At 42.1% G+C, this 108,796-nt stretch overlaps 3 protein-coding genes across 5 annotated transcripts; 1 reads left to right on the forward strand and 2 right to left on the reverse strand.

Moving 5' to 3' along the window:
* Positions 1-15,562: 15,562 nt before the first annotated feature.
* On the reverse strand, positions 15,563-79,810 carry DZANK1 (double zinc ribbon and ankyrin repeat domains 1). 2 transcript variants are annotated; one of them, XM_044385665.2, is made up of 22 exons: positions 79,601-79,810; positions 78,067-78,211; positions 77,415-77,531; positions 73,540-73,693; positions 63,931-64,045; positions 62,413-62,509; positions 60,887-61,011; positions 55,088-55,173; positions 46,921-47,038; positions 41,913-42,026; positions 35,847-35,939; positions 33,355-33,477; positions 32,170-32,334; positions 30,434-30,641; positions 28,702-28,805; positions 26,615-26,689; positions 24,548-24,644; positions 24,006-24,103; positions 21,098-21,178; positions 20,224-20,351; positions 17,236-17,310; positions 15,563-16,801 (listed from the first exon to the last, which is right to left on the reverse strand). In XM_044385665.2, exons 3-22 carry the CDS (start codon positions 77,521-77,523, stop codon positions 16,678-16,680), a joined length of 2,289 nt encoding a protein of 762 aa, XP_044241600.2. In that variant the 5' UTR covers positions 77,524-77,531; positions 78,067-78,211; positions 79,601-79,810; the 3' UTR covers positions 15,563-16,677. The 2 variants fall into 2 exon arrangements, with proteins under 2 accessions (XP_044241600.2, XP_048078245.1); XM_048222288.2 differs by lacking the exon at positions 78,067-78,211.
* POLR3F (RNA polymerase III subunit F) lies at positions 79,732-92,687 on the forward strand. Of its 2 annotated transcripts, XM_026502974.4 has the most exons (10): positions 79,732-80,172; positions 81,462-81,579; positions 84,626-84,693; positions 85,065-85,085; positions 85,214-85,281; positions 86,794-86,906; positions 88,262-88,405; positions 88,623-88,730; positions 89,611-89,802; positions 91,074-92,687. In XM_026502974.4, the coding sequence occupies exons 1-10, from the start codon at positions 80,111-80,113 to the stop codon at positions 91,149-91,151; spliced, it is 972 nt and encodes a 323-aa protein (XP_026358759.1). In that variant the 5' UTR covers positions 79,732-80,110; the 3' UTR covers positions 91,152-92,687. The 2 variants fall into 2 exon arrangements, with proteins under 2 accessions (XP_026358759.1, XP_026358761.1); XM_026502976.4 differs by lacking the exon at positions 85,065-85,085 and having other exon boundaries at positions 79,969-80,172.
* Positions 92,688-93,131: 444 nt separating this feature from the next.
* On the reverse strand, positions 93,132-100,998 carry RBBP9 (RB binding protein 9, serine hydrolase). Its single transcript, XM_026502978.4, has 5 exons — positions 100,825-100,998; positions 99,527-99,569; positions 98,617-98,722; positions 96,072-96,157; positions 93,132-95,457 (listed from the first exon to the last, which is right to left on the reverse strand). The coding sequence occupies exons 1-5, from the start codon at positions 100,921-100,923 to the stop codon at positions 95,231-95,233; spliced, it is 561 nt and encodes a 186-aa protein (XP_026358763.2). The 5' UTR covers positions 100,924-100,998; the 3' UTR covers positions 93,132-95,230.
* Positions 100,999-108,796: the final 7,798 nt, after the last annotated feature.

Raw genomic sequence — 108,796 nt, forward strand, 5'->3', positions numbered from 1 at the left:
CTGCGCTGCAGTTGTGAGGGGTGGCTGATTATATACTATGGGGTTTGGGGAAGGTAAGAAAAAAAAGGGAGGTTGAGAAAATACTCCAGGACACTGGAGGCCTTGCTATTGTCAAGTTAAGGTTGTTGACCCCTCTAGGTATTAACAGTAAGGTAGTTGGGAGCTTCCCTGGAGAATGTTACTTTCCTCCTATCACGTGTCCTTGTCAATGGGCTTCAGGTTTAAAAGAAATTCCATTTTATTTACATTTCCTTCTGCCTCAGCCTCCCTCAATTTTATGGAGGGGATGGTAATGTTAGGGCTTCAGGAAACTGAATTATGGGTCTCTGGAAGTTAGGCTATTGATAAGAAAGCTTCGTCCTTGTAAATCACTAGGACATGTGTAAACTGAGGGAGACCCAGGCCTCCCAGGATTGTGATCTCTGTCAGTTAATCATTTGTTTTTCTTTTCCTTGGTTTTAAGGCAGCCAGGAGTGCCTGAAGAATGCCGCACACATCCGTGGGGTGGGGGTGGGGGTTTGCAGGGCGTCAACCCCTGCCCCGTCCTCAGCCTGCCCTCTGCTCCCCCATCAATAGGGTAGTTCTATTTTTAACTTTTTGAGGAAGCTCCATTTTTCTGAGAGTGCTCTGGCATTATATCTTACCTGCTGAACATCTCCCGCCCCCAGCTCAGCAGCAGCCATGAAGACCGTAGCCCACATTTTGGGTGCAGGCTGTTACCGGAAGGAGCAACATGGACCCTCTTCCCAAGGAATCAGTGCTGTGGGTGTTGAGGTGCCTGGTCAGTCCCAGAAGGATTGGCTGAAGGGCTTGCCTTTGCTGCATCTGACAGGCTTTCCCCAGACAGAAGCAGCTTCTCAGATGGCATATATTGAAAGCACACCACACAGCAAAGCAGAAGCCACAGTCTTCTCAAGTACACTTGGAACTCTCTCCAGACCGAACACATATTAGTTCATAACAAGTCTAGAGAGAGTGCAAAGGATTGAAATCAAAGTATATCCTTCAGCCACAATGGAACACAACTAGAAATTGGTAACAGAAGGAAGACTGGAAAATTGAGATTCATGGAAATTAAACAGCATACTCCTGTATACCTAATGGTCAAAGAAGACATCACAAACGAAATGAGAAACGACTTTGAGATGAAGTGAAAACACCACACGCCCAAATGTATGGGATGTGGTGAAACCAGGGCTCAAGGAGAAGTTCATTGTTAGAAATGTCCTATATTTAAAAAGAGCTCCTATCAAATAACAAATTTCCACCTTCAGAACCTATAAAAGGAAGAGCAAGCTAAACCCAAATGTAGCAAAGGAAGGAAACAATAAGGATTAGAATGGAGATATATGAAATAGGGAATAAAAATAGAATCAATGAGCCCTAAAGTTGGTTCTTTGAGAAGACTGACAACACTGACAACCCTTAGGGACACTAAGAAAAAAAGAGAAAAGATGAAAATAATATCAAAGTGGGGACATTATTACTGGTCTCACAGAAATAAAAAGGATTATAAGAAAATATTATGAAGAATCGGATGCCATTCAACAAATTAGGGAACCCAGAATGGACACATTCTAGAAAAAGACAACCTGCCAAAATTTACTAAAGAAATGCAAAATCTGAACAGTTCTAAAACAAGAAATAAAATTAATAATTTTTTAGAAGTCTGGTATTGATGTAAGAATCTCAGAAGCATAGAGATGTATGGGGTATGCAGGCCACCTCCGAGCGCATGGAAGGGGCCATAGTAGGGAAGTCAGCTTTCCCTGGGATAAGTTAAATTCCTTTACCTACTTGGCAGTATGGATTGGAGGGGTGATAGCCTACCTGCTTGCTCCCTATCCCTGCTCCTTGGTGCAAAGCCTGGGGAAGAACCGCCCCGCCCCACCCCACAGGCCCAGCATCACGAACAGGAGGGAGAGCCCATATCAACCCTGCTGGTCAGCCACGTATTAATACCGACCATCCGCAAAGGCCCACCAACCACTGAAGAAAATCAACCATATTACATGTAACACGTTTAAGTGAGCACTATACTGATGAGGGGGCAGAAGGCTAGCTGAGGACAAAGCAGGAGCTGACACCCCACAACCCCCCCTCTCCTCAGGCCCTCCTGGCCCCCCGAAAGGAAAAACAAATAGTTAACTTATAGAGGTCACAATCCTGCAAGACAGGAGTCTTCCTCAGTTTACAAATGTCTTAGCAATTACAAGAACAAAGCATTTCTATCAATGGCCTAGCTTCCAGAAGGAAATGTAGGTGCAATTAAATGTCTGCAGCCCAAGGACAGATATTGAAAGGGCAAAGGGTGAAGTTCCTCCCGGAAGCTCCCAACTACCTTAATGTTAATGCCTTGCTAGAGGGCTAAACAACCCTAACTTGACAAGGGCAAGGCCTCCAGTATCCTGTGAATCTTAACATATGAAAATCCCTTGGAAAACCTCCCTTTCCCTTACCTCCCCCAACCCCATTGTATATAATCAGTCGCCCCTCACAGCTGCAGTGCAGCTCTTTCTGCCCACGGGTCTTGTCCCCGTGTTTTAATAAACCACCTGTTTGCACCAAAGACGTCTCAAGAACTCCTTCTTGGTCGTCAGCTCCGGACCTCACCCCACCGAACCTCACCTATATTCCAAAACCCCACCAATACCACATCTGGCAGCCAAGCATACCTATATTTGATTGTGTCCATGTGGTTTAAGAGAAGAAAAAAACTTCAGTTGTTCCCTTGGGGAAAAGATGGACCATTGGGAGAGTTCCGGGGATGAAATGTCTATACACCATTCACATTCACAGTTTTCAGCAACTGGATTCCTGTATTGTATGGCTGGAGATAGCAGATAGCATAATTTACATATATTTTTGGTAAAAACTGGTGAGTTTATATCCACAGGAAGGGAGTGTACCAGTTCAAATTCATATTTCCTAAATAAACATGGGGTCTCTCCATGAAACATCAGTATGAGCCCTCACTGAGAAAGAAAAATGGACAAATTAAGGCAATTAGTCTATTATTAAGGTAAATACTAAATACTCCATGTGAAAAGAAAGGGTGGGGGAGGGTAACTGTTAGAGATGGAGGAGGAGGGAGGGGAGGGGAGGGGAGGGGAGGGAAAGGAGGCAGAGGAGGAAGGGGGGAGGGGAGGAGGAGGAAAAGGGGAAGGCAGGAAGGGGTAGAAGAGGTGGAAAAGGGGGAGATGGAGATAAGGGGCAGAACAAAGGGCTGGGGTAAGAAGGGAGGAGAAATTTAGGGGAGGGGGCAGCGAAGCAGAGTTTGCAATATCTAGCAAACTCCATGAAGACATCTAGGCCCAATCTGAGACGTGTTAGACCAGGGTTGCATCCTAGTAAAAATCTGCCCCACCCACACCCCAAAAAGGATGTTTCGAGAAATGTATACAAGTCTAGGCTTCCTTTGTCACTGGATGATCTACATATTTAAGAGCTTTCTCAGAAGAAACCACCAGTCTGCCCAGCCCACGGAGGGCAACATTCCAGGGCCACCCGTGGTTATGGATTCCCACCACATGCAAATTCCCAACTCCCAGCTGACGGAGCAAAAAGCCTTCAACAGCAGAAGGGAAGAAACCAGGGGAAGGCCCCTCCTTTCCCCCCTTGGAACTGCCCCCCTGGCCCTTGCACTGTTCTCCTGAGCCCCCTCTTCCTTTCCTGGGACAAACACCCAGCAGTGTGCAGAGGCTGCTTCTTCCCTGGAAAGGCCAAACGCTGTGCATTTCTTTGTACAATTAAAGCCTCGAAAACATCTCTGCCCCTTTGTCCATTGCTTGGGGATCAAAAAGAAGGGGAGGGATGAACGGAGAAAGGACACTCTTTGCCTGTGTCTTTTATGTAAAGGAAACCTTCTAATGTAATTAACCTTCAAGGTTCCAAGGCTAGGACCACCAGGAGCTGGGGCCCTGGCTGCCACTTAGTGCAGCCCCGTGACTGCTCCCTCCACAGGAGAAGACACTTCCAGACTGGAGTGGCCGGGCTCCCAGAGTCCTCGTTGTGTGGAACTCAGAATACAGCGACCTCTAAATATATCATCACATAGGACAGAAGCTTCCAGAACACTGTGAACACAGCTGACCCATGGGTCACCTGGAAACCAACCACAGTGAATACCATTTGAAGTTAAAATACTCCAGGTTATGGCTAGCATGAAGGGTCTCAGTTTGTAGAAGTCCTTAATGTTTTCTACCAAGTAGCCTCATGTCATTTTTGGCACCTCAGCTGAACAGTTTTTGGAGAAAAAGCGTATCAGAATACTGATCTCACTTGATCAGGGCAGCTTTTTATTCCTGTTATGGTAGCATACTGTCAAGATTCCTGTTCTCCATTAATGATTTATCGTGTAACACCCTTAAGTTCTCAAGAAAACTATGTAAAAAAACTAAAGATGGCACATTGTGTTCCATGTGTGTGCTATAAACATGTAGTGCTTTGGAAAGTGAATTAACACGTGAATGAATGTATAAATCATGAGGAGAAGCACAGAAATGCAGAACAGAGCTATCGCCATAATTAAAATCGTGCGACCACTAAAGAAACCAGCAATCCCAATGGTCATTCCGCGCACACACACGAATCTGAGGCTTAGTGTAAATATTTCTGGAACATCTAACAATGTAACACTTTGTTAGTGTTTTCCTTTCTCCATTTCTAGTAAGTCTGACACATAAAGGTCTCCCTCTTCCAGCCACCCAAACCCATTTAGATGACACTTGGTGGCTTGTCTGTTAGGGGGCGGCTATAATGACCAGACTCGGACTTCCCCTCCTGCAAGGGGCTCCAAGGACCCCCCCCCCCCAGCTTCTGGACACCAGGGAACATTATGAGTTCTAAGAAAGTCAAGGAATGAAGACCTTCATTCTCATGTATCTTCTTTTCTCCTCTACAGCTTGTCCTGCTTCTGTCGGATCAGTGCCGGGCACACCCACAGCCTGCACACGGGCCTTCAGCTTCCACTTGGTGTGTGCAGGAAGCTGCACGCCTGTCCTTTGGCCTCAGTGTGAGTTGCTGGTGGCCGATCCTGGAGCACAGGGAAGACCTGGGGCCGAGCGTGGAGCCCAGTGGAGCCCGTCCTCCCGACAAGCAGAAAGAAACAAGTGATGCATTCTAAGCTGTCACCATGGGGGAGGGGGGACCCTTCATGCACACCACTCTGGCCGCTCTGACAGAAGAGTGTTGAGGAGCATACACCCAGGGCTGGGGACCTGGAGGAGGGCATTTTCATCAAACACCTGGAAAAAAATGGAGCTTTACGGGTTTCCCCATAATAACTGCATCCCCCTGATTTAGATTCAGTACACGCCCTTGACCCAAGGGGGTGAAATCAGGCAGTAGGTCCGGAACTGGGCTTACCAACAGCCTCCCTGTGCCAGTGCCTCCCAGCTTCCTCCCTGGCTGAAAGTCACGCCCCTGCTTGCACAAGGTGGCTACCGCCTGGGGAGGGTAAGATGAAAGAAGACACTAACGAGACCACGGTTCCCTGATCATGCAGTTTCCTGATGCCGTTTGCTCCGTTCTGTTGGGCGTGGAGAAACGTGGGCAGGAGAGGTTGGACGGGCGGCTCGCCAACCAGGTCATCCAAATGGCACAAACGCGAAAACCGCCGTGCGGAGCGCACACTTCGGCTAAATGTGAAGTCATCACGCCTTCTCACTGCAGGACTTTAAAAGCGACCTGCAAGAAGTTTGGGAAGGGACTGAGAGGCAGATTCCAGCTCATCTTCAGCCTCAGAGTGAGGCTTTCCATTTTGTGGTCTTGCATTTGGCCAGCTCTCATTAAAGCGAGAAGACATGGGGATTGAGGAAAGAGAGACATGGTCAAAGCTATGGGTGATACCGGAAGTCTATAAGGACAAAAAGTGCCTGAGCCTGGCTGAGTTTATTTTGGGCATCCTTCTCCAGGGGTGCCTCCGGATGCACGGGGCAGAGGACGGACAGGGACTGGCACATGTGTGCCTGAAATTCTCCCTGTGCGCTACACGTACTGTCTCTCCACGTGTCATGGCATATCCAGCGGAACAGGAGTCACACTTCACTTCACTCTTTCCGTCCCCCAAGGGCAGGCACATACTAACTGTTCACCAAATACCTTTTGATTGGAAAAGTTCAATTTCCCTATAAAGTCGGACTCTGGTTTTAAGGAATTTAAGAAGAAAGCAGGAGAAGCAGGTGAAATAAGAGATATTTCACAAGGTATTTCTTGGTATATGGAGTAAAACCAGAGTATCATTTTTATAAGGAGTTAGATTTCAGTATATTATTGAACAAAAATACTTATGTAAAATAGTCTATATGTAGAGAGATGTTTAGAAAACTATTTCTGGGGCACCTGGGTGGCTCAGACGGTAAAGCATCGGACTCTTGATTTCAGCTCAGGTCATGATCCCAGGGTCCTGGGATCGAGCCCCATGTCAGGCTCCGTGCTTAGTGGGGAGTCTGCATGAGATTCTCTCCCTCTCCCTCTGTCCCTCCCCCGTGCCTCCACGCCCCACTCACATGTGGTTTCTCTAAAAAAATAAAATAAATCTTTAAGAAATAAAAGAAAACTCTCTCTGGATGGCGGTATTTCAGCAATTCTTCTTTTTTGAGTTTTCTGCATTGTTTCAGTTTTTTTACAACAAACACATAATGGTTTACACAATTATTTCCATAAGAGAAATAGTAAATCACTTGGGCTGTCAACATTTGATGAGGCTTAAATATCTACCCTAGCTATAAATGTGGCTAAGACGCAACACATACTATATTACCTGTCTTTGAACAACACATAAACACACAAAACCAGGATATTATCTGGAATTTAAAATATTTATTTTGGAATTTTTAAGTTATAAAAGTCAATGCCCAAATATTTTATAGTTTACTGACATACATACTTTTATTTTTGTCTACAAACTTACAGCAGAATTATCAGATAAAAAAATAAGAAATGTGTTTTTCAAGCTTCAGAGCCAAGACACTCCTGCCACAGAGCCTGCGTCTGGCCGAGAAACTTTGCCCATACCCAAAAGCCACACAACGTATTACATCAACAACTATTTTTGAGAATCGACCAGATGCCAGAAACTGGAATTAGGCACCAGATGCAGCGCCCACATACGTTCAGCGTCCCAGGGAGACGGGCATACGGCCAGGCCAGTTCAACACGGACTGGTCGCTCCTGCTGGAGGGGGAAGCAGAGGCCCTTGTGGCAGGTGGTGGAGGAACGGGAGGCGCGGCCACAGGTGCGCAGGCCCAGAGCTGAGAGAGCATGCCCAGGTAACTTTTTCAGGCCCAGGTACAGTCTCAGTGAGGAGCAGCGAGGAGAGAGGCTGGAGTGATGGCTTGTAGCCACTAATTCAGGAGTCACTTTCCAATGTGGGGAGAGCATTTGGATTTCTCATGAGGACATCTGTGGGCTACCTGGGAAAAGGAAGAACAAAAGTCAGGACAGGAGGAAGGAGGCTATAAGGGGTCCAGAGAGGATGGATGGGGGCCTGAGCAAGGCGCCGGGTTGGAACCCGGGAGCCCAGCATCCTAGCAGGTGTGATAGAGAGCCAAGCCGAAGTACCCGAAAGCCCGCTACACCCAAGTCAAAGGCTCCAGGAAAGAGAACAAGAGGTAGGGAGTGAAATGAGAAATTCCTTGACTTGCGCACTAACTCATTCCAAGAGGGAAAACAGTGCACAGTGATGGTCCATGCGTAGAGGAGAAAGCTGTAGAACACAGAAACTCTCCAACGGCACAACCCTGAAAGTTACAGGACTTCGGGCCTGAGAGATAAGCTGAGCAGCGGAAGTGGCTCCCAGCTGGAGCCAAAGCAGACAGGGATTTCTGTCGGGCCAGAAGCCTGGACGCAAGCCTCTGGTCTCACTCCTGCAGGCGATGCACGCCCATGACTGTTTGAGGGTATTTGCAACAGGAATTGTTCCCTGGTGGAAAGCAGAAGGAACCCAGACCCAATAGACAGGAGGGGGGCCAAGTGGATATAGGCCACCTGCAGCCCCCTCCCCATCGTGACACTTGAGAGTGACAATAAGAACCACTGGTTCCAGGCAGAATCTGCTCTCCCCCCGGGACTTTAGGTCTCGGGAAGGAGCTCAACACACTGCTTCCTTCAGCAGGAAAGCTTTGCTGCAAAGTCAGCAAGGTGAAACTGGGTGCTTGTGACTTAGGGGTTCCCCGTTCTGACCCACGATCCTTATCTTTTCAGCCCATTGACAGTTCATTGACAGGAAACATTGCACAGGCCTTTTGAAGAGTGCGGTGTAGTCTCTACTGCTGTATAACCTACTACTACTACAAAAGTAGCTGCTTACAACAACCCGCATTCATTATCCCAGATTCCCGTGGGTCAGGAGTCTGTCACAGCTTAGCTGAGAACTCCACTCAGGGTCCACCAGGCTGAAATCAAGATGTCACCTGGGGCTGTGACCTCATCTGAGGCTCCGGATTCTTTTCCAAGTTCACTGGTTGTTGGCAGAATCCAGTTCCTGGCAGTGGTAGAACTGAAGCCTTCAATTCCTAGAGGCTGTACACCAGTCCTCCCACAACATGGCAGTTTGCTTCTTCGAGATCAACAGAAGAGAATCTCTGCTGGTTGAAATCTCTGCCCTCTAGATGCTTTTATAAGGGTTCCCCTGATTAGGTCAGGCCCACCCAGGATGATCACAGAGTCTTCCCACTTTTGCCATACAACATAATTTAATCATGGGAGTGGGTATCCCCTCATCTTCACAGGCCCTCCTGGCAGGGGGCTACATAAGAATGGATTCACTGAGAGTCACCTTAGAACTCTGCCTTCCACACCTGGCCTCCAGCACTGTGTAACTCCAGTTTGACAGAGAAGAAAGAGCACAGTCCTGGAACATCCAAGGGAAAACAAACAATAAATTAAAGCAGAGTCTTAGAGTTCTCCAGAGAGACAGAACCAATAGCGTAGGGTGGGAGGGAGAGAGATTTATTGTAAGAAATGGGCTCATGCTAATACGAAGGCTGAGAATCCTCATGACATGTCATCTGCAAGCTGGAGGCCCAGGAAAGCCAGCGGCATAGTTGTGGTTTGAGTCCAAAGTCCTGAGAACCAGGAGCACCAACAGTGTAAGTCCCAGTCCAAGGGTAGGAAAAGACTGATGTCCCAACGCAATAGGCAGGCAGACAGTGAAGTCTCCCTTCCTCCATCTTTTTGTTCTCTCCAGCCCTCAGCAGATTGGTAATGCCCACCACATCAGGGAGGACCATCTGCTTCACTCAATGCACCAACTCCAATGCCAGTCTCTTCCAGAATCACCCTCACAGACACACCCAAAGATAACGTTTAACCAAATATCCGGGCACTCCATGACCCAGTCAGGTGGACCCATGCAATTAACCATCACGAGCCCCTTCTCCAAAGTCGGGCATGGTGGCTGGGGGTGGGTGCCGGGAGAGCACAGGTGAGGAAAACAGGAAATCGTGTGTGAAGCTACATTTCTCTGTTCATGTCGATAGAGTCTTGGCTGATCCCAGATTCTGCCTAACTCACTCCCCCCCCCACATATGGAGTATGAAAGTGGGTGCCCAGGACAGACAGGGGCAGTTAGGAGATGGGTTTGGGACTCAGATGGAAGAAGAGCCTGGGGTTGCTTGTCTTGGTGAGAAGTGGATTGTCGGGGGCAGGCAGTCAGACGAGAGAGCACCTGAGAGCTCAGTGGGCATCTGTGATTTTTTTTCTTTAGATTTCTTTAGATTTCTTTAGATTTACCATCTAAAGATAACACTGATTGTGGAAAGGTGGACAGAGAAGAGGTGAATCATATAAATTAAACTAAATTTCTTTAATGTGAGAGCCAGAGCCAGATATATTCGTTGTATAAATGCTTATTTAAAAATAGCTAATAAGGTGTTGATATCTTTTTTTTCTTTAAATATTTATTTATTTATTTTAGAGAAAGAGAGAGAGTGCATGAGTGGGAGGGACAGAGGAAGAGAGAGAATCTCAGGCAGACTCCACACTGAGCACGGAGCCGGACCTGGGGCTCAATCTCACAACCCTGAGATCATGACCCTGGGATGACGACCTGAGCTGAAACCAAGAGTTAGACACTTCACAGACTGTGCCACCCAGGTGCCCTGATGTCTAACTCTTAATACTTCAGTGATACATACTTTTTAAACATTTGTATATTTATCTACGTCATAACCTTCTGCTCCAGGTAGCCAACTATGAAAAAGGGAAGTGTTTTCTGAAGCTTATTGACAACTACCATGGAATGCAAACGTTTATTTTCTAGCCAATCTACTAATTGACTCTTGTCAATTCATTCTATTTACCTACTTGCAGCAGCAGCCAACTTTCCAAAATGTCCCCCTCATGGTCCTTACCTCCTGGTATTCATGTCTTTGTGTGGTTGCCTCTCACACTGAATACAGCTGACCACGACAGGAAGCAGCAGAACTGATGGTAATTCCAATTGTAGGTGATAAAAGACAAGTGCCTTCTGCCTTGGCCTCTCTTAGATTGCTCACTTGAGGGGACGTGGGCCACCATGTTGTGAGCCCGCAGCCCGTGGAGAGGCCCACACTAGGAAGAATGGAGGCCTCCTCACATAACCAGCAGCATGTGAGCGAACCATCTGGAAGCCCCAACCAAGCTTTAGGAAGACTGAGGCCCTGGCCTCTTCTTTAGAGCAACCTCATGAAAGATCCCAATGAGAACCACCCAGCTCAGCTGCTTCTGAATTCTTAAGCCACAGAAACGGTCAGCTAGTGAGGTTTTATTATTTTTAGCAACGAAGTTTTGGAGGAATTAGTTATGCAGCAATGAGAACCTAATGTAATTAAATACTTACCAAGCATCTCTTGTTTGCCAGGCCCTGGCTCAAGAGAGAGAAATAGCAGACGGCAATTCTCCTGCAAGGGCAGTGTCTCAGAAGTGGAGGGTCTGGGGTGAGCTGTGGGCACCCTGGTGAAAATGTCAAAATGTCAGCTGGAGCAAGGAGGGGGTGAAGAGCCTAGAATTTCTGAGCAAATAGGGCTGTTGAGCTAAAATCGTGGTATTAAACTAGCTCAGAGCAAGCCCTCTCTAAACACAATGAAATTATGAGCAAATAAGTGAAAACACACACACACAAAAACCCCACACTATTCAAATTTTAGAGGAAGGGGTGTTCAGAAATAGACGTCTCTAGAAGTTACGTGTCTCATACACCATGAGGCTAACGTCTCCCTTAACAAAGCAGCCTAAGGGAAGGGTGTGAAAGGTCAAGTTCTAAAAATCTCTAATACCGCCCCAAATTTGAAAACAACTGAGGAACAGAATATACTTGCCAAAGGAAAAGGCGTGAATGTCGCTCTAACAGCAATCTGTTCCTCACAGTTACATGGTCAGAAGAGAAAAGAATGGAGATTTCACCGGTTTCTTTTTCCATGCTTGGAGAAAGTAGGAAAGGGAATTCCAGGAGGAACAAGGAAAAATAAGAAAAGGACCCACAACAGCCAGGGATGAGAATGTGAGTCAAGCCTAAATAGTGGACATTTTACAGAAAACAATGGGATGAAAAACTGTATATTAATGATTTTCAGCATCCATTAAATTTTTCCCCATGAGTGAGTTACATTGATAGTGTCTGTTTTTAAATCCAGCCTTCATTGCTGACATAAATATAACACATATTTGAGAATGCCCCTCTCTGCTGCAAAATCAGAAAGCATTTGGGACCTCCTCCCAAGAATGGCCTCTTTCCCTTCTGTCTGATGGGGGAAAGGAAGTTTCTACTGAGCAGATGCAGGATAAAGTGGGGCAGGGGTTTTGGGGACAGAAGAATAACATTTTTTGTGTTGACAGTTTGCGTCAGAAGTAGAATTTCTGAGGTTCTAACTAACTGCATTGGAAGTAATTAATCAAAAAATTGAACCATTTATTACCACCCAGCTGCAAATGTGGGGACCCCAGATCAGGGGCCTGGAAACTGCCGTTTACATAAAAACTATAATAAGTAATAAGCATTGGATTCATATCTCTAAACTTGTTTTTTTTAAACTCAAGGTGATTCCTGAATGAGCCAACCTCTGTCTACTTCCAGGCCACCTCATTTAGAGCAACCCTCCCCTCCCCTATCCTGGGAAGGGTCCTGGTGGTGGGTTAGGGGTCTCATAGCGAAGCAGACGTGAATGTCAGGCCACTCTGGTCCTTCTCCAAGGATATGTTTGGGGACTGGGTGGGCCGGAGTGGGGAGAAAGGGATTCAGCTTTGCCAGAAAGTTCTCTTCAACCCTTTTCGACCCTCACAACTTTGGCATTTGCAGGTGGTATGCTCTTGCTACTACGAGTGGCTCCACATTCACACAAATTGAAATAGTGGTGGCCAAATGGGAGGTTAACAACCGAATCTGAGTATAAAAACACAAAAGAAGGATGAGGAAAATCATATGCCCCAAAACCCTGGCAACTAGCCAAAAAAAAATGTGTAGCCTTATACAAAAAAGGACACAAAACGTACATGTGCGTGTATTACCGATTTTATTCAAGGGGGAATGGGGAAAAGAATCAATAATCAATGGCGTTGTAACAGAGGCTGTGATGGTCCTTCCTTACGTGTCATCTTGCCTGGGCTCCAGTCCTCAGTTGGTCACACACTAATCTAGGTGTTGCCGGGATGGTATGTTGTATTGTGATTAAAGATCCTAGCTGACTTAAAGAAAGGGAGATCATCCTAGCAGGTCTGGGTTGACCTGATTCAATGGACTGAAAGCCCTGAAGGAGAGCAATCCCCCTGGAGAAGCGGCATTTCTGCTGGTGGGCAGCAGCTTCGACCGGCCGTGCCCGAGCAGTGCCAGCCCGCCCTTCCTCACACCTCCACAACCCCCTACACCCATCCCTTGAAGTGAGTCTCTCGATACGCATCTCCTGCTAGTCCTGCTTCTGTCTGAGCCCCGACTGATACAGAGGCCCACGAGTTAGGCCTAAAACTCATGAGGCGCTGAGTTATACTGAAAGCCTTCTCCCAAATCTGCACGAAATATTTCGCTCCTGTGTTTTATAAAGCACTCCAAGGTACCCGGAAAAAACAGAAGGTTATAACATTGTGAGTCTAGCATTACCCTGGTTCCAAAACAAATAGCAAAAATAAATAGAGGCTTATTTCAATTAATAAAAAGACATAATAACCCTAACCAGATTGTTAGCAAATAAAGTCCGGGAGTGGAATTCAGTAAGAATGTGTTCTATTTATCCCAGCAATGAAGGCTTGATTTAAAAACAGACACTATCACTGTAACTCACTCATGGGGAAAAATTTAATGGATGCTGAAAATCATTAACATACAGTTTTCATCCCATCAGCATTCGTAGTCAGTTAGGAATCAGTGCGAACTAAATTTGGCTCCTAGAAAACTTACATACGTGGCCAGCATTAGATTTCTTTTCGATACTGCTGCTCTAGACCTGAGAAAATATCTTATTCTAGAGGATATAATTCATTTCTCCAAATAGATAAGAAAAATATAAGGTACTCAATCGGCCAATAAACACGTGGGGATTCATTCACCTGGATGGTCAGTAGGTGGGGAGGGGTGATGGCGAACTCCAAGCCACAGGAACCTTGTGGGGATGTGGAATGAAGCCACGAAGGGAGGGTGCTCTTCTAAGAGTTGCTGCTGAGCCTCAGGAGGAGTCTGCGGTGAATCCAGAGTCAGGGAGGTCGCCGTGGCCTGAGCCACCAACCACCAAGTGCTCAGCTAACTGGCACTCCATGTGGGGCTCAGGCCGCAGCACCCAGCACCCTGAGCATCGATCGACCACTGGACCTGAGCTGAGCCTGCAGGGTGGGGGCTCTGAGGTTAGTGTCACTGCTGCCCTCCCTGGCATCCGGGGGCTGGCTGGCTGAGGGGGGGGCAGCTCCCACCAGACCTCCTCCTTCCAGCAGCCAGGGTTGGGGACCCAGGCCGTGCCTTCCGTGATACACACAGAGGGCATCCTCTGCATGCCCATCAGGGGATATGGAATGAGGGCAGCAGACAGGGCAGCACACGGCCTCCAGTCATCAGCAACTTCAGGGTCTGGCTCAGAGAGCTGCAGGCCTGAAGTCACAGCTGTCCTGGGGCCGTGGTCGCCCGGTGACCGAGCGACAGCTTCCGGGCAGCGCGGGATGATGGGCAATCCTCCTCTCTGGCACCCTGCCCCAGGGCTGGCTGTGGCTCTGTGGGGGCTGCGTCTGGTTGACATCTCCTGCCGTACCACCCTCTTCTTCCTTCTGCAAGGACTGATCCCCCATAAAAACGTGTCCTCTTCTATCTCCCATCCCAGCTGTCTCAGTCTGCTTCTGGAGAGCCCAGCCTGGGGTGCCTGGAACAAGCTCCGTGCTGAAGGGGGCGGCGTCTCCCGCGGGTCCCCTGTGACCATGCAGAGGGAGGAGGGAGACTGGGCTGGCAGCTTCCAGTTGGTCCTTGCTCATTCCACCCAGCACCCACCTTTCCTTCCCCACCGCGGCCCTGCTGAGCTTCCGCAGCTCCTGGTCCACGACCAGCCTCACTCACTCACTCACTCACTCACTCACTCACTCACTCCCACGACTGTGTGCAGCCCAGCTCCTTTCATTACCCCTTACTCATTATCACTATGTGGTTCTGCTCCCATTTCAAGTCCTGATACGGGGTCCGGGGGAAAGGAAAAATAAAACTTCACGAAGGACAAGACATAACATGAATTTTAAAATCAGAACGACCTTGCCTGAAACATGCATTTAATTTTACTTTTCCTGAAAACATGTACCTTGATGTTTATATAATGCTTTACATAACCCTATAGGATTTCACCAGAGAGTTCCTGGATCTGTACCCATGTTCTTGCATCTTGAGCCACCTCTTCACTGTGTAAATGAGGTGTGATGGAAACCAAAGGTGATCTGTGCTGGCCATGTGCGGAAGGCAAGAGCCCCGGCAGATGTCAGCTGTATGCTTTGCCTCTTGGGTACAAGGGCAGGTACAAGGGTCCCTCCCCCGCGAAATGGGAAACCCCACGAACAGTGGAGATGTGCTTCCTGCACTCAGGGTATGAAAGTTACCCCTGAGAGCTCCAGGAGGAGAGTTTCTGGAACCCATGGGTCCATGGGGCCTCCCCTGTTCCCTGAGCTCTGGGCGAAATGGTCTTGAACTCCATACCCTCCTTCCTGAGTGTCAAATCCAGAGCCTGTAGGGTGTGAGCTGCAGCTCTGGGGCCCTCACCCACCTTCCTAGCGTGAGGGCCGCAGCTTCACTTCCACCTTTGGAATCTGGAACCTTGTGCAGTCACTCCTGAGGCCAAGCCTGCACCGAACCATAAAGGCAGAGAAGTCTGGGAGAGGTCGTATTGTACCGGCCGAGCTGACACAGTGCAAACCGCCCCCGACACCAAACCACCCGATCACACTCTGCGGGTCTCTCAGGACACTGGTTACCTTGTAGCAGCCCCCCAACACGCATGGCCAAGTGTGACAGGGGCCGGCCAGTGCCACCCAACCCCACGTGGGGGCTTCGCTTCCAGCAACTCTGCACCTGTCTCCCTGCAGACAGTCACCCACTTGGCAAAGGCAGTGCAGGTAGCGATGACAGCAGTCACTCAACAAAGTCTGTAATTTATTGTGCTGAATTAATCATTCTGAATTAATAAATATTCTATCAACACACTTGAACAAACTATTTAGGGACTCCACGATTGCAGCATTATCACCCGAGGACTGAAATAACAATCTGAAAAAAGACATAAGTCAAAATTACACATTCCTGCAGATGGCTGATTCAGGCTTGTTTGTCAACCAAAGAACAAACCATAACAATAGGAATATTGACGAGCTCAACATCAGAAACAACATTTTTAAAATAAACTTAATCTTTATGTACTAACTTGGAACCACCTACGAGATATATTAAGGAAAAGAACAAGATGCGACACATCGGAAGAGTGTGTGGTTTGCTAGTACTTGTCTTAAAGAGGGCAAAGAATATATCTGTTACCTATATTTGCATTTTATGTGTACCCTCTATGTACAGATGCATATATTATATACATGTGCTTATATAATCCTATACTATTTCTGGAAGACACAGATGACACTGGTACCATTGGTGCCTCTGAGGAAGGGATGTGGGTGGCTGTGGGACAGGAATGGCAGAGTTTTTACTACATAACACTCCATACTTTTGAGCTTTGAACCATGTGCAATTATTATCTACTGAAAAATAAATTTATTTAAAAAAATTTTTAAAGATTTATTTATTTGATAGAGAGAGACAGAGAGCACACGCTCACACCTCGCAGGGTGACGGGCAGAGGAGAGGGAGAGAGAATCTTTTGAGCTGACTCTGTGCTAAGCGTGGAGCCCGACGCGGGGCTCAATCTCAGGAACCTGAGATCACAACCTGAGCCCAAACCAAGAGTTGGCCACTTAACCAACTGCGCCACCTAGGCATGCCCTGAAACATAAATTTAAAAAAAAAATCTAAAATAAGCAGCAACAAACTCTTAAAAAAACATACGTTAAGTTTGTCACCATCCACAGCATACTGGGGAATGTCCACATGGTGGCTTACAGTGTTATATTTAAAAAAAAAGTCTTATGAGTACCTCTCAACCTCAATTCTCAAACCACAGATACACATCTCAGAAAGAAACAAAGAAGAGCCAGAACTGGATGGTTTCTTGCAATTAGTTCCTGTGCAGGCCGTTGGGTCTAAGAGTCATCCAGGCCGAGCTTAGCAGCAAAGAGCGAGGTGATGACATCATCCCCAGTTTGCAGAGCCAGGTCATATGGTGTCTGGCCATTCACGTTCTTCTTTTGGATGCTTGCGTTGCATCTGCCAAGGGAACGGGCATGAATAGAAGGACTCAGACACCTGAACCTGAGGGCCTGGCTCTTCTCTGACACAGAGGCCAGTCTGGGAGTCCCTGGCCCCACCTTCCAAAACCTGTCCCCAAGAGGCCACTATGATGCCCCACTCTCAAGGGTGGCTCTACCTTGAGACCTTTTGAGGGGCTCTGTGATTTCAACACATTCGATTGCCAATCCTACCCATTGGCTCCCATTGCATCGAAGTCCTACAACCAAGTATGTTTGGGGGGGTACAACATTTTCATTGTACTTTTAAGAGCCCCCAGTGCTGGGGACCCATGGTGGGATGGTGGCCCCCACTCACAGGGTTAACTGTTCAGGAACTAGGGCTTTCTGACATCATCACAGGTCAGCAGGGGTCTCCCCCTCAGAAGTCTCCCCCCTAGGCCGGGAACATACCGTAGTAAAGCAGAGACACACTCCCTTCCTGCCAGGCCAAGCAGAGTTGCTTCATGAAGAGCTGTATTTCGGAGTCTGTTGAGGGGGAGAAAACCATCCTGCTAAAGCAGCTGTAATGCAGCATGCTGTGGGCACGCGGACAAAGTCACACCAATGACACCAACCCTTCCTTATCTTCCGTCTTTCCTTTCTCCCTGATAGCACAACTGTTGGTTACTTTACCGTCACGTTCCTTGGGTCTTTCCGAGGCATCTACCATTGGAACTTCCATGTATTCGCAGGGTTGCCACATCTCCTGAGTAGATGCATGATCTTGCTCGTAACTCCCTCTAAACTGAGAGCAGAGCGCGCATTCTAGTTACTGGGTGGGGAGGGGGCGCCATGGCTGGATTTTCTGTGTAACCACAGTTCGGTTTTGGGAAGTAATGAATTGTGACTGCCGACTCTGACTTTGTACACTACTCCTCGAACAACGTGACTCCAACATGGCAAGAACGCTGGAAGGGACACCTTCTTCTGCTTCACAGCAGGGGTGACACCTGTGAATCTGGTCCTCTGAGTCGCTTGGGGTTATATCACCAGACCTTCTAGAACGTGTCTTGTACAGCAGGTACACCGTGGTGTTCTAGGAGTTTGTGTTTTAAAGAAACTCTACTATGAATACACAAGCTACTCAAATGGTTTATTCAAATCTAAGTATCATGGTGGATGAAGGTACATTCTCTCTTTGTAAATCATGAATTACCTAATAAAATAAATCTCCACAGTTGCACCTCTAAGAAGCAGACTGATGGTTACACCCGTCCGTCCCGGCTACTGGGGTAGAACTCAGAGACAAAACATTTGAAATTGCCAGTGAAGGGGGGCAGCCATTGTCCAAAAGCAAACAGCATTTCTCCTCGCCCGTCTCCTATACAGACCTTGAATCTGTGTTCCTGGAATCTGCCGGGAAGAGGAATGAGCTTTGGGGGAGGAAGTGTACCTCGCCTTAGCCATCCCTTTGGGTTGAATATGAGTGTATTCTGAGAGCAAAGAGACAAACACTGGAAACAGAAACACTAGGGAGGGGCTTTCTGCTACCTGCCAAGCCACTGGACAGGAGTTGAGGGGGAGAAAACCATCCTAGGCTGCTTCTCTCTGCTAGTCAAACAAGCTGGGGTGGGAGGGGAGAGTTTTTTAATGCTTGTTTGCTAAGGAACAATTCACTGAACCTCTTTTATAGAAAAGCCAGATCTCTGGATGGCTTGTGCCTGAAGAGCAGTAGGGTGGATGGAGCCTTGAGGTCATGTTCCTGGATCTACAGAGGTCCAGCCAGGGGGTAGAGGCCAGGCTGACCCAGGTCTAAACGCTTCAAACTAACAAATATAAAGCCGACTTAGCAGAGCTGGCTCTCGGTGGAAAAATTGGCTTTCTTCTATTGGCATAAACTAAAGCGGAAGAAGAAATCTCTGTCCTCTATTCTGAGGGAGGGCTTCTGGTCTAGCTTTCTTCCCTCCCCTCCACGAGAGCCAGATTCTGCGAACCATGCTAATGCCGTGGGAGTGATAACGGGCTATTACACACCAAACAGACGGTACAACCGTATAGTTAGACTTAGTAGAGATCACGTGTGGGTAAAAGTCAATTTATAGAATGGTAATGAAGTCAGGATGGAAACTGAGGAACACCAAGGAAAAACAGGTAATCTGTTCCATGTCCAGAGTAGCTTCTTCCTCTCAGCTGGCCTTCTCATAAGGCTAGGACACATCATACATAAACATCAATTCAAAATCTGTTCAAGAGATTTTTGTATCAACCACACACATTATATGTCCGTGCTCCAAGAAAAGCTTGTCTGAATTGTACAAATATAAAGTATACCTTAATGCCAAACAAGTTGGCATTATTTTTATGAATAATGATAACCCAAGTGTGGGATAAATGAAGAAGCTGACAGAGTATGAAGAATGTGAACCCTAGGAAAAGGTGAGCAAGTAAATTCCAGCCACCCAAATACGTACAGCAAATGTGCCAAACGTTCTGCTCTAAAATAAAGCTAAAAAAAGGGGTTGCATCTCGCTGTCCTATTGGGCAGAAACATAAAAGCGCACATAGAAAAATTAACCAGCATATATTTTGAATAAAAACACTAGAGGAAATGTTGAGACAAAGGAAAACAGAAGCAAAGCTATCTAACTTTGGCTCTGTGTGCTGGCTTGACATACTCAGCAGCATGATTCCCTGGCGGGCCTCGATCTGGTCTCAGTAGTAGGTCAGGGGGCAGCAGGGTCAGATGGCTGCAGAACCCCTAGAGAACTCCCAGTCTGGCAACGTGGTTGGCAGGATATTAGCGGTTAACATGTGGTACCCGTTCTCAAGGAACTGTCCACCCACGTCTCCAAAGCAATTTGAGAGGACAACAGAATCCCAAGGCTGGGAGAGGTCAAGAGGTAGGACAGGCCCGAGACTAGGGAAGGGACAGAAGCATCCAACAGGACTTGGTATCTGTCTGTCCTGCTGCCCGGCTGGGGAAACCAAGGCACCAGATCACGTAGTGAACTCAGATGTGCAGTGTCACCCCCAGTGTGTCAACATCCAGAGTCAACTGGATAAGGTTTTCTTTGTGCAGTAACTTCATGGGTACGTTTCCATTGGGACTACGCCGGGCCCACTCTTCTCCTAGCGATCTCAACAGTTCAGATCACGATGAAAGTAATGTTGCTGAACATCCTAAGGCCAAAGGATTTGCTGGCCCCACCTCAGTGTAAACTCGCTTGCTAACAAAATTTATCATCATTTATAAAAGCTACAAAAAGTTTTTGTTTCGCCCAGATTTGAAAAATAGTGGCAGTTACGTCTCTTATTAAGGCCCAAATGGGTTAAGATGGTTCCCGAGTGGTTCCAAGCAAACAGGGCGTGCGTGTGCAGGGACGCTGCTAGAGCAGGGCCCCGAGGCAGCAGCTGGCCACCCCACGGGCCAGGACTCTCCTTCGACTGCGTCTTACTTACGGGCCCCAGTGCTGCTCCGTGTCGGCTCCTCTCTGCACGAGAACCGGAATCGCTTCGTGGTGCTTGTTCACAACAGCTGTGGTTATCACGGGTTGCCCTTCACTGTCCCTGCAGTTGGGATCTGCTCCCTGCAGCATAAGGAAAAGGACAAACTTGCCACAAAACCCTGCTCTCAGCTGCCATCCTACGAAGTATAATAGACATGCCTGGTAGAACTAAACTGCTTTTTTATTTATTTATTTGTTTATTTATTTATTTATTTTTAAAGATTTTATTTATTTATCTGAGAGAGAGAGAAACAGCCAGCAAGAGGGGGAACACAAGCAGGGGGAATGGGAGAGGAAGAAGCAGGCTCCCAGTGGAGGAGCCTGATGTGGGGTTCGATCCCAGGACTCTGGGATCACGCCCTGAGCCGAAGGCAGACGCTTAACGACTGAGCCACTCAGATGCCCCGGAACTAAACTGCTTTAAATTAAAAGAGAAGAGAATCAGGACACCCAAGATCTAACCAATAACAGAGCTGCAGGTCACTTGGGTGATAAAACTTCTGCTCCCCCCATCAGGAGGGGCAGGCACCCCGAGCCTCGCTTCTTTAGGAAACATGAAGGTTACATGGGGTCATAGACCAGGGATTCTGTCCACCTTCATGCACATTATTTGGGCTCATATGACTTTTCTCTTTTCTTTGTTATAAAACTAGCAACCAGGAACAACCTATGGAAAGTTCTTGACTGGCCATTTAGTCCACTTCCAGGCAGTTTTAAATGCAATGGCACTGTGGTTATCACAATACTGAACAAGACTTCCATCTGAAAGAGACAGGTGAAAGGCAAGGCTGAAATCCTCAGAGACTTGTTCTTTGAGTTGGACTTACCTCTTCGAGCAGCTGTTCAATCACAGAGACTCTCCCTTCCCCTGTCGGTCCGACTTCCTTCAGCAGGAGCCTGTTTTCAGGCTGCAGGGTTACCCAACAAGGTCATTTCCACCGCCGCGAAATAGCACTATCCCCCTTGCCCCGACCCAACCCACCAGGCAAACACTTCCTCTCCAAGGTTAAGTTCTGAGCCCCAGGGACAGGTGAATGTGAGCGTGTGTGTGCGTGTGTGTGTGTGGTCTTCGCCACCAGCAGCACAAATAAACCTAGCTAAGGTAAATCTTGCTGGTCTCTGAAACCTTGTCTCAGGGAAGGATGCCACACTGACATCGTTTTATATTTATTAAGGACAGGGGTGCAATGAGAAACCTCACCACCCCAGAGACCCCACACTAGTCTTATTACAAAGGAAATAAATATTCCTAGGAAAAGCAACCAGGTGAATCCTAAAATTTCCTCTGCATGCTTTGTAAAGTGTTCAGAATCAGCCTAAGTATGACTGTTCAGAAAACGTGCTCACCTGAGGTGTGAGTGAACCGACCAAGTTGACTCTTGTTTGGGGGGAAAAAGCTCTCACCTATCAGCACACATCTGAAGAATTTATTATATGCTCTATTTTCAAAATGTGAGGAAATTCCCCTTTATATACATTCTCTCTTTATATACAAAGGATTGCCAGTGCTGGTTGCTACAAAGCTGAAGAGGCTGTCTACAAGGCCGGAGACATTACTTTCAGTATGTCTCCACCACTGAATCTGAGAGTCACTTGGGGTGGTCCTGGGACTCCAAAGTAGAAATAATATATCTGCAAAGTAGAAATAATGTATCTACCCTCTTCCGGCTCTCTGGGGAGCCTTTGGGATGAGGACATGGCTCAAGGCCTGTGAGCCTTGTGGAAGATGATCCTGGGTTCAGGTTGTGTCTCTTCCGCCCCCTATTCTAGGGTGATTAGCTTGGAACAAGGTACTCTAATAAGTGAACCCCCAGGGAGTCTTGGGAGGCACCCTTGTTCTTACTGAATTCTACTCCTTACAGAAACCTATACTGGAAAGTACTAGAATGTCACCCTCATGAGGTCTGAGACCTTTACAGCTTTTGTTCATGATTTATTTTCACTGCTGAGAACTGTGCCTGGTATATGTGTGCTCCAAATAACCAATGAATGAGTGAACCACTGCAATGCTGTTATTATTTGTCTGATACTTATCCCCTAAATACAAATGAGAAAATAAAGGCACATAGCAATGGGGGGATTCGGGTCACATATGGAATAAGTGGGTGGAGTCTCCAAAACTAAGTTTATGGAACTCTATATTTCTCTTCTACTCATTGACGATATTTTAAACGGAGAGAAGGCCAAGAGTGCAAGGAATTATACACAATACAGGTTAATGTAATTCTAAGGTCTTCTTCCTAAATGTATTGGTGTTTATGAGACGTAAAGCACGTGGTACGAAAACACAAGATGAAGCAAGAAGCCACCCCCTTCGGAGAAATCATGATACAAGCTGGACGCTGGTATACACATTCCTGAGGGTGCCCTGATGGCTTGGCTTCATGGAAGGTGGAGGGAAGAACCCACATGTGCCCATTTCCATCTCGGGGGAGACCCAGGCTTTGGGCTTGTTGCTAAGCTCATCTCTCCTCCCTACTGCAGCCAAAGAGGACCGACTGAAAGTAAGGTGATAGGGCTGAATGAGGGCACCCACTGTCTCCTTCTCCAAAGCTCCAGTTAAAAATGTTCACGGTCTGTATTTTTGAAAAACATAACCCTCACAGCTGTGGGAAACTCTAGAAGGGTGCCATCAGTGGATCAGGAATTGTGAGGAATTCCAAAGATTGGAAGTAGCTGGAATTTGGCTGAGAGGGAAAACAAAGCAAAGAAAAACTGGCTGAAGATGCCAGAGATAGGAGTCTGTTCCCTCCAGGGAGCCCTGCAGAAGTTGAGTTAATCAACAAGGAGGCCAGGTGTTGGGTGCAGGCTGGATTCATAAGCATTCTATGAAAGGGCTTTGTTGTGAGTGGCTGAAATGAGTGGTATCCTCCTCTCTTTCCTGTGTTCTCTGCTTAAAGCCTGGGGGTAACTCTTTTCCAGAGAGTTCATGATTTGCCTAACAAAGTCTTCTATTGGGAGCATTGGGCCCAAGAAGGGCAGAGCCCAGATCTCTGGGACAGACACAGGGAAAGAGAGTAAGGAAGGAAAGACAGCTCAATCCAGGAATGAAATACACTAGAGCCCTTCACGCACCATCCTCACCTCCAGAGGAAAGGCAAACTCAGGGGACCCCAAGGCTTTCTCCAGGGAGGCCTGTCCCACAGCATGTCCACCCACCCCCCCAGAGACCCGAGGCCCCCACACCCACGGCAGGCACCGGCGTTACTCAAACCAGCCCTTCACTTGTCAACGTGACCTGGCAACCAAGGATCATTACATATTTGAGACCAACCAAAAACAAGACAGAGAAAGATGGACAGACAGAACTGAGCCCAGAGGAAACAGAGATGATTCCAGAAACTAGTAAGAACTTTAAAATAATTCTAATTAATAATCTTGACATATTTTAAAGGAGTCCATAAAATAAAAATACACTTATAAAAAAGGAACAGAAAATGAAAAAGTATTCTTCCATTTAAAAAATCTCAGAGTAGGGCCACGTGGCTGGCTCAGTCAGTACAGCATGTGGCTCTTGATCTCAGGGTTGTGAGTTCAAGTCCCATGATGGGTATGGCACCTACTTTAAAAAATAAATAGAATGGCATGGCATGACATGGCATGGAATAAAATAAAATAAAATAAAATAAAATAAAATAAAATAAAATAAAATGAAGTAAAATAAAATATCTCAAAGTAAAACATTCAACAGACAGGCCTAAGAAGACAGCTGGAAGGACAAATGAGTACACATACTGTGAGCTGCTCCTTTTCTTGAAATTTTTTGGTCTTGAAATTCTTTGTCCTCTTGATTTTTTCCGTGGTGTCCGAGGTGCTCTGGCTGTAGTCACTCACTGAAATGAGGGAGTCAAGGACTTAAACGATGCCCCCCTGCCACTCCCCACATATAAAGAGCTATCCTACTATCATGTCCCTCAAGAGGTCAGAAGAATAAAATTTTTATAGAAATGTCCATTTTATTGAACCTCGCAAGAACAACTCCTGGAGCCACTCATCTCAGTCCAGGACCAGAGGATGAGTGGGAAAGAGGGGAAGAAAAGGGGAATACAGTTTTTTAAGCCCAAAAGAACACCCCCCCCCAACTTATCTCTCCAAGCCCTGTGAAAATTTCGAAAACCTCACCCCTAACCTGAGATAGCCCAGAAGAATGAAATGGCCGGAACATTAGAGGAAGATGTGTGGTCGGGCTGGCAGAGTTTAAGCAATTCCCTGCCGTCCTTGCCGAGTCAGGGTGTTGCTGGTCAATTGTTTGAAAATCACCGTAAGGTACAACTCACCCAAGCTGGACCTGCTGCCAAATGGCCCATCACCACCCTCAGTGACACTGCTCAGAAAGTGGTTGCTGAAATCCACCGCCTTGCTGAGGTAAAGGTTCTGGGCAACAGAAAAAAACAGGCACTGTGACTGATGAGGCTGCTGTGTCCCCACAGAAGGGGTGCTCTCCCTGCTAACCTGTTCCTCTCTTCATTAGTGACCACTCTACTCGTATAGTCAAGCCGGAAGCTGGACATCCCCTCACTGTGATGTTCTGTCTGTTCTGCCTCTTAAATGGCTCCTCAGCCTGGCCGCTCCTTTCTGTCATTATAGCCACAGCCCGCTCTTCATACACCAGGATCCCTGTAAGGGATTCCCAACTGGTTCCTGCCAGCCCACCTTCCACGTGGCTGCTCCAGTCACCCACCTACAATTTCTAAGTAATGGTGTTCTTCCCCTGCTTCAAATCACTCCATGTCTTGGAATTAGGGTGGCAAGATGGGGAAGCTCAGGCTACAGAGTTTGAATCCTGGCTCTATCACTTATTAGCTTAGGGGCCTTGGAAGAAGGTGGCTAAATTTCTCTGTACCTCAGTTTCTTCACCTGTAAAGTGGAAATATCATGGCCTAACTCAAAAGGATGTTGCGAAAGTAAAACAGGTAAAATGGAGGTCTATAGCATTAGGACTGATGATGTACAGTCCAGACCTGGAATTCTGTATCCACCTGGACGGATTCCACAGTGTGGCATCCTGCCCCACCTTCACGTGGCTGCCTTTCCTGCCACAGGGAACCACCTGCTACTGCCTGAACACTAGAACATATCGAACCAGGGGATAATTACTCCACTTCTACCTGATAGCATGTTGTAGATGCTCTTGGCGCCCACCCGGTTCCCCCAACTGATTAGCATATCCCTCCCAGCTGCTGGGTGTTAACCTCACATCTGGCCAACTGCCTCCACAGATGGCTGCTGCCTTGATCTAGAGGTTATGTCCCTCCTTTTCTTACCTCACCTGGGGCAACTTCGTGGTCTGAGCCATACTTCACAGCTCCTCATGGATCAGGCTGAAGCTAGACTTTATGTACGACCACTCAGCCCCTTCCCCTGCCTTGTCTCATGTCCCTCACTCCCCTTCTCCTCAAGTACCTCCCTGACCCAAGCTGTGCTGTAGCCACACAACTGAAAACATGGCATTTAGTGCTTTACTTGACTTCAAAACACTTCTGTGTGTGTCAGTGGACTGCATTTTCCCAGCCTCTTAGTTAGGCAGAGCCCATGAGTCTGTCCTAATTTTGAAAGACACCACTAGCCCCCTGCCGGGCACATGGCCAGGGCCTGATAAATGTTAGTCCCCATGCCTTTTCTTGCCTTCTTTACCCTTCTTCTCAATCCATTCGTTATTCTTTTGTATATTCTGACTTCTTGTCCAATGAAACTGCTGGTATGAATCAATTAATGTTTGCACTGTAGCAAAGTTCCAGTCACCACAGAAGAGGGCAGATCGAGGGAGGCAGAGCCACAATGTTTGGTTTATTTCTTATAGGCAAATAGGTGAAAGTACATACAGGCAAACATTTTTGTCAGTCTTTCACCTATACTCAGACTTCGGTATAAATAAGCCTGAGAAGCACAGGACTGTCAGGGTAGATAAAAATTCCTGGGGTTGTGTTTTTTTTCTTTTTTTTAAAAGATTTTATTTATTTATTTGACACAGAGAGACACAGCCAGCGAGAGATGGAACACAAGCAGGGGGAGTGGGAGAGGAAGAAGCAGGCTCCCAGCTGAGGAGCCTGATGTGGGGTTCGATCCCAGGACTCTGGGATCAAGCCCTGAGCCAAAGGCAGACGCCCAACAACTGAGCCACCCAGGTGCCCCCCAAAAATTCCTGTTCTTACTACATCTTTATGTGCCTGAAACCTGGCTTCTCTGAGGTTTAGTGTAGTTATTTACCTACTTCTATGAAATTACTGGCTTTTAGTCAAGTTTTATAACATTTGGATTACAAATAAGCACTTCAATAGAGTGTAAGCTACAATTTACTAGTTCAGTTGATTTTCAAATGAACAGCTTCTAAAGGTTTTACTCACCTTGTTTGATACTTGCATATAATTCAGCCGGATGCTAACTTCATAGCCATCTTCATGGACAGTTGCGGAGATAAGCTTTTAAAAAAGCATTAGAGAGAATTCACAACCACACACATGGGATTTAATGTCCTAAGCAACAGCCAAGAAATCCTGAGATGTTAAACTGTAAATGTAATCAAATATTTAATGAACTGAAAAGAAGACAAGAAAAGAGAAACAAAGGAACAAAAGCTAAGTGAAATAGAGTATAAGTAGCAAAATAGCAGACACAAATCCAGCCATACCTACAATTCCATTAACTGTAAATGAACAAAATTAATGTTCCCATCAAAGAGCAGAGACTGTCAGACTGGATAAGAAAGCAAGACCCAAATTTATATTCTCTAAAGAGACACACTTTAAATTTAATCAAGCCACCTGGCTGGATGTCATCACCTGGGTGTCCTGAGGGGCCAGGCCTTAGTAATAAAGGACCAAGTATCATAGTTGAGCAGCTTTCTCTGTAAGTAGCCAGAGGAATTTTGATCAAACATGGGTCAGCAAATGCTTTAAGGATCAGATAGTAAATATTTTAGGGTTTGTGGGCTATCTGGCCATTGCCGTTGTAGCACAAAAGCAGTTATGGACAATAAGTAAATGAATGAGTATAGCCGTGATCCAATAAAACTTGATTTACAAAATGGGGTGGCAGGCCTGAATTTGCCCCACACACCATAGTTTACAGACCCTGGATTAGGCCAAAGAGCGAATAAATCATCAAAATAGATTGTCAAAGGAAACGGAGCAATACTTCACAATGAAATAGCCTCAATGTTGGCCTATTTGGTGGTAGAGGATCAAACAGGCTGATTTTCAAAGGTTCCTTCTAGTGACATACAAACAGAAGAAGAGGTCTTCCCACAGAGCTCTTTATAATGATGGTGTAATGCTAGAGAAAGCATGGGGCTCAGGGTCTGACAGACCTGCTTCAAATCCTGAATCCCCTGAGACCCATCAGTGCAGTCATGGGCAAGTCACCAAACTTCTCTGAGCCACTTTTCCTAGGTGTCAAATAAGGCTTGTTCGGATTATCCACTGCAGTGTTAAAAACAAACAACAACAATAAAAAAAACACCTCCCCAAACTTCGTGGACTAAACAACAACCATTTTATAAAGTTCATGGCTTCCAACAAGGCACAGCAGGGATAGACTGTCTTTGCTCCACACCTCTGACACTTCAGCCGGGAAAACTCAAATGGCTAGAGGTGGCTGCACATTTGGAGCCTGGAACGACCTGGACTCTTAGCACTCGTCTGCCTGGCTCCTGAGCCAGGATGACTCGAGGACTGGGTTCGGCTACGGCTGCAGAGGGGTGCATCTACATGTGGTCACTCTACAGGGCTTGGGCTTCTCATGGCAGGGTGGCTGGAATCCAAGGAGTGTTGGAGCGGAGCATGCCCAGTAAGAGAGGAAGCAGTACGGCCTCATAGGACCACAGCTTGGGAGTCCCATAGTATCACTGCCACCACACTCTGTGAGCCCAACTGCCACAAGCCCGCCCACATTCGAGGTGAGAAGACAGTGACTCCACTCTTTGAAGACTACCAATGAATTTGTGGCCATTAAAAAAAACCAGCAACACTGCTGCAAAGGTAATCTTCCCACCTTGTAGGTTTGTTATGGGCACTAGAGATTGAGGAACACAACGCACACAGTGAGTGCATCGGGAAGTGGCAGCTCTTGGGATTACCATTGCTGCTAATACAGACTGGATTTAAGTGCACACTTTGGTGAGATTAAACTCTTCTGGGTTTTGTTTAGCTCTGAGCACCAGAGTCTCCATAGCATGTGGCATCTAAAAGCATGGAATGTTCACAATTTACTATCTTAGGTCAGGTGCAGAAGCCCACTCGTAGACAAGGCTGGTGTGCAAGTGATTTGTCAAGGCAGCACTTGCAGGGGAGGACCGTAAGGCAGGGTGGAAAGCAGGACAGGAAAGGGAAAAGAGCCAAGCAAAGTGCAATTTCAGGTGAAGTCAGTGGAGGGGACCTGTAGCCTGATCCCACGGGACTCTCTGGAGTGGAAATTCCATCCAGAGCTCACCCACCTTTCCCATTCTGGGTTCTGCGATCAAGGCCCGGAATTCAGGGTTGTTCTGAGCATAAGACCTGAGGTGGGCAGAGATATGATCCAATTGTTTTCTCCAGTATCCTAAAGAAAAAGAGAAACCCATCTTCATGGATAACTCTTCTGAAGCCAAGAAAGAAAAATGCTCCATGCAACATGCATTCTCAGGTTATTTTTCTTTGCCAAACTTTATGATAGTTTTTACTTATTGAACCTCAACTAGGTACCAGAATAAGTTCCATTTTTGCTCCGAGGTTTATTTTTTACACATGGTTAATCATAGAATAGTACGGAATCTCAAAAGAATATATTTTGATGGTCACACATGGGGTCTTTTTCTTTTATTCTTTTTTTTTTGAAAGGTTTATTTATTTGACAGAGAGAGAGAGAGACAACGAGAGAGGGAACACAAGCAGGGGGAGTGGAAGAGGGAGAGGCAGACACTTAACAACTGAGACACCCAGGCACCCCTTCTTTTATTCTTTTAAAATTAATCATATTGAGGGGCACCTGGGTGGCTCAGTTGTTTGAGTGTCTGCCTTCAGCTCAGGTCATGATTTCAGGGTCCTGGGATAGAGCCCCACATCAGGCTCCCTGCTCAGCAGGAAGTCTGCTTCTCCCTCTCCCTCTGTGCCCCCCACCATGCTATCGCGCTCTCTCTCTCTCAAACTTTAAAAAAAATAAATAAAATTAACCATATTGAGATAACTTTTAAGTGTACAGTTTGAGTTTCAGCAAGTGTATATATCCCGAATAATACGAAAGACACTTCCATCACTTCAGAAAGCTCCCTTGTGTCCCTTTGCAGTCTGCACACGGTTTAAAACATATTGGAATTCATTCATTGCCACCACTCAACACTTGGGAGATTTTGCACAAGTCTGGGTTTCTGGTTTCTCATGTGCAGGCAGGAGATGCATTTGTAGGAAATGTCCAGAACAGGCAAATCCATAAAAACAGCAAGTAGATTCACGGTTGCCAGGCACCTGGGAGAGGAGATGTACGGAGTGATTGCAGAAAGAATACTGGTCTACCTTTGGGGTGATGAAAATGTTCTGGACATACAGAGTGGTGATGCTTCTGTATTGCTCCTAATGGACTAAGTATCACTGAATGGTACACTTCAAAATGGGTGAAATGGTGAATTTTGCTTATGTGAATTTTAAAATGGTAAAAAGAGAAAGATAATAGTAGATAGCAGCAATGACACAGACTAACAATATTTCTACTGTAATAGCAATCCATACATGCTATTTAACTGAGAGACTAGACAATGGAGCTATGAGCCAAAACATCAGAGTACTGGGCTGCCCCAGTGGCTCAGTCAGTTAAGCGGGCAACTCTTGCTTTCAGCTCAGGTCATGATCTCAGGGTCCTGGGATCGAGCCCCATGTCAGGCTCCATGCTCAGCAGGGAGTCTGCTTGAGGATTCTCTCTCCCTCTCTGCCTGCCCCTCCCCTGCTCACTCCCCTGCTCCCATGCCCATTCGTTCTCTCTCACAAATAAATAAAATCTTTTTTAAAAATTAGAAAAGATAAAAACCTCAGAATACTAAAAGTTTAAGAGCTATAATACAAAGGAAAATTACCTAAAGAAAAACAACGGAATTTACTTCTTATGTATAGAAATAAATCTAAAGGAAGAAAAATGCAATTTTCTTTCTGAGAAATAGGGAGTTCCCTCCTGACAAGAAAGAGTACCTTTTCCCTCACCTCTTCCTGGGCTGACGGCTGTGAGGAGAGGTTTATGGTCACTCATCTTCTCCTGCCTCTGCTTCTGAGAAGCCATTTCTAGTTCCTTTTTGGCTAGTAGCGTGCCAGATGGGTAGAACAGGCCAGCAGTCTGTGTGCCCGCGTCCTTCCGGGTCCCAGCATCGGGTCTGGGTAAAGGAACATTTAGGGACTGCCAGGCAGATCGGGGCTGTGAGCAAGGCAGAAAACATAAAATACTAGAATATAATTTAATTAATTCTTCGTATTACTTATAGAAAAGAATTCTAATCAGAAGTAAAAATATCTCCAAGAAACTGTACTTTGAACTAAAAAGAGGTTTTCAGCCCTTGCCTCCCCTTCTTTTCTTCTGTCTCTCCCAGCAATTCCCAGCCTGATCCATAAAGCTAGCCTCATTTTCTTGGCCATTTACTCTCTCAAATTTACCCAATCAACCAAATTGCCTTGCTGCCTGAGGCCTGAAACAAATCTAACCTCTCAGTTCTACAGTCCAATAGAACATAGACTTTACTACTCATCCACAATCAACCACTAGTCAGCAGTATTTTCTCTGAGATACTCCTGCATCTGAATGTGGGGACTTGAGAGGACCATCATGTAAGGTTATGTAGGCTGTGCACTGCACAACATCACTGCATCTAAAGAGATACCATTCACATGGTGAGCATTATATATTTGCATATTTATTAGGACAATTTTTCTGGTAAATGGAAGAAAAGGTCTTTCTAACAAAATTAGTGTATTACAATAAATTTCCAAAAGACCACAGTCAAGTGTCTTGAGGAAAGAACCCTTTGTCTCTCATTTGCATATGGTTGCATATGGGCTATTGGCAGTCCCAGGATCCATAAGTCTCAGCTGGGGCTAAGAAAGTCATGAACTCCCTAAAAATGAATGCAAAGTTGCTGAGGGCATGTGCATTCTCTCTAATAACTATGAATCTTCAAATTCTTCTAATGAAGAGCTAAAAAGAAACCTGAAAAGCCTTTATGTAGCTTAGAGAAATTTATAAAACGCTAACACCAAGCTGGTTAGAAATTAAGTCTTTCTGAAGATAATCCTGTAAGACTTTCCTTAAACTATATGCTGTTGTTATAAATGGCTAAAGCAATTCCACACGCCTGCTATAGGTTTTCTAAAACATAAGCGAGCAGGAGCAAAGTTCCTGGTACGCTACATAAGAAATTCATGAGAAGTGTGTCTGTCTCAGGGCACCTAGGTGGCTCAGTCAGTTAAGTGTCTGCATTCCACTCAGGTCATGATCTCAGGGTCCTGGGATCGAGCCCCGCGTCGGGCTCCCTGCTCAGCAGGGAGTCTGCTTCTCTCTCTGCCCTTCCCCCACCAACGCTTGTGCTTCTCTCTCTCTCTCTGTCTCAAATAAATAAATAAAATCTTTTTTAAAAAAAAGTATGCTTGTCTCATATATTTTAAATCCATTTCTCTGGCATTGTATTGATTTACATTAGTTATATTATTAGTCTTACAAATGCAGTTAGACCTCAATCTACTATAGATAAATCTTTGAATTCTGAAGAAATCACTCGAGTGCTTAAAACGTAAATTGATCAAATTTATGTACACATCTAGTTGAAAATCCAAGCAAAAGGTCTACATGTTTTGGCTCTCTTTCCCCCGGTTGATCCACAAGGTAGAGAAAACAAGTTCAGGGTCTTACACCCATTCCCTGGCACCAGTGCCTACAACAGTGGAGGCCTCACCTCAGCAAAAGGGCCAAGTTCTCCAGCAGCTAGATCCAGGCCGTGGTCCAGGCTAAGTCTTGCCAAGGGCTTCACATAAATACCACAGGAACCACAGAATCGGGCAGATGGGTGATTGCTGGCCCCACATTTGGGGCAAACAGAGTAGCAAGCAGAAATGCCCGGCTAGAGGATAGAAAATATTTTTACACTTTCATAAATATCAGAGTCCTAATTTTCCCACGTAAATTATTCAAATACCCTACCATCACTAGCCATCAAAATAACATATGCTTATACCCCTGACCCTGCAAGTCCACCTTCTAGAACTTATTCTACAGATGGACAAGTACACAAAGAAGTATATTTGAGATCATTCCCTGCGGGTTTGTGGTTTTAGAGAAAATAACTGGAAACAACCTAAATGTCCAGCAATAGGGGATGGCCTAAATGCATCATGGTACATACAGACGGCAGTATATTATGGAGCTACTGAAAAGAATGAGGAGGTTACTAACAAGGTACATGGTGAAGTGAAAGGAAAAGAATTAGTGTTTCTGTGAAACTACTAGTTTACTTATTAACACACACACTAGGTAATGGTGATTGCTTCTGGCGATAGGCTCTGAGGGCCTGGGATGAGATGGGAGATTGACCCTTCACAAGAAACCTGCTGTATTACTTACATACAACACTTTTTCAAAGAAAAGACTTTTGAGTCTTTCATTAAAAAGGTAAGGGGTGCCTGGTAAGGGCTCAGTGGATGAAGCATCTGGCTCTTCATTTCGGCTCAGGACATGATCTTGGGGTCCAGGGACTGAGCACCATGTTGGGCTCTGTGCTCAGTCGGGAGTCTGCTTGAGGATTCTCTCTCTCCCTCTGCCCCTCCCCCCACTCGTGTTCTCTATCTTTTTCACTCTCTCTCTCTCTCTAAAGGTAAGTAGACAAGTCATAAAAGAAGAAATACCAAGAGTCAATAAATGATTGAAAAAGTTTAACCTCAAAGAAATACAAAGCAAAACAGCAATAACAGAGCTTTCCCAATTTAAGAGAATCAATTCTGTCTCCAGATTCTTAGGTAAATAGGTGCTAGTATTCAAATCAAAAGAAGTGATTTCTGCAAGGTAGGGGAAAAGAAGGAGCCTGGCTCTCTCTAGGGTGGTGGTGAGGCTTTGGCACCAAGAAACTCAGATTTAAAATACCCACCGTGGCTCCGCACCAGTCACAGAAGCAAGCTTCCCGGCGATTCCTGCGACCACACTTGGAGCAGGAAATGGTCTCCCCTTTCTGAGTGGGCGGAGGTGGGGCTTTATCTCCACTGCGCATGGGCTGGTGGACACAATGGCATTTATCAATAGGCAGATCAATACTACATTCTGCAATCTCCCTCTGGATCCAGGGGGGGAAAATCCCCAAATCAATGCAAGCCCTGTAATAAGGTATTTTTGCCCCAAAGAGTAAAACTATGATGAACTTCACCAATTAATAAATTCGTACAAAGAAGACACATTCCTCAAGTTGATAAAACTGGTGCCTGACGCATCCTCAGTATCTTTAATACCAAAAGTAGCAAACCTACTATTGATTTACCATAAGTATATTTATAAAGAAAGAATGTAAGCAGAATGTCACAACTGAGGTTTCTCTTCTTTCCTTTAGGGCTCTGATTTCCATATGGAAATGTGAATTTATTTTCCACCCCTGACACATGAAAAGAATTATTTTATTTTGGGGAGAGAGAGAGAGAATTGTTTCATGAGAATTTCTGAAACTTTGTGAGGTAGGCCTGGATTAGAATCTTCGCTCCTGCTACTTTCTTGTTGCCTAGGAAGAGATCTTTTCATCAGACAAATGACGATGAGAGTATCTGTCACTGTTACGTGATCACCTACTATGTGCAGGCACACAGTGTTAAGCACTGTCCCTCTAACTTCGCATCAAACCACAGGACAGACCTGTGAGGTGGGTGCCATCGTCACCTGTGTTTTACAGAGGTTGGAAACTGAGGCACGGAGAAGGCAAGACCCAAGATTTGACCCCAGGCCATCTGATTCTATCTATGACCCCATGCAGCCTCTTCGATACAAGAGCCTCTTCACAGGTCTGTAGGCAGGGTTCAGATGGTTCACGGCAATTAGTATGGAGGGACGCTTAGCACAGGGTCAGGCTCCATATGTCAGCTTCCCTCCTTTCTCTTGCTTTCCGCTAGATCCTGATTTCTTTAAGAGAAAGGACTATACTTCCCATTTTTCCCCACTAACATAGTACCTTGCTCCTCGGCACATGGGAGTCATGCAAATAGTTATTGGATGAATGAATCACTGAGTAACTGATACAATTGATAACTGCCACATATCCCACGTACAATACTAAGAATGGGCACACTAGGGAAGACGTTTTCTAAGGACCATTTTTCCTCCAAGACTGATATTTTAGTCAACTTTGCTTGCCTAGCTATATCCTCTTTTACTTCAGGGACTGTTTTGTTATCCTAAAACAGACATCTATCCAGAAAGATAGAACGGAGATCTCTGTTTGTACACACTTACCCTTACCCCATTTCTGTGCAATTAGTGAGAGACTCCTTGGGACAAATCCAGAGAGAAATGCTTTGCACACTTTTGCTTCAGCCTTAAATTTCAAATGTATCCTCCTGCTACAACAGGGTTTTGATATAAAACTTGATGACTTGGGTTTCTAAATGTAAAGCCTTCAGATCTTTAATTTAAATGCATCAGGGCACCTGGGTGGCTCAGTTGGTTAAGAATCCAACTCTTGACATTGGCTGAGGTCATGATCTCGGGGTTGTGAGATCGACCCCTGCACTGGGCTCTGTGCTCAGTGCAGAGTCTTCTTGAGATTCTTTCCCCCACCCTCTCCCTTCCCCCCTGCTCCTCCTCCTGCTTTTCTCTCTCTCTCAAATAAATACATAAATAAAATCTTTTTAAAAAATAAATGCATCTACTGTTCAAGTAGATTTTTTTTAAACATAACATTGCTCTAAAGAAAGAAAAGGCATTTTATTCCATTCATATTAACACTGCTAAACAAAGAAAAGACATAAGCCATCAGACTGAAGATGCATTGTTACTTCTATGGCACTTCAACGATATGTACTGTCATTGTGACATCCCAACTCTCATATACCATTCAAAGAGAAATCAAATCCTGAAAACAAATTCAGTTTTGTAATTGTTCCTGAAACAGTTTTGCTGATAGAGGAGACCCAGAAACAACTACATCCCTGACAGGTAATAAAATCAATTTCAGTTGCATGTGCTCTTATTCCTTCACTTTAAATACTCAAAATAGACTAGAAAATCCAAAAGTGGTTACCTACCATGTTCTCAATTTCAAAAAACAGCATGGCACAGTCAGTAAAGACATATATGACTGTGAATGAAATACAAGTGGGTCTACTTCTCCACTGGCTGCCACCAGCTTTCTGTGCAAAGTTATTAAATGAAAAATTGTAAGAAATTGCTGGTTTTATTGAATCCCCCTGGAGTTAAGACTTAGAAAACGATTTTGTATTGGTGAATATATAAAGTCCTCTCCACATTTAGAAATGTTGCTTTCAGTGTCTCTCTCCAACCTCCCACTTCTTCCTTCCTCTGCAGATTATAATTCTTCATTATTATTGACACTGGACATTTAGCAGTCACCAAATGGAGGCTTGGCCCATGCTGTCAACCTACCTCCTGAGATGACGGCAGGGCCCCCTCACAGGTGACACAGTATTTCAGGTGAGCTGGATTCCCTGTGCCACAGGTGCGGCAGACTACTTTCTCCTTGAAAACAAAGAACAAAAAACACATTATTCTCTGCGCAAACAACTGTGCAAAGAAATCATCAAGCAATCCTTTCAATCAGCCAGCTACCCTATTTTAACACTCAGACCCTGAAATTGGATTGGTTTAGAAATGATTACAACATAATATCAGACAAATGAAAATCGTTTTAAAAGAAACTCCCCCCGAAAAAGAAACAAAACCCAAAATGAACAAACTGAAAACAGGGATTCATTTTTTTTGCACTGATTATGTATGAATTTTCTATTTTTTTCCCCCAGTAGGGAAAACATGATGGTAGGCTCTCCATCTCATGGCTTGAACAATAAACAGAAAAGCCCAAGACTAGCAAAAGCTTATCCATGTGTTTACAGATCATCTTGTAAACACCCCCACGGGGCTTCGTGTTAATGAATTAAGGTTTGCTCTGTAGTTTCTCACTCAGAAATGCAAAAATGAAAAGACTGTCTTAGAAAATAAATGATAAGTGCAACTTTCCAAGTTAGGAAACTGAGGATAAGTAGGAATACAGAGAGGAAGGAAGGAAGGAAGGAAGGAAGGAAGGAAGGAAGGAAGGAAAGAAGGAAGGAAGAAATATTAAAATAGTCTAACTAGAATTCAGCTATTAGAGGTTTGCAAACACCTGTTCAGTCACTGGACTATTCTGCACTATCAGGATACTATCCCCTTCACTCATCAATGACCAGTGACACTCAAATGCTCCTTTCTACTCCAGTGCCTACATTTCCCAGGTGCCCTGAAACTGACACCATGTGATCTGAAGCTGTAGAGGCAAAGACAATGATCAAGAGAAAGTCCAACTCCCAGAGCTGTAGTTCCAATTCCACTAGGTAAGCTATGAAGTCCCTGGCCTTTCCATGGCTGGTTAATTTCACTCTAGTAGAGGACTCCAAGTTCTTGCAAGTCAAAGAACTCCTAAAGTGCAAACGGCCGACTGACTGCTATTCAAAATGGCAGAGGATCACATACGCGCCCTCTGTGGATCCTGACACTCCCTGGTTCCAGCATTCTTAAGTCTCTGTAGCATAATCTGCAATTGCCAGAGCTTTTCTGTGAGATTTAGGGCTGTGGTCTTCCTGGAGACTCAGAAAAGATCAGGTGACACTCAAGACACTCATTGAGAAGTGAATCAAATTTCCTGTCCCTGTGTTAAAAAAATACTGAGATCAAACAAAAATAACAAAGTTGTTTGCTGCAGGAAATATTCTGTAAAGACTGTAAACCAGTAAGGCTGCTTACTTATTCGGTCCAACAGCTTACCTCAGGATCCTCACACTGGCAGGTCCCACAATCCAAAATTAGTACATCCCCACATAGTTAACATTTGTGTGTGTGTGTGTGTGTGTGTGTGTGTGTGTGTCTGGGTGCACACGTGTGTGCACATGCATGTGTAGTGAGAACACCTAAAATCTACTCTCAGCAAATTTCCAGTATACAAAGATGGATATTTTAATTAGCTTGACTGTAGTAATCATTTCACTATGTACATGTATATTAAAACATCATCACCTTAAATATATAAAATTTTTATTTATTTATTTTTTTTGAGAGAGAGAATGAGTGGGGTGGGGTGGGGGGTGTAGAGGGAGAGAGAAAATCTTAAACAGACTCCACATCCAATGCAGAGCCTGACTCAGAGCTCGATCTCACGACCCTGAGATTATGATCTGAGCTGAAATCAAGAGGCAGATGCTTAACCAACTGAGCCACCAGTAGCTAAAATTTTTATTTAAATAAACTATAAAAATTTTAATTTAAATACATAAAATTTTTATTTAAATATTTTTAAAACTAGCATGTCATAACTTTGCCCAATAAAAACGGACTCTGCCCTATTCTAATCCTGCCTTGCAAAACTCCCTTCTAAACTTTTTTAACTAGTAAACTTCATTTTTTAGAGCAGTTTTAGGTTTATATCAAAACTGAGCAGAAATTATAGGGAGTTCCTATATACTTACTCCCTGTTCCCACACACACACAACCTTCCCCACTACTGACATCCCACATCAGGATGGTACACTCCGTACAACCAGTGAACCCAAAGTCCATAATTGACCTTAGGGTTCACTCTTGTCAAACTCTCTTTTAAAAAATCACCCAAGTGCAGCACTAAAACCGTATAAACACCTTTCCCTGCCCTCTCTCTTCTGAGATACTATCAAGACAGTAAAAGTGGCAGTCTACCTTACTGTTTCAGGTCCAGCCGACATAGCCTTCTTGGCCAACAGGTGTTTCTAATGGTTTTGTTGGTGACTTTCTGACACCATGTCATGGCTCACTTCCTTGAAGAGCAGTGACCATGACCCACAGATAGAAATAATTTTACGTCATAATCACTACACTCATAGATGTCCATGGGGATGACTTGGGATTGAGGCCACTATCAGACTTTCTTAAGGAGGATGTTAAACATCTGTGATGAGGACCTTTTTTAAAAAAGTCATTACCCTTTGGTGCCTGGGTGGCTCAGTCGGTTAAGTGTCTGCCTTTGGCTTAGGTTGTGATCCTGGGGTCCTGGGATTGCGCTCTACGTCTGGCTCCCTGCTCATCAGGGAGTCTGCTTCTCCCTCTGCCCCCATCCCCTCGTGCTCTTTCTCTCTCTCTCAAATAAATAAATAAAATCTTTTTAAAAAAGTCAATACCCTCATTCGCTACCTCATCCATAGCATTTACAATGTGTTTAGTTGAACGGTTCTAAGCAATTTAGTGGACCCAAATTAGTTATTGGGGTAACATTTTTTCTTACAAAGTAGTTGAGAGATGAGAACAGTTTTCTAATCTCCCAAATGACAAGCTCTGACAAAACGAAGTGAGGAAGATGTAGTAGGTCATTGCAAACTTCATCTCAAGGTGCATTTTGTAAGTTACCAAGCTACAGTTCTGCTTGATGCAGAGCTGTGGTTACACGGCTTCTAGCCCCAAATCATTGTGTGAGAGATTCAGGTCTTATAAGGAGATAATTGCCCCAGTCATGTGAATCATCAGATCTTTTTCAGTAATGACTTCAAGAGGATCCCTGCCCTAAGCCTCTCAGATTCTAGGAACCCAAAATGACTAGAGACCTGGAGGTATACTATATGTGCGAGTTAGAGCCCAAATGAAATTGATGATCTCTTGGTAAAGGAGAGTTCATGTGTTCTGGTTAAATGGGAGATGCTCAAATTAATTTTTAACTTTAGGAAATGGCCAGTGAGATACATTTGTTTAAAAAACAAAACAAAACTTGGGGCATCTGGGTGGCTCAGTTGGTTGAGCGTCTGACTCTTGGTTTTGGCTCAGGTTATGATCTCAGGGTGGTGAGACTGACCCCTGCCTCAGGCTTCTTGCTCTGCAGGAGTCTGCTCAAGATTCTCTCTCTCTCCCTCTCCCTCTGCCCCTCCCCGCCACTTACACATGCTCTCTCTCTCTCTCTCTCAAATAAATAAATAAATAAATCTTTTAAAAATATAAATAAATAAATAAAATCTAAATGTGTGAATATATATGCATGTTTCTGTGCATCCAGAAAAATACATAGAAGGATATTCACTATCATCAGTTATTTCAGGAGGATAGAAATAGAGGTGGGTGGGGAAATTATATACTTCTTTGTATATCTTTAGACTATTTTACTTGTTACAAAAAGTTAGAGAATTTTTGAAAGTGCAAAATCCTCTCTTCTTCTGAAATACAGGCAGCTGTGCCAGAGAGTAAAAGGAGAAACTTCTGCTACTATAGCTTCCAATCCTGGCAGCAAAAAATATATATATCTGATAGAGCAAAATTCCTCAGCGTTGACAAGGCCTTTAGATCAACAGAAGATAAGTCTGCACCAGTGGACTGTTGGCAGGAAGAGGATGGATGGTGTTTTGTGCACTACGTGGAGTGAGATGGATACCAACACAAAAACAGCAAGGAAACTCTTCAGCAGGCCCTCCTGGTGCCTTCGGGAAGGTAAGTCTGTTGGCTTCTGTGAACAACATGTATTCCCACTGACCTTGGCGGTGGCTCTCTGGGTGAGAATGTTATCTAAAAATCTATCGCCCTTGTAAGACATGGGAAAGCCACTGGGATATTCTCAGCCTGGGGTTTCCAAAAGTTGTCCTTCCGTGAGTAGAAGCAGCAATACTGACTGGCCATAAAAATCAGGCACCAGGCATTTCCCTTCAACATCAGATGTCATGGTGATAAAAGTCTCTCTAAAAAATCAAGTCTGATTAAATCCTGTCCCTGCTTTTACCCCTTCAAGGTGCACTGGGAGAAACTGTAGCTGCTAAGTACGGTAGAGAAGGCGCCATCTTGCACAACCCACAGCACCTCCAGCATTTCTGCGGCTCAACAAAACCAAACTGCTTACAAAGTTTGAAACACACCCTGAAGTTTCCAGTTTCTGTATATCTTCCTGAAACACCCTCTCCCCCTGACCTCCCACATATACACATGAGCAACTTTTCTTTGTCCCATCCCTTCCCCATCTGGCAAATGCTTGTGCCTCCCACAATGCCATCAGATGATACCCCATCTTCAAAGCTATCCCTGGCCCCAGCTCCTGATAAGAGTTAGTGAATTCTTCCTCTGTGCCCCCACCCAACCACCAGGACTGCCACCTCCACTGCTGCAAGTGTGGGCAGGCACAGGGGCAATGGGTCTAGGGATCAGAGTCCAGGGAATGTAGGGTGCAGAGGCCCAGAGAGTGGCCCAGGAAGCAGCATGTTGGGGAAAAGTCAAATCAAAGGTGTCTTTGAAAAATCCCCTCACCACCTGAGGGTTCACACTCGAAGTGTAAGGCAGAACCCAGAGAAATAGGGTGAAGCTGAAGGAAGATTCATGGCTGCACCATCATGACGGATGTCAGCAGCCTCAGACTAGGCTCTAGTGTCTGTGAATCCTGGAGGCCTGGCCTGAGACCACTTCTTCCTCAGACTGCTTTCCTCAATTTTCCCCATTCAAGGGACCCTAAAGTGGGTATCCAGAGACTGTTCCTCAGGCTCATCCCACTCCCTGCTCCATCCATTTAACAAAATGATTAGTAAATTGTTACCTACCTGACCCTGGCCCAGCCAGTTCTTCAAAGTCTCATTTCTGAAGGCTTACATTGCTTGGAATACTTAAAAACTTTTCAGAGTGAAGGGGAGCTTGGAGGTAGAAGAAAAAGTGGACTTCCCCTTTCTCTCATAAACTTTAATACAGTTGGCCCATATGAAAATCCACAAAGTCATTTTAGGAGTACTACAGTTCCAGTTGTACATTAAATCTATGCATTTCCCTTAATAATAAAAACTCTTGCTTTTTTATGTCTCAAATTCTCTTTATTAAATCTTTTTTTATCCTTTAGTGACATTTATTTGAGTTTAAAGAGGAAGTGAATGGGACTGTAAACTGAAAAATGGAGAAAAGATACAGTTGTATATTCAATGATTCAACCAAAAATATTTTCATGGTAAGACATTGTCTAGCAAAGTTTTTTGAATATATATGATGATGATACTTAACTTTTTCTTTTTCTTTCTTTTTTTGGGATACTTAACTTTTTCACCCATGTGACTGGCTATAATCATTCTTTTCCACATAACAGGGCTCCATAATCAAATAAAGCAAATAAAAGCATAAAGCAACTTTAAGGACAAGCTTAAAAGTTCTTAATTATAATATTAATTACAATGTTGAAGTTTAAACATAAAAAGTAAAAAACTGTCTAAGTTAGCTGTATGCATTTTGCCCTCCAATTCCATGTTTAGGGAACTCATTTCTACGTATCTCTCTTAACAATTATAGATCCTATTGGCAGGTAAAACTCTTGGGCAGCATGCCTCCCCAAAAATTACAGTGGATTTTGTTCACAGATATTAGTTTATCAGTTATTCACCAAACAATTGGCTGATGGAGGCTACACATCAGCTGAAGATATTTAATGGCTTACATATCACTTTCTATATATTTTATTCCTGTTTTTACAGAATCACATTTCATTACCTTCAAGCAGAGGCTGGCCTGTGGCTGCAGCTGTAGGATAAGGGAGGCCTCACACACTACACAGATGGGAGTGTTCATGGGCACCATGTTTCCACACTCTGCACATAAGCCCATCTGCATAAAGAAAGAGGTTTGTCTTGGGATGCAAAAACTAACGGTATAAGTAGATCTTCAAATATAAGATTTAATTTGCTTTTGTAAAAAAAAAGTCTAAAAATAATTACCTTTATTCTTATTTATTTATTTATTTTTGTATTGTGAGAACATGTTTATTATGGAAAATAGAGGTGTAAAAAAAAAAAGAAAAAATATCTTACAGCACAATGGAGTAAGGAAACCCACAAATTCTCTCTCTGAATAGCAATTATAAAGTTGGATAAAACTGTCATTTCAGATTCAAAAAACCATTCCAGATTCTGAAAGTCACCAAAGGCACACAACAAACTGAAAAGTGGTGAATTTCAGATAAGAACACTCCAAGTCTATGTGGTTCCTGCTTGAGGCTGTTCCCATCCTCCTCTGGCTCTGTCAGTGTGATAGTTTCACTGGGACAGGGCAGGATGTGAAAAACAGCAGCTTCATACCTGCTGAAGGGCAGGGCTCACTTGATTTGGAGCACTGTTAAGATGACAATCTCAGTGGCAAGCAAACAGGGAGGGCCAGTGGCTCTACTAGCCTGAAATCATTGTCCTGTTTGAGGCGCCTAGCCAGGGATTTAACAGAAAGTCCCAAGAGGTCAGTCAAATATAGGGGGCTTGATAAGCTCCCCACATATCTTTAGTTAACTGGAAGATATGCACATGCATAGCATAAACCAGAGTGGGTATAAGCCACTCACACATTGCTGGCTGACAGAGGCTACACATGGAGATGTAAGGCAGTTAAGTATAAAGTAAAAGCTGAGGCAGACTTGAAAATAGCCTGAAGCCTGCATGTTCAACGCAGCCCACACGTAGATCCATCAGCAGAGAGTGAAAGCCTTACTGGACCAAGGTATTTGAGTACAACTTCTGGCCAATCTTCAGGGGAGCACTAGGCTATGCAGACCCAGGGTGACCCCAGGTTTAAAAATAAAAACAAGAACAAAAAACCTGATATCAGGGGCCACACATTTCAGGGGAGACAAACATGAGAAAAAAATTAATCCCAGTAAACAACAATAAAAACAGCAGAAAAAAAAAAGAAAAAGAAAGAAAACACTAGGAGAAAAAGTCAGAATCCAGAGTTGTTAAAATATATCATCTAAAATGTCCAGAATTGAAGAAAAAAATAATGGGGCATGCAAAAAACAAGAAAGTGTGACCTATACTCAGGGAGAAAGAAAAAAACAACAACGGTTGATAGATATAGTATCCCCAGATGTTGGATTTACAAAGATTTCAAAACAGCTTTTATAAAAATGTTCAAAGAACTCAGGGAAACCATGTCTAAAAGATAAAGAAAGTATGATGGCAATGATCCAAAAAACAGGGACTCTCAATAAAGACACAGAAATTATTTTTTAAAAAGAACCATATCTAAACTTGGAGTTTAAAATTAAAATAACTGAAATTGGGGGGAGGAGGAGGGAATCTCCAGAGGGACTCAAAAGCAGATCAGAGATGACAGAAGAAAGAATTGGTGAAGATGAATATGTTCAATAGAAATTTTCCAATCTGAAAAACAGAGAGAAAAAGGATGGAAGAAAATAAACAGATCATCAAACACGTGTGGGACAACATAAAACATATCAACATACATGTAATGGGAGTCCTAGAAAGAAGGGAGAGAGAGGAAGAGGCAAAAAAAGAATTTGAAGAAATAATAGCCCAAAAACTTCCCACATTTGAAGAAAAGTACTAATCTACAGCCCCAAGAAAATCAATACCAAGAGAGATAAACAGAAAGAGATCCACATTTAGGCACAATATAGTCAAATTGTTGAATGTCAAAGACAGAGAAAAGTCTTAAAAGTAGCAAGAGAAAAAAACTACTTATCACACATCAAAAACCATGAAGGCCAGAGGTAGGAGGATAATGTATTCAAAGGGCTGAAATTAAAAATAACTATCAAACAAGGGGCGTCTGGGTGGCTCAGTCAGTTAAGCATCCAATCTTGATTTCGGCTCAGGTCATGATCTCGGGGTCAGGAGCTAGAGCCCCACATTGGGTTCCATGCTTAGTGGGGAGTCTGCTCGAGATTCACCCTCTCCCTCTGCCCCTCCTCTCTTTCTCTCTGTCTCTCAAATAAGTGAATTTTTAAAAATAAAGGTCAAACAAGAATTCTACATCTAGTAAAATTATTCTTCAAAAGAGGAAGCAAAATAAATATTCTCAGATAAACAAAGACAGAGAGAAATGGCTAACAGATGTGCCTTTAGTAAAGCAAGTCCACCAGGCTGAAAATAAGTGACACTAGATGATAACCTGAGTTCACAGGAAAAAAATGAAGAAATGAGAGACCAGATTTAATAAATACGTGAATAAATATAAATGAGTACATAAACATTTTTTCTCATCTTTAAGTGACATAAGATCATGTAACACTGCATTTTCAGTTTATAACATATATAGATGATATATATATATGATGATATATACTACAGAAAATATAATAAATGGGGAGGATGGCTGACCATTGGATAGCAGAGAAATTCAACTGGGGTGACACAGAACTGAACCGGCAAGCAAAAAGTAAAAAACTGGGCCCAATGAAACCTGTTTGGAAATCTCCCTCCAGGGAGCTGGTGGAACATGCTGGGAAGCCACGTGCAGGCATGCTGCTGAAACTTGCTGGCAAACTGCCCACTGGGATGCCTGAGGACTATCTGGAAGCTGGCTGGGGTGTCAGTAAAACTCACTGAGAAGCTGTTCATAGGATGTTACCAAAACACAATGGGGTTCAGTACAACTGGGTTCCTGCATGTTAGCTGAGCACCGTCAGAGCAAAAAGAGAGGAAAGCATACCAGAACCAGGAAGAAAAGCCAAGCCCATTCTCCTGCAGTGTCCCTCCAGCAGCAATGTTCCCCTACTAACAAAAATTAACATATAGCTAGCTGGCACCAGAGAAATATTTAAAGGGTCTAGCTCCAGGACCCATAAGGCAGGGCAACGAAGGGTGGATCTGGAACGGTAAGGTGCACTTCTGCATCTGTCTAATGAGACTCTGAGTGTCTTGAACGTAGGAGCCTAAGAGTAGGCACCACCCCTTTGAATCCCAGACCCAACTGAGAGCAGGACACAATAAGTAGCCAATAAAGAGTTTAAATTACACTCTGTTATATATTATACCATATTAACAAATAATATTTTGGGGGCTATATAGATGTGCCAAAGTTTATCATTTAAAATATTTATAATCTGGGATGCCTGAGTGGCTCAGTCAGTTAAGTATCTGCCTTCGACTCAGGTCATGATCCCAGGGTCCTGGGATCAAGTCCCACATTGGGCTCCCTGCTCAGCAGGAAGCCTACTTCTCCCTCTACCTGCCGCTCGCCCTGCTTGTGCTCTCTCTCTCTCTCTGACAAATAAATAATAAAAAAATCTTTAAAAAATGTATTTATAATCTTTGATAACTTTTCCTCCCTGTAAGAACAAAGAAAGTCCTGAAAATCTGTTTTCCTGGGTGGCACAGTTGGTTGAGCAACTGACTCTTGGTTTTGACTCTGGTTGTGATCGCACAACAGTGGGATCAAGCCTCACATTGGGCTCCATGCTCAGCATGGAGTTGGCTTGGGATTCTCTCTCTCCCTCTCCATATCCCTATCCCCATCCCTTGCTCATGCTCTCTATCCCTCTCTAAAATAATAAATAAATAAAATCTATGAAAATCTGTTTTCAGGCAAGTAAAAAATAACTTTGACATTGCACCGACGAATGAATATAAGCAGGGAAAATCCAAACCGCTGGGACCTTTTCATATTTTATTTGCTTTATTATCTTCTTTATGAAGCTCAAAATATGTTATAGTAAATTAATTTCTACAACAATCCTGAACAATACATTGGAATAAATTGTAGAAAAAAATCTATTTAGATTCTGACCCTCTGCTCCTCCCCCTGCTCGTGCTCTCTCTCTCACTCTCACTGACAAAGAGTGAGTGAGCACAAGTAGGCAGAGCAGCAGGCAGAGGGAGAGGGAGAGGGAGAAGCAGACTCCCTGCTGAGCAAGGAGCCCAACTCCGGACTCGATCCCAGGACCCTGAGGTCAGACCTGAGCCGAAGGTAGACGCTTAATTGACTGAGCCACCTAGGTGCCCCTAAATAAAATCTCTGAAAAAAAAAAAAAGATTCTGACCCTTTACTTGAAAATATAATTCAGTTCTAGAACTCTAGACTTAGACTCACCGAATTAGTGGCTTTTTCTTAGTGAGTCTCTTCATAGATCCTTTTATTTCAATTTGTAAACCCTACTCCAAAACACCCCCCAACTTTCAAGTGCATAAAAGATAACACATTTTGGTGAAGGTCTTGATTTTTAATAAGCTGAGTATCTTTTCTAACTATAAACTCATTAGTAGGCTAATACCAATTATTAGCTACACTTAACAACAAAAATTTTTTAATCGATCAATCTATAGCTTATACAAACAGCTTCTTTAGACAAAGTGATGTATCTTACAGATATACAGACTTGTAATCAGTACTTCTCTCCATTTATTTCTAGAATAGAAATATTACTGTACCCAGGTTATAAACTGAATATCATGTGAGTAGGAAATATATATTTATCTATGCATGTATCACTGAAATAGTAAGATTTCAGTATCCTTCCGAGCCTGGGTTTCTGTAAGGCCACCAAAAGAAACAGCATTGCAAACAAGGTTTTCTATTCTTGAATAGAAACTAAGGCAACTTTTAGGGTTTTCCATTCTTAAGTAAGAGACTGGACAGTAAGAGATTAATCTGCCAGTAATTTTTTCAATAGGTATTTATGTTTGTGGATCATGAGTGCCATGTACTATGCTACTGCTGCTACTAAACATCAGATAAACCAATGAAAGAAGTTTTTAAAGATTCTGCTGCTCACCTGAGCTCCTTCTGGGGGTGGGAGACGACAGCCAAATATGGGTGGGACAGGAGAGCCACATTCTTGACAGAAGCGAGCAAAGGGATCAGATGGGCGGGGTGCCAGGCAGTGGGCACACCTACAACAAAATAGGTTCCTGATTGGCCATGTTCTGATGGGTTCATATTAAGAGGTCACATGAGTATCTAAAAGTGTTCAAACATCTTAGAAAAAACCAAAAAAACAAAACAAAGAGCAGACCACTCTCAAAGGCTATGGAACAAGTTTAAGACAGGGGATGCTTCTCCAGTCATTTTATTACAAAGTGGCCTTCCACCTGGATCCAATGGTGCCCTTCACCTGGCCTGACTTACCTTACTTCCCGACTGGCAGAAGTTTGTCGGCAGCCTTGATCCCACTTCTGACTCATCCTATCACACTGAATTTGGCATGTGTGAGGGTGAGCCCCAAGAATTCCAGTAAAGTCTACATTAACTGCAATTTTCTAACTTCCTACCTGACCTCTGAGCACAGTCTAATGACAGGTCTTGCCCGGCATGCTGGAGGACCACTTCTTGACCAAAGAAGATATACAAATGGCCAAGAAACATATGAAAAAATGCTCGACATCACTTGTCATTAGGAAAATGCAAATCAAAACTGCAATGAAATTCCACTTTATATCTACTAGGATGACTATTAGAAAAACAGAAAATAACAAGTATTGGTGGAGAAATTGACACGCTTATGCATTTCTGGTGGAAGGTAAAATGAGGCACCCGCTGTGGAAAACAGTTTGGCAGTTCCTCAAAAAGTTGGACAAAGAATTACCATAAAATCGAAATTCCAGTCCTAAGTAAATACCCAAAAGAATTGAAATCAGGGACTCAGATACTTGGACACCAATGTTCATAAGCAGCATTATCCACAATAGTCAAATGTGGTAACAATGTAAGTGTTCATCAACAAATTAGCAGATAAACAAATTGTGGTGTATACATAATGGAATATTTTTCATCTTTAATATGGAATGAAATTCTGATACACACTACAACATGATGAACTTCGAAAATGTTATGCTAAGTGAAATAAGTCCAACACAAAAGGACAAATATTGTCTGATTCTACTTACATAAGGTAACTAGAACAGGCAAATTCATAGAAACAGAAAGGAGAATAGAGGTTACCAGGGGCTGGAAGGATTAGGTAAAGGAGTTATTGCTTAATGGGAACTGAGTTCTGTTTGGAATGACGAAAAAGTTCTGGAAATGGATGGTGGTGATGGTTGCACAACATCGTGAATGTATTTAATGCCAGTGAATTGTACACTTAAAAATCATTAAAATGGTAGATTTTATTTATGTATATTTTACCATAATAAAAGTATAAAAGCCCTCAAAAATAATCAATTATATCAAATAAAAGTAATAATATAATAATGTGTATGTATAATATATATAAATGTAATAATGTATTATGGGGTTCATAATATTCATAGAAGAGAAATGAGAGACCACAGTAGCACAAAGGCTACTGTTACTCAGTGCCTGGAAGTATAGGACCATAAGATTCTTATGTTGTATACAAAGTGGCATAATCCTACTTGAGGATAGGCTGTGATGAGTTAAAAATATGTATTAGAAACCCTAAAGCAACCACTAAAAACAAAGTTATAGCTAATAAGCTAACAAAGCATATAAAATAAAATGGAATCATGAAACATACCCAATTAATCCAAAAGATGGCAGAAAAAAGAAAAGGCAACAAAGAACAGATAAGATGAACAGAAAACAGCATAATGGTAGATTTAAATTCAAACATATCAATAATCAGAATATAATCAGAATAAATATACTTTTGGGGCACCTCGGTGGCTCAGCTAGTTAAATGTATTCCTTCAGCTCAGGTCATGATCTTGGGTCCTGGGATCGAGACCCACAATCTGGCTCCCTACTTAGCAGGGAGTCTGCTTCTCCCTCTGCCCCTCCCCCTTGCTCACGCTTACTTGTACTCTCTCTCTCCCTCTCTCTCTGTCAAATAAATAAATAAAATCTTAAAAAAAAAAAAAACTCTTAACACCCCAAATAAAATGTAGAAATTGTCAGGTTTTTTAAAAAGCAAGACCTAACTAAATGTTGCTTTAAAAAACACCTAAAGAAGGGCGCCTGGGTGGCGCAGTCGTTAAGCGTCTGCCTTCGGCTCAGGGCGTGATCCCAGAGTCCTGGGATCGAGCCCCACATCAGGCTCCTCCCCTGGGAGCCTGCTTCTTCCTCTCCCACTCCCCCTGCTTGTGTTCTCTCTCTCACTGGCCGTCTCTTTCTCTGTCAAATGAATAAATAAAATCTTAAAAAAAAAACCCTAAAGAAAAACAAATAGGTTAAAAGTAAAAGGATGAAAAAAGTTAGACCATGCAAACACTAATCAGAAGAAAGCAGGAATGTTAATACCAGACAAAATAGATTTTTGTTTTCCAGACAAAATAGGTTTCTGAGAAAAGAGTAACACCAGGGTTAAAGAAGGTTATTTCATAATGATAAAGGGGTCAACTCAGCAAGAGGACATAAGAATCCAAAAGGTTTATACACAATAATAGAGCTTAAAAGTACATGAAGCAAAATCTGATAGAAAGCAAGGATAAGTAGACAGATTCATAATTATAGTCTTGGATTTCCCAATCACTGATTAAGCAATAGACAGAAAACTCAGTAAAGATAGAGAAAAGTTAAACAATACTATCAACCAACTTAACCTAATTGACATTTACAGAATACTCACCCTAGCAAAATGCACATTCTTTTCAAGTGTACATGGAACATTCACCAATCAAGTCATACCATATATGTTCTCTGATCAAAAAAGGATTTAAATTTGAAATAAATACCAGAGGATATAAGGAAAATCCCCAACTATTTGGAAATTTAATAAAATACTTTCAAATAACCCATGGGTCAAAAAAGAAGTAAGGATAGTTAGAAAGAGTTTATACTGAATTAAAATGAAAACACAACAGGGGTGCCTAGCTGGCTCTTGATCTCAGGGTTCTGAGTTCAAGCCCCACATTGGGCACTGACTCTACTTAAAAAAAAATTAAAAATAAGAATAAAATGAAACAGAATGAAAACACAACATACCAACATTAGGGGCTAATGCAGTACTCAGGGGAAAATGCAGAGTTCTAAATGCCTATATTAGAAAGAAGAAAGGCTTCAAATGAATGACTTCATCTTCCACATTAAAGAAATCAGAAAAAGAAGAGCAGGGGCACCTGGGGGGCTCAGTTGGTTGAGCAACCAGCTCTTGGTTTCAGCTCAGGTCCTGATCTCAGGGTCATGAGATCGAGCCCCGTGTCCAGCTCTGCACTCAGTGCAGAGTCTGCTTCAGATTCTCTCTCCCTCTGCCCCCTACTCCTGCTCTCCCTCTCCAACAAATAAATAAAGCTTCAAAAAGAAAACGAAGAGCAAATGAAACTAAAGGTCACTAAAAAAGAAACAGATAAACCTAAACAGACTCATATTTATTAAACAAATGTAATATGTAGTTCCCCAGTGCCTTCACTGGTGTACCCTACCAAACACCTAAGGAAGAAATAACACCAATTCTACACAAACTCAGAAAATTAAAGGAGAGAGAAATACTTCCCAACTCATTATGTGACCCAGAATTACCCTGATACTAAAATCAGACAAAGACATTATAAGGTGTGAAAACTACAGACCAATACCCCTCGTGCATGTATATGCAAAAAGTTCTTTCTATTTTAGCAAATCAAATTAAACTTTACATTAAAAAGCTAATACTTCAAGTGAGACTTATCTTAGGAATGCATGGTTGATTTAAAACTTAAAAATCAGGGCGCCTGGGTGGCTCAGTTGGTTAAGCGTCTGCCTTCGACTTAGGTCATGATCCCAGGGTCCTGGGATCGAGCCCCGCATTGGGCTCTCTGCTCAGTGGGGAGCCTGCTTCTCCCTCTCTCTCTGCCTGCTGCTCTGCCTACTTGTGTGCTCCCTCACTCCCACTCTCTCTCTCTGTCAAATAAATACATAAAATCTTTAAAAAAATAAATAAAACTTGAAAATCAGGGGTGACTGGGTGGCTCAGTCAGTTAAGCATCTGACTTCGGCTCAGGTCATGATCTCAGAGTCCTGGGATTGAGCCCTGCATCTGGCTCCATGCTCAGCAGGGAGTCTGCTTCTCTCTCTCCCTCGGCCCCTCCCCCAGCTCATGTTCTCTCTCTCTCTCTCTCTATCAAATAAATAAACAAAATCTTTCAAATAAAATAAAACTTGAAAATCAATCTTTGCAATTCACCACATGAACAAAAAAGTTAAAACCATATGATCACTTTAATAGGTAGAGAAAATGCTATAGACAAATCCAACATTTAGTCCTGCTTTAAAAAAAAAAAAACACAACTTTTGGGGCACCAGGTTGGCTCAGTCAGTTAAGCATCTGCCTTCGGCTCAGGTCATGATCCCAGGGTCCTGGGATCAAGCCCCTCATCGGGCTCCCTACTCAGTAGGGACCCTGCTTCTCCCTCTCCCTCTGCCTCCCAGCCCTTGCTCTCTCTCACTCTCTTTCTATCTCAGATAAATAAATAAAATCTTAAAAAAAAAAGAACCAAAAACCTCTCAGCAAGCTAGGAATAGGAGGAAATTTCCTCAATGTGACAGGTCAACAAAAAAATCTATAGCCAATATCATATTTAATGTTGAGAAATGGAAAGCTTTCTCCCTAGGTTCAGGAATAAGACAAGAACGTCCGCTCTCGTCACTTCTATTCTAAATTTACTGGAAGTTCTGGCTAAGGCAACAAGTCAAGAAAAAAAAAGAAAAGGGACCTATATATATGTTCTGCTTGCAGAGAGCAGACTGTTTTCGGCTTGCACAGCACCTTAGGGGAGGGAAGAATAAATAAATAAGGAATGTTGCCATCCAGGTGGCTTTAGAGTCCTGAAGAGTAGAGAAGGATGGCACTGGGCAGGTCTGGAGGAATCGAATTTGTGTAGGAGTTCCCTGTAGATAAATTAGTGATCTCCCAACTACTATCCCCCAGTATGTAACGGCTGAATTAATATGTAATCAACTGCACTGTAACTAAGGCAGGTGCACTCCCCACCCAATACCAATTCTTACCATCTAATCCTACCTGAGCTTTAACAAAGTATTAATATTTCTAAGGATAATCTCTATTTTGTTGTGCTTTTTTTGTAACTTTTGAATAAATCAGTTTATACTGGAAGGAAGGAAGGAAGGAAGGAAGGAAGGAAGGAAGGAAGGAAGGGAGGATCCATACAGAAAATGAAGAAGTAGGGGCGCCTGGGTGGCAGAGCGGTTAAGCGTCTGCCTTCGGCTCAGGGTGTGATCCCGGCGTTATGGGATTGAGCCCCACATCAGGCTCCTCTGCTATGAGCCTGCTTCTTCCTCTCCCACTCCCCCTGCTTGTGTTCCCTCTCTCGCTGGCTGTCTCTATCTCTGTCAAATAAATAAATAAAATCTTTAAAAAAAAAAGAAAATGAAGAAGTAAAATAATTGTCTTTATTTGCAGGTGAGGGGCACCTGGCTGCCTCAGTCAGAAAAGCATGTGACTCTTGATCTTGGGGTCATGAGTTTGAGCCCCATGTTGGGTGTAGAGATTAAATAAATAAACTTTAAAAATTTTTTTAAAAATATTCACAGGTGACCTGATCACCTATATTGATAATTCTATGGACTATACCAAAAAAGTTAAAAGAATAAGTGAGTTTAGTACGGTTCCAGGATACAAGAACATTACACAAAAATCAATTTTATATTCCAGCAATGAATACTCAGAAATTTACATTTTAAAAGCAATGCCATTTATGACAGCATCAAAAAAATATGAAATACTTAGGAATCAATTTGACAAAAGATATGTAAAACTTGAGCACCAAAAACTACACAATACTGCTGAAAGAAATTAAGGAAGACCTAAATAAATGATGAGATACCCCATTTTCCTGGGCTGTAAAGACTCAAAATTGCTAGTAATATCAATTTTTCTTAAATTAATATACCAGCTAAATGCAATCCAAATCAAAACTCTAGCAGACATTTTATAGATGTTGAGAAGCTGATTTTAAAACTTATTTGAAAATGCAAAGTACTGAGAATAGCCAAAATATATTTGTAAAAGAAGAACAAAGTTGGAGAATTTATAATACTTAGTTTCAAGACTTGTTATAAAGGCATGGTAATCAAGCAGTGTGGTAGTAAGTAAATACAAACATCAGTGGATCAAAATACAGAGACCAGAAACAGATCCACAAAATCCCAAAAATAATCAATCAGGAAAGGACAACCTTTTCAACAAATGGTGCTGGAATAACCTCACACCATAATTAAATATGGATCATAGACTTAAATATGAAAGATAAAACTTCTAGAAGAAAACATAGAAGAAAATCTTGTGAGTGGGCTATGTCTTGGGTTTGGGAAAGACTTCTTAAATATGTTAAAATAAACATTAAGTATAAAAGAAAAATAAATACATTGCATTTCATCAAAAAGGAAAACTTTAGCTCTTCAAAAAAAACTTTCTTAAGCAAATAACAAGCCAAAACTGGGAGAAAATATTTGCAAAACATATATTAACAAAAGAGAACATGTACCACTCTATAAATAGGAGATAGAGTACTCAATGTTTAAAAAGGGCAAAATGTTTGAACAGGCACTTTCCCAAAGAAGGTATATGGATGGCAAATAAATACTTTTAAAGATGCTCAAAATCATTAGTCACTAGGGAAATGCAAATGAAACCCACAAGCACCATCTCGCAAGAATGGCCAAACAAAAATTAAAGCATTGGTGAGCAAGTAGAGAAAGTGGGATTCTCATTCACTGCTGCTGGGAATGTAATATGGTGCACCTCCTTTGGAAAACAGTTTGGCAGTTTCTTAAAAAGTTAAAAGTAACATATGACCGAGGCATTTCACTTCAGGTATGTACTTAAGGGAAATGAAACTGTATGTGCATACCATGACTTATATACAAATGTTCGTAGCTTTATCTGTAATAGCCCAAAACTGGAAACAACCCAGATGTCCATCAATAGACGACTAAATATACAGATTGTGATGTATCCATCCAACGGGATATTACTCAACAATAAAAAGAAACAAACATTTGATATGTGCAGCAACGTGGGTGAATCTCAAAATAACTAGAAAAATGAAAGAAGCCTAGCAAAAAAGAGCACATACTGAATTATTCCATTTATGTATGGAATAAAATGCAAACTAAGCTACAGTGACAAGAAGTAGATCAATAGTTGCCTTGGGATAAGGAGAAGCACAAGGGAGGGATTTCAAAGAGGTACATACAGTGCAGGAAACTTCTGGAGGTGACAGACTTGTTCATTTTCTTGATTATGGTGATAATTTCAAGGTTATATGCATATATGTCAATTGCACTTTTTTTGCAAAATGAATTTAAAAAAATTTTTACTCGAGTATAGTTGACACAATGTTACATTAGTTTCGGTTGTATAGCATAGTGACTCCATTTCTTTATATGTTATGCTCACAAGTATAGCCACCATCTGTCATCATACAATGCTATTATCACTGACTATATATTCCCTATACTTTTATTCCCGTAACTTATTCATTCCATTACTGGAAGCCTGTGTCTCCCACTCATCTTCCCCCATTTTGCCCATCCTTCTGACCCACTCCCCTCTGGCAACCATCAATTTGTTCTCTGTATTTATAAGTCTGATTCCTCTGTTTATTCAATTGTCTTGTTTTTTAGATTCCACATATGAGTGAAATCTTATGGTATTTGTCTTTCTCAGTCTGACTTATTTCACTCAGCATAATACCCTCTAGGTCTATCCATGTTGTCACAAATGACATGAGCTCATCCTTTTTTATGGCTGTGTAATATTCCACTGTATAAATGTACCACATCTTCTCTATTCATTCACCTATTGATGTATACTTAGGTTGCTTCCTTATTGGCCATTGTACATAATGATGTGATATAAATAAGGGTCAATTGTACTTCTAAAATAAATGTAGTTTTATTGTATATCAATATACTTTAAAAATTTTTTTAAATTTAATGAAAGACAGTTGGATGAGCAAATACCATTCTTATGTCTCATCCTTAATTTTCTTTAACAATGTCTCAAAGGAATAAAGAAATAGTAAAGAAAATGTGATACTTACTTGAGAAAGTCTGTCTCTCTTTGAATTCTCATGATCTCTGTGCTTGTCAATCTCTTCTGGCCAGTTATGTGTGCAAAATTAGGGAACTACAATTAAGGATACATATAAAATCAAGGTAAAAGCTATGGTATAGTAAAATTTCATTAAAAATTCATTTTAATGTGTTGTCTTATCATATCCAGCACTCATCTTTTAAGAACCATGATGGGAGAGTCATAGTAAAGATTACCCCAGGACCCAACATTAAAAAAATTAGAGTGCTATCATGATTAGATATGTATATTTCATTAAAAACAAGAGTTTACAAGAAAAGATATCTGAATTGGTAAATGGTAGAATTTAAAAACCTAAGTTGCCCTCCAATTTTCTCAAAGATTACATCCCCAGGAACTTAAAGATTCACCTAAAAGAACATATATAGCAACTGTCTGCTGTTATCCAAAAACATTTAACTCATTTGATAGAGTTTTACTTGAGCATTCACTTTGTACCAGGCACTTTGTTTGACACGGGGAGGGGACAAAGATAAATATTACATGGTCCCTACCCTTTAGGAGCTGAACTGGTGTACACACAAAATACTGAAACACTGTGGTTTCAGTGTAGTAATGCATTTGTGTTGAGTCCCATGGGACCCTAGAAGAGGAAATAATCACATTCACTTGCTCCAGGGGAGAAAGGCTTCCCAGGGTGCTAACACCTGAGCTAGGTCTGGGAAAGTAAAAAAAATAGGCTTGTCAAATGGACACAAGATAATGGGAATCCCAAGCAGAGGAAACCCATTGGCAAAGGCACAGTGGTAGGGCAGCACTTGGCCTATCCTGGGGCTCAGAAGTGTGACATGGTTTAGAAGTCTGAGTAGCTGGAGAAGGAACACGGAAGGGAGGAGCTATCACTTAGGGAGGGTCCGACACCTGCTAAAATGGCATTATGTAGTCATTATCTCCTTAACATTTCACAATGATCTTATGAGGTGGGTAATATTATCCTCATTTAAAAAAATTTTTTGTAATAGTTTCTTTTGATGTAATTTTGAACTTATAGAAAAGTTACAGGGAGAGTACAAATAACTCCTGCATACACAGCTTGACCAGTTTTTCATGTTAATATTTTGCCTGGAGCATCTTCCTTCTCTCTCTCTCTTTCTCCCTGAATCACGTGAGAATGAACAGCAGTTACGATGCCCTTCTGCCCCTACATACTTCAGTGTGCACGTCCTAAGAACAATGATGTCCTCTTACACAACAGTGTAATTATCAAAACCAGAAAAGTTAACAGCTACACAATACTATAATCTAATCCCCAGATCTTTATTCAAATGTCATTGTTCACACCAGTGATGTCCTTCGTACTATATATTTTTTTCCTGGTCTAGGATCCAGTCCAGTGTCACACTGTGCATTTAGTCGTCAAATCTCTTTTGTCTCCTTTAATCTGGAATTGTTTCTCAGTCTGTCTGTATCTTTCATGATCTTGACATGTTTGAAGAGTAACGGCTCATTTAATTTGTAGAATCTCCTTCCATTTGGGTTTGTCTGATGTTTCCTCATGACTGGATTCAGGCATGCATTTTGGCACAAATACAAGAGAAATGATATTGTGTCCATCTCAGTGCCTCACACCAAGAAGCACATATAATTCCCATTTTTGTTTCCCTTGCCTTTGAAGACATGTCTAGCAAGAAGTTGCTGTGGCCAGGGTCAAAGAGGTTGCTGCCTATGTTCTCCTCTAGGATTTTGATGGATTCCTGTCTCAGATTTAGGCCTTTAATCCATTTTGAGTTTATCTTTGTATATGGTGTAAGAAAATGGCCCAGTTTCATTCCTCTGCATGTGGCTGTCCAATTTTCCCAACACCATTCATTGAAGAGACTGTCTTTTTTTTTTAAGATTTTATTTATTTATTCGACAGAGATAGAGACAGCCAGCGAGAGAGGGAACACAAGCAGGGGGAGTGGGAGAAGAAGAAGCAGGCTCATAGCGGAGGAGCCTGATGTGGGGCTCGATCCCATAACTCCGGGATCACGCCCTGAGCCGAAGGCGGACGCTTAACCGCTGTGCCATCCAGGCGCCCTGAGACTGTCTTTTTTCCATTGGATATTCTTCTCTGCTTTGTCGAAGATTAGTTGACCATAGAGTTGAGGGTCCATTTCTGGGTTCTCTATTCTGTTGCGTTGATATATGTGTCTGTTTTTGTGCCAGCACCATACTGTCTTGATGATTACAGCTTTGTAATAGAGCTTGGAGTCCAGAATTATGATGCCACCACCCTTTGTTTTATTTTTCAACATTCCTTTGGCTATTTGGGGTCTTTTCTGGTTCCAGTCCAATTTTAGGATTATTTGTTCCAGCTTTGTGAAAAATATTGATGGTATTTTGATAAGGATTGCATTGAATGTGTAGATTGTTCTGGATAGCACAGACATTTTAACAGTATTTGTTCTTGGAGGAAGGTGGGTAGCGAGATGGGGTAACTCGGTGATGGGCATTAAGGAGAGCACTTGATGTAATGAGCACTGTAATATGCAACTGAGGAATCACTAAACTCTACCTCTGAAACTAAAAATAACAATAATCATCATCATCATTTCCATTTTTGAGATGAAGATGCTGAGGCTCAGAAAGGTTGAGTCACTTACTTGAGTTCAGGTCAACAATATGTGAACTATCTCATGTACCCAGGCCTCTCTGAACCCAGGGTCCCTGTCCACCACAATACTTATAGGCTGAGTTTAGGACTCCAGAATTTGTGCTGCAGGCAACGAGGAGCAATAAGAAGTTTTGTGTTGCTTTTGTGTCAGATCCAACATGGCATAGACCAGATGTCACAAAGTAGTGGTCTACTGGCCAAATCTGGCCTGCCACAGAGTTTCATTTGGCCCATATGTATGGGTCCACACAGTGCTTGATGTAATTGTTAACATTTAAAATTAGGTTATAACACATAAAGATGCAGGTTTCTGGATTTTCTTGCAAAATCATGAGATGTGGCAACACTAAGCCTGTAGGCCTTCTTGTCAATAGTTGACTGGGGCTGAGTAGAGATAACTAACCCATTCAGCTGAGTCAGGCTCTCCACGTTGCCAGAGAACCCCTGGCTCTTATGCCCCGAAACTAAAGTCCAATGTCAGCTGTCATTTATCTTCCACCCAGGTTTTATAATACATTTACTCTGCTGCCTAGTCCCTAATGGTGCCCCCAGGTCAGCGCTTAGTTCAGAGACATCTTGTCTCCCTAATGGTTGTTGACATGTTGTAATACCTATCAGTATCATTAATTCTGATGTTGGTTGAAGTATGGTTCAGATAGGATTGAGTTGGAGTATTGACAAGAATCTCTTACCAATAGGAATAAAAAGAGTGGAAGATAAACATTTTGCAGTCCTTTTCTGCCCCCTTGGTCCTCTGAATTCTAGTCAAATTCCCCAAATGTGTCCTCATGTTCCTAATTTTGGGGGATTCTAAATCTTGGAACCTTAGATATTGTCTTCTTCCATCTTTCCCTTCGAAATAACTCTTAAATAACTAGGTGGGCAAGGTAATCCAAATATTCATGCACAAAGAAAATCACTCTTTCTGGACACATTACGGATTATTATGGTCATATGAGAATGTTTTCCGAAAATAGTTATGATTGCATTTTGTCATATACAATTCATTTTTCAAAATGATATATTTTTTTAAATCTCAAAACCAATATTCTTATATACTATACTGCTTACAGGAGTTGAGTGCTCATTAGTCCATTTGGTAATCAGGGAATCATTCTTCCAGAAGGCTGAGATGGGCAATCTTCTGTTGCAGGGATGGTTGTCCTTTTGTTTACTGAGATTTCCAGGAAGGCCTTACTAGGTCTGTGGTCCTCTGGCCAGGGCTTTGTGACCCTCCAGGAAATATAGTCAGTGGGCTGATAGAAGAACCCAGGAGGTCACACTGAGTTACACTATAGCACTACAGACTGGAAATGAAGAAAAGGATTTGATTTTGGGATAAGGATAGTTGGTCTTCTAGGCCAGGGATGCTCAGACTGAACTGATCACCAAAATCTTTCAAGAACTCCATCATAGGCTTATGGGATCAGATTATCTAAAAGGATTGCAGGAAGGCGTAGCTGGGCACATGTATATATTTAAAGTTCCCTCAGGTGATTCTGATGTGCAACGAGGTTTGGAAGTCACGCTTTTTTTTATAATTGATGATGAGTGTGAGCAGCATTGGGATTACAGGCACACAAGAAGCAGTTGTGGTTGGATAGAAAATGTGATTCCGGGTACACTCCATTTAGGGCTCAGAACTGGAGGAAGAGAGCAAGGGCTCCTGGGTTGCCCTTAGATGCCAAAAGTCTAAACTGGATTTTGTAAACACTGAAAAATCAGAGTGCTAGAATAGTTGTAGTAGGCAACTAGTATAAGAAAATCTTTGTGTTATCTAGTAATTAAGTATTGACATGGCTTTTATTTAGGTTGTAAATCATCTCCATCTTATCAAAGCCAATAGGCAAGTCCCTGTCCTTGTCTAATTTGAATCCTTGGTAACATCTGACGTAGATGTCCACTTCTCCTTGAAACTCTTTCTTCTTTTGGCTTTTGGCTTCTATGGCACCACTTCTTCTTTTTTCCCCCTTTGGCTTTCTTCCTACTTCTCAGGCTCTTCCTCCTCTGCTCAACCTCTAAGTGAAGGATTTTGTCTTGTGCCATCTACTCTTCATCTTCTGTATCCTGTCAGCAAGTAATCTCATTCAGACCCAAGCTTTAAACACCATCTATGTATTGAATATTTTTAAATATGTATCTATGGCCCTGACCTCTTCCCTGAGTTTGAACTTGCACATCCAACAGACTACTTAAGACCTCCATCTGGATGTCTAATAAATCCTTTCATACCTGCTCCTCCCTGATCTTTCCCATCTCAATTAATAGCACCACCATCTCTAGCTGCCCAGGCCAGAACCCAGAGTCAACTTTGGCTCCTCCCTGTCCCTTATCCCACCCATCTGATCCTTCAGCCAAACCTGGTGGCTCTTCCTCCAAAACACATCTGTATTCCCATGCCTTCTACCATCACCACTTCTACAACCTTGGTCCAAGCCACCATCATCTCTCGCCTGGAGCAAAAACCTTCTAAATGATACTCCCCTCTTATTCCTCTACAGCTTAATGTCCATACTATAGCCAAAGAGAAAAATTTTAAATGCAAATGATATCCTGTCTTACCTTCCAAATAGATTCCCTTTACAATTAGAAGAAAATCCAAACTTCTTGCTATAGGCCTCAAGATCCTAGAATCTGTGATTCTCAACCACGCCTGTCCATTAGAATCACTTGTGGGTGAATTTTATATATTTTTTTAAAGATTTATTTATTTATTTATTTATTTATTTATTTATTTGACACAGAGAGAGAGAGAGAGGGCATGCACATGAGCTGGGGGGTAGGGGGAAAAGGAGAGGGAGAAGCAGGCTCCCTGCTGAGCAGGAAGCCTGATGCAGGACTCAACCGCAGGACCCTGGGATCATGACCTGAGCCAAAGGCAGATGCTTAAGCGATTGAGCCACCCAGGCACCCACTATTTTAAAATTTTTGATTGATGACTTACATGTTTATTATCTACATGACCCCAACCCCAATAAGATGTAAGCTCCTTAGTACAGGGACTTTCTTGTCCAACACAGTATTCCCAGCACTGAAACAGTGCCTGGCACATGGTGAAAAGGCTAGGGGATACTGCCTTAGAAGTATTTCATGGGAAGATTAAGAATAAAGGAGGTATTTAGTACCATAAGGATTTTCTTTAGAAGTTACCTGAGACTGGCAGGTGGGTGGTCTAGAACCTGATTCTTCATGGTAAGTTGGGATTTCCAGTGGACTCTCCAAGAAACGAAGATCTTTCCATATTTTAGAGTCAGTTCTTTTACCTACTTCAAAGTCTACAATTGTTAAAAAAAAAATTCATTCTGTGAACATCTGTAATTATATATGTAATTATGTAAATATGTCTTCATAGGTGGAAACCCTTTCAGGGACCACTGTCATCACATCTTTAACTACATGTAGCAGCTATATAAAGAAGCCCCCACTCAGTGAACCAGCACTGGGAAAGAAAAAATTAGCCCAGACTGAGAAAATAAAAATCTGCCCTGCTACATTCTATATCATGCCACAGCAGGCTGAGAAAATAGATAAATCCAATGGCAAGGTTAGCAGGAAACATTATTTCTCCCAAGGACACATTGTAGCTGTAAAATATCATAACAGCCCCCCGCTTTCAGTGGCTATTGTCTCTTACTTACTGAGAAACCTTGTTCTCTCTTTTTTTTTAAGATTTTATTTTTTTTATTTTTTTTTTAAAGATTTTATTTATTTGACAGAGATAGAGACAGCCAGCAAGAGAGGGAATACAAGCAGGAGGAGTGGGAGAGGAAGAAGCAGGCTCATAGCGGAGGAGCCTGATGTGGGGCTCGATCCCACAACGCCGGGATCACGCCCTGAGCCGAAGGCAGACACTTAACCGCTGTGCCACCCAGGCGCCCCTTAAGATTTTATTTTTATTTATTTGACAGAGACAGCCAGCAAGAGAGGGAGCACAATCAGGGGGAGTGGGAGAGGAAGAAGCAGGCTCCCAAGGGAGGAGCCTGATGTGGGGCTCGATCCCAGAACACCGGGATCACGCCCTGAGCAGAAGGCAGACGCTTAACGACTGCACCACCCAGGCGCCCCGAAACCTTGTTCTCTAAAACCAGAGATTATCAGAAACTTTGCTGGTTAAAATCTTATCAGAAAGAATGAAACATCGGACTCTTGCCTGGAGGACGTAGGTCATTTTGACACAGAGGAGCAGCTTCAATTTCAAACCTTAGTGCAGAGTATCAGAATATGGTCTCTGAACACAACATCCCACATTTATTTTTGTAGTTTCCGAGGTGAACAAAACCCCGGTTCCCTTCACAATCCATACCTGATGGTGCCAGTTCACATGAAGCCCTGCTTTGTTTTGAGTCTGTCAAAGCTCTGTTTTCATTTAAATTTCACCTAGACTTCACTTGTCCCCAAGCCCTATAACCTTGTCTTTTCCTTTGTTTGGTGTGATGCCCATGGTTCTTATGCAGTGTGGTCTCCCTCCTTGCAAGGAGTCAACAAATCTCACTTTGTGGGACTCCTTGATGATCCCTCTTGGTCTTAAGCTGTTAGTGAGAATAGCACTAAGACTATAACTTAGTTTTCTATTCCAGTGTTTCTGATTCCAACCCTTCTGCAGACAAGAACATGAGCAGTGAACCCATTTGGTGGTTTAGAATACTAAACCTTATCTTCATCCTTCCATGTCATACCTGAAGACTTTCTAAGGTTAACATTCCAATCCTGTTTATTTTCAGTATTCTTATATTTCTTCCATAGTTTTGATCCAACGAATCCATTTTTCAATTCCTAGGAGTGAAGAGATTGAATGTCAATCACTTGATTGCACCCATTTGCAATGTGAAAATGAAAAGTTGCCAGGTAGAGACAATGTCATAGCGTGCCCTTCTTATTTGAAAGGGTTTACGGTAGTTTTTACAAAATGATCTCTGTTTCACCTTTCTCCGGAAACACACAGCTTTGTATCTGGGCCACTTGGCTGGCAGCATTTCTGGTTGGTAGGCTCCACCAGTCAAGCAGCCAAGACCAGCAGCAGGCATCAGGACATGAAGGCAGGTGTTACAATCATGGGAATGTGGGGAATAACAAAGGGACCACCAGATCCAGGAGGCAAATAAAGGGTGGGGGCCAAACCAAGATAGGACTTAACTACACTACCTGCCCATGCACAGTCCTTATATTCTTCTCCATGGACTTTCTTCCCCATGGATTTAGTCCTTTATGCCTGATTCAAGCCTGAGCACCTACTGATGCATGTATGCTCAGCATTTGCTGGATACCCCTGCCCATGGCAGATCCCTGCCCTGATCATACTTGCCTGCACCCACTGCTCTGCTCCCACAGCCACCCCTCGGGCTCTGGTCCATCCTTGGGCTGAAAGGATCCCCTCCCAAACTTCTGGTCATCCCCATCAAGACCTCCATGACCGAGACTTTTTGGTTGATTGCCTTACCATGAATTAGCCCATCCTCTGGCCCTTGGATCTATCTCACTGATGCCCAAAGCCTGGGGACTGAAGTTTCAAACATCCTTGTAGATAAGTCTAGTTCATCTTCCAGAGAGGCAAGGCTTTGAGCTTTTCGGGGATGAAGATTTCAACATAATCGACGGCTATGGTCACAGAGGGTTTCTACTAGTCGGATGTATCTGTCCAACAAATATACACTCACTGCCCTCTCCAGCCCACCTCTGTGCAAGGCAATGAGTATGGCAGACACACTCTCTGCCACCTTGGAACTTACACTGCATGGGGAAGGTAGACGATGAGCAAAGTAATCACATATTCAAAGCACTATATAAGAGAAGGCCTGGATGCTAGGGGAGCAGTGATAGAACACAGCATACACAGTGTAGTTTGCCTGCAGTAATATATAGGGGAGTCATAGGGCAAGAATGGATGGCTGAAGATGGAAACTAATCACTTGGGATGCCAAGCTAAAGGTTTCTGCTTTCTTCAACAGGTAATCGAGGGTCACTGAAGACACTGAAGCATGGGTCATGATACTGGGGAGGAATTTCTAATGTGCAGGATGGAACACGTGCAGGATGGACTGACCAACAGGTGGAAAATCACTTTGCCATGGTGGCTACTGACCTCAATTATAAGAACCTATGAGCACAGGTGACAAAATGAAAGAAGTGGGATCACTGAGAAAGAAGAAACCAAGAATACAGTGACTATCTGAAAGTGTTACAGTTTCACTACTTGCCTGTTTGGAAGAATCTTTGAGAACATTTTCAACATGGTTTTCTGAAGAGACTGTATTTGGTGGCTCGTAGCCCACCTGAAACACCTTTGTTACAATGCCACTCTGTCGGCAGTCCCTGAAAATTATTCAAAATGGAAAAAGTGTTATGCGAAGCTTCCAAGAAAAGATGGCTTGCAGTTAAGATAACTCTATAGAGTTCCTTGGTCTCGCTACTAAGGTTATTGTATTTTAAACTGGAGAAATCAAAATACAACTTCTAAAGTCTTTTCTTACCTTATTATCATTTAGATTATATATTGCTATGTAACAAAGCATTCCAAGACATGTGGTCTTCAGACACAACTGTGGGTTAACCAGGCTCAGCTAGGTAGCTCTCATTTGCCATCTCTCATGTGGTCAGATTGGACTGGAGGCAACTGAAAGATGATCTCAGCTGGATGTCTAAAATGTTTGCTTCCCTCCTATTCAGAGCCTGTGCTGGGGTAACTGGAACAGCTGGGGGCTCACCAGTCATCTTTCCCAGTCTGTTTGCCCATCTGTCTCTGTTTCTCTCTCCCTCCTTCTTCCTGTGGTTAGCTTGGGCTTCCTCACCGTATGGAAGGCTCAGGGAAATCAGACTTCCTACATGGTGGCTGGTCTCCTCCAGGGTTTACGTTCCAAAGACCAGAGCAGAAACTGTAATACTTCTTTTGATCTAGCCTTCACATTGTTTCTGAAGCATTTTATTGGTCAAATGTAAGTCGTAGGGCCAGCCTGGATTTGAGCAGAGAGGCTGCACTGGGAGGCATGGTTTACTGCAGGACCATTTTTGGAGATTATCTGCCCCATGCTCACAAGATTTCATTAAGATTACCTTAAGCCTCAAACTATTCTAAAACAAAGAATGGGGTTACCTATATACCATTCCATGTGAGTCAAGATAATTTTCCTTACCGCAGCTGAAGGTAGCATCTGCTCTAGGAGATTTTAACGGTTATTCCTTACATACTAGCGTCTTTTCAATTTATTCATAACAAGTCACAGTTAATCTTGTTCCTCTCTGATACAAGAGAGTTCCATGAGAAAGCAGTGTAGAGGTGCCCATCACTAAAATCTGGTGGTGACTGCATTTCAGTACCAGCAGCTTACCTGTACTCTTAATTTTTCAAAACAGCTTTATTGAGGTGTACTTTACATGACATAAAATTCACCTATTTTAAGTACATAGTTCAAGGATATTTAGTAAATTTATACAATTTGTGCGACTATCGCCATAATCCAGTTCTAGAATGCTTCCAGCACCCCCCAAAATTCTCTGGTGCCTGTTTGAAGTCCCTCCTTGCTACCAACTCCTACCCCAGGCAGCCACTGATCTGCTTCCTGTCGCTATAGTTTTACCTTTTCTAGACATTTAAAATAAATTTAACCATACAAATAGAGTCTAACATGTCTGGCTTATTTCACTTGTTTTTTTTCTGACATTCACCCATGTGGCTGTATGTATCAGTGGTTTGTTCACTTTTATTAGTGAATAGTGTTCCATTTTATGAATGCATCACAGTTTGTATATCCATTCCCCAACTGATGGTCGTTTGGATTTTTTTCCAGTTAGGGGTTGTTATGCATAACGCTGCTATGAACATTCATATATGTCTTTGTAGTGTCAGCCCTCACAGTTGTGTTTTCTCTTTTTCTGAATACCAGTGCCTGACTTAAGCTCTGATTGCCAAGGTTTCCACTTCAAGGGCGGTTATCCTGAATAACCACACTGCCAGCCACAGCACTTAACAAATTAGCAGGCCAGTACCACCTCCAAACCCCACCATCACCCCACCCTGAGGCCCCTTGGTTGGTTTTCATAAATTACCATTTGGGTCCCTTATTTTTGTTTGTTTTTCTCTTCCCAGGCTTGAAATTCCTGCTCTTATGTTTATTTTATTTTTTTATAATAATATTTTTTAAATGATTTTTTCTTATATTATGTTAGTCACCATACAGTACATCCCCGGTTTCCGATGTAAGGCTCGATGATTCATTAGTTGCGTATAACACCCAGTGCACCATGCAATACGTGCCCTCCTTACTACCCATCACCAGCCTATCCCATTCCTTATGTTTAAAATTAATCAATAAAGAGTGAGACCAAGAGACCCTAGGGCCCCACCCTCAACCTCAATAAAAGTAGAACCCCAGGCCCATGCACTCTCTCTCTCACTCTCTCTACTGGTGACCTTGCTGTGTGGCCCTAGGTATACTATGTAATTTCCAAGTCTTGTAAGTAATAAACCTTGTCTCTGAGACTCAGTTTCCTGATGGTTCCTGCTGAAGATGTCTTGCAACCATGATAAGAACCACAAGGGCCAGTCCAGTCACAACACTGGTTACTGATGGGCTGAGTCCAGCAATACGATAGTCTTCATGTGGACATGTTTTCATTTCTCGTGAACAGATAGATATGCAGGAGTGGAACTGCTGGGCTGTGGTATGTCTAACTTTTTAGAAACTGCTAGACTGTGGTTGTTCCACTTCACATTTCCACCAGCATTATCTGAAGGTTCCAGTTTCTCCACATACTCATCAACATTTGATATTGTCAGTCTTTTTTGATCACCCGTTCTCTTGATCATGTTCTCTGTAGGTATTTGCTTGAGCTGTGTCCCTAGCGTATTGGGATACAGGCTTGAGTGTCGTAACACAGAATCCAAACAATGGCTTAAACTAGAGAGAATCAACAGGGTATAATCAGCCCAGAGCTGGTACAGAGGTGCCATGCTGTCAAGTTTCTACCTTGTTGCTCCATCTCTAAGACTTTGAACTTTCCTTCACCACCCAACATGGCTGACCATGTCCACATTCCAGTCAGCAGGAACCAGGGCCCACCTCTTCCCTTTAAGGGCACAATCCAGAAGTTGCATGCATCACTTTCACATACATCTCACTGGCCACACCTGGTGATATGGTTCTTGCCAGTTGCAAGGAGGATTGGGAAATATCTTTCTTCCAGGCAACCATGTGTCTGGCTAAAAATCATGGGTTCTATTATCCTAGAAGAAGGGAAACACAGATACCAGGGGACAGCCACCAGCCTCCAATGATCATCATGACCATGTGTCAAATTTAATATATTTAACTCTCAAGCCCACTAATTTGTGTTGAAAGCTTACAGCTGGGGGGCGCCTGGGTGGCACAGCAGTTAAGCGTCTGCCTTCGGCTCAGGGCGTGATCCCAGCATTATGGGATCGAGCCCCACATCAGGCTCCTCTGCTATGAGCCTGCTTCTTCCTCTCCCACTTCCCCTGCTTGTGTTCCCTCTCTCGCTGGCTGTCTCTATCTCTGTCAAATAAATAAATAAAAAATCTTAAAAAAAAAAAAAAAAGAAAGCTTACAACTGGAACACAGGTGATTCTGTGTGAATTCTCTTCTGCCCAGGCACTTAATTCTTTTTTTTCTTTTTTTAAAGATTTTATTTATTTATGTGACAGAGAGACAGCCAGCGAGAGAGGGAACACAGCAGAGGGAGTGGGAGAGGAAGAAGCAGGCTCCCAGCGGAGGAGCGCGACGTGGGACTCGATCCCGGAACGCTGGGATCACACCCTGAGCCCGAAAGCAGATGCTTAATGACTGCACTACCCAGGCGCCCCCAGGCACGTAATTCTTTTTCCATTTCCATTCTCTACCTTCTTTTCTGTTCTTTGTCTGCTTTGCTCTTATTAATTTTCATATTGGTCTCTCATATATTTCATACACTTCATTAGCCTTTCTTTTGCAATTTCTCAGATATTTTACAAGCCAGTTTTTTAATATTTCTTAAAGATTTTGAAGCTTTAAGTAAATAAGTGTCCCAAAATGCTTTAAATTCTGTGATTAAGTAAATATTCATAAATGCATACACATCAATCCCAAAACAGTTGAGAAATGTTTAACATTAAGCAATATAGAAGTTTCAAGCTACATTTTTAGAAGAAAATAATGATCAGAAGTACACAATTCATCTCAATTGCCACTATCGGTGAGTAATAATATTTAAACTGCATGTTCACTGGCTGGAGTGATTTATGGGTGGCTAAACTTTAGGGAAGCACACATTTTGTCTTGTTTTGTTCTTATTTTTTTATTAAAGATTTTATTTATTTATTTGTTAGAGAGACAGAGAGAGAGAGCATAAGCAGGGGGAGAGGCAGGTAGAGGGAGAAGTAGGCTCCCCACTGAGCAAGGAGCAGATGTGGGACTCGATACCAGGACCCCGGGATCATGACCCAAAGTGAAGGCAGACGCTTAACCGACTGAGCCACACAGGTGCCCCTTGTTTTGTTCTTAATAATAAAATCAGTTTTACAGTTACAGGAATCTGGATGCAGATACAGATGATCTTTTAGATGAACCGCTTACTTAACTCATTCACCTCAACATCCATCTCATCTAAATATTCATCTTTGGTCCCAGGTCTGTCATTCAAGATACAGCTGTCCTCCTTGCTAACACACTTCCTGGACACCACAAATATCTCCATCCAGGGATCATTTAAATCCTGGATAATTGCGGGGTTCCCTGAAATGTGTGCTTCTAGCCCCACTGTCACAGCAAGCAGAAGCCTGACTCCCATCCACTTACTCCACTCCTGGAAGGTACAGGGGTCTCCCCCACCATAGCTGGCCCCTTCCATGGGGACCCAGCCAGGGCTCTCACCTGTGGACTTTGTTCCCTCCACGAGGAGCCCAGAAAATAGTTTCAACTGCCTGCTAAGTTAAAGGATATCCTGACTGTGATATCAAAAAAGGCTTAAGTTTGTAGTTGGAGTTAGAAATCATACTCAGCCCAAATCTCATTTAAATACACATAAATTTTTGCTAGGATTGAAATCAGAGTTCTTAAATATGTATCTTTAGGAATAGCAATATAAGGTGCATTCAAGATTTAAAAAAAAGTTATGTGTAGCTCTATCCCCAGAAAGATTACTATCCTCTCAATAAAACAGCAGAATTACTTGGATGATTGCAAGAGTTAAGAAGGTGGATCTGTAAGAATTCTGCAACTTGTCCAGGCCCGGTTTTCTCAATCTACTGAGAACTGGTGAAATTTTAGGCCAGATAATACTTTGCGGTGGGAGCCTGTCCTGCGCCTAAGATGTTTAGCAACATCCTTGACCTTTACCCTGCAGATGTCACTAGCACACTCCACTACCAGATGTGACAATCAAAAATGTTTCCAGACATTACCAAAAGTCCCCTTTGGGGCAAAAATATGCCCAACTGAGAACCTGTGGTTTAGGAACATGAAGGGTTTAAGTAGAACCCACTTACTCACGCAGGCATAGATTTTCGAATTCGAGGCATGCCCTTTGAGTTGGGTCACACAACAGCAAATTGTTAGCCCCTTTGTGAAGAACTGGAATAACAACAAGCAACAATAATAACAGCTACTACACGTGCAATGCCAAGTATATACTAAGTGTATTACCTCTGATCTTCACAATGGCTGTCAACTAAGTTTTATTAACCTCAATTAATGAAAAAGAAAACTGAGAATCAGAACTTACTCAAGTTAGTAAGTTCCTCTTACTCAAAGAGGAGTGAAAGAACTGGGATTAAAGTGCAGATCTGAAAGCCAACAAACTCCATCCTCTGTCCCACCCTCCAAACTACCCCTCTCAAAGCAGTGCTCTTCTTGCATTTGTTGCCGCTTATGGAGATGACATCTGGATCTTTCCTCCACACATTATATACTGCATGGGGCTACAGATGGATGCCTGTGAGATGCCCTGGTAACCTGCCAATCAGTTTACTTTATTAACCATTGTTGTAAAACTGTAAAGTCCCTCATGGAAGAAAAATGATTGTTCTCAGGGGACTCTGACTCCCCCAACTACCTACCCTCAGTTCGAGACAACTTGTACCTCAGCCCAGCTCAATTTATCTTGACCACCATATAAGGTAGTTGACAAAGAAGGGAGAACCACGCAAGTTCATTGTCAAAACACTATAAAATGATATCAAAGATAGGAAGTTCCTAACCATAAAGGTGGCTTTTAAAGAAACAAGACAGATGTCAGAAAGTTTACAGACCCTGGACTAGACCATCAATATGAACCATCAAAACCCAACATCAGGGTGCCTGGATGGCTCAGCTGGTTAAGGGTCTGACTCTTAATCTCAGCTCAAGTCTTGACCTCAGAGTTGTGAGTTTAAGCCTTGCATTGGGCTCCATGCTGGGCATGGAGCCTACTTAAACAAGACAAGACAATACAAAACAATCCCGACCCCCATCCCTGGTTGCTGAATTGTTCCCAAGTTCCCCACCCCTCTTGTTCATCTGTGTTCTTTACTAACCACGCTCTGATGTGAACATTCATGTACATACATTTGGACACATGAAAGCACACATCTGACAGTGCCCTTATTCCTTTTCTTTCATTCTAGAATATCATACTTTAATAAAAAATGTATTTCCAAAAAAGTGGTATTGGTCAGATCTCTCTAAACGGAAACACCTTTTTTTCCCCCATTAATACATCACTTGCCACTCTTGGTTGCATATTGGAATCATCAGGAAACTTTAAAAATACTGATGCCTGGGTCCCACTCCAAGAAATGGTTATTTAGTTGGTCTGGAGTATATGACCTGAGCATGTAGATTCTGCAAAGCTCCCTGGCTGATTCTGATAGGAGCCTGGGGTAGATTGTTACAACAACAGTCCCTGAGGCATTATATCTTTATCTGCACGCCCTGGTGCCCTTGCGTCCTTGCAGAATCCCTTCACACATTGACTTCGGGTGTTGCCATGTGACTTGCTTTGTCCAGTGAAACATTAACAAAGCAGAGACTAAAAAAACATCAACATCTGCATACCCGGGCTTGCCCTTTCTCTACAGCTTTTGGAACTGAATGAAAACACTCAGGTGACCCAGCTGGAGACCCACGGCTTGGCCAACCGCCCGCACCAACCACCAGAAATGTGACTCAAGCTTTCTTAGACTCTCTAGCTCAAGGTGAGCCTGAAAAATGACTGCAGCCAGGTCAGGGACCTCAGGAAAGATCAGAAGAACAAGTAACCAGCTGAATGCACACCAAAGTGCTGACCCACAGAATAATGAGCAAATAAATGTTTGTTCTTTTAAGACACTAAATGTCAGAGTGGTTGGTTATACAGCAATAGCCAACTGGTTCAGCAGCCGAGGTTGAGAAGCAGTGGTTACATGACAATTTTGGAGATTCTTTATTGTTTATATTTATTTATCACAAAAGCAAAGCTCACTTAAATTTTGGAAGCTACAAAAATTATCAATACAAACACCACAAACATGACTAAATCACCAGAGGCAATGAATGCTAAATTGGGCTTGTTTGTTTTGTTTCAAATGGCTTAATCATGAGAAGCAAACTAACGTCAGAGAGGGAGACAAACCATAAGAGACTCTTAATCATAGAAAACAAACTGGGGGTGCTGGAGGGGAGAGGGATAGGGGGATGGGGTAACTGGGTGCTGGACATTAAGGAGGGCACGGAATGTAATGAGCACTGGGTGTTCTATAAGACTGATGAACCACTGAACTCTACCTCTGAAACTAATAATACATTATATGTTAATTAATTGAATTTAAATTAAACTTTTTTTTTTTTTAAAGAAAGCTTACAATAGAGAAGAATTTTATGTCAGTACCTTTTGCAAACTGAGCTGGGACAGAAAGAGACTGGGGGGCTGCCCCTCAACCTGACCCCTTTGAAACAAAGACATCCACAGTGTCCCTGGCCATCTGGCTCAGGGAAGGGAGAGACAGAGGGCTGTCTGCAATGAGTACTCCTTGCCCACCACTCACTCACTCCTGGCCGCCTCTGGTCAGTGCCCTTCTTCAGTTCTGTCCTGACACATTTTTAAGATATTTATTTATTTATTTAACAGAAAGAGAGAGAGAGAAAGCACAAGTAGGGGGAGCGGCAGGCAGAGGAAGAAGCAGACTCCCCACTGAGCGGGGAGCCCACTGTGGGACTCGATCCCAGGACCCTGGGATCATGACCTGAGCCAAAGGCAGACATTTAACCAACTAAACCACTCAGGCTCCCCGTCCCAACATGTTTTTAAACAATGTCAAAATACTATAGTGCACTCTTCTATCCTAACTAGTTTTTACTTGTATCATAAATATTTTCCAGCATCACTCAAAACTTCCTGACCATAATTTTTCCTCTTAACGTGTTAGTGGCCTTTAATTGTTAACACTCTCATTTCAAAGCCTTTTCTCCTCATTAAGAAATTAATTACCGTAAGTACCTAGAAAAAGGCTTGAACAAAGCAGTATAATTTCCATAAAGAAAATTTACCTCATTTAAATACGTTTGTCACAAAGGTATACAAGCACAAATCTTTCTGTCTTGAAGACTCAAACACATTTTTGCATAAATACTTTCCCTGAGCTGAGCACATCTGAAATACTAACTGCTTTCAGAACAGACACTAAATGGGCACAAAGCAAGATGGTGAGAAGCATAAAGAATGACCTTCCTCTGGACTCTTTTGAAAGCTGTATTAACTCCTCTGAATTACATAGTTAGTAATTATTACTTCATCTTATTACTACCTGCAACTTATAGAAGGGCCTGCCTTACAGCTTTAGGCACCAAAGTATTTTGCTTATTAATTTTTAATAATTGAGATGACTTGTTTTGACAGAAGTGGTTTGGCAAGTGAAAAAAGCCAATTTACTCCAGTCTTTAATAGAGAATAATAATGTGTATGAGGGTTTTTGTTTGGTTGGTTCATGTTTGTTCTGGTTTGTTTTTTTTTTTAAACTTTCAAATGCCAAAGCTGTCATCTGTGTAGAATTTGTAGTTCTCAAAAGCCATGCAGTAGCTCAGCCACCAGGGGGAGCCTGGAGAGGGTTTTTGTTTTTGTTTTGTTTCTGTTTTTTTGTGGGTTTTTTTTTTTCCTTTTTTTTTTAAGTACCTGCCCAAAGCCAGGTATTGGTTTGAGGCTTAAAAGTGTTCCAAAAATGTGGCTAAACCTGTCTTGCTGTGCAGAATAATTCTTCTATCACAGACACACAGACGTGCAAAGCGCTTCAGTTTTTTTCTCTATAACACACAGCTTCCAAATTAAGTGGTGTTTCTATATTTGAAAATTGAAAAAAAGTCATTGAGTAGGAAAGAAAGGACAAAGAAACGAATAAAGGAGCTAATGTCCAACAAAATAAAATGACAGTGGCCTCGAAGGCCGATTAAGTCGATACAAAATACAACAGAGAATGATGGTGAATGATGGTGGTTGTAGGCCATGTCCTGTGGAATAAAAGGACCATCCACTAAAAACCGTATTTTCTTCACAGCCAGATGAATCACTTCAAAGATCCCAAACCCTGAAAAGGCTCTTCCTTCCCAAAATCCCCATGTGGAACTCAAAAGAAAAGCAGTCTTTATAAACATAAGCCCTCATCAAGCTGTACTCTCGTGATTTGTGCACTTTACTGTACACCTTGGTAAAAGACAAACAAAACCCAAAAGTTATATGTTAAAATTAAATAACTTTGCCTTTAGTGCCATTCTAATACAGCACCTGTTCTCAAAGGAAGAAAAAAAATAAAATTAAAACATAACATCATTATATTAACAATTGTTTTCATCACCATGCTCTTAACTTACTTAGAGACCGCAACAGCTTTAACTTGTATTTTTCCATCAGGCAGAGTAATAGGCTTCGTATACTTAAATGTATTATTTTCACCATAACCAATTCTCTTTAGAAATTCAGGTTTGCTGCCATCCAGGGTATAATATATGTTGACATCGGGGGTGTCTGAAAAACCCAAAACAGGGTAACTGTAATTAACACTAAAGTAGCACAGCCTCTGAATAATGTTTGTGGGTCCAATGAATATCTGCATTCAATTTTCAAATATAGAATAATAATAAAAATTAATAAGATTTTTTTTATATATTATAGGAATGAATACCATAACTAGCAATAAGTGAGTTCTTTCTCTGTACCAGGCACTGTACCTTATATGAATTAGCTCAACGCGACCCTATGTGACAGGTCCCATTTTATACTCACTTTATAGATGAGGAAATTGAGTCCCAGAGAGGTTAAGGAGGTTACTGAGTAACAGCAGAGTTGTGGTTTCACTTGGCTATGGATCCAGAGCCCATGCTCTTGAACCACTATGCTATTGTGCTGCTCCAACAAGGCACTGATGCAAATAGAGCAGGGCTCAGTTTTAAGACTACAATACCCATTTAGAAAGCAGAAGCTAACTTTTTAGTTTTTGAGCACTGCTTCAGAAATGCTATTATTAGGGCGCTTGGATGGCTCAGTCGGTTAAGCATCCAACACTTGGTCTTGGCTCAGGTGTTGATCTCAGGGTCATGAGTTCAGCCAACTTAAAAAAAGGTTTTTAAAAAAGAAAGGCTTTTATTATATTTTATTTGGACTTGGTAAATGATTCCTAGACTTCTTGGAAAATTTTTAAAGGTAACAAATTCATATAATTCAAGGTTCAAAAGGTCAAAAGAGTATAAGAGAGGAGATCTTTTTTTAAAAAAAAAAGATTTTATTTATTTACTTGAGAGAGAGAGAGAGATAGTGAGGGAGAGCAGAGCAGGAGGGAAGGAGGGGCAGAGAGAGAAGCAGACTCCCCGCCGAGCAGGGAGCCCAACACACGGCTTCATCGCAGGACCCTGGGATCATGGCCTGAGCTGAAGGTAGATGCTTAACCAACTGAGCCACCCAGGCGCCCCTAGGGAGGGGATCTTAAAAGTTCTCATCACAAGAAAAATAACTGTAACTGTTGGTGGTGGATGGTAACTACATTGATTGTGGGGATAACTTTGCAATATATATAAATATCAAATCGTTACATTGTACTCATGAAACTAACATAAAGTTATACATTATCTCAAGTTTTTAAAAAGTCAAAAAAGGATATACAGTTAAAACCCTCTCCCACCCCTGACATCAGCCAGCTGGCCAAAGGCAATCAATGGTGTCCTGAGTATCCTTCCAAAAATATTTTATATCCATACAAGCATGTATATATTCTTATTTTCCCCTCTCTTTTATTTTTTTTTATTTTTTTTTAAGATTTTATTTATTTATTTGACAGAGATAGAGACAGCCAACGAGAGAGGGAACACAAGCAGGGGGAGTGGGAGAGGAAGAAGCAGGCTCATAGCGGAGGAGCCTGATGTGGGGCTCGATCCCATAACGCCGAGATCACGCCCGCCCTGAGCCGAAGGCAGACGCTTAACCGCTGTGCCACCCAGGCGCCCCTCCCCTCTCTTTTAATACAGATGGTGACATACCACACCCTGTTCCACACACTTCTTTTTCATTGAACAATATTACCTTGCATCGTGTTCTATAGTGGTATACAGGGTGTCCTCACTCTTTGTTATGGCTGTATTGGGTTCTGTCCTTATACAGATGAACCAATATTTAACCAATCCCCTATAGATGCATATTTCGGCTCTTTTTCTTTTTCTTTCTGTTTTTTTTCTTTTGCCATCACAAGCACTGCAATGAATATCTGCATAAAGTTCTTTTAATATCTGCAAAATATGTAGAACTAGTATTGCTCAGTCAAAAGATATGCACATTTATAATTTTAGCTGATATTGTCAAACTTCCCTTGATGGACACTGAAACAATTTACATTGCTACCAGCAATGCATGAAAAGTGCCTATTCACCCACGCTCACACCTATAGTGCATTATTAATTTTTCTTTTATTTTTGCCATCTCCTAAGTGTAAAAAAAACCTCATAGTTTTAACTCACATTTCTCACATTTTTGAGTAAGGTTCATTCACTCATTCAACAAATATTTATCAAGTACCTATTACATGCCAGACACTGTTCTAGGCACTGGGGACACACCAGTGACCAAAATCCCAGCTCTCAGGGAGCCTCTATTTTAGGAAGGACACACAAACAATGAACAAAACAAATGAACAAACAAGTATACACATGATATCAAGTGGTGATTAAATGCCATGGAGTAAATAGAGCAGGGGATAAGGTCTGCTCGGCAAGTAGGTAAAGGGATGGGTAGATGTATATTCTCCTGTGTTTAAAAGACATTTATATTTCCTTTCCTAGAAAATGTCCTTTCACACCCTTTGCCCACTTTTCTATTGGGTTACTATCCTTTTTGTTATTGAATTCTAGAACCTATTTATTTATTTATTTAAAAGATTTTATTTATTTGAGAGAGAGAGAGCACACATGCACGCATGAGTGGGGGGTGAAGGCAGAGAGAGAGGGAGAAGCAGACTCCCCGCTGAACAGGGAGGCCGACGCAGGGCTCGATCCCAGGACCCCGAGATTATGACCTGAGCCAAAGTCAGATGCTCAACCAACTGAGCCACCAAGGTGCCCTGAACCTTTTTATTTATTAAACATTTTAAATATCAGGGAATTTGGATCTTCTGTCATTCATATCCTCACTTGTCAATAATGATCCACCTTCTCCCAAGAGTTGTGGGTACATTTATTGAAATTTGTATTTTGGTCTGAGACTGTTTTAAAAATAATACTAGCTTTTAAGATAAAAGGGAGATATAGTATATTATAAAATATTCTTAGTTGGAATTTGGGAACCACAGGGGTCACCAGAAACATAGATAAATAGATTTTACACACTAACTATCAAAATATATCATTGGAATTTCAAAGTCTTTTTAAACAAGTATTTGTTCATATGTTTTATCTATAAAATTTTCCTGGGGCACCTAGCTGGCTTAGTCAGTAGAGCATGTGACTCTTGATCTCAGGGTCATGAGTTTGAACCCCACATTGGGCACAGAGATTTAAAAAAAAAAAAAAGCTTTCTCTTCTCCTTATTTTAATTATATACATACATGTGTATACATGTAGATAAATATATATATATGTATATGTATGTATGTGTATGTGTATATATAAACTCCTGTCATTACCATGAAATGTATTCACTGCTTTCTTTCTCAACAGTAGTTAAGATTTATTTTGCCATTACTATGTGCCAGACACTATGTACCTCACATAACATGTCAACTCACTTAATCCTCACAGTGGCTCTAAATGGCAGACATTATTCTCACTAACAATGAGAAAACTGAGACTCAGAAAGGCTAAGTAATACATCGCTAGAAGTTGTCCAAAGCAGGATTTAAATCTCCAGTGTGTCTGACTGGAAAGCCTGTGTTACTAGATCAAATTACTATCCCAGCAAAATAACGAGAATCGTGGGAAAGTCCGGGAGAGAACCGGGACATCTTACCGTGGCTAATGTGAGTCAAGGCACTGCTGCAACTATCTACTGATACAAATGAAAGGCTGGTCAAAGCCAACCACCTTACTCTAAATATATACCACTCTATAAACCACCAAGTACAACACCGTTTCAAATTTTGTAACTTTTACAAAATTCCCAAGGTGCTAATTGTAGAAAGCATGAAAAGTGATATATCAACAACTAGATGAACATAAAGAGTATGGCAATGTTATTTTACATGCTTTCAGGTACATTTGATTCTTACCAGATTTCATTTCCAAAAGTGTATTGTTATCAATTTCATGGTTGGCTTTTCCGGGTGGAGGCACTCGCAATGGTATGATCTGAGGGACACACACTGAACCAGCAGTCATTTTCTCTCCTTACATTAAAAAAAGTGGATGAAAATTAAATTCCAATGGGCACCTTTTTGAACACAGAAGTTGAAGAGAAGCACCTTGTTTAAATACAGCAAAACTACTAAAACTAAAGAGAATGCCACCTAAAACATTACTTAATTTTTAATTCAAATAATTATTGTTTCAGCTGCATTTTTGCTGTTGAGGTCTTGTGTGGGATTTTGATTATCTAAATACTTCTGGGAAAAAAGCATGAATGAACGGGATGGGGAAATGAAATTATTTTAAATGAACAAATTAGATGAATACAACAGTCCCCCCCCTTATCCACGGGGGAAATGTTCAAGACCCCAATGGATGCCTGAAACCACGGATAGTGCAAAACCCTATATATCCTGTTTTTTCCTATACATATATACCCATGATAAAGTTTAATTTATAAATCAGGCACAGTAAGAGATTAACACAATAATAAAATAGAACAATTACAACAGCGTACTGTAATAAAAGTTTTGCGAATGTGGTCTCTCTCAAAATATCTTATTGTACTGTACTCACCCTTCTTCTTGTGATGATGCGAGATGATAAAATGCCTATGTGATGAGATGAAGTGAGGTGAATGACCTAGGCACTGTGATGTAGCATTAGGCTACCACTGACCTGACATCAGAAAGAGGATCATCTGCTTCTAGGCCCCAGTTGACTGCAGGTAAGAGAAACCATGGAAAGCAAAACCGCAGATAAGGGGAGACTACTGAACGTCAGAACAGAGACCATCACTACTGATCTGATCTGAGCTTCCCCTAAATCATTATCACCCTTTCCTGCCTCTTGTTAAGGGGCCACCTCTCTTGGCTTCAGGGTAAGTCGTCACCCAAGAGGAACAGAAGTAACTCTGTATGGCATGAAATGTTAATTTAGAGCCAACTCCCTTGTGAAAGCTCCAGGTTCAAGGCCCTGCTGTTGTCCCCAAGTGGTTCTTGTATTTGAAAGCTGCAAAGAAATTTTAGAAGGATGGCAGAGTATCATGCCTCAGCTGAAAGAAAGTTGGCACAGATATAAACAGTGAGCAACAAACAAAAAGTCTCCCACTCCGTCTCCTGGATTTTTAAACAATTAAGTACAAGTATGGAGGCCTTACTGATCTTTTTCGGTGGGATGGAGTATAATTCTTAATGCATAAAGGATATGGGGGGTAAGCAACCCTCACCTTAACACAACAACCATTTACATCTCTGTGCGGCCTTTTCAAATTTCAATGATCATGGATACAAGTTTCACTTACAACCTATATGTTCGTTCAATTTTATAGTGCAATTCTTGCACCCTCACTCTTTTATTTACAATTTTCCACATACTTATATAATCTTAATTTATCATTTTGTGGTTGGGCATTTTGGCTATTACTAGTTTCTTTTTAGTTTTGGTTGATGCAATTCTAAATGCTGCTGCTCTGAACAACGTGTGCTTTGAATTTTGTCACAGACTACATTCCCTAAAGTTGGAGAACTAAATTTAAGAAGTGAATTTAATGTCTGGTTGGATAGTTCCAGGTCAGAGGCTAAGAATTTATATTGCAGATACTGATTTTGGAGTAATAGCCTCTACAGAATGATGGCTGGACTCGGGGAAGGGAGAAGGAGGGGAGAAGGAGGTGCTGTTCCTCATTTTTCCATTTAAGTAAGAGGCAGTTATAATCAAAATAGTTGAAAAATTAGTCAAAAAAAAAAAATGGGGGAGTAATACGCGCCGCAATTAGAAGCTACCCTTGGGAGGCCGGGGCGGCGAGTGGGCCCCAAGCGAAGAGGATCAAGAAGTAGACCGACATGCTAGGCCCAAATGGCAGTCTGGGATCAATAGCACCCCTTAGCCCAAAACTCCTTCCATCAATACCGCCCCCTCGCCGCCCGGATCCGGAACCCCGTCCATTCCCTGTGCCTGTCCATCAGGGGCAAATAGGGACGCCCGCTTCCTTTCTGCTGGAGTGAGGGAGGGTCTTCTCCTCTTCCACTCCTCCTCCTCCAGCCACCAGGACCTGCACTGGGGCCCCGAGGTACCGACACGGTCCCCAGTCAGGAAACCCACCTCTCACCTCCTCTTGTCCTCTCCTAGGCGGCCTTCTGGGTTTCCACAGACGCTGCGAGTCGGGCTCCGCCCACGAGAGCCGAGCAGGTGATTGGCGGAATCTGACTTCCTAGCAACCAGCTCCGCCCCTGCCGCTAGGCCCGGAGACTGGTACCAGCCTCGAGCGCCTTTCCTAAGGCTTCACTGCGGGCCTCTGAGAATATGCCTTCGCGGGCATTGGAAAGTGCTCCGTTGCCAACTCAGAGTGAGGGAACCAGGCTCGTTCGTCCAACAGGCATTGACATTCTGAAAAACAAGAAGAAGATGTAGCGGAGCGGGCAAGTGAGGCAGATCAGGCGTGTCTTGGCCACCTCAAGCCGACAGAACAAGTAAGGACCGGCTGCGACACGAGGAAGAAGGCCCCTTGCCGAAGCCGGGCGTCGTTTTTCCCTTATTCCCGGGTTCCTCGGTTCCCCGACTGGCTATCTGGCGACCCCGAGCGTCTCTCCCCTTACCAGGGGCCGGGAACTGGGCAGTCATGGCTGAGGTGAAAGTGAAGGTGCAGCCGCCCGACGCGGATCCGGTCGAAATAGAAAACAGGTAAAACCAGTGAGTGAGGCTCGCTTCCCGGCTCTGGAGCGCCCCGCAGGCGGCCGGTCGCTTGGGCAACCGGACCCCTTCTCCCGGGACCCTCGGTAGATACCGGCGCGCGCAGGAAGGGGATTGGGAATTTGGAACCCCTTTCTCATCCCTGGAACGCAGACTTCTTAAAAAGGTTCCGAGCGAGTTTGACAGTTTGTAACTTTCTGTACCTCCCCTTGCCCCCGGTGCTTTTCGGAAAGTTGTGATGATGTGTTTCCTTCCTGCATTAAGGTGATCTACGCCCAGAAAGGATTCGGCGTTTTTCCCGTAGTACTTGTAGCTACTTGTTCTGATCCAGGATCGCTCCTGTCCCTAAGGGAATTCCCACGACAGAACATTTGGGCGAAGTTAGGGTGCAGTTTGTGAGTTTTGAAGAAACATTAAGCCAAATGGTTTCCATGCAGTATTTAAGTCAAGATTTTAGGTCACCTAAAGCCTCTTCTAATTTTATATTCGCTATCCGTGCACTGCTACTTTTAGGTTATCACATAGTTTTAAAAGACCTTAACTTTCTCAAACTTACGAAAACACATGTGAAGATCCTATGACAAAGTGGATATTTGAGCTTATTTTTGTTTGGTAGAGATGATTCCAAAAGCAAGCCCCATTTATGGTGGCTTGTCATAACAAATTTTGCCTTCCTACCAGATGTGTCTGATTTGCCTCCTCCTTGCAGACTTATGGCTGCCCAACGAACTGAATATTAATTTTGTCATACTTATCCCATCTGAGAACATTGAAGCCTCAGCTTTAATATTTTTTCTATTTTCATTTGACTTTTGTTCTAATTTAAGATTCATATTAGTGAGAAAAAGAAACATTCCTCTTTAAATACTGATAATGTAAACATGTACTTTATCTTGCTCGATTTCTTACATGCCTTGATTCAGAACCATCATAGAAACCCAGATTATCTGATTTTAGCATGGGGCACTTGGGTGGCTCAGTAGGTTGAGCGTCCAACTCTTAATTTCAGCTCAGATCATGATCTCAGGGTTGTGATGTCGAGCCCCACATTGGGCTCCACGCTGGGCATGGAGCCTGCTTAGGATTCTCTCTCTCCCTTGCCCTCTGCCCTTCCCTCCTTCCCCCCCCCCAAAAAATAAAACAAAACAAACAAACAAAATACAGATTATCTGCCAAATGTGAATAAAGGCACAATTTCAAACTGTTCTGCTTGTATTCCTCCCTCTGCCTCTTGAAATAGGTAAAAACATGAATAATATCATTATTGCCTTTGTTCCTAGGATTATAGAATTATGTCACCAGTTCCCTCATGGAATCACAGACCAAGTAATTCAGAATGAAATGCCTCATATAGAGGCCCAGCAGCGGGCAGTGGCCATCAATAGACTGTTGTCCATGGTAAGGCAAATTCAACTAGTTCATATAATCATTTATGTGCTACGATTGTCATTACTTTCTGGTACGTAGTTGTGAAACCATTTGAAAATGTCTTAGGGTAAGATTCCAAGCCAAGAAATGGCTCAGACTGCCTGAACTGAGGAAAGAAGAAATAATTACACATCATTTTACAAGATGAATGAGGCGCACCTGTGTGGTGCAGTCAGTTAAGCATCTGACTCTTGGTTTCTGCTCAGGTCATGATCTCTAGGTTGTGGGATCAAGAGCCATGTGGGCTCTGTGCTCAGCGGAGAGTCTGCCTGAGTTTTTCTCTGTCCCTCTCCCTCTGCCCCCCTCCCCCATGTGCTTCTCTCTCTCTCTCTCTCTCTCTCTCTCTCAAATAAATAAATTTTTAAGAAAATGAATGAAATAAATGTATTTTGTTTTAACCATTGTATTTGTTAACCTAATTATCATCGTGTACGCAGGGCACATGGGATTAGTCTGCTCTCACCTTCTGTTTGCTTCCTGCTGCCGGTGTTGGACCATTGCCTGTGAAATATGCCCTCTGACAGCTGTCACAGAGCCAGTTCATTAGGGTTTCACTCTCCACAATTTCACTCTGAGCGTTTCAGGAGGCAGGAATGACTCCAGTAACACTACAATGGGGTTTTTCAATGAAGCCTTCTACCTGCTTTTCCTTCTTCTCTTGTCCTGGGGCCTTAATGTCATTCTCCTCCACTGTCCAAAAACACCCCACCTTGTGGCACCCCATCCTCTAAGTCTACCTATTTCTCCTTTCATTTCCCCTATATCAAAATTCCTGTCTTGAAAGCACTTCAGTTTGGTCATAGTAGAAATTGGGTAAAAGGTTTCTACACTAAAGTCTCGTGGAAATTTGAGGACAGGTGAACTTTCTGTTAAACTACTCCCTTCAACCTTCTAGCTCAATGGCTGGAAAACCTTTTCTATGAAGTACCAGATAGTACGTATTTTAGGCTTTTCAGGCCACGCGGTTTCTGTCATAAGTACTGCACTGTGCAGGAAAGTGGCCTTGGATCATACATAAACAAATGAGCATGGCTGCGTTCCAGTAAAACTTTATTTATAAAGACAAGCAGTGGGCCAGATTGCTGACCTCTGTTTTAGTACTGTTGGTGATTTCTAATCAGTTCACCTTGGTGAAGGACTTGCCTCCAGGAGGGATGGTGGAAGGGATGCTGGAGGTCGTGGCACAGGAAACTGTTTTTGTCCTCTGACTACCCTTTCAGCCCTTTGCTTTCTGTCTGAAAATCATCCTCAGTATCTCCCCCTCTCTTTCTCCACCTCTGCAGCCCCATCTACTGCCATTCCTGTTGTCTAGAGGATATAAGCAGTGGTGGAGCTATGATGAATTTTAGGGGAATAAGTATTAGTAAATCACAAAGTGTTGCTGATTTTAGTTCTTAAACAGCTCTCAGATTTGCCCCCTCATTTCCATTCCTGCTACCCCTGCGTGTGTTCAGGTCTTGGCTTTTTCCTGGACTATTACACTGCATTCTAGCTGGCTCTCCTGGCTCCGTCTGCCTCAGAGGAGCCAGCCTAATCATCTTAAACACCAATCTGGCCAAGTCACTTCTGACCCAGAATCCTCTCAGCACTAGAGATTCAAGTCCAAACTCGGGGCTTTCCCACACCGAGCCGCTATCTGCCTCCAAAGTTAGGTTTCAGGGGAATGGATTGTTTTTGGTTCCCTGCCACCTCATGCCTCAGGTCCTTTGTCTTCGCTGGTTAGAATGCCCTTCTTCCCTTTCTTCCCAGACTAACTCCTCATTATCCTTCAAGACTCAGCTCTGCGTTCTTTCTCCCAGAAAGCCTTCCCGAACCCCCAGGTTGGGCCAAAGGTGCTGCTCTGAGCAACCGCTCCACCCGTTAGTTAACCTCTATGTTAATGCCAACCAGACAGTTGAAATTAGCCATGCGATTCTCTTAGAAATCATGTTTGGCCCCCCAAACATATATCACAGTACGGGTGTTCAGTAAACATTTATAGGCTGAATTAAACCTTCAAATGAGGGGCGCCTGGGTGGCACAGCGGTTAAGCGTCTGCCTTCGGCTCAGGGCGTGATCCCAGCGTTCTGGGATCGAGCCCCACATCAGGCTCCTCCGCTGGGAGGCTGCTTCTTCCTCGCCCACTCCCCCTGCTGTGTTACCTCTCTCGCTGGCTGTCTCTCTCTCTCAAATAAATAAAATCTTAAAAAAAAAAAAAAAAAAACCTTCAAATGAACTTGGTGGTTCAATTTTGCTACTTACCGGGGTCCGGGGAGGGAGGTTATTGCTCGTCATCCATATGTAAACCTGTTTCCAAGTCATGTGTCATCCCAGTTTTAACTCACGGGAATGGGGCCTCTCAATCATGCATTCCCCAAACTGCCAGAAGCCCAGTGGTACGGCCACCTGAGTGCTTCTGAGTTCAGACCCAAGGAATTTCAAAAGCACATCAGACAGGCTTTACTTTACTTTGGGTTTGTTATATAAAACCAAAACTATTACATTTTTATTCATCGCTTGACCTTTCTGCCTGTCATGTAATACAAATCACACAAATCAGTAAATGTCACTATTAATATCACAAAGTTTATTTAATCATGTTACAAAATATTTATGCATGTTAGTCTTTATTTGAACTTTTTATATAAATTATATTTTCATTTTTATGTTTATATTAAATATACTTAGTGAATTTATTTGAATTTGAATATGGATTTTTATTTATTATTCTAAAGCTGTTTGTTCAGAATTCATTATGCATTGGTCATATAACCAAGCCTGAATATAGCATATAGGAAACTGTTAGGTATTTATATTTTGGAAAATGACAAACTAAAGAGCTATGTTTTCAAAAATATGTTACGTGTGATATGTAGGCAAAAACCTAAGTCTCAAGTGAGGAATTAACAAATAACTGCGGGGTAGGATATTTTGGTTTGTGTAAAATTTTAAAGAATATGTTAACATTTGTGATTGATTTGAAATACTTCCAAAATAATTCATTGTTATTTTCTATAAAAAACAAAACAAACTTTAGGGTCAGTTGGATCTCTTAAGGAGCAATACAGGACTTCTGTATAGAATAAAGGATTCTCAGAATGCTGGGTAAGCCCCAATTTTTTTTATTTTAAGAAATTTTCATTATTACAAATGTAATATATGTTTTGGGGGGGGAAGTGTCAATATAGAATTGCATAATGTAAACCTGTCCTGCATACCATCCCCACCTCTTACCATGAGTTCCATTTCTCAGAGATAACTGCTCTTAATAATTTGGTATATGTCCTTTCTTCTAGGTATATATATAAATATATAGAAATGATTATATATTTATATACTATATATATAATCTCTTTTCTTTTTTTTTCTTTTTTTTTTTTTTTTAACAAAAATGGGATCATGCTATCCATACTGTTTTGCAACTTGTTTTTTTCACTTACTATATCTTGGACATCTTTTCATTCTGGTACATACAGCCCTGTCTCATTCTTTTTAAGGTAAGCCCTTATTTTGGTAAATAAGTCAATGTGATGACCTTGTCTGCTAATTCATTAAAGTAGTTATGTAGATTATTAGATTATCCTGTATCTCTTTGCCTTTTTAATTCTACTTTATTCCCCTGCAGTAAAATGAAAGGATCAGATAACCAAGAAAAACTAGTATATCAAATCATAGAGGATGCAGGAAATAAAGGTAAGCATGTGAAGGAAGAAACAGAAAAAAACATTGTCTTTAGGACCAGAAATAGGGACTGAGCTCTGGCTTCGCAGGGTACAGATCCACATATAGAGAATGCTGCCACGTATGTTAAAAGAAGAGGAAATAGAAATATGTAACATGCATATCCTTGAAAGACACCCAGGTGTGATGTCACTGCTGTTACCTCAAGGGAGGCAGGAGCTAAATGACCGTGGGTCAGCATGGAAAGAAACTTCTGAATTCTGAACCATGGGAATGTACTATTGATTGAAAATAAATCATTAAAACTTAAGGGTTGGTTTGTTTTTTTTTTTCAATCCTCACTTTCTAAACTTTGGAGACCTTCATTTCTTCATCTTATCTGTAAATTGTGGATAATACCATCTCTCTGGTTTTTGCAAAAACCAGAGGGATGTCCAGTGCAATGTGGCAGTGTCCCGATAGAGGCCCCTCAGCAGCTAGATCCCTCTTTCAGAACTATATCTAAATAGCTATTATTACAACTTAGGATCTATTTGAGTCCCTGATATTAGTTTCAACAACGTGTCAACAACGATATAATTTGAAATCATATCATTCTTATATTATTAGGAGTTTAATATTTTAAAAATAGACATAGGACAAAAGCCATTCTCTATTTTTTTTTTTTTAATTTTCCTGTCTCATTATGCTTCTGTGCTGGGAAGAAAATAAAGTAATATGTTTAACTTAAAATTCCACATACAACCCTTTTTTGAAAGAGAAATCCTAGCTTCCTGCACTGGGCTTTCAGTGGTTGTGAGAACCACAATCTTCCATTTTTCTTTTCTTTTTTTTTTTTTTTAAGATTTTATTTATTTATTTGACAATGAGAGAGAAAGGCGGACAGGCAGAGGGAGAGGGAGAAGCAGGCTCCTCACTGAGCAGGGAGCCCGATGTGGGACTCGATCCCAGGACCCTGGGATCATGACCTGAGCTGAAGGCAGACGCTTAAACGACTGAGCCACCCAGGCGCCCCACACAATCTTCCATTTTTCATCTCCTAAACATAGGGTATAAATAATGGGTATACTTGTACTCAGATACTTACATAGTTTTTTTTGCTCTCCGTTGACAGTGGCAGCTGACCTTGGCCCAAACTTAAGTTATAATCTAAATACAATCTAAAGTAAAAATAATAGGAAACAAGTTGGGGTGTAGGAGGGGATGGAAGAGACAATGTAAGTTAATTCAGTAACATTCAAGATTTTTCTTCCATTAAAAAGTATCTTTTTCATATTTTTAAAAAGGTGCCATACTAGGATTCCAAGAAATTTCTGGTTAGAAAATAGAGCACATAACTTATCATTTTGCATACTTTTGTTGTTATCTGAGATCCTTACCTCTAAGACACTGTTTTTCCTATGCTATGCCCTAGAAATGTATACATATATACATATTTTGCTAGTTTTGACCTGCGATATAAGCAGTAGGACTGTAAACACAAATCCTATGGTGTTGAACTCATTTTACTTTATTTTCTTACAGGAATATGGAGCAGAGATATCCGATACAAAAGTAACTTGCCATTAACAGAAATTAACAAAATACTAAAGAATTTGGAAAGTAAAAAGCTCATCAAAGCTGTTAAGTCTGTGGCAGTGAGTATTTTCTCTTTCCTTCCCCCAAGGGTCCACTGTATGTGTTTTGCTCCAAGTATGTTTCAAGATCTTATTGTTCATTGAGCTATGTCATGATTTAAAGCTACTAATCAAAAAGATTTTTTAAAATTTAGCTCATATTGGATTGGTTTGGAGACGTTGCATAGATTTATCACTGCCTAATTTACTCTCTGTGTCTCACCCACTTGAAAAGCTAAAACTAATATACTCTTCAGTAAGGAACTTTTGGAATTATGAACATTTTTCCTTGTTTTTCAGCATGTAAGATAACTTAGTTCATCCTAGCATATTAGATGACTCATTCAACAAATACCTATCATGTGTTTGCTCTGTGCCAGGCACATTGTGGGTGTTTGGGCTACATTAGTGAACAAGTCAGAGAAAGATCTCTGCCCTGCTAGAGCGTCCGTTCCAGGACATGGCGTTTCTCCTCCTCCTCATCCCATCCCCACCCATGACGATCAAGTGCCCTTGACAGGATGTGATGAGAAGGGCACTTTTCCTCCATGGCCTTTCTCCTATTCTAGTCATGAGAAAAACATCAGACAGATCCCAGTCAAGGGATGTCCTATAGAATACTGGACCAGTAATTCTCAGAACTGGCAAGTTATCAAAAGCAAGGAAAATCTGAGAATTTGCCAAGGAAACATGACATGTAAATGTAATGCAGTATCCTCAGTAGGTTCTTGGACCAGAAAAAGGATCTTAGGGAAAAACCAAGGAAACCTCAATGAAGTGAAGACTTTAGTTAATAATGATGTATCGATATTGGTTCATTAATTGTAATAAATGCACCCTACTGATGTAAGAGGGGAAACTGAGAACAAAGTAAATGTACCATCTTTACAATAATTGTATAAATTTAAAACTGCTCTAAAATATAAAGTTCTGAAGGGAGCCTGGGTGGCTCAGTCAGGTAAGCATCCAACTCTTGATCTCAGCGCAGGTCATGATCTCAGGGTTGTGAGATCGAGCCCTGCATCAGTTCCGTGCTTGCTGTAGAACCTGCCTGAGTCTCCCTCTCTCTTTCTCTCCCTCTCCCTGCCCCTCCCCCAACCCTGGCTCAAAAAAAAGAAAAAAAAGAGTTTTGAGCATTTTTTTTAAATCTCAGTTTTGGAAGACTTGGTTATCTTTTTTTCCCCCCCAAGATTAATTAATCGATTGATTGATGTATAGAGAGTACGTGGGCACAAGCCAGGGGCTCGATCTCATGACCCTGAGTTCATGACCTGAGCTGAGATCAAGAGTCAGATGCTTAACCAGCTGAGCCACCCAAGCACCCCTGGAACACTTGGTTATCTTATAACCACATCTGCTGTGCGTTTTTTCCCTAGGCCTCAAAAAAGAAAGTATATATGCTCTATAACCTGCAACCGGACCGGTCTGTGACTGGTGGAGCCTGGTACAGTGACCAGGATTTTGAATCAGAATTTGTAGAGGTGCTTAACCAACAGTGTTTTAAATTCCTACAAACCAAGGTGAGGCATAATTGAGGAAGCATCACTGCAGATCTTTTTTTTTTAAAGTTGCTTCATAAAGAATGTTTAATCTTGTATATCGTATTTTATGGGGCTTGAAAATATTCAAATCGGCAATTTTTACTTAATAATATATTCTGCTGTTGATTTCACACTATATAATTGTATTCAGAAAACACCAGTGTTCTTGCTGAAATTTATGTTTCTACCCTCACAGGCAGAAACAGCACGAGAAAGCAAACAGAATCCAATGATACAAAGAAATAGTTCATTTGCCTCATCACATGAAGTGTGGAAGTACATCTGTGAATTGGGGATCAGTAAGGTGAGAGCAGTTTTTAATTTTCATCTTATTTTTTAAAGGTTACTCTTCATCATGGGGATATAGCTCACTATGTATTCTAAACATTGTACCCAGACTCTTTTTTCAGGTGATACCCATGAACATTCTGCAGAACCCGCTTTGAGAAAGCACTGTCCTGAGCCATTTAGACAAAGGCGACTGTCAGGCCATCAGGCACTATGTGATCTGTATGTACGTAGCTTGGGATATAGAGCAGCAGAGTTGAGGCCTGGCAGTGCATTGCACTAGCAAAATGCAAAAGTCTATTGACAAGGTCTTGACTTTCTCAGGGACCTTTCAATGTAGATGCCAAACATCAGTCATCACATCAGTTGTCATTTATTGGTATTGTGTCCCCCTGTAAGACGTGAGTGGTGTTGTCAGCGTATGTTTTTGAAGACCTATATATAAAGACACAGTGCTGGGTGCTTTTCATAATCAGAGAAGAAACCGAAGTGGCCACTTGGACAAGTCATTTGCATTTCTTGGACCCCAGATCTCTCATTTATAAAGAAGTAGGAATTGTGACTATTTGATGTCTAAAGTAACTTTCTGTTCAAACATTTTGTAAATCCCCATCAAATTCTTGCCTCCAAAATGTTACTTTATAAGACTTCCAAATTTTACAGAAGAGGGTGGACAAATAGGAAGTGTCAAATTCAGCATGAGGTTAGAGCTCTGTCCTTAGCATTTCAGTTGTTCGTGCTAACCTGGGCTGTTGTCAACCCCGGCTTTTAATGAACCACCAGCATAGTGCTTCCCCATTTCACCGAGGAATTGCAGACCCTTTACTGTTGAAAGACTATCCAAAAGGATGTCTTCTTGTGCTTTTTGTGTCCTTTCTAATGCATCCCCTTTTCAGGTAGAATTGTCCATGGAGGACATTGAAACGATCTTAAATACACTCATTTATGATGGGAAAGTGGAGATGACTATCATTGCTGCAAAAGAAGGCACAGTTGGCAGTGTAGATGGACACATGAGACTGTACAGAGCAGTCAATCCAATCATCCCACCCACGGGTTTGGTCCGGGCCCCGTGTGGACTCTGTCCGGTGAGTTAAAGTGACTTCACTTCATACCTGACTGCCACCAAGTGCAAATGCCCCCTAACTAACCAGCAAGCACACCGCAGTTTTCTGACTCTCAGGGTTGACCAACAATGGCTCAAACCTCCATGTAACCTTGATGACGGGCCCTTGATGAACAAGTCATTGCTTTACATTCTCTTTTAGAATAACCAGGTTAGGGAAATTTGTGTTTTCTACTCTTGGCTCTAAAATGGACAATTTTTAACAAGGGCTGATCATTTAGCCTAAGTAGGGAGAGAAATGAGATTTGTTGAGAACCCATCACGGGCCAGGCATATTGAAGATTTACATGGTCTCATTTAATCCTACTCTGTGTCTTGGAGCTAGTGGTGTTATTTCCACATAAGCATGAAGCTAAGGAAGCTGTAGAAGCTACAGCTTAGAAGTAACAACCAGGATGCAAACCCAGACATGTTCTTTCCCGTGCAGCGCGCCCCAGCACTCTTCATTCATCCGGTCCCATATAGGTCGTGCATGCCACCTACATGCTGCAGGCATTGCCCCTGCCCTCGGGGCATTTATATTCTTGAGCTGCTGGTATAGGTTTTATTTCATTATACCGGCCCTTGTCTATATGCCTAAGCTCTCTGAATGCTGGTTTCAAGTCCTAGAAAAAATAGCAAGCATATTAGGAATTCTATTTAACACCCTTCACACAAAGGAATGTAGCTAACATGAAACATTTGGTTAGTGAAACATACATATAGATCTGCTTTCCTGTATTCCTGTTAACCTGCTGATAGCCTTTGGCCCAGTGGGCAGATGAACAGATCATCTTAGTGCTACCGTGAAAGGTCTCTCATTCACTAACTTTATAATCACACAGCAGGTCCTGTTACAGCATGTTCTTAAATACAGCCCTGGTCTCTTTCACTTTGAAAATTTTATTTTTAAACAGACTTTATTTTTTTAAAAGATTTTATTTATCTGAGAGAGGGAGAAAGAGAACGAGCAGTGGTGAGGGGCAGAGGGAGAAGCAGACTCCCCACTGAGCAGGAAACCTGACATGGGACTTGATCCCAGGACCCTGAGATCATGACCTGAGCTGAAGGCAGACGCTTAACCAACTGAACCACATAGGCACCCCAAAAATTTTATTTTTAATATTGCTTTAAAAAATGGTTGGGTCTTGGATACTTTGTTAATAGAAATTTTAGTTGTAGGTGACATTTAAGACTTATAATGTAATGATTTTAAAACTCTCATTTGATTGTAAACTTTTTTCTTTTTTAAAGGTTTTTGACGACTGCCATGAAGGTGGTGAGATTTCACCATCTAACTGTATTTATATGACAGAGTGGCTCGAATTTTAAGAGAGAACTAGGAACTTTACTGACATTTTGCAAATGAAATTACTTTCGGAGCAAATAATTTAACTCATGATGGAACATCAAATTCCCTTGAAAGCAAACCTCACAATAATGGATAGACTGCTGCTATTAAAAAGTATTTTTTTATCTATGAAGACTAAATTTATATTGGTAGAGTAGCCAACAGAATATGAAGCAGGTAAGGTTAATAGTGAAATCCATTCTTCAATAAATAAAATACTTTGAACTTCTGGAAGACCACCTTCTGAAGTTTTCAAGACTTTTGATGGTTCACAGAAAAAGAAGCCAACAAATCCGTATTTGCTATACTACGATAATGACTAAAGTTTAAAAATGCCCATTTTTAAAGTTATTTATTAAGGTCTTCATTGGAAAATTTTATATCTGGTTCACTATTGCCATTTCTGTTTTCTCTTTTCTCAGTGGTTTCATTGAGAAGGAATCAAAAGCGGTGAGGCAGGAATAGCACCTAGAGGCATGAGTGGGGGAGAGAGCGGAACATCCCTTTCTACACACTATTCATTCCTTTTTACATCAGAAATATTCTTTCAGAGGATTATGCCATTGTACTTACCTCAGATGCAAATGATTAGTATTGTCAAGGATGTTTTCAGTGCATAAATGTGATTATTCTCATCCTAGAGAGAATGTTTTCACTGGTCCCTCTTTGTCAAAGTCTTCCAAGTTTCACTCTGTGGCTCAACTGCTTTATATGCTAGAATTGCCCCCATAATCCATTGCCCTCCATTCACACTTTATTGCGATCAGGGTACCACTTTTCTTTTCTTATTTTAGATTTGTTTCCTTACTCTCTTCAAAATCACGGTGTAATTGGTCTAAACTAAGCAGAAAGCCATTATTAATTGTTCTCAGTTCTAATAGTACTTTCAATCCTAGGTTATTGGGTGTATTCTTGCACAGAAGTTAGCTTTTTTAGGATCTCAGCTGTTATATGTTCACTTTGTAGCTCTACTTAATGATTTCTGTGTCCAGGCCAAAAGCATGGGACCAAAGGAAAGGAATTCAAAGCCAGCTACTACTGAGGCCCAGTAGTTCACACACAAGTTTGGAGATACTCCAAGTGGTAAACATCAGAAGGGTTATTTTGAGATACCTGGGATCAGTAAAATAAAATTCAGCTCAGTAACCAACTGAGAACCAGGTGGAGTCTGTAGCCAGCTCTATAGAAATAGAATTCAGTGACACCATTTCAAGTATTGGATGTATAGAAGATGGAGAAGAATCTGGGAGCCTGAAACTACACCACCCCCAGTGAGAGCTGGAATCGTGAGAACATTATTTGTCCTTCTTGGGACCTGGCCTGTCACAGAGACACTAGTCTTATTTAAGGAGAAAACTGAACTTGGGGGAGAGGTACAGGTGGGGAGAAGAAAGCAGTTCATGTATTAAATACAGACTTTGCATTGTGTCTTGATAGCCAAAGATTTTAAAGCTTACAGTCAGAGGCCACAACAAAAGTTCTGTGACTCACCAGAATAAAGAGACCCTTTAAATGCTTTTCCGACAGCATGTCTTTCATTCTGAATATTAACTGAAGGAGAAGAGAGACAAAAATACTGCACCTCTGATATATAGTTAAATGGATATTTACCCACCAGAAGTAAACTGTGACCAAAATGAATTATGGAGCTGTAGACTCCTGACACCAAAAAAATCAAATTGTGAGGAAAGTCCTAATCCTTACAGTTGATTTCCATTTAGTATTAAGTATTTTGGTCACCTGAGAATAGATATTCTCTGGAGTCTGTTAGGGCCCCTCTGTTCCGGTTAATAATGATCCATTGGAAGTCAATCATGAGAGACCATGATTCAATGGTTTCAATGGACAGTTTATGTGGAATTCTTCCATAAAAGTCCTCTGAGCTTAGTTTGGTGAGGAGTAAATTTTATGAAGCCATGATTTTTATGGTGATCAACTGAATAAATGAGTCAAACAAGTAATTACAAGTTGAGTGACTTTTACTTTGAACCATTATTATTACATGGTAGGTAAGGGAAGAATAAAAATACATGTCCTGGACTACTGCTGTCAGACTCTTTATAATGATGCCAGTATTCCATATCTGCTGTTCAATAAGGTAGCCACTAGTCACTCGTGGCTGTTAAGACTTGAAACATGGGTAGTGTGAATGAAGAACTAATTTTTAATTTTATTGCTAGCTGTGGTTATTGGCTACCATACTGGATAGCACAACTCAACAATCATAGATCTAGATTAATTACAGAATGAAGAATATCAAAATTAATTATTTCCCAAGTATATAGATTTGTTGCTTTTCTGTTGAAGAAGAGGACAACAAAATATTAACTGTTATTTGTATAAGCTTGTAATTTTTTGAGAAAGGACTTCAGAAAACAAGACCGAGAATAAGTAGAGCAATGACTAATTCCAAATAATTCAAATAGAATCAAACTTTGGTTACAGGCTTGGTCAAATCATTGCCAAACAACCTCTTTAAGAAAATTATTCAATTGATTTATTGAATTTGCTTTTCACTAACATTGTCAAAGGAGTTGTTTTAAATCTTAATATTTTTAATTATAAAAGTAATACATGTTTATGATAACAAACTCAAATTATACCCAGGTGTACAAAATAAATAGGAGACTCCCACCACACCATATCTAAAATTCCCATTCTCCAAAGATAATTGCCACTAGAAGTGGAGAGTCTTTAACTTTTTTCTTTGAGCACATGTAGAAACCAAGACTTTTCAGGTTAAAATGATGGCTTTGAATCTCCTTTAGACATAAACAGTGAGGGAATTCACATCTTTGCAGCAAACATCAGGTTCTGCAACATCAAGTACGAAGTCACTGGAAGTTGTCTGAGGCAATACTTAGGGATCATAATAGCCAAAAAAGGTTGGGAAGTAAGCATTTTTTTGAGGAAATGTGATCAGAAAAAAAAAAAATCATGGAATGAGGCTTAAAACAGAGCCAAAGGACTGTAGAAGTGAAAAGGTAGAACTCTTTACAGAACAAAATTTGAAGTATGGAAAGATTCTTTTAAAAAATACTTAAGATTTTGTTACAAAATCCAAATTGTTGCCATGATCGCATCCTTTGGCATTATGTTCATTTCTCAGCTTCACAGAGAATCACTTAGAGCACCTGGCTAAGTTAATCCTAATGGCAGAGGTCACAAATGGGTGTCTTGGACTTTGTGTGTCTTGCAGTGTTTGTAAATTTTTTATTTACACTGTCATTGCCAACTTACATCATCCATATGTATATGTACATATGAACTGTGTATACAAACATATGTAGTCCCTAAATATAAAAACCACTGCATGAAGTTTTTTTCCTCAAAAAATCAGAAAACTGGCAACACCCTGTCCCCTTTCCACATGGCAACAATTTAGACAGGGCAGGAGTTCCCCATGTTGCCCTAATCCCCACCACTCTGGTCTAGCACAGATCTGGTTGGCTATGCTCATGTGTATGTCCAGGCTGGGCTTATGGTCCCTGTCTGACCTGGCCGACTCCTGACTCTTCGATCCATATGGATCATTCTCCCTCAACATGAAGGATCAGGGCAGGGTGTCAAAGATGGAGGCCCTGGTCTGGGTTTGATGTCCTGGGCTAGCTCAAAATAGTGGGGTGGTTTGAGATCTAAGCCAGCACTCTGGACCTTTAGTCATGTTTTCTTTTCCCCCAAAATAACAAAAGGTTCATTTCAAGGAGGAGCACTACTCCTACAACATACACAAAACTACTTAATTTTAATCTGGACTGGGAATCAGGAAACATGGATTCCATTTCTGCTTACTCATTCTGGACAGATAAAGGTAGTCCCGAATCAAATGGGAAAAATAGTGCTTTAGTTCATAGCAGTTTTCGAGATACAGATCCTATGGAAAATGGAAATGCTGTTTGTAAGTTAGTTTCAACACTGAACTTGTGTTTTTTTTCAGAACTTAATTTGATCTGTTTTATGTGTCCACTAATCATCTGATCACAGATGATTTTTATCTATTAATAACCTGATAATTGCTCTACCCCTACACCGCAATGCAAAACAGCAGAAATCATCCTGTCTATGCTGGTACTTTCAGCATAGACTTTACCACACTAATCAGTTCATGAAACTCCGTGTTCTGAAAGTGGCCACGGTCAGTGAATTTGTACAATTTGGCTTCCAACCTATCAGCCACTTCTTGTTGTTCCTTCCAGGGAAGGAAAGGATCATCAGTGGAGCCAAACTGCACAATGTGAGGGCAGTTGGCTTTGATCTTCTCCCACTGCCAGGGACGGCTGAAGTATCCTATGGGAAAAAATATATACATAACCTATTACCACCCATGGGTAATTTCCATTCTAGCCATCATAAAATATCTAGTGAAGACCATAGCAGAGACACAAAGAATCAGAGCCTAAGTGTAAGTTAGAAGTCCTTTAGTGTTCAGGGGCGCCTGGGTGGCACAGCGGTTAAGCGTCTGCCTTCAGCTCAGGGCGTGATCCTGGTGTTATGGGATCGAGCCCCATATCAGGCTCTTCTGCTGTGAGCCTGCTTCTTTCTCTCCCACTCCCCCTGCTTGTGTTCCCTCTCTCGCTGGCTGTCTCTATCTCTGTCCAATAAATAAATAATATCTTTAAAAAAAAAAAGTCCTTTAGTGTTCAGATCTGTAGAGCTTCATACCATAGCCACTTGGGAAGGGGAAGTGCATGGCTCAGATAAAATCCGGGTTCAATGCATTAGGAAGGGGTCCATCGCCTCTCAAAGGACCTAATTTGTATCTAAAGAAGGGCAGTAAATGTTCCCATATGCTACTAGAGGTTTTTTTAGCCGATCCAAAAGCCAGTGCTGTTAAGCCTGAACAAGCACCCCTGTGACTAAAGGAAGGGCTTTTCTGCGTTGAGTTCTACCTTCACACTTACCACTGGCCCGCTCATTTTCATCCCCCAAGTCAGAGGTATACGCAGACACTAACACAACAGCATATACTCGGTGTGTTTCTGCATACCTGGAGAAAGAGAAATGTCAGCGAATACTTAATGTTAAATCTGACTGCCAAAAAGTAAAAAAAAAAAAAAACAAAAAAAACCCAAACACCTGAAAACTCATTTGATTTAGCTTACAGAAAGCAGGCGCTGTCAGCTGTTGGGTTTAATATGAAAAATAGAAAGGAAACTACAGAACTACAAGCCCAGCGGTTAATGGCTTACCCTCGGCCACCTGATGAGTTTCTACTCATTTTTCAAGACAGTCCAAACGTCTTTGGTAATCCTTTCCAAAAAAACATAAAAAGTGTACTCATTCTTTGATGTGCCTATTAACCTACCTTCAGTATGCATCGGCATTGCTTTGTGGGTTAACCTGTAGATTCAGTCCCACAGCATCTGATTCAAAGGGCTGGTGCGAGGCCGAGGAATCTGCGTTTTAAGAATTGACACCTCCCCCAACCCAGATGACAAATGCCAGTGATCGGTGAACCATATATTAAGAGATTCTACACCATGTGGAAGTGTACCTCTTTTGCCACACACTCCGCATTGCACTGTGGTAACTGTGTCATATTATATCTATCTTCCCCAATAAACCTTCAGCTCCTTAAGGGCACGTGTGAGTCTTCTTGATCTTTGTGACTCTGGTGCCTAGTACAGTGCCTGGCAAGCAGACACTCAGCTAACTACTTGCAGGAAGTTCCCTCACTCAGTAAAGACTAGGCTAGGGAAAGATGTGGAGTGGTAATAGCGTCCAGGGCCTCTATGCCAGGAAAGATTAAGGGTTAGTATTTTGTTTTCAGCCTAAACTTTTTGCCCAACCATTTGTTTTGAAAAATTTCAAACCTACAGAAAAGTTGAAAGAACAACAAGCACCTAGATTCATTCATTTTACCACATTTCACACCTAAACATGTCAACACGTATCCCCTAAGAACAAGGTAGTCTCTTACACAGCCACAGTGCCATTATCACAGCTAGTACATTTAACAGAGACGGTAATACTATCTGTATTCATTTTTCCCCAGTTGTACCAAAAACGTTCTTTACAACTGCTTTTCAATCCTAGCTCGAAGATCATGCACTGCATTTGGTTTTCATAACTCTCTAGTCACTTTTAAAATTTTTGTTTTAAATGACATTGACATTTTCTCAGAGTTCAAGCCAGTTGTCTTGTACATCATCCCCTAAACTGAATTTGGCTACTTTCCTCGTGATTAGACAGAGGTTAAACATTTTTGGCAAGAATGCTACATCAGCAATGTGTCCTTCCCACTCCATCACATCAGAGACACACAATGCCACTGTCCCTTTATTGGTGAGATTAAGTGTGATTACTTAAGGTGATAGATATCAGATATCCATTGTAAAGACATAATTGTCCCCTTCGTGATTAGTAAGTAATCTGAGGGGTGGTCCTCCGTGACTGTACCAATATCCTGTTCCCCTACAACCTTGTACCCCATAGTTTTGGCATTTATTTTCTCCTTGACTACCTTAACTTGAGAAGTTAATTTTTAGAAGGTTGCAGACAGTCCTGCACTAAGTTTCAGGGATCTTTAAAAGAAGACATAACTTTAGTAGCCAGTGGCCTGAGAAAAATTCAGCTGGCCTTGAGCTGGTACAGCATAAAGGGATTTCTTCGTTTTCTAGACAACCCCTAGCAGCTTATAAATACTAGGACTGTACAGAAATTCTGCAGCTCCACATTGGGAAGCATTATCTCATAACTTCGAATGGTGTGACACCAGAGATTATGGAATCTGGCAAGGTTCTCTGACATGCAATTCATATGACATCCTGAGCAACTGCTTGGGACAAAGGGCTACACAAAAACTATTCTTTTGTCATTCAGCCTAGCACATATGGAAAAAAAAAACAATCCTATTATGCTTACTCAGCCAGCTAAGTCCTATCCTCTAGGCCTTATAAGCCCAAAGGGAGAAACATGATATTCTAACCGAGAGCATCAGGGAAGCGCCATGAATCCTAAGGAGTGGGAGGGTTGCAGGGTGGGGTAACAGCCTCCATCCTCCAACAAATATTTACTGAGCACCTACCATATTCCAGACATTCTTACAGGCACTGAGGTTTCAGTGTCAGAGTGAACAAAGTCCCACCCTCACAAAGCTTACATTTCTACTGGCCGGAGACAGACAAGAAATAAACAGGACACCAGGTGGTGAAAAGTGCTATAGATAAAAAGGGGGATACTAAGTTACAAAGGGGAGAGGAGCCAATGGGGTGAAGTTGCTGTTTCATTTGAAGTGATTAGAGAAGGCCTTAGTGGAAAGAGACATAAGCGTAGAGACTTAAAGAAGAGAAAGCCATTCAAGTATCTAGGAACAGAGTATTCCAGGTAGAACAGTGGCAAGCGCAGGCCTAAGGCAGGTGCATACTTGACATGTTCAAGAAACTGCAATGAGGTCTGTAAACCAGCTGGAGACCACATGGGGGGAGAATTCAGCAAAGATCGCACCTCATGGCTGCAATGGCCCCAGAACTGTGGCCTATGATGACAGTCTTCTCATCACAGTGCAGCTCCGTCTCCATGAAGGGCAGCCAGATGCTCTCTCGAGCTGTAACTAAGGTTCAGGGTAAAGAAAGAGTGTCATTTCATAGGGACAGTCTTATAGTCTAATGCTGTCCCACCGTTCTAACCGATGACTACTCAGCACAATTTAAGAACTGCAGGACCAAATAGGAGATGGGGCTGTTTTAATAGAGCCAATGATTTATGTGTTGCTGTTTGAAAGACTCAAATCCACAGTTTTGGTCTATCTGTCTATCTATCTACCTACCTACCTATCTATTTATCTGGTTTTGCTTTCATCTTTCACCATGTTCTTGTAAGAAAATATCGAGGAAATAATAAAAATATAACTCTGAAGCTTTAATATAAACTTTCAAACTTAAGAAAAAAACTCTAGACAACACTCTCAAATTCATATGCATATATATTCTTTCTTTCCAAAGAAGAAATTCCTGACACAAGTCATAGGCACAGTCAGAACAAAAGCGGCAATGTTACATTTTGAAATATTCCAATCTCCTATAGGTGCTGTAAAGTTTTATCATATCTCTGTCTCACTGAAACACCCATAAATTTTGCCTGAAAATATCTGTTGACTTCTAGAAGGGAAAATCGAGTTGCTTGCCAAGTTGAAAATTAAATTTTACCAAGCCCAGGTGTGTTTCTTGATCCTTACTAGAATTTTCTAGAATGTTTTTTGATTTACACCCTTTTCCCCAAACTACTTGCCATCATTCATGCTTAGGTATATATTCCCTTTGGCTTCTCTACTATGATATTCCTGTTCTCTACAAGGAAAATGGTGAGATCAAAACCCAACAAGATGAAGCTACTTAAAAACATGTTTAAAACTTACTTGGGTCAGGCATGTTTTTAGCCAAACACTGGAAACCAGGTATCTATGATATGAGGGGGAAAAAAAGCTATAATAAAGAGCTTAATTACAACTAATACTTTGCTAATAAGAAATGAGACACCTGATATGATCTTTATCAATTCAGTATTTGCTTATATTATGAAATGAAGTGGGTTAAGTGTCATAGGATTATATAGGAACAGACAATCCCTCCTGATAAACTCCATCTATCTGTAGTTCTGTATCTATCCAGCTCTGTAGGTCTCTATATACAGAGACCCAAATCCGCATTTGTACATCTCTGTTTATTGCTGTAGGCATATACCTACAGGGGCATCATGAATGAATACATTCTAGACAAACTGACCTGTAGTCAAATAGACTGTGTGCCAGGGAGTAGGTAAAGTATGGTACAGAAACACGGTACAGAAAGTTGGAGATCCCACCCCCTTAAACAGCTTTCAGCCCTGATCTTTTTGGTTTGTAGCTCTGGCCTTGGTTTTCAGCCACAACCCTGGAACTTCATTCTAGAAACGTACTCTAGAGCTCTAGAGGATAGCAATCCAGGAAGCAATCCTATTGCCTGGTTATGGAAGAGGTTAAAAAAAAAATATCAAGATGCACAAGACAACTAGAGTTGGTCACCATTTCTATAAAGCTCATAAAGAAGCCAAATTAATATATTGTTCAAAGTATACACACATTATTGCAAAAATACGTTCATTTTTAAAAGGGGCAAATGAAAAAATTTTCCGGATGGTAGGGAAATGGGATGGGGGGACGTATATGTGGCTCCGAAGGCATTATTAATGTTGCAGATTTGAGTTTCGTGATGGAGCCTCGGGTATTCATTACATTATACTTCATAATTTACATATATGTTACAGCTTTTTTATATATTAAGTATTACATATTGATTTTTTAAAAATTGGAGGCAGGGAGCAGAGAAGCAAGATGTACAATTATCTGGGAAGTCCCAAATCTGAACCAGCAGCAGATGCAGGGAGAACGAGGCGGCTCTAGGAGGTGGTGCCTTGTACTCTAGCGACTGAGCCCTCAGAGAAGTCTTCCAGGCAGTTTTACCTTCCAAAATTCCCACCACTAGCTCTAGAGTTTGAGACAGGGCAGCAGGGAGAAGGAAAAAACACACTGGGCTTCGCTTAAGGGGGGGTGTTGGTGGGGGAGGTGGGAAAGGGTTGGTGAACTCACGTTCAAACTTCAGTCCTCCGAGCCCTCCATCCCCTCCGGCCCCTCCGGCTCCAAGCCGACTTCCCAGCGCAGCCACGCCTGTCTCTTACCTGCTCCAGCCCCTTCTTTACCCAGCCGTACCAGCCGTGGGTGGCCACATCTCCGCCTCCATTCCCGGGAACAATAACTGCCTTGCTCGGGGAAGCCATGAGCGCAGAGTCCAGTGCCGGCCAGTAGCCGAGCCTGAAGTGCGCGGAGCCGGAGGCTGCATCGCTGCGGAGCCTGCACCGTGGCATTCTGGGAATTGTAGTTCTGGGGCGCCGGTGGGCCCGCTGGTGGACTCTGGCGGCCCTTACTGCACAAGGCGGCCAAGGCAAACCTGGGAGTTTCCACCGTATGTGAACCACCTTTCACTTGCCTCTTACTAGCGTTCTCGACCCCTCCCCGCCTTATTTAGGACCGGCTGTGACATGCCCGGAATATGTTCTCTCTTTACTACAATTGCCATGTATTTCTATAGGAAAGTGTGTTTTTAGTTCAAAATATACAGAAGTAACTTATTTATGTATGAGTTGAGGAGTCCTGGAATTCTTACTATTTTTCCTTCTGATTTCAAAACAGTTGTTAGTACAATAGTTACTATCGGCTCTGGTTGTTATTTTTCATTGCTTTAAATGCTGTCCTTTTAAAAGGTGTCACCACTGGTGTAGGGCACATGGATAACATTCATACTTAAACCAATTTAGAGACTGGGGAAACTGAGGTAGCAGTGAAGTGGTTTACCTATTATAATATTGTAGTCCTGAAATTTTAGGAGCCATTCGTGCCTCATAGATATATCCAAATCTTTTTTCTTAAATATTTTATTTATTTGAGAGAGAAAGAGAGCACAAGCGGGGGAAGGAGGGGCAGAGGGAGAAGAAGACTCCCCACTGAGCTGGGAGCCCAACATAGGGCTCCATCCCAAGACCGCAGGATCACAACCTGAGCTGAAGGCAGCCACTTAACCCACTGAGCCCCCCACGTGTCCCTATCCAACTCTTCTGTATTGAGGTGGGCAGAAGTGTGCATGTGTGGTTATAAATGGGAATAAACATGGGGCATCTCCATAGGTCAGTCAGTTAAGTGGCTGACTTTGGCTTGGTCATGTTCTCTGGTCCTGGGATAGAGCCCATACGTCTCCCAGCTCAGCAGGGAGTCCTCTTGCCCCTTTGTCTCCCTCTGCCCCTACCCCCTTCATGCTCTCTCTCTCTAATAAATAAAATCTTTAAAAATAAAGAAATAAAATAAATGGGAATGAACAGGAAAGTGTTCCTTCTTCCTTGCGCCTCCCATAGACTTACTCACTGAGTACATCACAGGTGTTTCAGCATCTGTTACTGAGGAACACTCTTAGGCAGTTTATTTTTTGAACACGCACAAGCAGGTGATCAGGGATACACTGCCCCACCACCACATTCTTTAGGAAGAGCCAGACATACTCTTTATTCTTGAACTTCAGACTGAATTTTCTTTAAAAGGTCAATGTTATTGAATTTTAAATGTAACCTTATTCACTTCGGGAGGAATGAATAACTGAGACACACAACACCATGGATTAATCTCGAAATAATTGTGCTGAGTGAAAGATATGAGACAAAAAAGAGTACATACCATATTATTCCATTTATTTAAAACTATGGAAAATACCAGGGGCACAAGGAAACATTATGAATGTTCATTATCCTGATTGTGGTGATGGACGTCAAAACTTAATATATCGTACAGTGTAAATATGTGCAGCTTATTGTGTGTTAGTTATATCTCAATGAAGCTGTTTACAATTTAAGTATAAATTAAAACAAACAGAGGCATTCCCATAGCCTAGAGATTGCTGGCTTTTTGGTTCAATAAACAATGACACTCCATTACAGGAACTGTGGGCTGAAAAAGGATCTATCCTTCCTTAAGATTTAAGATTTGTCTTTCTTCTCACCCACAAGGTAATTGACTCTTCCTTTGAGAAGGAAAAAAATAAGGTAGTGGCCCCAAATGTCACCTTTCTCAGATTGTTTTTCTTGATAATGATTGCAAAGATTATGTGTTTACACGTAAATCCACCTTGTTTTCTACTTCCTATCTCTTGGGCAAGCATTTTCTGAGCTTGTCATTATCAAAGAAGAAATAGCTTGGTTTCAAAACTAACATCATTTTTATGAATTATAAAAATGAAAATGCACATTTATGTCCAGTATATCATTTGCTAATATTGAGAGAACCATTCTCAAGAACTTGACTAAGCCGTTTTCATTTTTCTTTTTTTTTAAATATTTTATTTTGAGTAATCTCTACACCCAACATGACCCCAAGATCAAGACGTGGATGCTTTACCAACTGAGCCAGCAGGTGCCCCTCATTTTCATTTTTCTGACAGACTCAGCCATCAGCCTCTGGCTCTCTTTCTGAATCACCTTCCTTTGCATGAACTTTTCAGGTCAGAATCTCTTCTTTAGGCAGTTTGTCCCTGATTCTCCAAACTCACTATGCAGGCATTCTACCCTCTTCTGTGGTTCCTTTTCTATTTCTTTCACATAGCAGTATTGTTTTAACCAATAAGAAGAAAGGAAAATATAAGGAAAGGTTCTTTGAGTCTTGAAGGACACATGTGAGTTAAGTGAGAAAAGAAGGGAGGCAACCGATGATGTGGAAATGTTGGGGTTCAGAGCAAAGGGTCAAGAAAGAATTCTTGAAACCTCTTTGGTCCCAAAAGGTGGTTTTATTAAAGCATGGGGACAGGACCCGTGGGCAGAAAAAGCTGCCCTGGGTTTGTGAGGAGCAATTGATTATATGCTTTCCAGTTGGGAGGGGGTTGGGGATAGTGTAAGTCTCTAAGGAATTTTGGAACCAAGGTTTCCAGGACCCTGAGGAGGTCAGGTATTGTTAAGAAAAGATCACTTATTACCGTCTAGTAAAACCCTAGTTGTGAGACCCTTCAGATGTATATCAGTGGGCCATATGCTTGGCGGATGATTGCTAAAATAGATCTTGGGGGTAGCGATAAAGAAGTTTCCAAAGGAATTTTTCTACGTTGAGGGATCTGGGAGGTTGGGATAATGTTAAGCTAAAATTGCCTTTTGCCCTTAGCAAAGTATTAACATCCAGGCAGTTGAGTTCCTAGAGGAAGGTCACTCTGCCTGTTTCAAGGACTTGTCAACGGGCTGTTAAGCAGTAAGGAAATTTTAATTTTTTTCCTTTTGTCTTTGTTCCCACATAAACCAGGTTGTTCTTAGCAGTGAGGAGGGCATGCACGAGGGCACAGAGGTGAGACACAGTACACATAAGCTGGGAGAGACAATTGGTTCAGTGCTGTAGCATTGAGGTAAGTAGATCATGAAGGCCCTTGTACAGTAAGATGAGGCATCTACTTTATCCTGTGAGTGAGGGAATGCCACGTAGAGTTTTAAACACAGGAAGGTCTGGGGCAGATGTGTGACTCTCAAAAATCTATCTGGCAACCAAAGTGAGATTTGGATTTGACAAAATTTGGGGAAAGAGATCATTTGAGGGGGCTGTTGTAGTAAGTCAATGAAGGATAATGGGGACTTGAACTAAGTAGATAGATGGAATTGAGAAATAATTAGAAATAAAAAAAATCAACAGGACCAAGTGATTCATTATTAGTTTCAGGGTTGGGGTGTCAGAGATGTAGGGGAAGAAAAAAGTATCTTTTCCTTCTACCCTTCTAGGTTCTTGGCTGGGGCTCTGAAACAAAAGACATATGAACAAGAGAAAAGCGTACAAATTGATTATTAAGTATGTTTTACATGGCATGGGAGCCTTCATAAGTTAATGAAGACCCAACCAAGCAGTTAAACAAGATTGTTTTTATGCTTAGGTTTGATGAAGAGTGGTAGGTGGTGAGGAAAAGGATATGAGCTAAGGGTAGTAAACTGGAAGAAACTTAGCAAGGTCTGTTTGTTCTGTTCCTCTCATCATCCAAAGGAGGTTTATGCAAAACTACCTCCAAAGGCTGAAGGAGCCATAAAACCAAAGGAAAAGCCTGATAAGTCCAGCTTCACAAAAGATGGCTTACTAAAAGGACTTTAGTGTCTTGGGCGGCTGCAAGATGAGTAGATCTCTGCAACCCCGCCTCTCATAAGACCTGCTTTTTTAGCCCTAGAGGCAGGGGAGTCTGTCCTGGGAGACCACCCCCAGAGGAAATGTTTGAGAATAGTTGTGTCATAGTCATATCTCCAGAGCAGATCAAGGATGTTATGCCTCAAGGGTGTACTTAAGGATGTGGTTAGACAAAAAGAAGGGGGGTGGGCAGCTGTGCTGGAGAAGGCTTCAGATTACAGAGAGGTAGTCATGGTGGATTCATCCAAGATGGCGCTAGTCCAGCTCACACTGCCCCCTTCTGTCTGCAGAGGTAACAGATGTCTCCTCCTGGTAAAGGGAGGGCATCTCTCACATGAAGGTCTTATGACCTGTTTGAAGGGAGACAGGAGAGCTCAGTGGGCCCTTCCTTGCACCTACCCTCTCTCAAAATCTTTCAGCTTAAAATATTTACCATGCCAACATGTCATATTTTGGGGTAGTGTGTCTTGAACCACATCAGAGACAAGGAAGGACCAAGAATAATTCCCTAGTTACTAGGCTAACTGAGAGAAGAATGGCATCTCCAAGTGAAATAGAAAGTCAAGAGATAGGTTGGTTTGGGGCAAGGAGAACAATGCATTCAGTTTAAAAGATAAACTGAGGCACATTAAAATTATAAGAGCTTATTTGAACAAAACTCAGTTTAAATCAAATAGCATCAAACCGGCAGTGGTTAGGAGCCCTCTGCCAACAGCAGTCAGGGGAACACTTATATAGAGAAGGTATGGAAGCAAAGAGAAGAAATTATTTGATTGTCCAGTTGGCACTTTGCGATTGGCTGTCCTTAGTGTTTTGATTTCATAACCTCAAAGCATTTATATAGTTACATTTTAGTTTGCTTATGTAGGCTGCCATGGCCTTAGTGCCACATCAGTCTAATGGCCCTCTTGTTCAATCAACTTAACAGGACATATGGAGATTGAGGTGCCAAGAATACCCAGAGATATCCAGCAGGTTGCTGAATATATGAACATATCATGTTAGATAAGTATGAGCCAGAAATATAGAAATTAGATTATAGATGATGAATATTATGTCATGAAAATTGTGAAAGGTTTTGAAATAGTCAAAAGAGTTTACTGGGTGAACCTCCATGGAATGCTGGGCATTTTTTAAAGGACTCCCTTGGGTCATCTGATTGTAAGGGGTGTGTGCCTTTATTTTTGACTAAGCTATTTCACAACTCTGTAGAGATAGAAATTAATTTACAGAATACTGATAGTGATGAAGGATAGTTGGAAGAAAGGCAGGCAGGGACAAGTCCCCCATCTGCCCTAAGAAGAAACTACCCTTAAAAGGATTTTACACCATCCTGGAAGGAGCCCTCCACCCTTTCCCATGTGATAGATGACAAAAACCTGATTGGATGACAGGTGCATGGAGGGTCAATCGGATTAAAACACCTGCCAACAAGCCCATAAAAACCCCTAGACTTAAACTCTGGTGGCAACTCTCTGGGTCTGCTTCTACTTCTTCGAGAGCTTTGTACTATCACTCAGTAAACCTTGGTCTGCTGCCCACCACTCTGTCTGATCTACCCCTTCATTCTTTGAAGAAATGACATGACCAAGAACCACGTGCACCGAGGGAAAAGAAATCCTGCAACAATAGTAATGCAAACATTTCCTATCCATAACAATGCAAATGAGTCTTGTCCACAGAAATGCAAAAATGGATTTTGTGTGTTAGGAAATATGAATCTACAAATCAAATTCTTCCTTGAACCAGTCTGAACACCCTTATTTGTTCCCTCATTAATGAATGAGTTATGCAGAATCATTGACACATGCTCATTTTATATTTATATGAGGGTCAGAATTTTACCTTTTTTTTTTTTTTTTTAAAGATTTTATTTATTTATGTGACAGAGAGACAGCCAGCGAGAGAGGGAACACAGCAGGGGAGAGGGAGAGGAAGAAGCAGGCTCCCAGCCAAGGAGCCTGATGTGGGACTCGATCCCGCAACGCCAGGATCACGCCCTGAGCCGAAGGCAGACGCTTAACGACTGCGCTACCCAGGCGCCCCCAGAATTTTACCTTTTTGAAACTTTATCAGTTTTGAAGATTTTATTTATTTATTTGTCAAAGAGAGCGTGCGCACAAGCTGGGGGAGCTGCAGGAAGAGGGAGAAGCAGGCTCCCTGCTGCGCAAGGAGCCCAACGTCGGGACTCGACCCCAGGACCCTGGGATCATGACCCGAGCCCAGCCGAAGGCAGACACTTAACTGACTGAGCCATCAAGCATCCCTGACACTTTAACAATTGTGAAGGCTTCACGAAGATCCTAATAGGTTCACCTGACAAAACTGGGTAATCATGTTGCTGAAGAACACCTCATGGGCTGCTTAATTAAGCCCAGGCATGTTTTGCTTTTGGCTTCCAGAGTGAACAGTGAATATGCAAGTGGCAATCATACAACAATGTACTGACTCTTATTCCAGGTTTCTTCTCTTTACTGATTTTGTATTTTTCTTTTTGCTTCTGATACATTTACAACCGGTAAGTTTCTCACCATTGATGGCAACAACAATTAGGAATTTTTGTTTTATATTCTGACCATTTGGTGATCTCATTAATTAATCGTTTACATAGATATATTATCTTTTGGATAAGAGAAGACAGATTCTCTGTTGGTCTTTTTTTGTTTGCCTTTTTTGTCTATTTATGAGTTCAGATCAGTCAAGATTTTCATGCTTCCACTGGGAAGGAGAATAGCTCTTTGATACCTGATCTAGTGAGTCTTTGTGTTTCTGTATTCACTTCTGACCCGTGACTAAAGTGGTAGAACCAAAGCTGTATACTCTATGTCTGTGCGTCTGTCTTTATGGCTGTAATCCAGAAAGGCCTTCACATCTTGTGGAGTGTGAAATGTTTACTAAGTTTGGAGAGCTTTAATGAATTAGGTTATTATATCTCTTAGAGGAGCTCTGTTCTGATTGGCTTATTGAGATAAATACACACTTACATAAATCAAATATTCTTGAATTTCCCAGAAAATAAAGAAATTAAACTTCCAGTACTTCAGGGGTGCCTGGGTGGCTCAGTTGATTAAGCAACCGACTCCTGATTTCTGCCCAGGTCATGATCTCAGGGTTCTGGGACCCAGCCCCACCAGGGGCTCTGCACTCAGCGTGGAGTCTGCTTGTCCCTCTGCTCCTCGCCACCCCCGCATAAATAAATAAATAAAATCTTTTTTAAAAAAAACCCTCCCAATACTTTAAGTGTGTAAGATTGTATTTAAAATATCCTCCTCATAAATATCTAGTACTGAAAGTATCCATGTTCAAATAATTAAAGCAAGCCTTTGGCAAATGATATTCTTTTAATGTTTGCTTTAAAAAAACACGGCTGTCTTTTCTTGGTGTAAACCGTAATACAAATGTGTATGTATTTTAATTGAGTTTCCTGAGAGAATAATTAAGTGTGAACTTCCTAAATTTATTCAAGTTTAATAAGTTTAATAACATTGACGTGTTAGGAACTTGAAAATTGTAAATTTGTTCAATAAAACTGAATAATTATTCCACAAACTTTTAATATTAAGAGTAATTATGTAAAAATAAAGAGTAATTATGTTTCATAGTACATGGACTTGAAACTAATTGGTGTTCTGCAGGTAATTTAAACTTTTGTACCAATATTAAGTTGAACTAATTAATGGTAATTCTTAGATGTCTAGATATGTTCTAAGCATAATATTAAATTTATATAGCTTTCTTATTTTTATGTACTACAGAGAGGCTATATTTCTGGGTCAGATTAATAAACGTGCTCATTTTTGTCACTTATAAAAAGGTGTACAATGGCTGTGATAGTTGTAGAAAGTAGTGCTCTATACAGTTACGAGTTTTGTTAGTCTCCTAGGATGCTTGAGTATGACAGCTCTCTACCTTCTCGTACATGGATGACAGGGACGGACACGCAGAGAGTAACTGTGCACTAGTGCC

Source organism: Ursus arctos, unplaced genomic scaffold (genome assembly GCF_023065955.2).
Source record: "Ursus arctos isolate Adak ecotype North America unplaced genomic scaffold, UrsArc2.0 scaffold_16, whole genome shotgun sequence".
Taxonomy (NCBI): domain Eukaryota; kingdom Metazoa; phylum Chordata; class Mammalia; order Carnivora; family Ursidae; genus Ursus; species Ursus arctos.

What these genes read in the sequence shown, in the direction of transcription:
- DZANK1 (XM_048222288.2), bottom strand. Translation starts at nt 77,523, where the DNA reads ATGACTGCTGGTTCAGTGTGTGTCCCTCAGATCATACCATTGCGAGTG. An exon ending in GTGACTGGTGCGGAGCCACG is followed by an intron (nt 32,335 to 33,354) that starts GTGGGTATTTTA and finishes TCTATCCTCTAG; the next exon opens with CCGGGCATTTCTGCTTGCTA. An exon ending in AAGAAAAGGAGCAGCTCACA is followed by an intron (nt 21,179 to 24,005) that starts GTATGTGTACTC and finishes GTAACCCTGCAG; the next exon opens with CCTGAAAACAGGCTCCTGCT.
- POLR3F (XM_026502974.4), top strand. Translation starts at nt 80,111, where the DNA reads ATGGCTGAGGTGAAAGTGAAGGTGCAGCCGCCCGACGCGGATCCGGTC. An exon ending in AAGCTGTTAAGTCTGTGGCA is followed by an intron (nt 86,907 to 88,261) that starts GTGAGTATTTTC and finishes TTTTTTCCCTAG; the next exon opens with GCCTCAAAAAAGAAAGTATA. An exon ending in GTGAATTGGGGATCAGTAAG is followed by an intron (nt 88,731 to 89,610) that starts GTGAGAGCAGTT and finishes TCCCCTTTTCAG; the next exon opens with GTAGAATTGTCCATGGAGGA.
- RBBP9 (XM_026502978.4), bottom strand. Translation starts at nt 100,923, where the DNA reads ATGGCTTCCCCGAGCAAGGCAGTTATTGTTCCCGGGAATGGAGGCGGA. An exon ending in TAAAAACATGCCTGACCCAA is followed by an intron (nt 98,723 to 99,526) that starts GTAAGTTTTAAA and finishes CCTGAACCTTAG; the next exon opens with TTACAGCTCGAGAGAGCATC. An exon ending in GGGGCCATTGCAGCCATGAG is followed by an intron (nt 96,158 to 98,616) that starts GTGCGATCTTTG and finishes CTCTTTCTCCAG; the next exon opens with GTATGCAGAAACACACCGAG.